The 143,731-nt window shown below is 45.3% G+C and overlaps 7 protein-coding genes, 5 long non-coding RNA genes and 4 pseudogenes across 13 annotated transcripts; 8 read left to right on the top strand and 8 right to left on the bottom strand.

The window, feature by feature from the left end:
- The first annotated feature begins 14,617 nt into the window (after positions 1 to 14,617).
- LOC117192001 lies at positions 14,618 to 15,136 on the top strand. Its single transcript, XR_004474141.1, has 2 exons — positions 14,618 to 14,937; positions 15,016 to 15,136. It is a non-coding gene; the product is annotated as an uncharacterized LOC117192001 (long non-coding RNA).
- A 9,381-nt stretch (positions 15,137 to 24,517) lies between these two features.
- LOC117190170 (THO complex subunit 5-like) lies at positions 24,518 to 25,599 on the bottom strand. Of its 2 annotated transcripts, none has more exons than XM_033395232.1 (3): positions 25,512 to 25,599; positions 24,905 to 25,441; positions 24,518 to 24,845 (listed from the first exon to the last, which is right to left on the bottom strand). In XM_033395232.1, exons 2-3 carry the CDS (start codon positions 25,286 to 25,288, stop codon positions 24,603 to 24,605), a joined length of 627 nt encoding a protein of 208 aa, XP_033251123.1. In that variant the 5' UTR covers positions 25,289 to 25,441; positions 25,512 to 25,599; the 3' UTR covers positions 24,518 to 24,602. The 2 variants fall into 2 exon arrangements, with proteins under 2 accessions (XP_033251123.1, XP_033251124.1); XM_033395233.1 differs by having other exon boundaries at positions 24,905 to 25,435.
- Positions 25,600 to 26,739: 1,140 nt separating this feature from the next.
- On the bottom strand, positions 26,740 to 37,898 carry LOC117190168. Its single transcript, XM_033395230.1, has 2 exons — positions 37,621 to 37,898; positions 26,740 to 27,545 (listed from the first exon to the last, which is right to left on the bottom strand). Exons 1-2 carry the CDS (start codon positions 37,681 to 37,683, stop codon positions 26,808 to 26,810), a joined length of 801 nt encoding a protein of 266 aa, XP_033251121.1. The 5' UTR covers positions 37,684 to 37,898; the 3' UTR covers positions 26,740 to 26,807.
- Positions 37,899 to 48,600: 10,702 nt separating this feature from the next.
- LOC117190169 (uncharacterized protein C6orf136 homolog) lies at positions 48,601 to 49,725 on the top strand. The gene has a single exon (XM_033395231.1). The coding sequence runs from the start codon at positions 48,863 to 48,865 to the stop codon at positions 49,559 to 49,561; it is 699 nt and encodes a 232-aa protein (XP_033251122.1). The 5' UTR covers positions 48,601 to 48,862; the 3' UTR covers positions 49,562 to 49,725.
- On the bottom strand, positions 49,648 to 51,971 carry LOC117190167 (annotated as a pseudogene).
- An 8,659-nt stretch (positions 51,972 to 60,630) lies between these two features.
- On the top strand, positions 60,631 to 61,670 carry LOC117191098 (uncharacterized protein C6orf136 homolog). The gene has a single exon (XM_033396061.1). The coding sequence runs from the start codon at positions 60,863 to 60,865 to the stop codon at positions 61,655 to 61,657; it is 795 nt and encodes a 264-aa protein (XP_033251952.1). The 5' UTR covers positions 60,631 to 60,862; the 3' UTR covers positions 61,658 to 61,670.
- LOC117191099 (THO complex subunit 5-like) lies at positions 61,667 to 62,309 on the bottom strand. Its single transcript, XM_033396062.1, has 2 exons — positions 62,085 to 62,309; positions 61,667 to 62,047 (listed from the first exon to the last, which is right to left on the bottom strand). Exons 1-2 carry the CDS (start codon positions 62,193 to 62,195, stop codon positions 61,841 to 61,843), a joined length of 318 nt encoding a protein of 105 aa, XP_033251953.1. The 5' UTR covers positions 62,196 to 62,309; the 3' UTR covers positions 61,667 to 61,840.
- Positions 62,310 to 84,070: 21,761 nt separating this feature from the next.
- On the top strand, positions 84,071 to 85,198 carry LOC117189738 (annotated as a pseudogene).
- Positions 85,199 to 85,710: 512 nt separating this feature from the next.
- LOC117189739 lies at positions 85,711 to 86,677 on the bottom strand. Its single transcript, XR_004473521.1, has 3 exons — positions 86,558 to 86,677; positions 86,143 to 86,498; positions 85,711 to 86,072 (listed from the first exon to the last, which is right to left on the bottom strand). It is a non-coding gene; the product is annotated as an uncharacterized LOC117189739 (long non-coding RNA).
- A 9,214-nt stretch (positions 86,678 to 95,891) lies between these two features.
- On the top strand, positions 95,892 to 97,006 carry LOC117189528 (uncharacterized protein C6orf136 homolog). Its single transcript, XM_033394669.1, has one exon. It carries the CDS (start codon positions 96,142 to 96,144, stop codon positions 96,913 to 96,915), a length of 774 nt encoding a protein of 257 aa, XP_033250560.1. The 5' UTR covers positions 95,892 to 96,141; the 3' UTR covers positions 96,916 to 97,006.
- Positions 96,929 to 99,269, bottom strand: LOC117189527 (annotated as a pseudogene).
- Positions 99,270 to 106,589: 7,320 nt separating this feature from the next.
- On the bottom strand, positions 106,590 to 106,819 carry LOC117189531. Its single transcript, XR_004473431.1, has 2 exons — positions 106,785 to 106,819; positions 106,590 to 106,656 (listed from the first exon to the last, which is right to left on the bottom strand). It is a non-coding gene; the product is annotated as an uncharacterized LOC117189531 (long non-coding RNA).
- Positions 106,820 to 111,331: 4,512 nt separating this feature from the next.
- LOC117189532 lies at positions 111,332 to 111,534 on the top strand. The gene is made up of 2 exons (XR_004473432.1): positions 111,332 to 111,371; positions 111,460 to 111,534. It is a non-coding gene; the product is annotated as an uncharacterized LOC117189532 (long non-coding RNA).
- Positions 111,535 to 111,956: 422 nt separating this feature from the next.
- On the top strand, positions 111,957 to 112,986 carry LOC117189529 (annotated as a pseudogene).
- Positions 112,987 to 113,038: 52 nt separating this feature from the next.
- On the bottom strand, positions 113,039 to 120,895 carry LOC117191634 (THO complex subunit 5-like). The gene is made up of 6 exons (XM_033396446.1): positions 120,777 to 120,895; positions 119,923 to 120,717; positions 119,749 to 119,861; positions 119,597 to 119,684; positions 118,990 to 119,526; positions 113,039 to 113,281 (listed from the first exon to the last, which is right to left on the bottom strand). The coding sequence occupies exons 1-6, from the start codon at positions 120,849 to 120,851 to the stop codon at positions 113,039 to 113,041; spliced, it is 1,851 nt and encodes a 616-aa protein (XP_033252337.1). The 5' UTR covers positions 120,852 to 120,895.
- Positions 120,896 to 129,993: 9,098 nt separating this feature from the next.
- On the top strand, positions 129,994 to 130,220 carry LOC117189530. The gene is made up of 2 exons (XR_004473430.1): positions 129,994 to 130,025; positions 130,154 to 130,220. It is a non-coding gene; the product is annotated as an uncharacterized LOC117189530 (long non-coding RNA).
- Positions 130,221 to 143,731: the final 13,511 nt, after the last annotated feature.

Here is a 143,731-nt window from a genome sequence, read left to right as displayed (position 1 = left end):
GTGGTGAATTGGCTCCCAAAACCGATACCTTGGCAGAGTGGCTATGTAATCCTGCGGCTGATCTGCCTGCTGGTAAAGTGGCGGGTGATGAGTCACCATCTACTAGTGTCCAAGCCAAATCTTTTACATATGCCGATAGAAGGAGTGCTGGCAATATACTCCGTCGGCAGAACGCAAGCCAGATGTCCAGCCCGACGGACAAATGGATAAAGAAAGTTGAGTGGGCCTCGAAGGTTCTGCCGAACTTTGGCAAGGAAGCACCGAAGAAGGAAGCCCCTCAGCCAAAAAGGCAGCGCTCGCAAGAGACTCCGGGGCCGACACCGAAGCGCTCCAGAGTGCTGCCTAACACATCATTCGCGCAGATTGCCAGAGAAAGGACGCTGATTGGCGTCCTGGACAAAGGCAGCGCGGACTCCCGGATACCTAGAAACCAGTGGAAGTGGGTGGAAGCGGCACTGGCCGACCGCTGCTTCGAGCTGCTGGAAAAGCAGCCTTTCTGCTCCATAATTATAGCGATAGCGACAACACGGCGGCAAGCCTAGAGCTGAAAGGGACACATCTAAGGCTGATGTCGTCCTACATGGCCCATGAGGGAACGATCCTCCCAACGACCTTGTTCGCAAACTAGCCAGCGACAGCGAGAGGTCGGACATAGACCTATTAATAGGATGCGATGCCAACGCTCACCACACTCAATGGGGGAGCTCGAACACAAATGTAAGGGGTGAGTCACTTTTCAGCTTCATCCTTAACTCAAATCTATTTATTTTTAATCGGGGCAACGACCCCACTTTTATAATTAAAAATCGACAGGAGGTTATTGACATCACCCTAGTGTCTTACAACCTGTTAGACATAGTCAAGAGTTGGCAAGTCCTTGATGACCACTCTTTCTCTGACCACAGATACATCGAGACCACACTATCCCTCGAGTGTCCGAAACATAAGGACTACATTAATCCCAGGAAAGCCAACTGGGAAAAATATAGCTCAGCCCTGGAGGACTTACTCCCCTCCAAAGCACCATCATGCCCTGACACAAAAGACGACCTAGATCGCCTAGTGAACAGGTTCACAGAGGCATGCAACAAAGCCTTCGCGGCAGCATGCCCCTCTAGCAAACCTAGGGGGAAAAAGAAACCCCCCTGGTGGTCAAATCAAATAGACATCCTACGTAAAAGCTGCAGGACCCTCTTCAATAGGGCCAAAAGCGCGAACGAGGAGAGCCACTGGGCAGACTACAAAATCAATCTGTCACTATATAAAAAGGATACAAGGAAAGCAAAAAGGGCCTCTTGGCAAAAATTTTGCTCGGAAATTGAGGAAACGTCAGAGGCCGCAAGGCTTCGCAAGATTCTCTCAAAAACTAACCCCTCGGTAGGGTATCTTAAAAGGAATGACGGCACGTGGACTAACTCCAGTGAGGAGTCCCTGCACATTCTACTAGACACACATTTTCCAGGGTGCACAACCATCGACACGGCACATCTTCCAGGAGAGGGACCGGTAACCTCGATGGATCACATCCTCACAAAACGTAACATAAGCTGGGCAAGGGCAAGGTATCTTCAGGAAGATACTGGCTGTGGGTACAATCCCGCGAACATGGCTTAAGGCAAAGATAGTCTTCATTCCCAAAGCTGGGAAAGCCTCGCACTCAGCTGCAAAAGACTTTAGACCAATCAGCCTATCGTCCTTCCTCCTCAAAACCTTTGAGAGACTCGTCGGGCTGCAACTGAGGACAACTAAACACCCTCAGTTGCTGTCAGGCGCACAGCATGCCTACCGGAAAGGAAAATCCACGGAAACGGCTCTTCATGAAGTGATCTCAGCGGTAGAGAAATCTCTGCATCACAAAGAGTACTCACTCATAGCCTTTCTCGATATTGAGGGAGCTTTCAACAACGTTGTACCGGGCGCCATTACAGAAGCCCTGACTGACCTGGGGGTGGACCGTCACTTGGTGATGCTCATTGATCAATTGCTCACATGCAGGACGGTGACATCATCGATGGGATCGTCCGCCCAGTCAAGGTATGTCAACAGAGGCACCCCGCAAGGTGGTGTCCTGTCTCCTCTTCTGTGGAACATAGCAGTCAACAAGATTCTATGTGACCTAGAAGGGGGGGGCTGCAAAGTCGTGGCCTATGCGGACGACGTTGCGATTATCTTCTCGGGGAAATACCCCCAAACACTGTGCGACTTAATGTCCACAAAGCTAGCGCAACTGTCGGATTGGACAGAATCGCGCGGTCTGGGAGTAAATCCCTCAAAAACGGAACTCGTACTATTCACAAATAAATACAAGGTCCCGCCCCTCAACCCTCCAATACTACAAGGATGCAGGCTCTCCTTTAGCGACAGTGCCAGTTACTGCACTCTACACATGCAAAAAAGCTATTGGGCTAAGATGGGGTATGATCCCAAGCATAGTCCAATGGATATATCAAGCTATAGTTAGACCAATACTACTCTACGGAGCTACGGTGGGCGATCACCAAGCAACTGGGCAAAGTCCAGCGGACTGCCGCCCTATGCATCAGCGGAGCTCTTCGCACCACCCCAAATGATGCGCTAAATGCCATCCTATGCCTACAGAGCCTTGACCTCGCAGGAAAGGAACGGGCAGAAGCAGCAGCAATACGTCTAAGAGACTCAGATCAATGGGTGACACAGTGCATAGGTCACTCAGCCATATTAAATAATAGCAGTACCGTCCCCTCAAAAACAGACTACCAAGTTCCAAGAGAGTACACAGACACTCCCTTCGACACAATCATCCCTCACAGAGACGAATGGCTCGAGGGACTCCCAGGCCCAGATGGGGCCACAAACATCTTCACAGATGAATCAAAGCTGGATGACAGAGTCGGAGGGGGAATCTACTCTGAACAGCTTAACATAAGGCATTCCTTCAGACTCCCAGATCATTGCAGTGTCTTTCAAGCGGAAGTCATAGCAATCAGGGAGGCTCTAGACTGCCTACAAGCGGCTGCCGTCACGGCAACCAAGCTTAACATTTATAGCGACAGCCAGGCTGCGATCAAATCGCTAAGCGCGATTTCCTCGAACTCGGCCACCGTGGCAGACTGCCGCAAATCTCTGCACGAGATGGCTCAGCAATTTGCTATTAGCCTGATTTGGGTCCCGGGCCACCGGGACATCGAGGGCAACTGTATAGCGGACGAGCTGGCCAGATCTGGCACTACAATCCCTCTTCTCCAAGACAAGGAGGATATCTGTATGCCAATGGCCACCTGTAAGCTCATTATAAGGGAGCAATACAAGCGACTAAAAAACGATATGTGGCAAACAGTGCCACGATGTCGCACAACTCGGCAAACATGGCCGACCATGGACATGAAGCGCACCTCCGAGCTCCTCAAGTTAAGCAGGAAAAGGTGCAGCGTAGTCACACGTTCCCTCACGGGACACTGGCTAATAGGCACCCACGCTAACAGGCTGGGGGCCCCACATAACGATTTTCGTCGCAGCTGTAGAGACGAGGAAAAGGAGGAGACAGTGGAACATCTGTTCTGCTCCTGCCCAGCTCTCAGCAGAAGAAGGCTACAGCACCTGGGCTCAGCCTTTCTACACGACATCTCAGAGATGTCCAAACTATGTCCCAGGAGGATAGCGAACTTTGTGAGAGCATCTGGATGGGATAATTGCTGACAGGAAGTCTCACAACGCGGGAAGGAAATGATGCTATGCGGTATCACAACGGGCCGAAACCGGCCTAAGTGTGACGGGTTCCGAGCGAGACCGGCAGCCGCCTCAACCTAACCTAAGATACCTTGGCCATGTCATTGGGGATGGAACTATTAAAACCGATCCAGAAAAAGTTTCAGCCATTCGGGAATTCCCAACACCTAGTTCAGTCAAACAGGTACGAAGGTTTTTAGGAGTAACTGGCTGGTATCATAAATTCATTCGAAATTATGCCGGTCTGGCCGCTCCATTGTCGGACACGTTGAAACAGAAACGTAAGTTTGAATGGACGAATGAGGCCCAACTTGCATTTGAAGACCTGAAAAGTAAACTTTGCAGTGCTCCCGTTTTGCATAGTCCATTTTTTCGGATTCCATTCGCTATTCACTGCGATGCGAGTCATACTGGCGTGGGCGGAGTACTTATGCAAAAAGATGTAGAAGGTAACGAGGTTCCGATCGCATATATGTCTAGAAAGCTAAATCAATGCCAACGAAATTACTCGGTTACAGAAAAAGAGTGTTTAGCAGCTGTACTGTGTGTTAAAAAGTTTCGCACCAACATCGAAGGGCATGAATTTGCCATTATTACCGATCATGCTTCGTTAAAATGGCTTATGAGTCAAGCGGATTTGAGCTCTAGACTCGCCAGATGGTCGTTAAAATTACAAGGTTTTGACTTCAAAATTCATCACCGAAAAGGAGTCAACAACAAAGTGCCAGACGCCCTGTCCCGAGCCTATACTGAAGACCTGTCCGAGCTCCAAATGGACAGTCTGCTAGATCTCAGTTCACCACAGTTTCACTCAGTTGAGTATGAGGATCTAAAAACCAAAATAACCGCCAACCAGACGAAAATGCCTGATGTCAAAGTAATTGATGGTTCATTTATCGCCGTGCTGAACATGCAGTAGGAGAAAAAGTATCCGATGACCTCTGCTGGAAGTTATGGGTACCATCCGCCCTAACGTCCGTTGTGCTGAGGCAAGCACACGAACATCATCTCTCCTCACACGGTGGTATCCACAAAACGCTGGAGCGAATACGGCGATACTAATATTGGCCGAATTTGGTCACCGATGTGAAGGCATATGTTAATCAGTTAATCAGATTCTTTCAGAAACTGTATGTAGATTTCTTGGGATCGTAACCGCGTAGTAAGTCAGGGAACATAGGAATCTTTATAGTCCTGGATCATTTCGCCAAATTCCCATTTTTCAAACCCGTAAAGAAGTTTACAGCGGATTCGATCATCCGATTTATCGAGGAAGAGTTGTTTCACTGCTTCGGCGTACCCGAGACGGTAGTATCGGATAATGGAGTTCAGTTTAAATCACAGGTATTCCAGAGCTTGCTGCAAAACTACGGTGTCAAACATATGTTTACAGCCGTGCAAGTTAACGTACCCAATTCTATTGAGCTCTTATACGAGTTGTAAACAATCTTTGGCTTTCCAAAACGAAAACAATTTCAATCTTGGGCCTCCGCCTAATTGATTTCTAAGATGTACAATCTCAAGGGCTCCCGCCGCAATCCCAATCTTTGACACTCGCCTAAATGGAAAACCAATGATTGCCCACACCCGGCTTCTCATAAACAATCTCACTCCCGGCTTTCTGCAGATCCTGCACTTTAGGCATTTTACAGTTCTCTCTTTGGATGACGAAATCCAATACTCGGGATGGCGAAATCAATTGAAATGTTTATAGAAAAACTATTCCCGAAAGGGACCCCTTTGTCCGGAATCCTTTGTGACCCTCTACTTAAATCTATATCAGTGAAGTTAGAAGTAAAATAAAAACTTTTTAAAAACGCAATCCGCTACCGCAGTTATTTAATTGGCGCCCAACGTGGGGCGACGTTGTATAAAAAGCACCGAATAATAAAAGTGTTGCGTCGTGCCGAAACCCGAAGGACAATTAATTAATGGAATAAATCCTTCAGATAAAAAAACGCGGAGTGACTGTGAGATATAAGATAAGAACGAGGGGGAACGTTGTGAGTTGCTGCGGAGAGCGCAACTCTACAGTTATACCCGATACTAAGTCAGTATGGCTTTCCTCCGGCAGACGCCGCTAATATTAAACGACACGACAAGGAGTGAGTGCGAGAGAGACAGAAAATCAGTCTGAGCGTGACGTCGGGGGCTGCGTAGCCAGTGCAAATTGATTTGTTCCTTTTGGCTATAAAAATGATCTGATCTGATCCAGATTCAGCAATCTGATAGATATGGTCATTATCTATGATTCTGCGTTTTTAGTTTTCTCGAATGTGCAATATTGTGGATGCAACAGATTTTCGTCCTTTGTGGGGGCGGAAAAGGGTGGGGCGAAATTCTGAGATATACGTTTTATAGTGAGATCTAACAGAAGTGCGGATACCAAATTTGGTTACTCTAGCCTTAATAGTCTCTGAGATTTGTGGATGCCCCAGATTTTCGTCCTTTGCGGGGGCGGAAGGGGGTGTGGCGAAATTTGGACACGAAACGGTCAAGGTCCGATATCATAGGAGTGTGGATACCAAATTTGGTTGCTCTGGCTCTTATAGGTTCTGAGATCCTTGAACTCATATTTTGCAATTGGCAAAACAGACCATGAAACCTGTGTGTTAGAGAGAGACAGAGCGAGAAAGAATGAAATTGTTTTCTTGATTCTGGCTATAATAATTATACGATCTGGTTGAGATCTTACACTCTAGAACATATAGTCATCCTCTACGATTCTGCGTTTTTGGTTTTATCGTATCTTTAAAAATGTGGATGCCACAGATTTTCGTCCTTTGTGGGGGCGGAAGTGGGCGGGGCGAAGTTTTGAAATATTTTTGTAGCAGTGACATATCACAGAAGTCTGGTTCCAAAACATCGTTGCTCTAGATCTTATAGTCTTTGAGCACTAGGCGCTGAAGGGGACGGACGGACGGACAAACGGACAGACAGACAGGGCTCAATCGACTCGGCTATTGATGCTGATCAAGAATATATATACTTTATGGGGTCGGAAACGATTCCTTGTGGACGTTACACACATCCACTTTTACCACAAATCTAATATACCCCAATACTCATTTTGAGTATCGGGTATAAAAAGTGAGATAAAAAGGAAACAAACCGGAGCTTAGGGTGTGCAAAAATAAATACAATATACAATACAAATACAAATACAAATACAAATACAATACAAAATACAAATAAATACAAAAGCTAATCAAGACAATTCAAAAATACAAAAAAACCAAAAAAACCAATGTTTTTAAACAAAACCAACCAAACCAAAACACAAAGAAAGTGAAACTATCAGCTAAACCAAAGAAGGAAGACCCCCAGAAGACCCAGTTAAACAAAGAAATTTAAGAAGGAAGACCCGTTCGAAGACCTGTCAGCCAAATCAAGAAGGAAGACCCGTTCGAAGATCTGTCAGCCAAACTAAGAAGGACGACCCCTACCGGATAGTTCGTGAGCAAAAGTTGTATTAATAAATATATAAGTTCAATTAGGTTATATTAGATTATAAAAACAAACATATAAGAAAAATTTAAGGTGGATCAACTAACTTTAGATTTTGAAAAACTAAAAATGATTAACTCACAAACAAGGACCGATCTCACTGCAGATCTGGTCAAACAATTGATAGCACTTCAAATTTCACAAGTTCAGGAGCAAATTGTAAATTTAAAACAACAAATAGAAACTAAATCCGATCAGGTATCAGATTATCTGGCAGAAACAATAGACGAGACAATAAAAGATGACACCACATTAAAGGTAATAGAATCCCTACCAATTTTCAATGGTGTATTAAACCAATACGTAGGATGGAGGGAAGCTGCAGAAACTGCAGTGAAGTTATATAAGAAAGGAAGTAAGCAATATTATATTGCCTTAACAATTTTGAGAAACAAAATAACAGGACCAGCACATGACGCACTGACCAACCACGGGACAGTTTTAAATTTTGATGCCATACTTTCACGACTTGACTTTGTTTACAGTGACAAGAGACCAATTTACATAATAGAACAGCGTTCTCCGACAAGGAGAGGTTAATAAATAAGACAATAATGACTCACGGAAAGGACAGTGAAATCACGAAAGAATCAAATAAGAAAAATAGAGACAATGCCTTACGCATTTTTGTCACTGGCCTAAACGGCGGCATTGCAGAAATCCTATTTTCATTGAATCCCCCAGATTTACCGAATGCCTTGGCAAAGGTACAGGAATTGCAATCAAATAACATTCGGGCCCAATTTGCCTACCAATTCAGTGGCCCCAGAAATTCAGGGAATAATAACTACAATACATTAAGATTCAACCAACGACAACCAAGGACTAATAGTTCACCATTCGACCAAAAAAGGGATCTTCAGAGGAATAACATGTCATGGGGACAACCCTATTTCTTGGGTAATAGACAACAAAATTAGGCCCCAGAACCAATGGATGTAGACGAATCGATACAAATCAAGAACCGACAGAACAGCAATCAATTCAGGGGAAATAATAATAATAGAAATTATCGGGAGAATACTAACGGTTATTATAGGAGAAATAATAACAATTATAACCAAGCTCAGCATTTTAGGGCAAACGTAGTACCGAATAATCAGTCTAACGAAAATCAGGCGCAGAAACGAAAGCCAAACGAAATGTCGGAACAACCGGCTAATAAAGCAATGCGGATAAATAACATTGCGGAGGACCATTTTTTAGATCAGCCCCCGAAGTAGGTCTGCCCTACTTAAAAAGATTAGATAAAAAAATAAACAGAGAATTAAAAGTTTTGATAGATACGGGAGCAACTTCCTGTTATATAAAAAAGGGAATTTACGAAAATAAAAAAGAATTATCAATTTATAAGAAAGTTGCTACAGTGAATGGGTTTTCAATAATTAAATATTTCCATAATATAACTATTTTCAACACAAAACAAGTGTTTTATGAAATAGATGGAATGGAGGCAGATTTACTAATAGGATTTAACCTATTAAAGAAAATCGGAGCTGTTATTGATACAGGAAAGGGGACTTTAAGTTATAAAGACAATGAGGAGAAACTAATATATGACGAGGTCCTTTCTTTAAACAAATTAACCTTTATGGAAGGAAAAACCATCCTTCCGTTGAAGGAATATATAATAAAAAAATATTTTGAAGAAGAAAAAGAAATGAAAAGTGATTCAGTAAAGGTAGAAGGAAGTTTATATAGCTTGGGATCAAAAAATCCTGAGCACGCCGACGAAGAATTATCCGTCAATAGTTTGGGATTCAAATATCCTGAACCCGCCGTCGTTGAATTATCCGACATCCAAAGTTTTAATAGTTTGGGATTAAAATATCCTGAGCACGCCGTCGTTGAATTATCCGACACTAAAAGTTCGAATAGTTTGGGATTAAAGAATCCTGAACACGCCGTCGTTGAATTATCCGACAATGAACAATTTAAAAGTTTGGGATGCAAAAATCCTGAACGCGCCGTCGTAGAAATATCCAACATTCAAAATTATGCAAATTCTGAATTGATAAAAATGAAATTGTATAACACAATAACCTACAAAGAGACCAATTTAGAAAATCTCAGAGAGAAAATGGTATCTATCATCGAAGAAGCCCATGCCAATATAAATTTACAGTTACCGTTCAGAACGGATATAAAAGGAGAGATTAACACTGAACATGATAGACCGGTATATGGCAAGCAGTATCCATACGCTTATTCGGTTAACGATTTCGTTAATTACGAAATAAGTAAAATGTTAGATGAAGGTATAATCAGACCTAGTAAAAGCCCATATAATTCACCGGTAATAGTAGTACCAAAGAAGGGAGTAAATGAGGACAGAACTCCTAAACATAGATTAGTAATAGACTTTAAGAAACTTAATGAAAACACCATACCGGATAAATACCCTATGCAAGATCCTTCAGTAATCCTTGCCTTTAGGTAGGGCAAAGTATTTCTCGGCCATTGATTTAGAGTCAGGTTTCTATCAGATTTTAATGAGGGAATCAGATATTGAAAAAACATCTTTTTCCCTAAATAACGGCAAATATGAATTTCTAAGAATGCCTATGGGATTGACGAACGCTCCCAGAATTTTCCAAAGGGCAATGGTTGATATACTTAGAGAACAAGTTGGGAAAACTTGTCACGTCTATATGGACGATATAATAATATTTTCAAAAACTATAGAACAACATTATAAAGATCTAATTCATATAATACAGATATTGCAAAACGCTAACATGAAAATTTCCCTAGAAAAGTCTAAATTCTTTCAATTGGAAACCAAGTTTCTGGGATACGTTGTTTCCCAAAATATCATTAAAACAGATCCAGACAAAATCTCCAAAATACAAAACTATCCAATTCCTAAAAATATCAGAGAGCTACGTAGCTTCTTAGGACTAACAGGGTATTACAGAAAATTTGTCCGAAATTATGCTACAATTGCCAAACCATAAACAAAATATCTGAGTGGAGTAAATGGGAAAGTTTCACGAAGGGCATCCAAGAAAACATTAATACAGCTGGATGAACCAGCAATGGGAGCATTTAATAATTTAAAGGACAGTTTAATAGCACATATTGAATTAGTACAACCAGATTACAATAAAAAATTCACATTAACCACAGATGCATCGGACATAGCAATAGGTGCAGTTTTGTCGCAAGATGGGAATCCCATAACATTTATTTCTAAAACTTTAAGTAAAACCGAGCAATTATATGCTACTAATAAAAAGGAATTATTAGCTATTGTATGGGCATTAAAAAATTTGCGAAATTATTTATACGGAGTGAGTGGAATTGAAATACATACAGATCACCAACCTTTGTCCTTTGCAATGTCGCAAAAAAATCCAAATGTTGAAATGAAACGTTGGTATTACTTCATAGAAAGTTTCACACCAAAAATCATTTATAAGCCAGGCTCAACTAACGTAGTAGCGGACGCTTTATCTCGGATTAAAATAAATCATATGACAGATAGTGATGTCGACCAGACAGAATCAGAATCAGACATAAATACTCAGCATTCAGCAGAGAGTAGTTTTGAAAACGTCATTCAAGAGACTAGCAAGCCTCTAAACCAATTTAAACAGCAGCTACTATTAGCGCAAGGGAGATTCACAGTTCATGAGTTAGTAAGAGTTTATGAAAATACCCGACATATTATTAAATTTGATACGGTAGACAATCTGCTAATCATTTTACAAGAATTTATTCAGCCTCACTTAACCACAGGAATACACTGCACTTTAGAAGATTTATACCTTATCCAAAATAAGCTAAAGGAAAACTTCCTAAATAAATTTATCTTTACGAGAAAGTTCCTCCAAGATGTAGTAAATTCAGAAGATAAAGCTATAATTATTGAAGAAACACATTGCAGAGCCCATAGAGGACTAGACGAAAATTACAAACAAATAACTAAGCTGTATTATTGGCCAAACCTGCACAAAAAATTAAAAGAATATATAAAAAATTGTGAGATCTGTAACAAAAACAAATATCACAGACACCCTGTAAAAATTCCAATTGGGGAAGCTCCCATTCCAGCAAAAGAAGGAGATCAATTACACTTAGACATATACTATGCCCAAAACCTAACATTCATAACTTGTATAGATTCTTATTCCAAATACTTGGTGGTCAAGGAAATTCAAAGTAAATTAAACATTGAAAATAAGGTAATGGAAATTTTGCAACACTTTCCGTTAGCAACATCTTTAATGACTGACAACGAACCAAGCTTTACTTCAGCACAATTTAGATCATTCATACAAAGAAGTAACTTAACTATTTATTATGCTGATCCCAGACACAGCACCTCAAATGGTCAGGTAGAAAGGGTACATTCCACACTAACAGAAATAGCGCGGTGCATCAAGGATGGACTAAATCTAACAGATTATTCAGAAATAATAATAAGGGCGGCACTGAAATATAACCTGACGACACATTCAACGACCAATCAAATGCCATATGACATATTGTATAACAAAATAGAACACAAGCATAATCCAATATTACTTAAGGAAGCTCAGACCAAAATGCTTAAGCTACATAACAAAGATAGAAGAGAAAAAGATTATAAAATAGGAGAAGTAGCTTATGAAAAGAAATTCGGGGAAAGAAATAAACTTCAATCCCGATACAAAAAGCAGGTAGTTAAGGAAAATCGACCGAATAAAATTATAATCAACAATAGAAACAGAATTATACATAAAGATAACATCAAATATTAAATATTTTTTTCCAGAAAATGTATGCGAATATACTAATACTGACTTTTGTTATATTGACGACTTCGGAAGTAATTGACTATACGCATAGTGACTATCTATTGCTCAAAGACGACAGAGACGTTTACACTTATACGCTGAACTTTTCCATATTACTAATTTGAGTTTTTATAGAGAGATAATTGATAAAGAATCCAAATATGTCAACAAATCAATTAATTCAGACGATGAGTGGGAAATATCAATGGACTTAAGTCTATTAAAATTAATGATTTCAGAATTAGTTCCAAAACGGAATGAAAGGGGAATAAATGAATTAGGTACCATTTGGAAATGGATAGCAGGCAGCCCTGATCATGACGACTTTTTGAAAATACAAAATAAAGTAAATGAATTAACTGAAAATAATAATAAACAATTTGTAATAAATTCCAAATTTTTCAAAGAAAATGAATTGCTATCAAATTCATTAAAAAATGTCATCTTCAATGAAGAAACGATACTGAGAAAGCATCGTTTAAAATTAATAACTTTTGACCTACTAAATTTAGTTGACACCATAACCCTCTTAAAACTAAACATTTTCAATACAAAAATTTTAAATAAAAACGAAATAGAGGACATTTATAAGCATGAAAAACATCCTGTTGAACTGTCTGATCTGCTGGACATTGCAACGGTTAAAATAATTCGAAATGCTGATTTAATAATCATTTACATAAAATATCCTCAAATTAAAGATATTTGCAAGTTTTACCATGCAAGAGCCATCTCACAAAATGATGGAATGTTAGTTATAAGTGAAAAAGTTTGTGAATGTAAGGAGAAATACTATTTAATGAATAATTTTAAAAGTGAAACTTTTAACAATTACGCACAAATAAATTTAAAGAAGACCTGTTTCACCAATTTACTTAATGGCTTTAAAGCCAACTGCACTAAAAAAAGAGAAAAAAACAAAGAAATAGACATCATTCAGGATGGTGCCATATTAGTTTCAGGCAAAAATATCGTATACAATACTACTTTGTTAGGATCGTATCTCCTTATATTCAACAACACAATTGTAATAAATAATATAACCCACATAAATGATAAGGGTAAAATTCTAAGATATATATCGCATCATAGATATAGCGATTTTGAATTAGTTGATTATATACAATCGAATGATAAGCAATTTTCTTTTGATAATGTTAATATTTTATATCCCCTTATAACATTAGGTAATACGGCCTTACCATTAACAACATTATTCTTAATCATTTTGATATTGATAATGTTATTTTACTTCGGCTATAAATTAACCAAATTTGTACTTATTAAATCAATAAGAATACCGTCAGAAGAAATAGTGGAAAGCAACATTCAAATACTGTCAGAAGAAATTAGAGCTCTATCAGAACTTCAAAATGTATCGGGACGAAACATTTAAGAATGGGGGGGAGTTAACGTACCCAATTCTATTGAGCTCTTATAGGAGATGGAAACAATCTTTGGCTTTCCAAAACGAAAACAATTTCAATCTTGGGCCTCCGCCTAATTGATTTCTAAGATGTACAATCTCAAGGGCTCCCGCCGCAATCCCAATCTTTGACACTCGCCTAAATGGAAAACCAATGTTTGCCCACACCCGGCTTCTCATAAACAATCTCACTCCCGGCTTTCTGCAGATCCTGCACTTTAGGCATTTTACAGTTCTCTCTTTGGATGATGAAATCCAATACTCGGGATGGCGAAATCAATTGAAATGTTTATAGAAAAACTATTCCCGAAAGGGATCAACGATGCAAAGATCAGAAAGTTCAAGTCAGTCTTGATCCAGAAGCGACACCGCAAAGTCGAGCTAAAAATTAAGATCGCGCAAACCCTTTGTCCGGAATCCTTTGTGACCCTCTACTTAAATCTATATCAGTGAAGTTAGAAGTAAAATAAAAACTTTTTAAAAACACAATCCGCTACCGCAGTTATTTAATTTGCATGCACCCCAAGCAAATGCGTCAGAACGTGTGAATCGTTCGGTCATTGCCGCGATAAAGGCCTATATAAAACCAGACCAATCCAATTGGGATGAAAAGTTGAGCCATATTGCCTGTGCACTACGTTCGAGCACACATACCTCCATTAATTCGACCCCATACAGAATAGCGTTTGGTCAACATATGGTTACCAATGGCTCTAGCTATCAGCTATTAAGACAGTTAGAAATGCTGGAGGATCGAACAGTAAAGTTTTCGCGAGACGATTCGTTCAATATCATTCGGCAAAAAGCTATGCATTCAGCTCAACAGCAGCATAGTCGCAACGAAAAAGTATATATGTAATTTGCGTAGTCGAGACGTGTTGTTTGTCGTTGGTCAGGAAGTGTATAAAAGAAACTTCCAGCAAAGTAACTTTAGCAGAGGCTTTAATGCCAAGCTGGCACCTACTTTCGTGAAAGCCCGGGTGAGAAAAAGACTTAGTAATAGTTACTACGAACTCGAGGACCTACAAGGACGAATCCAAGGGAAATTCCATGCTAAAGATATAAAACAATGAGGTTTCAGGCGTGGATCACTCTTTTCATTGTATCACTGCCAAGTGTGATCTTGGTAGGGGGGTGTTGTAGTGGCGCCTGTCCAACCAAAAATATCGGATAACCGTCTCACGGTTTCCCCTTCCCTTAGACATGCACCTTGCACCTTTTGGGCAGTTACGCGCAAGAAAAAAATGACATAAGTTAACAGCGGCTACTGTCAAGGTGTGGTGAGAAAAGGGGAATGAGAGAACCAAGGGCTCAAGCGGAAGGAGAGTGGCTTGGGCATGTTCTTTCCAATTTTACTCGCGATCCCAGACGGACGTCTGAGGAAAATACTCAAGTAGTGCAGTGAAAGGAAAAATTCTAACCTCGACCGTAAATACCGCGTGTCCATCGTGGCTAAGATCTAGTCAAAAGATCAGCCGACCATTCCTACGTTTATTAAGCGAAGGCCGAACCCATCGGGTGAGTGAAAATTGTACCCCAACTGCCGGACAACAGAAAATTAAAGTTCGTTTTTTTTTCTTAAAAACCTAACCATAGGTTTGGCCGTACGTAATACCGTACGAAACGCCGGTCGTAGTGCCGTAAGCCGTACCCACTACAGTCTCGTCACCTTACCACACATATAAATACCCAGCGTCCCGATCGACTACAGTATGTGTTAGCCGTCTTCGCCCCAAATCTTCTTTCGGCGTGGCGTCTGCATACATGTGAGCATCACTGTATTTACCGCAGCGTGTACCGGCGTGGGTCCACACACATACAAGCCTTGCTCGGCCTACACCAGTGAAAAACGGTCGATGGGCTTTTATCTACGCGTGCAGTGACATACATATGTACATATGTGTGAAATTGACTATTCCCTCTTCAGTGACTTTCGTCATTGCTACGTCGCTTACGCCACCCGCATACGAACAGTAACGCTAAAGGAGAAGGCATTTACCGGTGCCGAAATACTGTTTGCGTTGCTGATGAAGTCATTCGGTGTCTCGATCATGATGGCTATGCCCATGCATTTCTTCATATTAGAATAATACTTTGGAACCCCACTATTGTACTGACCCTAGGATTAACATTAAAAGTTAAATTCGTGTGATTCGGTTTGTTTGGCTTATCATAAAGAAATGTGCAGCTAGAAGGAAACGAACTAAGACTAATACTCGCGCGTATCGCCTATCTACTCTGACACACTGATATTTACAAGTTTTCAGCCACCCTCATCGACCACATGGAAGCGCTTTCATCGTTGGATTTGATCGTAATGTGAGTGATAACCTGTGAACGTCTGCTATATGTGAATTCAAAATTGTACGCAAGTCGAAGCAACATTAAAGATTCCATGCCTCGACCGTAAACTTCCCAGCCGTACTGTAACGCTGACCAATCCAATTGTTCACGTGTTTGTTTTGTTCTGCTCTTTCGCAAGCAATGTAACTTTCTGCAATTCCGAATCTATCGACAACCGAACTTATGATTGGGATTACCCCACAAGCAATTGCTGTGCACTTTAAAGATGCATCCATCCGTCCCTTGTTTTTGCATTTAAACTGAAAACCATTCGAATATATTTCTATTTGTGTAACGTAATTACCATTATTCCTGAATATACTCTTTATAATTAGTTGACCCTAGTCTAATAAGATCTTTCATCATGATATTTTTATATATATACATATAATTAATATTAATTGCAGCTTCTTTGAACATATTATCCTTATTACATTAGTAGCCTTTATACATACATATATATCTACCCTCTTAGCGGCCATGAGAGCTTGTAGGAAAGTTTAATGAATAAACTGTTTGTAATGAACTTCCGTTAATTGTTGCCGTTATTAAGGATCATGTGGCGCCGAGATGACGTTACCTAGCAGAAGTAGAGCGTTTATTTTAGGGATCGTTACCCATTACTCAGCCTATTTGGACCGGTGCGATCAAGGAAGGGTGAGCATACCGAGTTGCAATGACACCGCAAGCAACTCCCGCTCGAATTAGTTCCGCTGACTCATCTCCCTACACTGTCATTTCTCTGTAAATTTCTTCCGTTTGAACCTTGAACCGCACGCGAAACTTATTTTTATTGTCTTTGCTCCTAATGCTCGTGACGCGATCTCTCCCTACCCCACCCCCACTCTACCCGACTAACCATGAGACCGGCAGCAACGCGTGCATGGATCTCGATCATACCCTCCATCTGCTCGTCTACCGTTTCAGATCCTAGCCTCCTGCTTCGTTATCTGTTACAGTATTAGCAATATATATTTATATATATAATAAATTTAAAAGAAATAAAAAACGAGGGGGAACGTTGTGAGTTGCTGCGGACACCGCAACTCTACGGTTATACCCGATACTAAGTCAGTATAACTCTCCTCCGGCAGACGCTAATATTAAACGACACGACAAAGAGTGCGTGCGAGAGAGACAGAAAATCAGTCTGAGCGTGACGTCGGGCGCTGCGTAGCCACTGAAAATTGATTTCTTGCTTTTGGCTACAAAAATGATCCGATCTGATCCAGATTCAGCAATCTGATAGATATGGTCATTATCTATGATTCTGCGTTTTTAGTTTTCTCGAATGTGCAATATTGTGGATGCAACAGATTTTCGTTTTTGTGGGGGCGGAAGGGGTGGGGCGAAATTCTGAGATATACGTTTTATAGTGAGATCTAACAGAAGTGCGGATACCAAATTTGGTTACTCTAGCCTTAATAGTCTCTGAGATTTGTGGATGCCCCAGATTTTCGTCCTTTGCGGGGGCGGAAGGGGGTGTGGCGAAATTTGGACACGAAACGGTCAAGGTCCGATATCACAGGAGTGTGGATACCAAATTTGGTTGCTCTGGCTCTTATAGGTTCTGAGATCCTTGAACTCATATTTTGCAATTGACAAAACCGACCATGAAACCTGTGTGTTAGAGAGAGACAGAGCGAGAAAGAATGAAATTGTTTTCTTGATTCTGGCTATAATCATTATTCGATCTGGTTCAGATTTCGCACTGTAAAAGATATGGTCATCCTCACCGATTCTGCGTTTTTGGTTTTATCGTATCTTTAAAAATGTGGATGCCACAGATTTTCGTCCTTTGTGGGGGCGGAAGTGGGCGGGGCGAAGTTTTGAAATGTTTTTGTAGCAGTGACATATCACAGAAGTCTGGATCCAAAACATCGTTGCTCTAGCTCTTATAGTCTTTGAGCACTAGGTGCTGAAGGGGACGGACGGACGGACGGACGGACGGACGGACGGACGGACAGACGGACAGACAGACAGGGCTCAATCGACTCGGCTATTGATGCTGATCAAGAATATATATACTTTATGGGGTCGGAAACGATTCCTTCTGGACGTTACACACATCCACTTTTACCACAAATCCAATATACCCCAATACTCATTTTGAGTATCGGAAGGGGGTGGGGCGAAATTCTGAGATATACGTTTTATAGTGAGATCCAACAGAAGTGCGGATACCAAAATTGGTTACTCTAGCCTTAATAGTCTCTGAGATTTGGGGATGCCCCAGATTTTCGTCCTTTGCGGGGGCGGAAGGGGGTGTGGCGAAATTTGGACACGAAACGGTCAAGGTCCGATATCACAGGAGTGTGGATACCAAATTTGGTTGCTCTGGCTCTTATAGGTTCTGAGATCCTTGAACTCATATTTTGCAATTGGCAAAGCCGACCATGAAACCTGTGTGTTAGAGAGAGACAGAGCGAGAAAGAATGAAATTGTTTTCTTGATTCTGGCTATAATAATTATACGATCTGGTTGAGATTTTACACTCTAGAACATATAGTCATTCTCTGAGATTCTGCGTTTTTGGTTTTATCGTATCTTTAAAAATGTGGATGCCACAGATTTTCGTCCTTTGTGGGGGCGGAAGTGGGCGGGGCGAAGTTTTGAAATATTTTTGTAGCAGTGACATATCACAGAAGTCTGGATCCAAAACATCGTTGCTCTAGCTCTTATAGTCTTTGAGCACTAGGCGCTGAAGGGGACGGACAGACGGACGGACGGACAGATGGATAGACGGACAGACGGACAGACGGACGGACGGACAGACGGACAGACAGACATGGCTCAATCGACTCGGCTATTGATGCTGATCAAGAATATATATACTTTATGGGGTCGGAAACGATTCCTTCTGGACGTTACACACATCCACTTTTACCACAAATCTAATATACCCCAATACTCATTTTGAGTATCGGGTATAACAATACTCATTTTGAGTATCGGGTATAAAAAACGAGGGGGAACGTTGTGAGTTGCTGCGGAGACCGCAACTCTACAGTTATACCCGATACTAAGTCAGTATGGCTCTCCTCCGGCAGAAGCCGCTAATATTAAACGACACGACAAGGAGTGCGTGCGAGAGAGACAGAAAATCAGTCTGAGCGTGACGTCGGGGGCTGCGTAGCCAGTGCAAATTGATTTGTTCCTTTTGGCTATAAAAATGATCTGATCTGAACCTTCGCGGCAGTGTTTAGTGGGTTTTGAAGTCCTCGAGGATCGAGGTATTTTTCGCATAGGCCAGTAGTTGCTGTGGCGTCCTCTTGGAGGCATCTTCCAGTGATGCCAGCACTGGGGCGCCCAGGTATCTCCTCCTTGCCCTTAAGAGAGCAGGACAGTTGCAGATGAGATGTTCTAGGGTTTCGGTTGCCCCAGGTTCGTCACATTTCCTACAACTATCTCTGTTTGTGATTCCTAGCTTTGTCGCATGCGCCGCAGCCAGGCAGTGTCCCGTTAATATTCCCACTAATAATCTGCAGTCCTTCCGTGGTAGGTGCAGCAGGTAGTGGCTGAGTTTGTCATTGCGTTCCTTGCACATGATTTTCGAGGTTCTGCAGGCGGTGGTACTCCTCCACCTACATTCGGTTTGTGATCCGGCCTGCTTTTCTAGATCGCTTTGCAGCGTTCTGAGGGAGACAGGCACGTTCTCGGTTCTCGTATTCGCCAGCCCGACGCCTTCTTTAGCTAGTACGTCCGCCGTCTCGTTCCCTTCGATGCCCTGGTGGCTGGGAATCCAGTAGATCCGCACTGACTTTGTCGTGCTTAGGGTATCTATTGCCTCCCTGCTCGCCAAGACATTTCTGGAACTGACTGCGGACGACTGCATGGATCTTATCGCCGCTTGGCTGTCGACGAATAGGTTGACCGCATCGTGTGCTCTTTCAGTGAGAAGAGCGACCTCTGCTGCTTTCCTGATGGCAAAAACCTCTGCCTGGAATATGCTACAATGGTCCGGTAGCTTATATGACAGCCTTATCTCAGGGTCTGTACAGTATAGGCCCGCTCCTACTCCTCCGTCCATCTTGGAGCCGTCCGTATATATATTGAGGTGCTCCGTTTGGTCTCTTCCGATTTTCCAGTCTTCAGGTCCCGAGGATGCAGTTGTTTTTACATCGAGGCATATTTGGGGGGGTCATGTAATCAGTTGATCTGTTCATTTCCCTTCCAATTGAACTATGCCCGTATTCTTGTGGCGACATACTTCCTGAAGCGATGAGGCGCTGTGCTGCCTTTCCTGCAGTCAGACGGGCGTGGATGTCTAGGGGTTCGATTCCAAGTAGGGTTTCGAGTGCTTTTGTTGGGGTTGACCTCAGCGCCCCTGTGATACAAAGCAAAGCCTGTCGCTGAGTCCTTTCCATAAGCTTATGATACGTTTTCTTTCCAGTAGCTTGCCACCACACTAAGACTCCATACAGCAGAGTTGGTCGCACCACCGAGATGTAAATCCAATGCATCAGAGCCGGAGATAGGCCCCATGTGCTGCTGAGCATCTTCTTGGATGCATAAAGCGCAATGGTGGCCTTCTTCACCCTTTCCAATACATTGGGTTTCCATGCCAGTTTACTATCCAGTACCGGGCCCAGGTATTTGACTTGTGTTTTTGGGGTTAGCCTAGTTTGATTGATCTTCGGGGGGTCCATATCGGTACCTTGTACCTCTTGGTAAAGAGGATGAGGTCCGTCTTGTCCGCGTTGATACTGAGTCCTACTTCTTCCGCCCACTCGCGTATCTCCCTGAGTGTTCGTTGCATTAGTGAGCTGAGGGTCGATGGGCAAACACCCGTAATAAGTATGCTTATGTCGTCCGCATAAGCTGTTATTATTGGGGCCTTCCTTTCGTATCTCTTGATGAGGTCGTCGACCACCAGATTCCACAGGAGGGGCGACAGGACTCCACCCTGGGGTGTGCCTCTGTGTGCCTCTTTCACCATAGAAGCGGTGCCCCACTCTGATTGCACCCGTCTGCAACCTAGGAGGTTCCTTATCCACAGGTTGATTGCTGGGTGTGTATTAGTTGCTACCAGGCAATTTGTTATTGCTTCCGTAGCCACGTTGTTGAATGCTCCGGAGATGTCCACGAATACTCCCAGTGCATACTTTTTATTGTGAAGGGCTTTCTCAATGGTAGCTACTACCGAATGTAGTGCGGTCTCCACCGATTTCCCTTTAGTATAGGCATGCTTGTTGGTTGACATCAGTCCCCCTACCTCATTCCTGATGTGTAAGTCCAGCAGCTTTTCTAGCGTTTTTAATATAAAGGAGGCAAGGCTTATCGGTCTATAGTCCTTGGGACTCGCATGGCTGCACTTTCCTGCCTTTGGGAGGAAGACAACTCTCGAGGTTCTCCATTGGATAGGGATATAGCCAGTACTTATACAAGCTGTGAATATTGCATCATGGCTGGGAATATCCCGTCAAGTCCTGGTGCTTTTGTCCCCGCAAAGGAGTCTATTGCCCAGTGGATTCGCTTGGTGGTTAACAGATCTGTTGGGGGGTGTTGTTCCTCGGTTGCTAGGTCCTGGTGCTCTTTGGCATCAGCGACCTCGGTGCAACCAGGGAAATGTTCCTCCATTAGTGCTGTTAGGGCTTCGTCACTGCCCTCTGTCCACTGTCCGTCATCTAGCTTTAATTGGCTTTGTATGGTAGGCTGCTTAGAGAGCAGCTTCCGTAGCCGTGCGGTTTCTGGTACTTTCTCGATGTTGGAGCAGAAGGTCCTCCACGAGTTCCGCTGTGCTTTGCGTATTTCCTTCTTGTAGCTCCTGAGTAGGAGTCTGTATTCCTCATAGACGATCCCTTCGTTCGCTTGTTTGGCGATCTTAAAGAATTCCTTGAGGTTGTCCCTTTGAAGAGGGAGATCCCGGCTCCACCAGAGTGGCTTGGACCTCTTCTTCGTCCTCGAGGGTTTGCACGATGTGTGGTAGGCGTCCAGCAACGCGTTGGATAGGGTCTCTAGAAACTTCTCTATGTCCTCCGCGGATTTCACTGTGCCCGGACTCGCGAGCTTCGAAGTAACTGTCTTTTTAAACTTTTCCCAGTTTGTATTCCGGGGGTTTCTATAGACTATTACCTTCGAAGAATGTTTGAAGTCGCACTTAAACTGAATGTACTTGTGATCTGAGAATACTGAGATCTGAGATACCGTAGTACTGTTTCCCGTTGCTAGTGTTAGGTCTAGCTCGTTGTATTTACTCGGACCTACGAAGGTGTGCTCCTCCCCGACGTTTGCTATATATAGATTAGTTGCTAGTATAATGTCTAAGAGTGACTCACCTCTATCATTGATGTCGGTGCTTCCCCACACATTGTGGTGGGCATTGGCATCCGTCCCGATGACGAGTTGATAGTTTTTGGTGCCGGCTTCTGTCACCAGGCTCCTGAGTTCGTCGGGTGGTGCGGGTATGTCGTGAGCCATGTAGCAGGAAGCCACCAGAAGGCGCTTTTCCTCGCTTTCCAGCATCACAACCGTCAGGTCATCCGTGCTGTAATGAGACATAAGGTAAGCATGGATTCCCTTTCGTACGAGTACGACGGTTCTGTTCCTGCTTACCGTTGTTGCGTAGAACAGGCTGTGATTTGAGGACTTTAGTCCGGCCACTGAATTGCCTGTCGCAATCCAGGGCTCCTGGACTAGAGCTATGTCGGCGAGCCCTTGCTCCATGGCGATGAGGAGCTCCGCCGACGCTACCTTGCTTTTATGCAAGTTTAGCTGCAGCACACTCAGCATGGGTGGCTGGCTCACTTGCATCCGACGGGTTGACTACTAACGTCAGGTCACCGTCTTCCTCGTCTTCGTCCTCAAGCGCAAGACCCTGGGCGGTCTCCACGATGGACTCGAGCCCTAAGTCCTTTTCCACCTCGCCTACCTGCAGGGTATGCGCGTCCTTGTCCTCAGGGTGGCGCTTTTTGAGGCGCAGGTAGACGCTACCCATGCCCCACGCCATCTTCCCGAACTTGGGATACAGCAGGTCCTCTGCCTCCTTGTTTATTTGGAGGATCACACATTGGCCCCCCTCGTTGGGTAGTGGGCTACCAATGTGTAGGATCCTCCAGTCGGTCGTTGGCACGTCCGCGTTTTGGCGCTGAAGGAGCTTCAGCGCTCGGTCTCCCTGGATTGTGATGGGGAAGAGTACCTTCGCCTTAGGCTTGGACGGGATAAGCTCTCGGTCCACAACCTCCAGCTTGGCCCCCTCCCACATCGCCTCCAGTTGGCAGACCGTACGCGTCAGCCACCTTAGGGTTGGATCGTCGTTGCACTTTAGGATCTTAACCCCATTTAGCCACCCAGCACCATCGAACGTGGGCATAGGGGCCGCGGGGTCTTCTTCCATGTGTGCAAACAGTGCGTCGACGAGACGCGCGTGCACAAGCTTCCACTGTGCCGCTGACATCTTGCCGTTTTCCTCGCTCCGGTCGATGAGTGCCACGATCAAATGTCGTTTGGTCACATAAGCCATATGCATATAAGCCTAACGGATTCGCAACAGGCCATGTTGTCAGAGGCTATCCAAATGTTCCCGTCATTCGCCAAAGAAGGTCTAGGTCGAACCAGCTGGATAAGTCACGATATCGATATAGGGGATGCAAAGCCAATTAAACAGCGGCACTATTCGGTATCTCCTGACGTCGAAAAGGTCATGTTTGAGGAAGTAGATAGAATTATAGCGCTTGGCGTTATTGAGGAGTCCGATAGTCCATGGTCGTCACCAGTCGTTCTCGTTAGGAAACCTGGAAAGGTGAGAATATGTCTCGATAGCCGTAAGGTCAACGAAGTCACAGTAAAGAGCGCATATCCCATGCCTTTGATCGATGGAATATTAAGCCGACTACCAAAAGCTGAATATATTTCCAGCATCGACCTGAAGGATGCCTATTGGCAGATCCCATTGACTTCAGACGCTCGCGAAAAGACCGCGTTCACCGTCCCGGGGAGACCCCTGTATCAATACACAGTGATGCCATTTGGACTAACCAACGCTCCACAAACCATGTGTAAATTAATGGATAAAGTTATACCCTCTCAGTTACGACATGAAGTGTTCGTCTATCTAGATGATTTGCTCGTTGTATCTTCTTTTTTCGAAATCCATGTGCGTGTGTTATCCGAGTTAGCATCTCGGTTAAAACAAGCTGGGTTAACAATTAATGTCGAAAAAAGTAAATTTTGTTTGAAGGAAGTAAGATACCTTGGCCATGTCATTGGGGATGGAACTATTAAAACCGATCCAGAAAAAGTTTCAGCCATTCGGGAATTCCCAACACTTCGTTCAGTCAAACAGGTACGAAGGTTTTTAGGAGTAACTGGCTGGTATCATAAATTCATTCGAAATTATGCCGGTCTGGCCGCTCCATTGTCGGACACGTTGAAACAGAAACGTAAGTTTGAATGGACGAATGAGGCCCAACTTGCATTTGAAGACCTGAAAAGTAAACTTTGCAGTGCTCCCGTTTTGCATAGTCCATTTTTTCGGATTCCATTCGCTATTCACTGCGATGCGAGTCATACTGGCGTGGGCGGAGTACTTATGCAAAAAGATGTAGAAGGTAACGAGGTTCCGATCGCATATATGTCTAGAAAGCTAAATCAATGCCAACGAAATTACTCGGTTACAGAAAAAGAGTGTTTAGCAGCTGTACTGTGTGTTAAAAAGTTTCGCACCTACATCGAAGGGCATGAATTTGTCATTATTACCGATCATGCTTCGTTAAAATGGCTTATGAGTCAAGCGGTAATGGGTAACAATCCCTAAAATAAACGCTCTACTTCTGCTAGGTTACGTCATCTCGGCGCCACATGATCCTTAATAACGGCAACAATTAACGGTTTTTAGGTCCTTATTGTTTGAATGCGTGTACGGAACCCTTTTTTATGTATTTATATAAACGCAATCGGCATCGTTTTGCAAATGAACTTATATAAGGCTTTTCCTTGGTGTATTCTATAGTCGTCTGCATTGAGCCTTCTGTCTCCAGAAAGATGTCAAAACGATAAATAGTTCGGAAAAGCTGAACGTACAGAATACGATAATTTGCTTCCAGCTGTTGGGGTTGCAATGAGTTGGTCCAGTACTCCATCATCTACAAAATGGTATCAAAATAAGCTTATATATAACGCATGGAAGTCTGAACAAACTAACCTTGATAGCTGCATTATTCTGCGACGTACGGCGACCGTTCCAATGCACACTCAATATCCTGAGTGGCATTTCCAATGGATAATTACTCGGTATTCGAATGAAAAACTCCATTTTGGCAGAGCCACGAACAATCACAGCACGATAGGAATTGTATGTTATGCCCTTTTCATCCGGAGAAATGTTTAGTACGCCTGAATTTTGGGCTAGGAATTCCTCGAGAGTGATCGCCGTCCACTGCACTAGGCTGCAAGACAAGGCCGCAGGATAGACATTTTCTTTTAGTGCATACAAATCGATGTCCTTGTTAGTCAGACCACGTATTTGCTGACTTAGATTTAACCAAGAGTTCCAGCGCCGTGTAATGCGAGCTATGGTCTCCCGCATGATTTTATTCAAGTTCAGCTCATGCTTATACAAAATCGAGCTGTTGACTGTTGGTATAGAGCATATACTTTGTAACAAACAGTATGCTTTTCCAAAGTCCTTAGACTCCAGATATTGTATACATTCCTCTGGTGTCAGATCCTTATTCTGTAACTAACGCAAATATATAATTTTATGATTCATACATATATATAGGAAAATTATAGCTTGTTGCTTGTCTTACATCGTATTGAATACCGGGTATAGGTATTTCATTACCCAAATCGTTTGCAAACAAATGCCGAAGGGGATGCTGAACGAAATTAGTATCCCTAAAAACATGAAAATGTTTTAAAATATAGTTGCTGCTTAAGCAATTCACTCGCTAAAACTTACCCCTGATGGTTTGTATTATTGGAAATGCTCAATTCTATAGTCGTATGTTTTGGTTTAATCTTACCGTGATGCGAATGTGCAGAGGATGAGGACTTAATTCTTTGTTCAAAGGATTTTCCTCAGGCTTTCCCGACAATTCAATGTCCCTTTCAGAGTAGTCGCGCCTTGCTTTTGGGTTTTGCTTTAGGTTTGTCAACTCCTGCATCTGAGCTTCACTTTTATATCCTACCACTTCAACATTGAATGATGGCTCATCGCTCGCACGTTGAAAGCATTGCAGTTTGATGAATAATATATAAAGAGGCTTGGGCAGATATTTGACCACAGCACTAAGCTTCCATTCAACATCAAGAGAAAGCTGCAGTGCATCATGCAGCGGTTTCGTAGCACTCTTTAGGGTGCGTAGAGCTGGCGCGAATGAAACGTACCTATTATGTTGTTTAAGATTCTCTTGTTGCAGCTCCTTTTTGGAGTTCTTCAATGAGCTTTTCTGTTCATCCAGGTCTTTCCTTAAACGCAGTTCACACTCTAAGCGCTGCAAATGCTTGTAGTGCTCCGATTCTGGTTTCACTTTACTATCTTCAATTCCCGGCAATTTGGTAAAATACTCAGTGTCTGAGAGCAGGACCAACTTGGAGTCACGACTCTGGAATTTCTCGCAACGCACGATGTCCTTTTTCAAGTGGCTCACTTCGTACAGAAGATTTTGCAATTGCAACCGACTTATGTCCACTTTACATTTTTCCAAGTGTAAGTTATCCCGTCCAGACTTTATTTTCTGTTTAACTTCTCGATTTGCATGCTGAAAAATTAGAAGAGTTTTTCTAATCAATTACCGAAAACTTTGGGTGGCTGTAATTTAAATTATTTATTTGGCGGGGCGAAAAACTTGATACGCTCGATCTAATTCAAGGTTGGCGAACAACTATATTTTCTTCACAATTCAAATCTCTTACTCCAGCTAACCTAACTCCTGGCAAAGCGGGGCGAATTCGCCAAGAGCGAGAGAGCGAGCTTTTATTGCTCTCCCGCTTTGCCCTAGCCTAACTTACACTAGACTTCATACCTCAGATCAATAACTAATAATTGTGGCCATGGATGGAAGGTCACGCAACACCGGCCCCGTTGAACGCCTGCATCGGCTTCAACACATTAGGAGCGGCGCTAATTTGTGTATGGGCCGCCGAAAAACCGCTCCAGTGCTAGTCCTTATTTCGACGACCCTGACCATGCCGTCCTCTCCTGCGTGCGTGGCGATGACCCCCCCCACGAGCCACTCCTGAGGCGGCAGATTGTCCTCGGCCACGATGACGAGGTCTCCTTCCTCGAGGTTCAGATGCTGCTGGTGCCATTTGCCCCGAATTTGCAGCCCCAGGACATATTCGCGGGACCATCGCTGCCAAAACGCTTGCCTGACTGACGAGACAAGTCGCCATCGCCGCAAGCAACTGAGACTCTCCTGGTCCGGAGTCCGCAGTGCTGGGGGGGCGATGAGCGACCTGCCTGTCAGCAGGTGCCCGGGTGTTAGGGCCTCGCCGTCGCTTGGATCTTGGCTGATGGCTCCCAGCGGCCTCGAGTTCATTATGGCCTCGATGCCGACGAGGACTGTGGCGAGCTCTTCGGCGGTTAGGAGCGCGCTGCCTACCGCCCGTAGGAGTAGGCTCTGGCAGTTTTTACACCTGCCTCCCATAGCCCTCCCATGTGAGGAGCTCGCGGCGGTATGAACGTAAATTCGCATCCGTTCTTTGACGCGAAGTCGTGAATTGCATCTCCTTGCTCCTTGAGCCTGATCCGCAGAGCGCTGAGATGGCGGCTCGCTCCGACGAAGTTCGTCCCGTTGTCGCAATGAACGACTTGGGGATATCCTCGGCGCCCGACGAACCTTTGAAAAGCCAACAAAAAACAATCAGTGGTTAGATCGGAAACTATTTCTAGGTGAACCGCCTTGGACGCAAAACAAACAAAAAGCGCAATGTATGACTTGTATGGGGGCCTTCCGCGAATTTTCAATGTCGTGTGCACTGGTCCACAAAAATCAACGCCGCAAATTGAAAATGGGCGGAGAGCACGGAGTCGATCTGCGGGTAAATTCCTCATGAGTTGCGTCAGCAATCGAGGCTTGCATTTAAAACAGCGCATACACGATCGAACTGTCTGACGGCAGACCTCCTGAGCGTTCACTATCCACACGCTCTGTCGAAGGATGCTCACAAGTGCTCGTGGGCCGACATGAAAATTCGAATGGTGCAGATGACGAATATAGCTTCGCACGAATTGCGAGCGCTTAGTCAAAAGCAGAGGAAACTTGGCATCGTATGATATAGGAGCACCAAAGTTGCACCAAGTCCCTGTGTCTTCATGGATGAATGGGTTCAACCCCTGAGGACTAGGACCAATTGTAGATCCTTTCCTAACCTTTTCAATTTCTCCTTGATACTCGTGATGCTGGATGATTTCGACAATTTTATAAAAAGCTTCATTGTATTCGGCCGGTGAGATAGTTTTTTCGAAATTTAGGCTTGGGTCTTTACATTTTCTTATAAAGCGGAACACATACACGAACACTCTAAGCAGTTTGAGGTGTGACGATAATCCCTCGATGACATCTAACAGCTCCGAACTTCGCACAGCCGCGGTCAACCCGACCGCAGTCTTCCTCTTTTCCAGCTGAAGATCATCGGAGTGTTCGAAATGAGCGTTCTTGGGCCAGTTTTCTTCTTCCTCTTTCAGAAATGATGGTCCTTCGAACCAAATTGACTGAACGATTTCGTCGACGTCACAACCTCTTGAGACAATATCTGCTGGGTTCTGTTTCGTGGGTACATGCCGCCACGTAGCATCATCTGACCACTCTTGAATCTCAGCCACTCTATTTGAAACGAAAGTCGACAACGACGATGGATGAGACCGGATCCAATGGAGAGTTACCGCTGAATCCGACCAATAAACGACTCGTTCAATGGGCACGTTTAATAGGGGCTTGATTCTGTGACAGAGATCTGCGAGAAGGTGAGCGGCACATAACTCAAGCCTTGGGAGCGTTTTGGTCTTGAGCGGCGCTACTTTGGATTTCGAAGTCAACAATGATATTTTTAAACCTTCTGCAGTTCTGCTACGTATATAGACGCACGCTCCATACGCTCTCATGGAGGCGTCAGCAAAGGCATGTATTTGAACCGGTGACATCGGATCGGAATACACAAACCGAGATATGGATATGTCTTCCAATTGAGATAGTGTATTTTTCAACTTATTCCACGCTGTTTCCAAATGCAGCGGGATCGACTCATCCCAATCTAGTTTGTTAAGCCAAAGCTCCTGCAATAGGATCTTGCCTTTTATAACGATAGGACTTAATAAACCAAGGGGGTCAAACAACTTTGATGTCACCGATAGTATGTTCCGTTTTGTCGCTCGGAGACCCATAACTGAATTGTCAATTTTGAACTTAAAGGCATCGTCAGTAGGTAACCATGAGATTCCTAACGCCTTTGTCGACTCTGAATCCGAGATTGTTATGGGTTTGGCTGTGCTCTCAGATGCGGTGATCTCGGGTGAGTTTGAAAACCACTTAGTCAACTCAAACCCTGCGGTCTGAAGAACCTGAGACACTTCGGACTTAATTGCCCTTAGCTCCTCTACGCATGCAGCACCAGTCAACAAGTCATCGACGTAAAAGTCGGACCCAATAACGTTAGCAGCTATAGGGAATGAGAGCTTCGCAGACTCACTCAACCTTTTCAAACACCGGATAGCTAAGAATGGGGCTGGTCCAGTCCCATAGGTTACAGTGTTGAGCTTGTATAATCTCAAGGATTCAGAAGGGTCTCTTCTCCACACTATGAGCTGAAACTGCCGATCCGCTTCGTTCACCATCACTTGGCGATACATCTTTTTAACATCAGCAGTCCGGGAAAACCTGTGCAGACGGAAACGGAGCAGTGTCGAGTATAATTCCTCTTGAATGGTAGGTCCCACCATCAGAATGTCATTTAAGGCCACCTGTGAGGACGTCTTGGAAGAAGCATCGAACACGACTCGGAGCTTGGTAGACGTACTTTGGGGCCTCAGAACACACTGATGAGGGATTACGTAGTGTGGAGTAGAAGGAATCGTATTGTCAGTAGGAGAAATATGACCTAAGGAGAGGTACTCTTCCATGAATTCCAAGTACATTTTCTTCAACTCAGGGTCACGATGCAATCGTCTTTCAAGCGACAAAAACCGCCGTTTCGCAACCTCAAAGGAGTTGCCTAAGCAATTTGGATCTGATTTAAACGGGAGCCTTACTTCGAACCGACCTGATGATAGTACCTGAGTCGTCTTACGATAGTGTTCTTCACATAGCTTGTGCTCAGGTGTGGCAATTTTCTTGGTAGATGGCATTTCTTCCAGTGACCAAAACTTTTTCAAGGTCCTATCGATGGATACTAGCAACTCTTCACTGCAACTCAAACTGTTTGTAATTTGAGGAGCAGAACTCCTGGAAACATATTTTCCCGACACAACCCAACCAAGAAGGGTCCAAAAATCAAAGGAGAACTCACTACCATTTATTCGCGACTTCACCACTGTGTGTATTTTATCCTTTACTTGAGAATTAGATTCACCAATTCCAAGCAAGTTAATACAGGACTCCTCTCTACGGATCTGTAAGCGATTAGCGAGGTCCTCGGTAATAAAATTTGTTTGTGATCCAGAGTCGAGCAGAGCTCTGGCCAGAATGTGTTCACCGCTCTTAGTTCGGACGCTTACGATCGACGTAGCCAGAATTACCCTGTCCAACGCTGTCGCATGCAAAACATGTGACGGGGAAGATTGATTCTGATTTGATGGAGGAGAAGGACTCTCTTGGGGTGGTGGCAACGCGAGACTATTAGCCGACACTGTGTATCGATGCAATAATGTATGATAAGAGCGGCTGCACACTCGACATTTATTGGCTTTGCATTTTACAACAGCGTGGCCTTTTCGCAGACAATTAATGCATAGGGATGCCGACTTAGCAAACTCAAACCTTTGCATCACCGAGAGACGCGAAAATGAAGGGCAATTTGACACTACATGGTCTCCTGAATTGCAGTAGCTACAAGTTTGCTGAGTTCTACTGTTGGTGGAACAAGCAAATGAACTGCGATTATGTTGCTTGCTTGGCATGACTTTGTCTTGCCTTGGCTTGGTCGATTCTTCAGCAGACAGATGCTGGTATCGACGATTCAAGACTTTCTCAAAGTCGGACCAAAGCGGCAACTTCTCATAAGTAAGCTGTTCATCCCACTTTTGTTTCGTCACTGGGTCGACTCTGTTTAAAACGAGATGAATGAGCATTGCATTCGAAATTTTTGTGTCATCTCCGATCGACAGTAACGATCCGTAAATCGACGAAACAGTATCGATTAGAGTTCTGAGAGATGATGCAGATTGATGCGTCATTCTCGGCAGATTAACCAATGTGGAAATATTATTCGTGAAAATCAAATAATCGTTGTCATATACTCGTTTTAGGCCAGCCATGGCCTTTTCATAATTTGCCTCGGTGACTTGGAACGCCTTTATTGTTCCTAATGCTTCATCAGAGAGGCACGAAATCAAATGATTAAATTTTTCGATCACCGGTATGCTGTTGTCGCTATGGACTAGTCTCTCAAAAAGGCTAATGAAATTTTTGAATTCCGAGTGTTTACCACTAAATTTGGGTAATGCCAATTTCGGAAGTCTAGCATGAGTTGGGGCTGAAGAAGACACTGGCTTCGTCTCGCTTGCTGCATCAAAGGCGGCGATAAGCGACATTATCTTTCCTTTGGTGACAATTATCAGCTCTTCCAACTCGGCTGCATATGCATCATCACCTGTTATGTCCTCGATTTGCTCCTGTAAATGGTTAGCCTTTTCAATTGAAGCATTCAAACAATCTAATCTACATTGTAATTCCGGTAATTGCAAAGGAATCGATCCTTGATCTAATCGATCCTCTAAGCGGCGAATGCTTTTTACTCGACTTTTGAGCTTAATCTTTAAGTCTTTGTTCGGAGCAGAACCCAGCCGATTAGCTGCTTGCCAAATAGCACCTATTTTGTTTGTTACTTATGTCTATGTCACTCATTTGTTTGTTAAAGCTTTGCGCTTGCTTGCCCTGCTAAACGCTCTCTGCCAGCTCGCTCTTCGCTATCTCCGCTTTGCGTCTGCCTACCGACGTCGGCCGAGCGAAGCTGCGCTTAGCGATCGGAGCGGCAATGTAAAGGGCAGGCAAGCCACACTTGCAATTTGGATGTCACGCATTAAAGAACATATCGTTATTTTATTTCTGCGCCGAGTTTTATTTTATTCGAAATAATTAGTCGGCCGATTGGGGATAAAAAACATTATCTCCACATAAAATTTGGTGACCCCGACGTGATCTCTGAGTTGCAGTGTCAATTAATAATCATTCGCGATCGACATTCGTTAGCCCTAGCAAATTTTCGGCGGTTAAGCACAATTCGGTGCTAAAACACACTTACATACACCTACATACACGCATTGCTGGCTATTAATTTCTCTGTCGCGACAATTCGGTCAGTGCAGTGCGGTAGGCAGTGCAGCGAACTCACTAATACACACAAGCGGAGTACAAAGCGGAATCGGACAGCTCGCACAGCCGCACAGCTAAAGGCATTAGCTGTAATCCCTTTGCTTTCGGCTCCCACGCTTATACGTATACAGGGTGTCTTTTTCGGTCGTGCTGAGTGACTCTTTTAAAACCTCAACATGGCAGCACCTGAGCCTACCAATGTCGCGAACGCAGCAATGCCGAGTGATGTAGATTTCTACAAGCACAAGGCGGAGTCCATCGCGCGCCAACTAAAGGCCATGGATCGCTTTCTCACCAAGGAAGAGCTTGCCGAGTTAGATGAGGCAGAACTTCAAGCTCGCTTAGAGCAAATCGAGCGAATGAATGCGGATTTCGATGCCGCTCAAACGAGCCTTGAAAGGCTGGATTTCCTGCAGTTAGCCCATGATGCCCGACTGGACTTTTCGAATGTTTATGTGAAGGTTAGGTCCAGGCTGTCGCGGGAGTTGATGGCTGCTCGCACGGTAAATGTTGCCAATTCAACGGCTCGGCATACTCTCGAGGGGAATTCGTCGTTGTTCGCCTATAATAGTATAGGCCGTTCTCGAATGCCCGAGTTGCAGCTTCCGCGATTCGGGGGGAACTACATGGATTGGCCAGAATTCCACTCGATGTTCGCGACAATGGTGCACAAAGACCATCGTATACCAATCATCGAAAAATTCCAATATCTTCGTGGATGTCTAGATGGTGCTGCGCTGGATACGATTCGTTCCTTGGAACTTTCTGAGGAGAATTACGACAAGGCGTTGAATTTGCTAATGTTGCGATTCGATAATAAACTGTTACATTTTCAGGCACACGTCAAGGCTATTTTCGGGCTGCAAGGGGTGGAAAAGGGCTCAGCTATCGGCTTGCGCGCGCTCAGCGACAAAATCAATTCGCACTTGCGTGCACTGGATGGGTTGCTGATCTTCATCATAGGCACGAAACTGGACCACAAAACAAAGGAGAAATGGGAAGAGAACTTGCCGACGTCAGGATTGCCTCGGTGGTCAAGCATGGCCTCATTTTTGGAAGCGAGATGTCGGATGCTGGAGAATTTGGGATCAGCCATGGCAACAAGTCCTAGTCAACAGGTGGGAGAAGACAAACCTGTCACCCTTATCACCTCCAGTAACGACCATCCTAACCCCATATGTAACCATTGCAATTCCTCCAAGCATTACATATCTAGATGTCAGGCATTCCTGAATCTCTCTGCGTTTGAACGATACAAAGAAGCAAAGAAGAGCTGCTTGTGTTTGAACTGCCTCAACAAAGGCCATGAATTGCAGAGGTGCAGGTCAGGACTTTGCAGGCATTGCCAGGCCAAACATCACACGCTACTCCACATTCCATCGGGAACTGGTGCTTCATCTTCCTCTTCACCGGCCGAGGAATCTATCCAGCAAGAGGCCGCGACTGTGCTTCTAGCAAGCGGGTGTTCTAGCCCTCCCCCCTCGATCCAACAATCTCAGCCTAGCCAGAACGTGTTGCTACCTACTGCCCTCGTCCATGTAACAGATCGTTATGGAGCACTTATCCCATGTCGTGCCATTTTGGATTCTGCATCACAGGCAAACTTTGTAACATCTAGACTTGCTGATCAGTTGCAGTTGGATCATCGCTCGTCTTATGTTCACATCTCTGGAATCGGAGATTCCATTCTACCTTCGAGCAAGTCTGTACATATAGTTGTACAATCCCAGGACGCAAGCTATCGAGCTTCCTTCGCTGCAATTGTCACCAACTCAATTACGGAAATGCAGCCTAACTTCGGCGTAGTCGCAAAGGATTGGCCAATGCCGAATAATCTAAAACTAGCTGATCCTAATTTCTCCAAGCCCCAACGTATCGATCTGTTGATAGGTTCTGGTTTGTTCTTCGATTTAATGTGCGTCGGACAGATTCGACTATCAGCCCAATTGCCAACATTGCAGGAGACTAAACTTGGTTGGATAGTATCAGGAAGCATTGATAGCTCGGAGAATAAGCGTGCAGCTTTAGCCGCTTTTGAAAATTCCTCGTGCATCTCTATTGACGATTTTCGACCCACAACGCTGGAGTACCAAAACTTAGAGCAGCAATGCAGGAAGCAGCTGCTCGAGTGCCAGGTGCAAGTGGAAAAACTGCGATCGGAGAATCAGGAACTGCAGCGCGAACTTTTCCATATATTAAAAACCTACATATCCACGCTAAATGAAATTCAACTTTCAACAATTTCTACATTGCCAAATTTCCTGCCATTCTATGCAATTACAGAGGTTCCCGATGATCAAGACGTAATCACGACAAGCCGCCTTCGTAACGAAGCGCCGATTGCTGCGTTCGACGATCATCCCAGCGTAGCCGCCAGCTGCGCCCAAGCAAGCATCTTCAAGAGGGCCGTTGGAAAAATAGCGGTTCTGCCCCTTCAGGATGGATCTGTTGAAAGCCTTTGCCTTCCAACGGGGGGTGAATGTTCGGAGCAGAACCCAGCCGATTAGCTGCTTGCCAAATAGCACCAATTTTGTTTTTTACTTATGTCTATGTCACTCATTTGTTTGTTAAAGCTTTACGCTTGCTTGCCCTGCTAAACGCTCTCTGCCAGCTCGCTCTTCGCTATCTCCGCTTTGCGTCTGCCTACCGACGTCGGCCGAGCGAAGCTGCGCTTAGCGATCGGAGCGGCAATGTAAAGGGCAGGCAAGCCACACTTGCAATTTGGATGTCACGCATTAAAGAACATATCGTTATTTTATTTCTGCGCCGAGTTTTATTTAATTCGAAATAATTAGTCGGCCGATTGGGGATAAAAAACATTATCTCCACAGTCTTCAAGAGTGGATTTACTTTTTTCTGCCATAATGTTTGTGTCTGAAAATTTTACGCAACAAAGCAGTATTATTTCTATTTACTTATTTATTATTATTTTTTTTTTTTATATGTTTGAACGAGAACGATAATCGAAAACGAATTTGAATTGAATGTCGAGGCACGAGGTATCAAGGGAAAGAGTCGTTGCAAGTGACGGCCGAAAACAATATACCCGTTAGATACAGGGTAGCGCGTCACTTGGCAAGTAACAGCCGAAAACAATATACCCGTTAGATACAGGGTAGCGCGTCATGGAGCACCGTTAAGCTCAAGAGCGGCAACGAAAATTCTCCCAACAAATACAACGCAAGCAGCAGTGGAGAAGCGAAAGCGAAAACGAAATAATGCACCGCTGCTGCTGCTTGTATGTATGTGTGGGTATCTTCTATACGCCGTGGCTTAGGTGAACGAACGAACAAACTTTGTGAGGTTCTAACGACAAGAAAGGTAGAACAAAATAAAGGGGGGCGGGGGGGGGGGGGGGTGGGGGTCGGAGCGACAGTGATTGCAGTAAACGAAAGATGTATGTATGTACATACAGTATGTCAAGAAACTCTTTACACACTGAAAATAAATTAAATTTTTTGACTTTGGATAAGAAAATAATGGCCTTTGGTTCAAATTTATCAAATTTTTTTAATTCATAACCATTCAGGGATTAATTATAAAGTAGTTAGTGAAAAAAAAATAACAAAACTATAAATAGGTAACTTAAAAAATAACAAAAACAATGATTACTCAGTTTTGACACTGTCAAGAAAGTCTTTACACAAAATATTTTCATTTTTTAAATTCAAAATTCTTCGTAATTATTTAATATATTTAACTTATTTTAATATTTGGTATGTCCACCCTTAGCATTGACTACATGCTGGAGCCGTTTTTTCATCGAATTTATCAATTTTTGTAGGTCATACTCAAAGGGAATCTTTTGCCACTCTTCCAATATGAATTCTTTGAGCTGATTGCGGTTTTTGGGCTGTCTTTTTCCCACTTTCTTCTTCAAATAGGCCCACAAATTTTCAATGGGGTTAAGATCGGGACTCTGGGGTGGTGTATCAATAACTTTTCCACAGTTGTAAAGCAGCCAAGCTCTCACATTGGACTCTTTATGTTTGGGATCATTGTCTTGATAAAACTTAAATTTGGCCCTATTGTCCGTAATGAGACCAAATTTCTCCGCACTGCTTTTTAAATTTGTTTTTAAAATTTTGAGGTACTGTTTGGCATCCATTGTGTTCTCAATAAATTCAATATTTCCCACTCCTCGGCTAGAGATGCACCCCCAAATCATAACCGAAAGTTTTCCAAACTTTACAGTCGGAATGATGTTTCGGTTATCTAAAGCTGTTAACGGCTTGCGCCATACTCTGGGTGGACCATCATTGTAATATAGCATCATTTTTGTTTCGTCGCAAAATATGACGTCATCCCAATACTCTGCCGGCTTACTGATCATGTTAACAGCGAAAGTGAAGCGCTTTTCCACATTGACCGACGAAAGCAGCGGTTTTTTTCGTGCCACTCTGGAAGAGTATTTATGGCGTAGAATAACCTGGCGTACTGTTTCGTGTGAAACAACCAAGTCAAGTTCTTCGTCAAGTTCCTTGGCCAGAGTCCTGACCGATATTTGCGGATTCTGATTAATTTTCCTCATGATTATGCGGTCTGCCCGTTTGTCTATCTTCCTTTTACGGCCACCTCCAGATTTGGTTTCCAGTCTCCCTTCGTTCTTCGCGCGACTTAGGACATTGTAAATTGTTTTCCTTGATACTGAAAACATGTCTACCATGTCTGCAACAGATTTGCCCAACTGGTGATTATAGTAAATCAACTGGACAACGTCAAAGCTTAGTCTTTTGCCAGGCATTTTAAAAATTTCAGAAAGTTAGTCTGTAGATGTGCACCGGTCAAATTTCGCAACCAAATCAAAGTCAATGCTAAAATAGAACATCACTGAGCAACGCCAAAAGCATAGATTACGGTAAAGTCCCGTTTTTTCTAAGAACGAGATCAAAACAGAGCTCGAAAACGAAATGTGTAAAGAGTTTCTTGACAGTGTCAAAAATGAGTAATCATTGTTTTTGTTGTTTTGTAAGTTACCTATTTATAGTTTTGTTATTTTTTTTTCACTAACTACTTTATAATTAATCCCTGAATGGTTATGAATTAAAAAAATTTGATAAATTTGAACCAAAGGCCATTATTTTCTTATCCAAAGTCAAAAAATTTAATTTATTTTCAGTGTGTAAAGAGTTTCTTGACATACTGTATAACTGTTGCGTCCAAATAGCGGTTCACATATGTATGTCTGTATGTGTCGATATGTATGTATGTGTTTTTAGTTATATTTATGCAATTACTAATAAAATGCATGCAATCAAGCTCTACTATATGTATATCATACGTCTGTGCCTAGAATTGAAGGCGATGTGCAATGTTTTCAGCACAAGACACCTCAAAGAGAGATCTGAATGTCTTTTGCTCAGACTTCAATTTTCTGCACAAATACCTCTGATTCCTCTTTTGGATCTTTGAATCCAACTGCTACTTTCCTGTCTTTATCGCAGGGCATCCCTCGGCGGTAGCAGAATTTGCACAAAAATTATTGTTGGCGCGACCGACGCGATGATATTTTACAAATTGATTGCCGATTGCACACACACACGACGCGGGCAACGAATATGTTTGCATATGTATACTGCAATTTCTTGTGTCACTGTCACTTATTGTTGTTGCCTATAATTCACTTTACAGTCCACCCGGGGGCGCCATGAAAAATTAGAAGAGTTTTTCTAATCAATTACCGAAAACTTTGGGTGGCTGTAATTTAAATTATTTATTTGGCGGGGCGAAAAACTTGATACGCTCGATCTAATTCAAGGTTGGCGAACAACTATATTTTCTTCACAATTCAAATCTCTTACTCTAGCTAACCTACGGTGGCAAAGCGGGGCGAATTCGCCAAGAGCGAGAGAGCGAGCTTTTATTGCGCTCCCGCTTTGCCCTAGCCTAACTTACACTAGACTTCATAATTCAGATCAATAACTAATAATTGTGGCCATGGATGGAAGGTCACGCAACACATGCTTTAATGCAACAAATTTCAATGCCGCCGCAGTTCGCAATGTGTCTGAGTTCTGCCCCTGCATACAAAAATAATGAAAATAAGGAACCAACGACTTTGCAGCTTGTTAACACTTACGCTCTTTTTATACCCGATACTCAAAATGAGTATTGGGGTATATTAGATTTGTGGTAAAAGTGGATGTGTGTAACGTCCAGAAGGAATCGTTTCCGACCCCATAAAGTATATATATTCTTGATCAGCATCAATAGCCGAGTCGATTGAGCCCTGTCTGTCTGTCCGTCTGTCCGTCCGTCCCTCCGTCCGTCCGTCCGTCCCCTTCAGCGCCTAGTGCTCAAAGACTATAAGGGCTAGAGCAACGATGTTTTGGATCCAGACGTCTGTGATATGTCACTGCTACAAAAATATTTCAAAACTTCGCCCCGCCCACTTCCGCCCCCGCAAAGGACGAAAATCTGTGGCATCCACATTTTTAAAGATACGATAAAACCAAAAACGCAGAATCGGTGAGGATGGCCATATCTTCTACAGTGCAAAATCTGAACCAGATCGTATAGTGATTATAGCCAGAATCAAGAAAACAATTTCATTCTTTCTCGCTCTGTCTCTCTCTAACACACAGGTTTCATGGTCGGTTTTGTCAATTGCAAAATATGAGTTCAAGGATCTCAGAACCTATAAGAGCCAGAGCAATCAAATTTGGTATCCACACTCCTGTGATATCGGACCTTGACCGTTTCGTGTCCAAATTTCGCCGCACCCCCTTCCGCCCCCGTAAAGGACGAAAATCTGGGGCATCCACAAATCTCAGAGACTATTAAGGCTAGAGTAACCAAATTTGGTATCCGCACTTCTGTTAGATCTCACTATAAAACGTATATCTCAGAATTTCGCCCCCACAAAAGACGAAAATCTGTTGCATCCACAATATTGCACATTCGAGAAAACTAAAAACGCAGAATCATAGATAATGACCATATCTATCAGATTGCTGAATCTGGATCAGATCGGATCATTTTTGTAGCCAAAAGCAAGAAATCAATTTTCAGTGGCTACGCAGCGCCCGACGTCACGCTCAGACTGATTTTCTGTCTCTCTCGCACGCACTCTTTGTCGTGTGGTTCAATATTAGCGGCGTCTGCCGCAGGAGAGCCATACTGACTTAGTATCGGGTATAGCTGTAGAGTTGCGGTGTCCGCAGCAACTCACAACGTTCCACCTCGTTTACTTTTAATATTTCCCCGACGATATCTTCCAGCTGCTGAAACTGCGTATTTAAAAAAGCCTCCATTTCACTTAATAATATATTTATTCGGAAGCTAAACAAAAGTGTGCCGCGGATTTATTGTTAAAATATAATGTCCGACCATCAGAAATATACCCAAATATACCATAGATATACCGACGAATTCATGTTCTATTGTACTATTCACCGTTTTTGATATTCCGTCGAATATTACTAGCTAGGTAGATCTCTCAGTCCTGCCCACATAATTTTATCCAATAAATTAATCAATTTTCTACTTGACTGGTTTGTTTTAAATACTTGACTTATTTTCTTGCTACGGCGATTGCTGTTTTTTTTTCCAACAACAATATAGCGTCTCGTTATGATGAAAAAAACGAATTTAGCCCACTTTTTATTTATTTATTTGTGTGGACGTTGACATGCAATGACTGCATCTTTCAAGAGGCGATGCAGTTACTGCACCGTCAAGTGGCCCGTGTGACACCAGCAGAAGGCTGTTACGCGCGGATCCCAGGCAAAACGCAGCCCTCCTCCCGCCCAACCGACCGAGGGGCGCTGCCGCATGACGCGCGGTGCGTAGCCGAACCAAACGCGAACATGCAAGAAAGATAGCTATTAGATTAACATTCGAGGAAAATTAGTACTAAACTTACTAAGAAACTAAGCATGCAATCAAAGTACAAATACCACTACAGTTACTAATTTATAGAAAGGTGTGTAAGGATTAATAATTTAATAAGAGGAAGAGAATTAGTGGTGGATATAATATGGTAGAGGGAATTATAATCCGAGCATAAGACCCTAAACGGTTCATGCAAGGAATAATTCGATCTACAAAGTGGAAGGAACAACGGTATAAAATTTCTAGTCAGTCTAATAGGAATCGTGAAGTTTATGCGGCTCAACAGATCAGGGCTGTCTATGTCACCCCTGATCAAGTTGTGCATAAATATCACACCAAGCATTTTTCTACGGTTAACTAAGGATGGGAGGTTTACTAATAGTAGTCTACTAGAGTAAGATGGGAGTCTTACACCCGCATCCCAGTTAAGGCCCCGCAGAGCAAAGAGTAAATAGTTTTTCTGTACTGATTCTATACGGTCCTGGTGAACTTTGTACTGAGGGCACCATACACAGGAGCCGTATTCTAAGATCGGACGAACAAGCGAGGTATAGAGAGTCTTTGTTATATAGGGGTCGTCAAATTCCTTTGACCACCTCTTTATAAACCCAAGCACGCTCATGGCCTTATTTACCATGGTAGAAATGTGTTCGGAAAACTTTAACTTGGGGTCTAACATAACACCCAGATCATCCACCAGGGTAATTCTCTCAAGAGAACCACCAAATAGGGTGTAAGGAGCCAACAAAGGGATAGAACGATGAAATGTCATAACTTTGCATTTCGAGGCATTAAGGTGTAACAAGTTTGCACAACACCATGACTGAAAGTTATTGAGATCGGATTGCAAGCGAGAATGAAATGAAATGTCCTTGTACTGGACACAGAGTTTAACATCATCCGCATACATAAGTACTCGAGAGTATGTTAATACTGAAGGTAAGTCATTAATAAAGAGTGTGAAGAGTAAGGGGCCTAGATGGCTGCCTTGTGGTACTCCCGAAGAAACCTTTACTGGGAAAGAGAGGGAGTTTTTGAAGAGGACTCTTTGAGACCTAGAACAAAGATAGCTAGAAATCCATCTCAGGAGGTTGGGCGGAAACCCTAAAAGGTCAAGTTTATGCGCTAAAAGGGAATGGTTTACAGAGTCGAATGCTTTACTAAAGTCGGTGTAAATAACATCCGTCTGTAAGTTACCTTGAAAGCCTTTAATAATGAAAGAGGTAAACTCTAACAAGTTCGTGGTGGTTGATCGCCGCCTTATAAATCCATGCTGAGTTGGAGATATAAGTGACTTGCAGAGATGTTGCAAGTGCGGAGTTAAAACCCTCTCAAACATTTTAGGAATAGCGGATAACTTTGCTATACCTCTATAATTTTTTGCATCAGACTTGCTACCTTTTTTATGGAGAGGAATTATAAACGATTCCTTCCAGATCGGGGGGAAGCAAGAAGAATCAATGGATAGGGTGAATAGTTTAAGCAAAGGTCCACACAGAGCCTCGGCGCAGTACCTGAGTACACAACCTGGAACCCCGTCTGGACCCGGTGAAAACACCGGCTTAACTAGTCGAAGATCATGAAGTAGGGAACATTCATTTAACAAGGGACTGAAAATGCCGTTCGACCTCGGTAAACCGTATGGGTACGGATGACCAGAGTAGCTTTCCTCAGAATAGGTGGTTTGGAAGAATTGGGCAAAAAGATCGGCAATTGCCTGATCATTATTTGCCGACGTATTACAAAATGATAGCGAGGATGGGTGTGCGGACGTTCTACGCTTACTGTTTACGAAGCTGTAAAACTGTTTAGGGTCCTGAGAAAAACGTATCCTGCATCGAGATAGGTAGTTCTTATAGCATTGAGCATTAAGAACTGAAAAGTTTGACCGAGCTAATACATAGCGAGAGTGAGAAGTAGGAGAACCCACTTCTTGAAATTTTTTATAAAGTCTTGATTTTAAGTTTTTTAGACTGGATAACTCTTTGGTAAACCAAGGGGGTTTTCCAGATCTAGTCGGACAAGAAAGCGGGACACAAGAATCGAAAAATGTGCCAAGAGCATTGTAAAAAATGTTTGTGCCTTTTATGATATCAGTGCACAAGTACAAAGCGGACCAATCAAAATCCCTAATGAGGTTATTAAGCTTCGCAAACTCGGCTTTACGAAAGCAGCGGACACGTTCGGGCAGCCTACTCGACCGATCCAATACAGTTGGTCCTATATCTAGCGACACCTCGAAAGTAGGGTGGTAGGCGTCTTCAGGTATAGTGAGCGGAAGGGCTCGGGTTAACAACACTATGGTCGGATCCGATACAAAGCACAGATCAAGCAATCGACCCAAGGAATTATTCACATGGTTGACTTGAGACAGGGATAGGTCAAGCAAGCCGTCAACAAAGTCATGTCGTGACATGGGCACTAGGATACTAGACTCGTTTACCGAAGACCAAACAGTTCCTGGCAAGTTGAAGTCACCAAGAACTATCATACGATCTTTATCAGATAGCGAGGAAGAAACAGCGGTTAAAGCGGACAAGTGCTGCTCATAAATTGAAATATCCGAAGAAGGTGGGATATACGAGCAAGTAATGAATATAGCGAAAGCGGGAAGAATCAGTCTTACACACAGGAATTCCAGTTCCTGTTGAACTTGGACTGTGAAGTGTTCCGACGTGAAGTAAGAGTCCACTGCAATTAGAACCCCCCCTGCCCGTCGAGACGAACGGTCCTTTCTAAAAGTTGTGTACCGACCTGCCAAAACCTCGGAACTAAGAATGTCCGGCTTTAACCAGGTTTCAGTAAACACAATAACGTGGGAAGCAAATGCAACACTATCCCGGAAAAGAATGCTGAGCTTACTACGCAAGCCTCTTACATTCTGATAGGTTACTAAAAGAGAAGTTAGTTTTTTGGAAAGGTGGAAGCAAGACGGGAAGTTGAGGAAGAGGAAGTTGAGGTTGAGGTTGAGGGTGGCACACTGGAAAGGTTTGGAAGGGATATGGGGGGCCTATTCTTCTTCTTAGCCTTAAACTCCTTCACCACCAAATGCTCCGGCCAAAATTTGGCGGAGCAAATGGTGTCAAATTGAGTTGGGGAGATGCTTATCTTAAACGAGGCTATCTCCCTGGCATAAGAGAAGTTAAATTTCTCCACCTTTAAACCCACGGCTTTTATTTTGCTTTGAATAAAAGCAATTACATCATTAGATGTGAGGTCAGGGGCCAGCCGTGAAACAAAAACTTGTCGTTTTGGTGGGACTCCCACCAGTGGTTTAGTCACCACAGGCCTAGTACCTGTGGTGGCAATATCCGGAGGTCCGGAACGTCTATTTACTGGTGGGATCGGTATAGTCGGGACAACTAGCGAACTTGCGGACACCACGGACACGGACGCTGCAGACGTACTTGGCTGCACATTCTCCGAGGCGATGAATTCGGCTACCGAATCCGCGTCGCCAGCAGCTGTCGTTGCCCTTGGAGTGGCAAACGAGATCAACCGCTGCACACTTGGAGTGGTCGGAGTCAGTTTTTCGGCGGCGCACGGCTGAGTGACGGTTGGCAATTGCAGATCCCGCGGAGTGACCTTTTTGCGCCTCGGAGACTCATTCAGCAGTTTTAAACCGCTAAACTGAGCCTCCATGGCTAGGAGCCGATCGTATTGGTTTTTAAAACCAACGGTCAGCTCCTTAAAGCCACTCCGCGTCTGCCTCATGAAAGCCACCATGTCTTTCTCCACCGCACGGCATGCCTCGCAACTGTAATGCAAGCCATTACGTTTGGCTATAGCATCACTCACGAGGCCAGAAAATCCAGCGCATTTTGCGTGCACTACGCTGTCGCAGAGCCAGCAGGGGACATTCGGCTGATCGTGGGTGATCTGCTTCTTACAGCTTTTTTTGGCACAGACCACAGCGTATTCCATTTTATTTTATTATTTATTTATATATATACTATTGTTTGCAAAACAAATTGGTATCAGACCAATGTGCCAGACAACGCTCAAAGCGGAATTGGTAAAAAAAAGAGAGCAGAGTGGAGAGCGGTTATAGCGAGAGCTACTAAGCAGAGAGCGCTATTGCTCAGAAAGTTTAAAGAGCGAGAGAGAAAGAACAGTTATTGAAGTTGAGGTGATAGCGAGAGAGTGATAAAACAACAAAAGCTACCAGACGAGAGCGGACTGCAATGCAATGTAATGCGTACTCACTCACTGCAACAACACAAACACAAGCACAAGCCGACGCCGAAAAATAAAAAGTTAAATAATGTTTTAACACAAATCAAAAGGCATGCACTCGCGTAATAGAATAGATTTCCAGATTGTCGTCTGGTTAGGAAGTAAATTTAGAATTTAGTTAGGAAAACACCGGCTGTTTATTCAAAACAAAAGGAAAAAATGCGGAGCGCAAAACAAAAACACGTCTGATCACTACGAAAGACACGAATATTTATTTATTTATTAAATTAACAAATTATCTGTTAATAATGGTACTTAGATTAAAGTTTGCTAAATTTAAATGATTATAAATATTGCATGCAATTAGTTTAATAGACAGTTCAGGGGATAGGGTTTGACAGAGGGAGTTATAATTATGGCATAAAAGGTTCATGATCAGCATAATTAGACCTACATATGGACGGATAGGCCTAAAAGTACGGGTAGGTCTGGATGGAACGGACAAGTCAATCTGACCCAAGAGAGTTTGGGAGTCAACAGTCCCAAGAAGGAGCTTGTGCACGAACATTACGCCATTGCATATTCTGCGATGGTGCAACGACGGCAGGTCGATAAGATTTAGCCTAGACCGGTAGGGTGGCAAGATTCTACCCGAGTCCCAGTTAAAGTTCCGAAGGGCAAAAATTAAAAATTGATTTTGCACGGATTCAATAACAGCCTGCTGCTCTTTATTCTGCGGGCTCCACACACAAGAACAATACTCCAATATAGGGCGTACTAACGAGATGTACAGTTTTTTCGTAACGTACGGGTCGTCAAACTCCTTGGACCAACGCTTGATGAACGCTAAAACACCCTTAGCTTTATTTACAGTTGCAGCTATATGGGTGTTGAAACACATCTTATGATCAAAAAGGACTCCGAGGTCATTTGAACTCGAAATTCGCTCAAGGACATGATTCCCTAGAACATATGAGACAAAATGAGGAGCGCGGCGGTAAAATGTCATAAGTTTGCATTTGGAAAGGTTCAGAAAAAGAAGATTAGTTGAACACCACAATAGTAGTTCACTTAGATCAAGTTGAAGGCGTGTGTGCAAATACCAATCAGAGTAAGAAAGACAGATTTTGACATCATCAGCATACATTAGTGTAGTAGAGTATGTTATAACTTGAGGAAGGTCGTTCACAAATAAAACGAGGGGGAACGTTGTGAGTTGCTGCGGACACCGCAACTCTACAGTTATACCCGATACTACGTCAGTATGGCTCTCCTGCGGCAGACGCCGCTAATATTGAACCACACGACAAAGAGTGCGTGCGAGAGAGACAGAAAATCAGTCTGAGCGTGACGTCGGGCGCTGCGTAGCCAGTGCAAATTTATTTGTTCCTTTTGGCTATAAAAATTATCTGATCTGGTCCAGATTCAGCAATCTGATAGATATGGTCGTTATCTATGATTCTGCGTTTTTAGTTTTCTCAAATGTGCAATATTGTGGATGCAACAGATTTTCGTCCTTTGTGGGGGCGAAGGGGGTGGGGCGAAATTCTGAGATATACGTTTTATAGTGAGATCTAACAGAAGTGCGGATACCAAATTTGGTTACTCTAGCCTTAATAGTCTCTGAGATTTGTGGATGCCCCAGATTTTCGTCCTTTGTGGGGCGGAAGTGGGCGGGGCGAAGTTTCGAAATATTTTTGTAGCAGTGACATATCACAAAAGTCTGGATCCAAAACATCGTTGCTCTAGCTCTTATAGTCTTTGAGCACTAGGCGCTGAAGGGGACGGACAGACGGACGGACGGACAGACGGACAGACAGACATGGCTCAATCGACTCGGCTATTGATGCTGATCAAGAATATATATACTTTATGGGGTCGGAAACGATTCCTTCTGGACGTTACACACTTCCACTTTTACCACAAATCTAATATACCCCAATACTCATTTTGAGTATCGGGTATAATAAACAGAAGCGGGCCCAGATGACTTCCCTGTAGCACACCTGAAGTAACATTAACAGTATTTGACAACACGTTAGAAAACAAAACACGTTGAGTACGGTTAGAGAGATAGGACAAAATCCAATCTAGAAGATTCGTTGGGAACCCTAATAAAGAGAGCTTTTGAATAAGCAGAGCATGGTTTACAGAATCGAATGCCTTGCTGAAGTCCGTAAAAACTACATCCGTCTGCAAACCAATTTGAAAACCCCGGTGGATTAGGTTAGAAAACTCAAGAAGGTTAGTCGATGTTGAACGATGTCTGAAAAAACCGTGTTGCGACGGAGATATCAAGCTGCAACAAAGATGTTGCAGTTGCCGGGTGACCAGGAACTCAAGAAGCCTCGGGATGGCGGAAAGCTTTGCGATACCACGATAGTTTTCAATGTTTGATCTTGAACCTTTTTTGTGAAGCGGAATGATGTAGGACTCATTCCAAATTACTGGGAGACAAGACTGTTCCAAGGAGAGGTTGAAGAGAAAGGTCAAGGGCTTGCAAAGGGACTGGGCACAGTGTTTTAAGATGCAACTTGGTACCTTATCTGGACCCGCAGAAAACGATATGTCCATAGATGACAAACCTTCCAGAACAACGCTTTCCTCGAAAAAGGGCAGAAAAATGCTGTTAGCTTGAGGTAGCTGGTACGGATACGGAGTGAATGCGTTGTAAATATGAGACGAGTACGTTGTTTGGAAAAAGTTAGCGAATAAATTTGCAATACCAACAGCAGAAGCTTCTGGTTTGTTCTGGTAATGAAGGGACGGGGGGAAAACGTTTGACTTGCGCTTAGAATTAACGAACGAATAGAATTTTGTAGGATCACTACGAAAGTTACTACTACATTGTGAAAGGTAATGATTATAACACTGACTATTGACGGCAAGGAACAGAGAGCGAGCGGAGGAGTATAGAGCTAAGGCCAACGTGGAGCCCGACTTCTGGTACTTTTTATAGCCCCCTCTATTTAAATAGTTCACCTTCTTCAGGTAAATGGCAGAAAATATTAACGATTGTAAATTCTTCTTGTAGATTCAGTCCCTCTTTCATCTGAAATTAAAAATAACAACGCTAACTTTCACCTGAACTGCGCTAAAATGATTAAAATTTCATTATTTTCGGCCCCTTGGCTTATAATAGGTTAATTGTTCTCCGTCAAGGATTCGAAACAATATTTTCGATTTTGATATTCCGTCGAATATTACTAGCTATTAATTTAATTAAAAATAAGAATACAGACTCGTACCTAGTGAATGATATTCACAACATAATTAACCAATCAGACATTCAGAAACTTGACATTCTATGGGTCCCTGGTCACAAGGGTGTGGCCATCAACGAAAAGACTGACATAGCAGCAAAGGCTGCTACAAGTGAGGGGTTTACAATAAATATAAAATACAGCTACAAGGAGGCTCAAAGAGAAATTAGGAACTTTTTAGTATACAAATGGAATGAGGACTACAGGACGAAGTGTAGGACGAAGGGATCCAGCCTCATAGACATATTTCCAGACATACCCAGTAAACCCTGGCATTTTTCTCTTAAATGGAATGCTAAAAGCATCAAGACCATTAACAGACTTATGACGGGACACACATACGACAAAGTCTTCCTACACAGAATCAAAGCAATTGACTCAAATATCTGCGAAACGTGCAATGTAACTGAATATGCCGAACACCTGATCTTCGATTGCCAAAGATTTGCCGGGCTCAGAAGGAAATTCAAAATCTTTAAATATTATAACAATTTACATTAATTATTAATCAAAAAAGAGCCGCTACATCTCAGAGAGCTGGCAATCTTCATCAAAACTGCTGACTTAAACTTTTGACCCCTTTTTTCTTCATCATGTTATAAAGTAATTTCAGTTTATTTTCTAAAACAGTTTAGTAATTTTCCTCTTTTTTTTATATACCGACCTGTCAAACTCGCCAAACTACATCACCAGTATCTGATCAATGTGGCTACAGTGCTACGATCAAAATTCCGATCATCCTTGAGATGATTTAAAACCAAAAAAAAAACGAGGGGGAACGTTGTGATTTGAAAAATCTAGGTATTTCTGGTCGACATGAATTTTATTTAGATCTATTTTTGTTAGGTATTACTCTACCACAACTGAGTGGCACGTTTTGGCAGAAATAGTTCAACAGCTTTTCGACTGGTGCGACAATAATTTAGACTAGAGTGGTCTTGAAGTATAGTCGCATACGGGAAATATCACATAAAAATATGGATACTTATTTCCATTATCCAACTATGATTCTAACGACGTTGGATCACTGAAACTACAAAAAAATAGTGTACACTGTCTCCGAGTTCAGAAAGTTCCGTTGAGATATCCCAAAAAAACTATCACATCACCTCACACTTTTATTGTACAAAATATTTATATCGATATACATATGACCATATGATTTTTCGATTCCAAATAAACTTGGTTACAACACGAGCACGTCTAAAAAAGATTAAAAACCCCACAATTTAAACGCTGAGTAAAACCAGATGAAGAATTTGAACGTGATATTTGAACGGCAGAGTGACGCTTAATAGGAAGAAACATTTAACATATTACGGGAAATACAGTTACCAGAGTCCGGTAAATTTGTCAATGGTCCTTGTCAAAATGATGCGAAATTTTGGAATTTTATCAATGAGAAAGAGCAATTTGATAAGCTTGTGGGGCTCCAAAGAACAGGCGTGGGCTTCCACAATGCGATTATACTCTCCTTGCACAGGATCATATAACTACAATTGGCTAAAATGTGAAGGTAGTAGCGTAATGCAACCGAAACGAAGTTTTCACGAAAACAGTAATGTACAAACATCCGCCAAAGAGAAGGAAAATGTTCGAAAGCCTGAAGATCTGGAGCGAGCCTACGAAGTTCTGCGAACCACGCTTCCCAAACTCTTTGTTGAACCGCTGAACTATTCCATATACAGCCCAAACCTTATATTTCAGAACAATATTACCGACAAGCACACAGTCGGTCTATACCACTTTGTTAAGCAAATTGCCGTTCTTCGAACTGTGGGTCACCTAAAGTACGCCTACGTTAAGTTTGAGGTTCTTAAAATTACAAAGCATCCCGACGATTACACCGTGCGCATAAGGTGGCGCGTGAGGGGCATATCCGGCCTGAAGGTGATGTTCCAGTTCTGGAAATACAAGGTGTGGCAATTGAAGGAAGTACTGAAGGATCAGGAGGCATGGTACGATGGATTTTCCATATGCTACTTGGGAGAAAGCGGTCTAATAGAAAAACACGTTGTTGATAAAGTTATGCCGGATGAGTCGAGAGTCTGTTGAAAATGCCTCTGCAATCACCCTGCCAACCGAGTCCCTGGCAGCGACAGCATCTCAGAAACTAAGCTGTCAATAAAACTGTAGCTAGATTTAAATGTTACTTATTTATTGCATTATTGCAATTATGCATTACATAATAAACAGCAACTGTGAAGATGTTTAGTAACTGCTTTTGATTTTTTTTTACAAAACCATATTCCTATATTTGTTTTTAGGTCCTTATTGTTTGAATGCGTGTACGGAACCCTTTTTTATGTATTTATATGGACGCAATCGGCATCGTTTTGCAAATGCACTTATATAAGGCTTTTCCTTGGTGTATTCTATAGTCGTCTGCATTGAGCCTTCCTTCTGTCTCCAGAAAGATGTCAAAACTATAAATAGTTCGGAAAAGCTGAGCGTACAGAATACGATAATTTGCTTCCAGCTGTTGGGGTTGCAATGAGTTGGTCCAGTACTCCATCATCTACAAAATGGTATCAAAATAAGCTTATATATAACGCATGGAAGTCTGAACAAACTAACCTTGATAGCTGCATTATTCTGCGATGTACGGCGACCGTTCCAATGCACACTCAATATCCAGAGTGGCATTTCCAATGGATAATTACTCGGTATTCGAATGAAACACTCCATTTTGGCAGAGCCACGAACAATCACAGCACGATAGGAATTGTATGTTATGCCCTTATCATCCGGAGAAATGTTTAGTACGTCTGAATTTTGGGCTAGGAATTCCTCGAGAGTGATCGCCGTCCACTGCACTAGGCTGCAAGACAAGGCCGCAGGATAGACATTTTCTTTTAGTGCATACAAATCGATGTCCTTGTTAGTCAGACCACGTATTTGCTGACTTAGATTTAACCAAGAGTTCCAGCGCCGTGTAATGCGAGCTATGGTCTCCCGCATGATTTTATTCAAGTTCAGCTCATGCTTATACAAAATCGAGCTGTTGACTGTTGGTATAGAGCATATACTTTGTAACAAACAGTATGCTTTTCCAAAGTCCTTAGACTCCAGATATTGTATACATTCCTCTGGTGTCAGATCCTTATTCTGTAACTAACGCAAATATATAATTTTATGATTCATACATATAAATAGGAAAATTATAGCTTGTTGCTTGTCTTACATCGTATTGAATACCGGGTATAGGTATTTCATCACCCAAATCGTTTGCAAACAAATGCCGAAGGAGATGCTGAACGAAATTAGTATCCCTAAAAACATGAAAATGTTTTAAAGTATAGTTGCTGCTAAAGCAATTCACTCGCTAAAACTTACCCTTGATGGTTTGTATTATTGGAAATGCTCAATTGGGGCCATGCTGTCGCACATTTAATTTGTTCGAAATAGCGAATAATCAACACCAGTTGAATCGAGCCAGCAGAGCCAAGCTAGAGACCGTTCAAACGTTAAGGTATTTTTCTATAGTCGTATGTTTTGGTTTAATCTTACCGTGATGCGAATGTGCAGAGGATGAGGACTTAATTCTTTGTTAAAAGGATTTTCCTCAGGCTTTCCCGACAATTCAATGTCCCTTTCAGAGTAGTCGCGCCTTGCTTTTGGGTTTTGCTTTAGGTTTGTCAACTCCTGCATCTGAGCTTCACTTTCATATCCTACCACTTCAACATTGAATGATGGCTCATCGCTCGCACGTTGAGGGCATTGCAGGTTGATGAATAATATATAAAGAGGCTTGGGCAGATATTTGACCACAGCACTAAGCTTCCATTCAACATCAAGAGAAAGCTGCAGTGCATCATGCAGCGGTTTCGTAGCACTCTTTAGGGTGCGTAGAGCTGGCGCGAATGAAACGTACCTATTATGTTGTTTAAGATTCTCTTGTTGCAGCACCTTTTTGGAGTTCTTCAATGAGCTTTTCTGTTCATCCAGGTCTTTCCTTAAACGCAGTTCACACTCTAAGCGCTGCAAATGCTTGTAGTGCTCCGATTCTGGTTTCACTTTACTATCTTCAATTCCCGGCAATTTGGTAAAATACTCAGTGTCTGAGAGCAGGACCAACTTGGACTCACGACTCTGGAATTTCTCGCAACGCACGATGTCCTTTTTCAAGTGGCTCACTCACATAAGTCCATAAGTGGACTTATGTCCACTTTACATTTTTCCAAGTGTAAGTTATCCCGTCCAGACTTTATTTTCTGTTTAACTTCTCGATTTGCATGCTTTAATGCAACAAATTTCAATGCCGCCGCAGTTCGCAATGTGTCTGAGTTCTGCCCCTGCATACAAAAATAATGAAAATAAGGAACCAACGACTTTGCAGCTTGTTAACACTTACGCTCTTTTTTACTTTTAATATTTCCCCGATGATATCTTCCAGATGCTGAAACTGCGTATTTAAAATAGCCTCCATTTCACTTAATAATATATTTATTCGGAAGCTAAACAACAGTGTGCCGCGGATTTATTGTTAAAATATAATGTCCGACCATCAGAAATATACCCAAATATACCATAGATATACCGACGAATTCAAGTTCTATTGTACTATTCCCCGTTTTTGATATTCCGTCGAATATTACTAGCTAGGTAGATCTCTCAGTCCTGCCCACATAATTTTATCCAATAAATTAATCAATTTTCTACTTGACTGGTTTGTTTTAAATACTTGACTTATTTTCTTGCTACGGCGATTGCTGTTTTTTTTTCCAACAACAATATAGCGTCTCCGTTATGATGAAAAAACGAATTTAGCCCACTTAGGCCCCCTCTATTTAAATAGTTCACCTTCTTCAGGTAAATGGCAGAAAATATTAACGATTGTAAATTCTTCTTGTAGATTTAGGCTAGTGTTGTGTTGCTCATGAGTGAGTGAACAAAAAAGAGTTGTTCACTTAAGTGAGCAACTGAACATGTTCCTTCCAAGCTGTTCTTTTTTGTTCACTTGTTCTTTGTTGTTCACTTGTTCTTTGTTGTTCACTTGTTCTTTTTTGCTCACTTGTTCTTTGTTGTTCACTTGTTCATTTTTGTTCACTTGTTCTTTACTCACTTTTTGCGCAATTTTGCTCCTCAAAGGGCATTTTGCGATTTGTCAGCTGTTGCTCATATTTGCGTTTACTTCACACTTTTTGTATTACCGGCAAAGCTGTTTACTCTTTCAAATATTCTGTATGTCGCTAATTCGAAAGTATAGTGAAATTTGGAACCATCTGTGCATGAATAGTGAACAACTGAGCAAGTAAGCAACTGAGCAAGTGAGTAACTGAGCAATCTAAGAGAGCAAGTGAGCAATATGAGTGAGTACTAAAAAAGAACAAGTGAACATGTTCACCAAAATGAGCAATGTTTACCCAACACTAATTCAGGCCATCTTTCATCTGAAATTAAAAATAACAACGCTAACTTTCACCTGAACTGCGCTAAAATGATTAAAATTTCATTATTTTCGGCCCCTTGGCTTATAATAGGTTAATTGTTCTCCGTCAAGGATTCGAAACAATATTTTCGATTTTGATATTCCGTCGAATATTACTAGCTATTAATTTAATTAAAAATAAGAATACAGACTCGTACCTAGTGAATGATATTCACAACATAATTAACCAATCAGACATTCAGAAACTTGACATTCTATGGGTCCCTGGTCACAAGGGTGTGGCCATCAACGAAAAGACTGACATAGCAGCAAAGGCTGCTACAAGTGAGGGGTTTACAATAAATATAAAATACAGCTACAAGGAGGCTCAAAGAGAAATTAGGAACTTTTTAGTATACAAATGGAATGAGGACTACAGGACGAAGTGTAGGACGAAGGGATCCAGCCTCATAGACATATTTCCAGACATACCCAGTAAACCCTGGCATTTTTCTCTTAAATGGAATGCTAAAAGCATCAAGACCATTAACAGACTTATGACGGGACACACATACGACAAAGTCTTCCTACACAGAATCAAAGCAATTGACTCAAATATCTGCGAAACGTGCAATGTAACTGAATATGCCGAGCACCTGATCTTCGATTGCCAAAGATTTGCCGGGCTCAGAAGGAAATTCAAAATCTTTAAATATTATAACAATTTACATCAATTATTAATCAAACGAGGTGGAACGTTGTGAGTTGCTGCGGACACCGCAACTCTACAGTTATACCCGATACTAAGTCAGTATGGCTTTTAGTTTTCTCGAATGTGCAATATTGTGAATGCAACAGATTTTCGTCTTTTGTGGGTCGGAAGGGGGTGGGGCGAAATTCTGAGATATACGTTTTATAGTGAGATCTAAGAGAAGTGCGGATACCAAATTTGGTTACTCTAGCCCTAATAGTCTCTGAGATTTGTGGATGCCCCAGATTTTCGTCCTTTGCGGGGCGGAAGGGGGTGTGGCGAAATTTGGACACGAAACGGTCAAGGTCCGATATCACAGGAGTGTGGATACCAAATTTGGTTGCTCTGGCTCTTATAGGTTCTGAGATCCTTGAACTCATATTTTGCAATTGACAAAACCGACCATGAAGCCTTTGTGTTAGAGAGAGACAGAGCGAGAAAGAATGAAATTGTTTTCTTGATTCTGGCTATAATCATTATACGATCTGGTTCAGATTTTGCACTGTAGAAGATATGGTCATCCTCACCGATTCTGCGTTTTTGGTTTTATCGTATCTTGAAAAATGTGGATGCCACAGATTTTCGTCCTTTGTGGGGGCGGAAGTGGGCGGGGCGAAGTTTTGAAATATTTTTGTAGCAGTGACATATCACAGAAGTCTGGATACAAAACATCGTTGCTCTAGCTCTTATAGTCTTTGAGCACTAGGCGCTGAAGGGGACGGACGGACGGACGGACGGACGGACAGACGGACAGACAGACAGGGCTCAATCGACTCGGCTATTGATGCTGATCAAGAATATATATACTTTATGGGGTCGGAAACGATTCCTTCTGGACGTTACACACATCCACTTTTACCACAAATCTAATATACCCCAATATTCATTTTGAGTATCGGGTATAAAAAGAGCCGCTACATTGTTATGATCTGCCTCTTTGCCACCCTGGCCAATCGTTCCCAGCTAGCTCACGGGGAAGTCAGGGGTGTTTCCGACCCGATAAGCCAGGGGACGGATTGAACAAAACAAAAAAACAAAAAAAAACATACAAAAAAAACAAATCTTATTTATAGGACAGACTTGTCCTCGTTGGCACTTTCGTCAGCGGGGATAGTTATTTTCGTTATCCCTAGCAGGGTCCCACCCTTCCATGAGCGCCACCTTTTGAATTCGCTCCCTTTTCATATTCAGGGTCCCGCTCTTCTTCTCGCTCTCGTCCCACCCAACTACCGTTTTCTATTCACTCATGACTCTTTTCAAATTTTCATTTTATATCCATTATATTTTCTTATTTATCTTCTTGAACATTATTTATTAATAATCTAGGTTTATATAAAGGAAACAAATACTAACACAAAAATACTAACAAAAAAAATAAACCCTATTTCGGCCGAGTTGGCAGCCCCCTTTGATAGAGGTTGTTGCTTCCTGATGCTTGCTGATGTTTACGTTTAATCGTGGTGTTTTTTATATGATCGTGATATATTGTTTAATTGTGGGTCGGACGGGTGTAGATGTGTGAAATGTGGTGATGTTATGTGATGTGTTATGAATGAGGGTATACATGCGTGGGTTGTGTGTGATGTGGGTGGATGATGGTGTGTGATATTGATTCGTGTGGGTTTATTTCTGCTTTGAAGTCCGGATTCTTTCCCCGGGGGGGCTGGTGTGTGGGGACAGAAACGTGTCTCCAGTCGGTGCTCCGCTGACGGTTCCTTGGTGCCGGTGCTCCGCTGACGGTTCTCGCACCAGTTTTCCGGCCTGGCCAGTACCGGGCTGCTGCTGCCGATGTCCGCCGCTTCCGCTGATGTTGATGCCTGCCGCTGATGTCTTGGTGGGATCGTCGTCTCCACGATCAACAATTTTGTTTCCTTTTTTCTTTCAGGGCACGTGCGGCCTCCACTATTCTCCACCGGAAACTCTCGTTTTTTTTTCTTCCTCGCCCCGTTTCCTTTTCTCCCACGCAACTCTGCCACTGCTTCCCAGGATCCACTATAGATGCCGCTGTCTCTTTCTTCTCCAGCCCTGATACCTATCGGCTCTCTACAAAACCGCCCATAACACCACACTACCGTTTCCAGGATTACTCCGCCGAAACGGGAGTGCCAAGCAGGCGGGCTTTTTCAATTAAGGGGCCCCAAACGTAGGCCATCGCCCACACCCTGAGATTGAGAGTCTCTGGCTCCATCGACTGAGATGCCTGGGCTACTGCTTCAGATCCTTTGCGTGAAACACCCCAATACGTGAGCCTTGCAACGTCTCCAGCTCGTACAGACTGTTGCCCATACTCCGGATCACTCGGCACTTGACGTATTTTGGGCTGAACTTCGCGTTGATGTTATTTTTAAATTTGCTCAACACGAAATTCCGCTTATATATCTCCTGACCCGGTGAGTACCTAATTTCTCGAGCTTTTCGATTATACCTGTTCTTCGCTCTGTTGTAGGCTTCATGAGAGTTTCCTCGGACCTCATCTCGGACTATCTCCATCTTGTCACTCCTCGCCAAGGGTGACATTTGTGCATCATTTAGGGCGCCCAGTCTGCGTGCCAATTTATAATCTCGGCCGCTAGTAAACATGTGCTGCCCAAACAACACAAAGTATGGCGACGTCCCGATACCCGTGTGTATAGCGCTCCTAGCCACACACTGGATCTCCGTCAGCTTCTCGTCCCAGCGCGTGTGATCCTCACTAGTCTATGTCCTTATTGCTGTCAGTACAGTCTAGTTCACTCGTTCGGCCGCGTTCGCCTGCGGTGCATAGTTCCCCGACTTCAGATGCCTTATGCTTCTCCTATCCAGGAATTGAGAGAATTCAGCTGACACAAATTGCTTTCCATTATCGGTATGCACTATTTCAGGCACGCCAAACTGCGCGAAGACCTCGGCGTGCAAGAATCGGATCACGGCCGAAGACGTCGCCTTAGGCAAAGCCTTCAGCCAGACATATCTGGACCATGTGATCGAGGACTATTAGTATGACCACATTGCCACTTCGAGTCCTCGGATATGGACCCAGGAAATCCAGGTACAGTTTTTGAATCGGCCTCTCGGTTCTGGTTTCGGCCCCCATGAGTGGACGGTGAACCTGTGTTGAATGCTTTGTTTCTTTGCAGGTGTTACAATCAGCCACATATGCCTTCACCTGCACGGTCATCCGGGGCCAATAATAGAACTGTCGCAGCCGTCCCAGTGTCCTCGCGATTCCTCCATGCATTGCCACATCGCTGTCGTGAGCCTGTTGGATCAGTGTGCTCGTCAGGGCATCCGGGATCCATAGCTTCCACGAAAACTCCTCTAATTCCGGCCGGCCAAATTGTGTGCGCTTAAACAGCAGTCCTTCCTCCACCTTCAGGTCTGGGAACTCATCCTCATCGCTCTGGACCGACTCAATTTTTCTTCGGTATTCTTCATCCTCGAAGGCGGTGTTGTCGAACTCCATGAAGTCGATAGCGTCAACGTCAAAGGGACGTGACAGCATATCGGCGACGATATTTTCCTTTCCTTTGCGGTGCTCGATTTCGAAGTCATAAGCCTGGAGAGCCAACGACCACCTGGCTAGCCTCCCATCCAGTGCTTTGAATCGCATGAGCCACTGCAAACTCGCGTGATCTGTTATCACCGTGAATGGCATCAGTTCTACGTATGCACGGAACTTCTCTATGGCTCTTACCGCCGCCAGACACTCCTTCTCTGGCACGCTATAGTTGAGCTGTGCCCCTCTTAGCTTCGCCGAAAAGAATGCGATCGGGTGCTCTGCTCCTTCATCATCCCTCTGGAAGAGAACTGCTCCAATCCCCACGTGGCTCGCATCACACTGGATGAAGAAGTGCTTCTTAAAGTCTGGGTGATGTAGCACGGGGGCACTGGTAAGTGCTTTTTTGAGCTCCTCGAACGATTTTCCTGCCTCCTCCGTCAGCTTAAATTGCCCTTTTCCTTTCAGACAGTCTGTCAGAGGAGCCGAGAGTGCCGAGAAATTTCGGATAAACCGCCGATACCAGCCAGCTGTCCCCAAAAATCTCCGGATTTGTCTCACGATCCTTGGCATTGATATTTGGGTGATCGCCTGTACTTTCTCCGGATCTGTCCTAAGTGCGCCGTCGCCTACGATGTACCCTAAATACTTTAAATATTTATAGCCGAATTTCGATTTTTTTCTTCCAATTGTCAGGTTTGCCTCCTTGAGACACTTGGCCACTTCCTCTAACAGGTGTATATGCTCCTCAAACGTCCGGGAAATAACTAGTAGATCGTCTAAGTATACAAAGACATGGCTTCGGAGTCGTTGTGGAATTACTCGATCCATCAACCGACACAGCCGTTGGGCTGCATTGCACAACCCGAAGGGCATCGATTTAAATTGATAGAGTGGTCTGCCCGGCACCGTGAATGCTGTGTACGTCCGACTTTCAGGCTCCAGCTCTATCTGCCAAAATGCGTGCTTTAAATCGATGCTGCTGATGTACACCGTATCCTCTACGCGGCTCAGAATTGACTCGATGCTCTGCAGCGGGTAAGCATCCTTCACGGTTAATTTGTTTAGTTTCCGCGCATCCAGACACAATCGGTTTTTTTCCGGCTTACGTACCAGCGTCACGCGGTTGCTCCACGGGCTCTCTCTGGTTTCGATGACTCCGAGGCGGAACATTTCGTCCACCTCGGCAAACAACAGCTCTTGCCCCGCGGGAGACACCGGGTAGAATCGCTCCTTTACGGGTACGGCTCCCTCGATTAATTGAATTTCGTGCCTTTCGAGCGTCGTTCTTCCCAAACCATGGGTGTCGAATGCCCTGAAGTTGTTCTTCACCTGGTCCAGACGTGTCTGCTGCGTGTGCGTCAACTCGTGCGGTTCCGTTGGTCTACTCCTAGTCAGCACCTCAGCATCAATTTCGGCTAATTCCTTGTGTCGTTCTATGTCTACTATATGCGGAGCCAGACCAAACTTCCTCCAGAAATCGACCCCTAGGTACAGCGGTTGTTTCAGCGAGGGACACAGGAACAACTCCATAGTCTGCTTCTGGCCTCCATACGTCATTACTGTCGACACATGTCCCAGTATTTTATGAGGAGTGCCGCCGCTGTTTGTACTGAGAATTTCTTTATGTCTTGAAGTTTCAGCTCCAATTCTCCTATCAGTTCCAGGCCACCTTTCCCCAGAAGGCTCACCGATGCCCCTGTATCCATTAGTCCCATCAGCGTCCTCGGGCCCAACTTCACTCGTGCGAATGGCCTGTCATCCTGACGAATTGCCGAGTGGACTGCAGCACACACCTGGAGCCGCCTTCTCTTGCGCCCCTGAAACCTGTCCCGAGCCCGCTGTGCTCTGACTGCTCCCGTTCGGATACTCTCATCGAGTTCGTCCCCCATTATTCAATCTGGACGGATTGAACAAAACAAAAAAAAACATACAAAAAAAAACAAATCTAATTTATAGGACAGACTTGTCCTCGTTGGCACTTTCGTCAGCGGGGATAGCTGGTTTCGTTATCCCTAGCAGGGTCCCACCCTTCCATGAGCGCCACCTTTTGAATTCGCTCCCTTTTCATATTCAGGGTCCCGCTCTTCGTCTCGCTCTCGTCCCACCCAACTACCGTTTTCTATTCACTCATGACTCTTTTCAAATTTTCATTTTATATCCATTATATTTTCTTATTTATCTTCTTGAACATTATTAATTAATAATCTAGGTTTATATAAAGGAAACAAATACTAACACAAAAATACTAACAAAAAAAATAAACCCTATTTCGGCCGAGTTGGCAGCCCCCTTTGATAGAGGTTGTTGCTTCCTGATGCTTGCTGATGTTTACGTTTAATCGTGGTGTTTTTTATATGATCGTGATATATTGTTTAATTGTGGGTCGGACGGGTGTAGATGTGTGAAATGTGGTGATGTTATGTGATGTGTTATGAATGAGGGTATACATGCGTGGGTTGTGTGTGATGTGGGTGGATGAAGGTGTGTGATATTGATTCGTGTGGGTGTATTTCTGCTTTGAAGTCCGGATTCTTTCCCCGGGGGGGCTGGTGTGTGGGGACAGACACCTCTCTCCAGTCGGTGCTCCGCTGACGGTTCCTTGGTGCCGGTGCTCCGCTGACGGTTCTCGCACCAGTTTTCCGGCCTGGCCAGTACCGGGCTGCTGCTGCCAATGTCCGCCGCTTACGCTGATGTTGATGCCTGCCGCTGGTGTCTTGGTAGGATCGTCGTCTCCACGATCACCAATTTTGTTTCCTTTTTTCTTTCAGGGCACGTGCGGCCTCCACTATTCTCCACCGGAAACTCTCTTTTTTTTTTTCTTCCTCGCCCCGTTTCCTTTTCTCCCACGCAACTCTGCCACTGCTTCCCAGGATCCACTATAGATGCCGCTGTCTCTTTCTTCTCCAGCCCTGATACCTATCGGCTCTCTCCAAAACCGCCCATAACAACATCTCAGAGAGCTGGCAATCTTCATCAAAACTGCTGACTTAAACTTTTGACCCATTTTTTCTTCATCATGTTATAAAGTAATTTCAGTTTATTTTCTAAAACAGTTAAGTAATTTTCCTCTTTTTTTTATATACCGACCTGTCAAACTCGCCAAACTACATCACCAGTATCTGATCAATGTGGCTACAGTGCTACGATCAAAATTCCGATCATACTTGAGATGCTTTAAAACCAAAAAAAACGAGGGGGAACGTTGTGATTTGAAAAATCTAGGTATTTCTGGTCGACATGAATTTTCTTTGGATCTATTTTTGTTAGGTATTACTCTACCACACCTGTGTCGAACGTTTTGGCACAAATAGTTCAACAGCTTTTCGTCTGGTGCGACAATAATTTAGACTAGAGTGGTCTTGAAGTATAGTCGCATACGGGAAATATCACATAAAAATATGGATACTTATTTCCATTATCCAACTATGATTCTAACGACGTTGGATCACTGAAACTACAAAAAAATAGTATACACTGTCTCCGAGTTCAGAAAGTTCCGTTGAGATATCCCAAAAAAACTATCACATCACCTCACACTTTTATTGTACAAAATATTTATATCGATATACATATGACCATATGATTTTTCGATTCCAAATAAACTTGGTTACAACACGAGCACGTCTAAAAAAGATTAAAAACCCCACAATTTAAACGCTGAGTAAAACCAGATGAAGAATTTGAACGTGATATTTGAACGGCAGAGTGACGCTTAAAAGGAAGAAATATTTAACATATTACGGGAAATACAGTTACATGAGTCCGGTAAATTCGTCAATGGTCCTAGTCAAAATGATGCGAAATTTTGGAATTTTATCAATGAGAAAGAGCAATTTGATAAGCTTGTGGGGCTCCAAAGAACAGGCGTGGGCTTCCACAATGCGATTATACTCTCCTTGCACAGGATCATATAACTACAATTGGCTAAAATGTGAAGGTAGTAGCGTAATGCAACCGAAACGAAGTTTTCACGAAAACAGTAATGTACAAACATCCGCCAAAGAGAAGGAAAATGTTCGAAAGCCTGAAGATCTGGAGCGAGCCTACGAAGTTCTGCGAACCACGCTTCCCAAACTCTTTGTTGAACCGCTGAACTATTCCATATACAGCCCAAACCTTATATTTCAGAACAATATTACCGACAAGCACACAGTCGGTCTATACCACTTTGTTAAGCAAATTGCCATTCTTCGAACTGTGGGTCACCTAAAGTACGCCTACGTTAAGTTTGAGGTTCTTAAAATTACAAAGCATCCCGACGATTACACCGTGCGCATAAGGTGGCGCGTGAGGGGCATATCCGGCCTGAAGGTGATGTTCCAGTTCTGGAAATACAAGGTGTGGCAATTGAAGGAAGTACTGAAGGATCAGGAGGCATGGTACGATGGATTTTCCATATGCTACTTGGGAGAAAGCGGTCTAATAGAAAAACACGTTGTTGATAAAGTTATGCCGGATGAGAGTCGAGAGTCTGTTGAAAATGCCTCTGCAATCACCCTGCCAACCGAGTCCCTGGCAGCGACAGCATCTCAGAAACTAAGCTGTCAATAAAACTGTAGCTAGATTTAAATGTTACTTATTTATTGCATTATTGCAATTATGCATTGCATAATAAACAGGAACTGTGAAGATGTTTAGTAACTGCTTTTGATTTTTTTTTACAAAACCATATTCCTATATTTGTTTTTAGGTCCTTATTGTTTGAATGCGTGTACGGAACCCTTTTTTATGTATTTATATGGACGCAATCGGCATCGTTTTGCAAATGCACTTATATAAGGCTTTTCCTTGGTGTATTCTATAGTCGTCTGCATTGAGCCTTCCTTCTGTCTCCAGAAAGATGTCAAAACTATAAATAGTTCGGAAAAGCTGAGCGTACAGAATACGATAATTTGCTTCCAGCTGTTGGGGTTGCAATGAGTTGGTCCAGTACTCCATCATCTACAAAATGGTATCAAAATAAGCTGAACAAACTAACCTTGATAGCTGCATTATTCTGCGATGTACGGCGACCGTTCCAATGCACACTCAATATCCAGAGTGGCATTTCCAATGGATAATTACTCGGTATTCGAATGAAACACTCCATTTTGGCAGAGCCACGAACAATCACAGCACGATAGGAATTGTATGTTATGCCCTTATCATCCGGAGAAATGTTTAGTACGTCTGAATTTTGCGCTAGGAATTCCTCGGCAGTGATCGCCGTCCACTGCACTAGGCTGCAAGACAAGGCCGCAAGATAGACATTTTCTTTTAGTGCATACAAATCGATGTCCTTGTTAGTCAGACCACGTATTTGCTGACTTAGATTTAACCAAGAGTTCCAGCGCCGTGTAATGCAAGCTATGGTCTCCCGCATTCTTTTATTGAAGTTCAGCTCATGCTTATACAACAGCGAGCTGTTGACTATTGGTATAGAGCATATACTTTGTAACCAACAGTATGCTTTTCCAAAGTCCTTAGACTCCAGATATTGTATACATTCCTCTGGTGTCAGATCCTTATTCTGTAACTAACGCAAATATATAATTTTATGATTCATACATACATATATATAGGAAAATTATAGCTTGTTGCTTGTCTTACATCGTATTGAATACCGGGTATAGGTATATCATTACCCAAATCGTTTGCAAACAAATGCCGAAGGAGATGCTGAACGAAATTAGTATCCCTAAAAACATGAAAATGTTTTAAAATATAGTTGCTGCTAAAGCAATTCACTCGCTAAAACATTTCTCGCAACGCACGATGTCCTTTTTCAAGTGGCTCACTTCGTACAGAAGATTTTGCAATTGCAACCGACTTATGTCCACTTTACATTTTTCCAAGTGTAAGTTATCCCGTCCAGACTTTATTTTCTGTTTAACTTCTCGATTTGCATGCTTTAATGCAACAAATTTCAATGCCGCCGCAGTTCGCAATGTGTCTGAGTTCTGCCCCTGCATACAAAAATAATGAAAATAAGGAACCAACGACTTTGCAGCTTGTTAACACTTACGCTCTTGTTTACTTTTAATATTTCCCCGATGATATCTTCCAGCTGCTGAAACTGCGTATTTAAAATAGCCTCCATTTCACTTAATAATATATTTATTCGGAAGCTAAACAACAGTGTGCCGCGGATTTATTGTTAAAATATAATGTCCGACCATCAGAAATATGCCCAAATATACCATAGATATACCAACGAATTCAAGTTCTATTGTACTATTCCCCGTTTTTGATATTCCGTCGAATATTACTAGCTAGGTAGATCTCTCAGTCCTGCCCACATAATTTTATCCAATAAATTAATCAATTTTCTACTTGACTGGTTTGTTTTAAATACTTGACTTATTTTCTTGCTACGGCGATTGCTGTTTTTTTTTCCAACAACAATATAGCGTCTCGTTATGATGAAAAAACGAATTTAGCCCACTTAAGTTAAATAGTTCACCTTCTTCAGGTAAATGGCAGAAAATATTAACGATTGTAAATTCTTCTTGTAGATTCAGGCTAGTGTTGTGTTGCTCATGAGTGAGTGAACAAAAAAGAGTTGTTCACTTAAGTGAGCAACTGAACATGTTCCTTCCAAGCTGTTCTTTTTTGTTCACTTGTTCTTTGTTGTTCACTTGTTCTTTGTTGTTCACTTGTTCTTTTTTGCTCACTTGTTCTTTGTTGTTCACTTGTTCATTTTTGTTCACTTGTTCTTTACTCACTTTTTGCGCAATTTTGCCCCTCAAAGGGCATTTTGCGATCTGTCAGCAGCAAAGTACCGGCAAAGCTGTTTACTCTTTCAAATATTCTGTATGTCGCTAATTCGAAAGTATAGTGAAATTTGGAACTATCTGTGCATGAATAGTGAACAACTGAGTGAGCAAGTCAGCAACTGAGCAAGTGAGCAACTGAGCAAGTGAGTAACTGAGCAATCTAAGAGAGAAAGTGAGCAATATGAGTGAGTTGACTCACTTACTAAAAAAGAACAAGTGAACATGTTCACCAAAATGAGCAATGTTTACCCAACATTAATTCAGGCCATCTTTCATCTGAAATTAAAAATAACAACGCTAACTTTCACCTGAACTGCGCTAAAATGATTAAAATTTCATTATTTTCGGCCCCTTGGCTTATAATAGGTTAATTGTTCTCCGTCAAGGATTCGAAACAATATTTTCGATTTTGATATTCCGTCGAATATTACTAGCTATTAATTTAATTAAAAATAAGAATACAGACTCGTACCTAGTGAATGATATTCACAACATAATTAACCAATCAGACATTCAGAAACTTGACATTCTATGGGTCCCTGGTCACAAGGGTGTGGCCATCAACGAAAAGACTGACATAGCAGCAAAGGCTGCTACAAGTGAGGGGTTTACAATAAATATAAAATACAGCCCAAAATACGTCAAGTGCCGAGTGATCCGGAGTATGGGCAACAGTCTGTACGAGCTGGAGACGTTGCAAGGCTCACGTATTGGGGTGTTTCACGCAAAGGATCTGAAGCAGTAGCCCAGGCATCTCAGTCGATGGAGCCAGAGACTCTCAATCTCAGGGTGTGGGCGATGGCCTACGTTTGGGGCCCCTTAATTGAAAAAGCCCGCCTGCTTGGCACTCCCGTTTCGGCGGAGTAATCCTGGAAACGGTAGTGTTGTGAAATCCTCGATACGAGATTTCAATGTTGAGCAGAAATGCTCTGGGGAATCTTTGCGTTTAATAATGTACTACACGATATAGACAATTCGAGATTTATTCATTTGGACTTCAATCAACTTAAACTTTAATCTTAATCGCGTATAGAGTACAATGTAATGGGTAATACGGGTTTAAGCGCGGCCGGCTGCAACTGCTAATTGTCGTTGTGATTTCGTCGAAACGCAAACGAAGACTCTTCATGGTGATCGGAAACGAGGTTACGCCGCCCTAGCATGAAACGACGCAGTTCTCCGAGTGGGCAATCGCAGTTAGAGCGCTCTCACTCTCTTTGTAGTTTAACCCTTAGAAAACCGTCCATGCCGCCCCCAATACTGGGACCAGTATTAGAAACCAAAGGATGTCACATGTGAATGCTCTGTGAATAAATAAAGTGTTCGTTATGGTACTTGTATGGTCGAATAGAGCTAGCAACGGTGGTAGGATTATTCTGAGGTCTGTGGCAACGGTAGCCGACATAGTTTAGAGACCGATCGTTTGTATACGCCTGATGCTGTTTTAACAGTTGCGACTCTGACTAAACTGTCAGCTCCAGGGTGAACTTCTATTATCCTTCCCAGTTTCCACTCGTTGGGTGGCAGTCGGTCATCCTTGACAATTACTAGATCGCTGACTTGTAGAGTGTCTGTTTCATGTCGCCACTTTGTACGGGCTTGAAGATGTGATAGCCAATCCGAACTCCAACGTTTCCAAAATTGCCGGATCATTTTCTGTCCTTCCAGAAATTGGACTGTGAGTGGAACATCCCTTGTCGTTACATCCGGCGGTGCTAATAATGAATCTCCAATAAGAAAATGTGCCGGGGTGAGGACAGCTAGGTCCTCCGGCTCCGCGCTTAGTGGACATAATGGCCTGGAATTTAAACAGGCTTCAATTTGTGTTAGCACGGTAGCAAGTTGTTCGTAGGTCATTTTATATCCTGAAAAGGCTCGATAGAGATGTGTTTTGACAGACTTTACATTTGCCTCCCAAAGGCCTCCGAAATTAGGACTATGCGGGGGGTTAAAATGCCATTGGACGTTTCGGGCCGCTAAAGCAGGTATTACAGTTGTGGGTAGCTCTCGTTTCAAATGTATTTGCCAGGTTTGAAGAGCCCGGTTGGCACCAATGAAGTTCGTGCCGCAGTCGCTATACATGTGTTGACAGTAGCCCCGACGCGCGATGAAACGTTGTAGGGCCATGAGAAAGTGTTCGGTGGTTAAGCCCGTGACCGCTTCAAGATGAATTGCCTTTGTAGCCAAACAGATGAAAACTGCGATATACGCCTTGTAGTTTGTGTGTCCACGGAATCTGGATGCTTGAATTTCGAACGCGCCTGTATAGTCCACTCCGGTGGCGATGAATGCACGAGTTGGCGGATTGACTCTATGTAGGGGAAGATTGGCCATCAATTGTGCTGCTGGTTTCGGTCGGTGACGAAAACATCGGACGCATTGTCGAAGAATGCGTTTGACAGTTTGTTTTCCGTTGACTATCCAGAATTTGTGTCGAATAGTGGCCAGCGTTAATTCGGTGCCGCCGTGGAGTGCGAGACGGTGGGCATTACGCACGACGAGATCGGTAAAATGATGATGATTGGGAATGATCATTGGTTGTCGCTGGCTTATCGGAAGGTGCATTGCATTTCGCAGTCGACCTCTGACTCGTAGAATTTGTTGATCATCTAGAAATGGGGATAATTGACACAGCTTGTGTGTGCCCGATAGTGCCTTGTTTCCCTTCAACCTCAATATCTCTGTCGCGTAGACCTCCTGTTGAATGCTGCGAACGAGATGAATTAAAGTGTTGTCGAGCTCCTGCACACTCAGTGGTCCAGACAGTTTGTCCCCTTTGGCTTGAATGTTATGTATAAACCGTAGAACATATGCCATGACTGATATTAACCTGTCGTATGAGGACGAGTTTTGGATGAAGGCTTCTGGAGCCTCCGAGACTTGCACAGCATTTTGGAACAAAACTGACGGTTTCTCCTCGATTATAGTCCTGTCGATGTCCTGACTGGGAACTCCGTTTGCCGGCCATTGGCTTTCCGGCTGCTGTAGCCATGATGGTCCAGACCACCATAATGGATGTACTGCTAACTCTTGTGGTGTTAAGCCACGAGTTGCGCAGTCCGCTGGGTTTACCGCAGTAGGTACATGTCTCCACTGAGTTGATGTGCTATGCTCCAAAATCTGTCCAACGCGATTTGACACAAAGGTTTGCCATCGGTGGGGATCTCCATTTATCCAAAACAAAACGATAGTAGCATCTGACCAATAGAAGGTTGCCATAGGTGGTCCTGCAGTGCGAAGTTGGTCCCGGATCCATTTTGCCAGTTTAACTGCCAGCAGCGCACCCGAAAGTTCGACTCGTGGAATTGTGATCGGTTTCGTGGGTGTGACTCGACTGCGTGCAGCTAGCAAATGAGTTTGAATCATTCCGTTTGGTAGCTCTGCACGAATATATGCACATGCTGCATACGCCAGTGATGATCCATCGCAGAAAACATGTAGCTGTAATGACGCAAGCTCGTGGATGTTGAAGCGCAGCGATCGTGGTACTTGAATTTGCTCGACATATGGCAAGTTCTGTATGAATCCCTGCCATCTATCAAGCAGTTCGGTTGGCAGCGGTTCATCCCAGTCCAGTTGTGCTAGGCTGCCATCGTTGCGTTTGACGCGGGCCATCCATGAGTCCTTGAGTATCGCCTTCGCGGTCATGACACAGGGCGTGATGAAACCTAATGGGTCGTACAGTCGGGCGACTGTGGAAAGTAAAGAACGTTTAGTATGTGCGTGACTGATTTCAAAATTTATCTTGAACCCAAAATAGTCTTGATGTGGATGCCAATAGACCCCTAAGGTTTTAACGGGATCTTGGTACTCAAACTCTAATAATGTCTTATGAGATAAATGGTCTGGAGGTATTTCTTGTAGCAGAGAAGCGTCATTCGCAGACCACTTTCGAAGCTCCATTCCTGCTGATCGTAAGGCTCCGATCAATTGATTTTGAATTTCTAATGCTCCTTCGCGAGTGGAAGCTCCGCTTTGTACGTCGTCCACGTATATTTCGTGTCGAAGGACCCTTTCCGCGAGTGGGTATCGGTCTCGTTCATCCTGCGCCAGTTGATGTATGACGCGAATGGCTGTGTAAGGAGCTGAAGCGGTTCCAAACGTAACTGTGTTGAGATAATACTCATACGCTACTTGGTTGTGTTCGTCATGCCAAAAGATGCGTTGATATTGCGAATCCTCTGCATTCATGTCAATGCATCTATACATCTTCTGAATGTCGGCAGCAAGAACAAAACGATGGAAACGCCAATTCAGGACCACGCCGGCTAGATCGTTTTGGAGCGCTGGTCCGGTGCATAGGACGTCATTGAGCGATTTTCCGTTTGACGTCTTACAGGAGGCGTCATATACTACTCTAACCTTAGTAGTGACACTTTCCTCTTTAAATACTGCGTGATGAGGCAAGGTGCAACATGTGGACTCGATTCCATTCTCCTTGCTAATGATGCAATGCTGCTGCTCCTTGGTTGTTACTTTGGTCACCTGGCCTAGTTGAAAGTACTCCTTCATGACTTCCGAATATTTGGCTTGCAGCTCCGGCTGCCTTTGGAATCTTCGTTGAAGCATTTGGAATCGATTAATCGCGATTTGACGTGATTTGCCTAGCACCTGCGAAGGGTCAAACAAACGCTTAAGTGGTAACCGTACCAAATACTTGCCGTTTCGTTGACGGATGTGAGTTCGTTTAAAATGCTCCTCGCACCATCGCTCTTCTGGTGTGAGCTGTTTTGCAGAACCGAGATGCTCCATTTCGAAGAATTTCTGGACGAGATTCTCTAGCCTGTTGTGGTGACATCTAATGGTGACAGCGTGTGAGCGTGTGGAAGTGGCTCGACCAAAGACTATCCAGCCCAGCTGGGTGTGCTGTGCAATTGGTTGGTTCTCCTTTCCTCTGCGGATATCTGAAAGCAGGATCTGTGGGATTACGTCCGCTCCCAGCAGAAGATCAATCTGTTGTGATTTGTAGAACCTGGGATCGGCGAGTTCTATTCCGTTCAAATGAGGACATTGCTGCAATTTGATGGATTTTGAAGGTAATTGCGATGTAAGCGTTTTAAGTATAAACGCAGTATCAATGGTAGTACAAAACTGCGAAGTACAAGAACTTAATGCCAATTCTGTAGTGTAGGTACACCTGTTCTTGGAGGTGGTCCCAACTCCAGCTATTTCTGCCGAAATTGGATGCCGCTTGAGGTTGAGAGCCTGCACTGTGTGCTCTGTAATGAGGGTTCCTTCCGAGCCTGAATCCACTAACGCACGTACCACCGCTGATTGACCAGTGTGGGGGTTGTGGATTGTGACCAGGGCAGTGGCCAGAAGGACAGTGCTGGGTCCGTGATGCGTTGCCGTAGCGGAGACTAGTTGCGCAGAGTGTGTTCTCACAGACGAGTCGGTCGCTGCAGACTGTGGATGACCACCGGAACTAGTGTTGGGAACAACTGGGAGAGGCTGTGCAGTGCTCTGAGTAGGAAGTGGGGTCCTAGCGTAGTTGCGTAGGTGTAGCCCTGCCAGATGAGTCGCTCGTTGTATACTGCCAGGAGTTACCGGAACGAGCGCTATGGGAGGCTGCGTGAGGCTGTGTTGCCACCTGAGCAGGAGTTGGGAAGTGCAGCAGTGTATGGTGTCTTTGACCACACTGCGTGCAGTTCCTTTTACTGGTACATTTTGAAAGTGCATGGGAACGGCTCAGACAGTTGAGGCATGCCTTTGCATGATCGACGATGGCTTTCCTTGAAAAGCAGTCTGTTCGGAGCAGAACCCAGCCGATTAGCTGCTTGCCAAATAGCACCTAATTCTTGGCCCTCAGCCGCTTATTTTGTTTGTTACTTATGTCTATGTCACTCATTTGTTTGTTAAAGCTCTGCGCTTGCTTGCCCTGCTAAACGCTCTCTGCCAGCTCGCTCTTCGCTATCTCCGCTTTGCGTCTGCCTACCGACGTCGGCCGAGCGAAGCTGCGCTTGGCGATCGGAGCGGCAATGTAAAGGGCAGGCAAGCCACACTTGCAATTTGGATGTCACGCATTAAAGAACATATCGTAATTTTATTTCTGCGCCGAGTTTTATTTAATTCGAAATAATTAGTCGGCCGATTGGGGATAAAAAACATTATCTCCACATAAAATTTTGGTGACCCCGACGTGATCGAAGAGTTGCAGTGTCAATTAATAATCATTCGCGATCGACATTCGTTAGCCCTAGCAAATTTTCGGCGGTTAAGCACAATTCGGTGCTAAAACACACTTACATACACCTACATACACGCATTGCTGGCTATTAATTTCTCTGTCGCGACAATTCGGTCAGTGCAGTGCGGTAGGCAGTGCAGCGAACTCACTAATACACACAAGCGGAGTACAAAGCGGAATCGGACAGCTCGCACAGCCGCACAGCTAAAGGCATTAGCTGTAATCCCTTTGCTTTCGGTTCCCACGTTTATACGTATACAGGGTGTCTTTTTCGGTCGTGCTGAGTGACTCTTTTAAAACCTCAACATGGCAGCACCTGAGCCTACCAATGTCGCGAACGCAGCAATGCCGAGTGATGTAGATTTCTACAAGCACAAGGCCGAGTCCATCGCGCGCCAACTAAAGGCCATGGATCGCTTTCTTACCAAGGAAGAGCTTGCCGAGTTAGATGAGGTAGAACTTCAAGCTCGCTTAGAGCAAATCGAGCGAATGAATGCGGATTTCGATGCCGCTCAAACGAGCCTTGAAAGGCTGGATTTCCTGCAGTTAGCCCATGATGCCCGGCTGGACTTTTCGAATGTTTATGTCAAGGTTAGGTCCAGGCTGTCGCGGGAGTTGATGGCTGCTCGCACGGTAAATGTTGCCAATTCAACGGCTCGGCATACTCTCGAGGGGAATTCGTCGTTGTTCGCCTATAATAGTACAGGCCGTTCTCGAATGCCCGAGTTGCAGCTTCCGCGATTCAGTGGGAGCTACATGGATTGGCCAGAATTCCACGCGATGTTTTCGACAATGGTGCACAAAGACCATCGTATACCAATCATCGAAAAATTCCAATATCTTCGTGGATGTCTAGATGGTGCTGCGCTGGATACGATTCGTTCCTTGGAACTTTCTGAGGAGAATTACGACAAGGCGTTGAATTTACTAATGTTGCGATTCGATAATAAACTGTTACATTTTCAGGCACACGTCAAGGCTATTTTCGGGCTGCAAGGGGTGGAGAAGGGCTCGGCTATCGGCTTGCGCGCGCTCAGCGATAAAATCAATTCGCACTTGCGTGCACTTCAGACCTTGGCGACCCCGCAGGAGATTTCCGATGGGTTGCTGATCTTCATCATAGGCACGAAATTGGACCACAAGACCAAGGAGAAATGGGAAGAGAACTTGCCGACGTCAGGATTGCCTCGGTGGTCAAGCATGGCCTCATTCTTGGAAGCAAGATGTCGGATGCTGGAAAATTTGGGATCGGCTATGGTAACAATTCCTAGCCAGCAGGTGGGAGAAAGTAAACCTAGCACCCTAATCACCTCCATTAACGATCATAATAGCTCAACATGCAAGTATTGCAAATCCTCCGAGCACTACATATCCCGATGCCAGGCATTTATAGATCTCCCTGTTTTTTCTCGATACAAGGAGGTGAAGAAGCGCCATTTATGTCTAAACTGCCTCAACAAAGGCCATTCATTGCAACGCTGCAAGTCAGGGGCATGTAGAAATTGCCAAGCCAAGCATCACACACTGCTCCACATGCAGTCGGGCGCTGACGCTGAGTTGCCGTCGCCGAGCACGGAATCGACCCAGCATGATCCTGCAAGTGCCCTAGTAGCAAGCAAATATATTAGCCCTCCCCCCTCGAGTCAAAAATCTCTGCCTAGCCAAAACGTGCTGCTAGCTACTGCAATCGTATATGTCAGGGGCCGTTTTGGATCGCTTATTCCATGTCGTGCCATTTTAGATTCCGCTTCTCAGGTTAACTTTATAACATCGAGACTCGCCAATCAGCTGCAGTTAGATCCTCACCCGTCTCACGTTAAAATCGCCGGTATTGGAGAGTCAATTCTACCATCCAGCAAGGCTGTGGACATCGTCCTGCAATCTCAAGACGAAAGCTATCGCGGTTTCCTCTCTGCAATTATCACTGCCTCAATCACAGGAATGCAGCCTAACTTCGGCCTAGACGCAAAGGATTGGCCAATGCCAAATAACCTAAAACTAGCTGATCCTAATTTCGCCAAGCCCCAGCGTGTCGATCTGTTGATAGGTGCTGGTTTGTTTTTCGAATTAATGTGCGTTGGACAGATTCGACTGTCAGACCAATTGCCAACATTGCAGAAGACGAAACTTGGCTGGATAGTGTCAGGAAGTATTAAAAACTCTGAGAAAGCCCGTGCGGCGCTAGCAGCCGTTGAAGATCCCCCTGTCATCTCCGCTTGCGAGACTAATTTGTGCGATATTGTAAGGCGGTTTTGGGAAGTCGATGGAGATTATTCGCCCTCATCAATTTCGGAGGAAGATGTTCATTGCGAACAGCATTTCGTCACAAACTGCATTCGCCTAGAGTCCGGAGCTTACTCCGTGCGTTTGCCAACCAAATTCAGTCTAGAGGAATTAGGAGAATCGTATCAGCAGGCGCTACGTAGATTTCTCAATTTGGAGAGGAAGCTAGCAAAAAGTGCACAGCTTAAGGCAAAATATATGGAGTTTCTTCAGGAGTATCGTGATTTAGGACACATGTCGCCAGCTTCGCGGCAGTCAGACCTCCCGCAGTACTTCTTGCCTCACCATTGCGTCCACAAGCAGGATAGTACAACCACCAAATTACGCGTAGTGTTCGATGGATCTGCCAAAACAGCGTCTGGAGTATCACTGAATGATGCGCTTATGGCTGGACCCACCATCCAACCTAAAATTCTGATAACTCTGCTTCGTTTCCGCTTTTTTAAAGTCGCCTTGTGTGGCGATATCTGCAAAATGTACCGCTGTGTACGCGTTTCCCATCCCGATACGCACGTGCAGTGCATCCTATGGCGCAATGACCCGAAGGAGGAGATTCAGGTGTTCAAGTTGGAGACTGTTACTTACGGAACCAAACCTGCCGCTTTCTTAGCAATTCGTGCTATGCATCAATTGGCAAATGATGAAGAGTTGCGTTTTCCGCTTGGCGCTGATGTTGTTCGAAGAGATTTCTATGTCGATGATCTCATATCTGGAGGGGACAGCATTGATTCTGTCATCAAAATTCGTCAGCAGGTAAAGGAGCTACTTTCGAAAGGATGTTTTCCCATACGTAAATGGTGTTCCAATGAACCCGCTGCTTTGGAAGGCGTATCGGAGGCGGATCGCGAAAAGTTCCTTACCTTTCATGACGGGACTGAAGTAACCAAGGCGCTTGGTCTAGTTTGGGATCCCACCACGGACAATCTTCTGTTTAGCTTCGCTCACGTCGGAACCGCTGCAGGCCCAATATCGAAGCGTTCGGTCCTGTCTACACTAGCTAGGTTCTACGATCCTCTAGGGCTCATCTCTCCCATCATCACAAAAGCTAAAATATTTATGCAGTCGCTATGGAACGAAAGCCTAAAATTGAATTGGGACGAAAGCCTGCCCCAGGATCTACATACGACTTGGATTGAGCTGACTTCGCAGTTGTCGATGGTTAAAAACTTTAAGTTTCCACGTTACGTGCTTCGGCAGCAAGCCAGATTAGAAATGCACGCGTTTTGTGATGCGAGCCAAGCAGCATATGGCGCCTGTGTATACATGCGTTCGGAAGCTCTTGGCATTGTGCAAAGTCATCTCTTATGCTCTAAATCCAGAGTCGCGCCCTTGAAAAGTATGACTATCCCCAAGCTTGAGCTGTCCGCTGCCCTCGTATTAGCCGAACTAGTGTCCACCATAGTTAAGGGATTATCAGCTCCATGCCAAATACATTGCTGGTCGGATTCGTCCATAGCCCTTGCCTGGATTCGAGAATCACCATTGAATTTTAATATATTTGTTTCTAATCGAGTTCAGCGGATTCAGGAGCTCACCGCTGGAATGACTTGGCATCACGTGCCCACAAAGTTGAATCCTGCCGACATCATATCACGTGGAGCCACGCCCGCTGAACTAATGGATAGCAGCCTTTGGATCTCTGGACCACCATTCTTGCGTCTTGAGAGCTCAGAGTGGCCTGCAGGCTTGCAATTGCCGACCGATGTACCAGAACGTCGTCATGCAGCATTGGTTGTTTCAAACGAAAGGGATGTATCGTACGATTGCAAATTTCAAAACTCATTCGGATCCATGCAGCGCGTCTTTGCTTACATATATCGATTCTACATTCTCAAGGACAAAGGCATAGCGCGGTCGAAGGGTCAACTTACCGTAATCGACATCAAAAATGGTACGCATTTGCTCATAAGGGCAATACAGCAGCAACAATTTTCGGAAGAGATAAGGGCCCTCGCCAGCAAACAGGCCCTACCCCCAAAAAGCACGATGGCCTCACTGAATCCATTTCTGGATAGCTTTGGATTGCTGCGTGTTGGAGGCCGCCTCCAAAATGCCGAATTGGACTACGACGCGAAGCACCCGATCCTGCTTCCTAAGGGACATCCTGTCACTGTCTCTATTATTATCTTCTTTCACGAAAGGTTTCTCCACGCAGGAGCTCAAGGATTGCTCGGACTGCTTCGGCAAAAATTCTGGCCTATTGGCGGACGCAAATATGTTGCGGGAATCATTCGCAAATGTGTTAGATGCTTTCGTTTGAAGCCAGTGCTGAGGGAACATATCATGGGAAACTTGCCTGCGGATCGCGTAAGGACTAATCCAGCATTCCACACAACGGGCGTTGATTTTTGCGGACCCTTTTATCACAAGTCGGAAGTCAGAAGCAGGCCTCCTATCAAATGTTACATCGCTGTCTTCGTATGCTTTAGCACCAAAGCAACTCATTTGGAAGTCGTTCGGGATCTATCTACAGAATCCTTTCTGGCAGCATTAAGGCGTTTTATAAGTCTACGTCCCAAACCTCGAATCATCTGGTCAGACAACGCTACAAATTTTGTAGGAGCAAAAAATGAGCTTTTGGAGCTTCGGCAAATGTTCCTCAGCGATCCTCATACGTCGGCTGTGTCACATCTCTGCGTTTCTAGTGGAATCGACTGGAAATTCATCCCCCCTCGCTCACCTCATTTTGGGGGTTTGTGGGAGGCGGCTGTTAAAGCAGCTAAATATCATTTTCATCGCATCGTCGGGACCTACATTTTTACTCTTGATGAAATTCAGACCTTGGCTTGTGAAATCTCTGCTTTGTTAAATTCCCGTCCGCTTTATGCAATTACAGAAAGTCCCGATGATCTAGATGTGCTCACGCCAAACCACTTTCTCAATGGAGCACCGAAAGCTGCATTCGACGAGCCAGATGTGGCGCATCTCCGGGTCAACCTACTTAGTCGATGGCAGCGGCTGTGTCAAATGAAGCAGGCGTTTTGGAGAAAATGGAGCACGGCGTATCTTTCGATTCTTCAGGAGCGGAGCAAGTGGCGGTCATCGTCTCCAAACATCAAGCTAGGAGCGCTCGTCATGATCAAGGAGGAAACGCTGCCACCATTAAGGTGGCCGCTTGGCCGCATTGAGAGCGTCATCCCAGGAAAAGATGGAACCATCAGAGTAGCCGTCATCCGCACTCAAAAAGGCCTTTTCAAGAGGGCCGTTGGAAAAATAGCGGTTCTGCCCCTTCAGGATGGATCTGTTGAAAGCCTTTGCCTTCCAACGGGGGGGGAATGTTCGGAGCAGAACCCAGCCGATTAGCTGCTTGCCAAATAGCACCTAATTCTTGGCCCTCAGCCGCTTATTTTGTTTGTTACTTATGTCTATGTCACTCATTTGTTTGTTAAAGCTCTGCGCTTGCTTGCCCTGCTAAACGCTCTCTGCCAGCTCGCTCTTCGCTATCTCCGCTTTGCGTCTGCCTACCGACGTCGGCCGAGCGAAGCTGCGCTTAGCGATCGGAGCGGCAATGTAAAGGGCAGGCAAGCCACACTTGCAATTTGGATGTCACGCATTAAAGAACATATCGTAATTTTATTTCTGCGCCGAGTTTTATTTAATTCGAAATAATTAGTCGGCCGATTGGGGATAAAAAACATTATCTCCACACAGTCCTTGGACAAAAGGTCCGGGCAATGCCGAAGATTGTGACTGTCGCTACAGTGAGGGCAGCGAGTGTGTTCGGCAACCGCAGTCTTGGCGTGGAAACTGTTGCCCTTGTATGTTACGTTGCCAACTGACTTCTTCGGGTGCCTTTGATTGACAGGCTGCGGCACAGGTGTCCGCGTCGTGGAGTGGCCTCGGTTTTCGAACACATCGATGCTGACGAGACGGTCGTTGAGAAATGATTGTAGCTGAGAAAAGGTGGCAAGTTCGGCAGAGCTACCGAGATGGAGCTCCCAAGCTTGCAGTGTCGTGCTTGGCAGTCTGGAAGTGAGATGATGAGCCATCCAATGCTGAACATCTAGATTCTTGAAAGCATTGAGACAAACCGTCGCAACATTAAGCATATGTTTTATATCAGCAGACTGCTCCTTTGTCAACTGTGGCAAGTCATACAAACCGTTCATATGGTACATAAACTGCAGCCGTTTGTTGTCGTATCGCTTGAGGCCGAGACTCCAAGCTGTTGCATAGTTATTTCCCGCAAGCGCCATCTGCTGAATATCCTCGTCGCGATCCGAGGGAAGAGCTTGCTTCAGGAAATGAAACCTTTGGACGTCGGACAGTTTCTGGTTGTTATGGATGAGTTGAACAAATGCATCGTGAAATGCCGGCCAATCCACAAACTTGCCTGTAAATGTCGGTACAGGTAGCTTGGGCAATTGCACTGATGATACGGATGGATTTGCTGGCTCCGGATTCTGCTGTACCGGTGGTGCTCTTGGACATACATTTTCGTAGGCCTCTGATATGATGCTGAATGCCGTTGTATAGTCTTCATCAAAGCGAAAGGCCACTTCGCTGGACACATAACTATGCGTACTTGGACATCGAAGTATTAGCAAACGTTGATGATTTTGCTCAAATTCACCTAAGAACCGTTGCAAAGTTTGTAAGCGCGTTTGAAAATAAGCTTTTGTTTTCCGATCTGCGCCATCCTTTCTGAAATTACGCACCGTTTGATTAACCCTCGCAATGAGATTTGTCTGAATAACACTGAGATTGTCGATCTCCACCTGAGGATCGGCTTCGAGGTCGTGGGACTCGGCTGTTGACATGTTGCTGTTATATGTGTATGTACCTTTCTCACCCTTAGTTGCACTCTCTTTGACCTTGTACAAAATACCCACAACGAAACACTTACTCTGGTACTCGGGAGTGCTTCTCTTTGCTTAAAGCGTAGCTTAAGAGAACTTGCGAGTCGTTGTTGTTGGGGTTGTCCGAGCGGAGAGCAGAAACTGTGCTACTGTGAGCGTTGAGTTGAGGCCTTGTGTCTAGAGATGATGTGCAGCAACAGAACGCTCGTTGGTCTCTTGGTCTCTGCTTTGCACGAGAGAGAGGCTGCTGTCTAACCGTCGGCTTGTGTTGTTGTTGTGTGCTACTGTCCAGGCGCAGAGCTATCGTCTGGTCTTCTTTGTCCCTGCTTCGTGCGAGAGATAGCGGCTGTTGGATAAACCGTTGGTTTGCGTTGTGTTTGCCGTTTACAGTTGCAGCCGGTAAAATATGATTTTATTTGTACATTTAACTGAACGCGGAACGAGGTAGAATCATATGCGTATAGTACGAATTAAACGCGGTTCCCCTCATGGGCCACCAAAAATGTTGTGAAATCCTCGATACGAGATTTCAATGTTGAGCAGAAATGCTCTGGGGAATCTTTGCGTTTAATAATGTACTACACGATATAGACAATTCGAGATTTATTCATTTGGACTTCAATCAACTTAAACTTTAATCTTAATCGCGTATAGAGTACAATGTAATGGGTAATACGGGTTTAAGCGCGGCCGGCTGCAACTGCTAATTGTCGTTGTGATTTCGTCGAAACGCAAACGAAGACTCTTCATGGTAATCGGAAACGAGGTTACGCCGCCCTAGCATGAAACGACGCAGTTCTCCGAGTGGGCAATCGCAGTTAGAGCGCTCTCACTCTCTTTGTAGTTTAACCCTTAGAAAACCGTCCAGGTAGTGTGGTGTTATGGGCGGTTTTGGAGAGAGCCGATAGGTATCAGGGCTGGAGAAGAAAGAGACAGCGGCATCTATAGTGGATCCTGGGAAGCAGTGGCAGAGTTGCGTGGGAGAAAAGGAAACGGGGCGAGGAAGAAAAAAAAAAAGAGAGTTTCCGGTGGAGAATAGTGGAGGCCGCACGTGCCCTGAAAGAAAAAAGGAAACAAAATTGGTGATCGTGGAGACGACGATCCCACCAAGACATCAGCGGCAGGCATCAACATCAGCGTAAGCGGCGGACATCGGCAGCAGCAGCCCGGTACTGGCCAGGCCGGAAAACTGGTGCGAGAACCGTCAGCGGAGCACCGGCACCGCTGACGGTGCACCGACTGGAGACACGTTTCTGTCCCCACACACCAGCCCCCCCCCCCCCCCGGGGAAAGAATCCGGACTTCAAAGCAGAAATACACCCACACGAATCAATATCACACACCTTCATCCACCCACATCACACACAACCCACGCATGTATACCCTCATTCATAACACATCACATAACATCACCACATTTCACACATCTACACCCGTCCGACCCACAATTAAACAATATATCACGATCATATAAAAAACACCACGATTAAACGTAAACATCAGCAAGCATCAGGAAGCAACAACCTCTATCAAAGGGGGCTGCCAACTCGGCCGAAATAGGGTTTATTTTTTTTGTTAGTATTTTTGTGTTAGTATTTGTTTCCTTTATATAAACCTAGATTATTAATTAATAATGTTCAAGAAGATAAATAAGAAAATATAATGGATATAAAATGAAAATTTGAATAGAGTCATGAGTGAATAGAAAACGGTAGTTGGGTGGGACGAGAGCGAGAAGAAGAGCGGGACCCTGAATATGAAAAGGGAGCGAATTCAAAAGGTGGCGCTCATGGAAGGGTGGGACCCTGCTAGGGATAACGAAACCAACTATCCCCGCTGACGAAAGTGCCAACGAGGACAAGTCTGTCCTATAAATAAGATTTGTTTTTTTTGTATGTTTTTTTTTTGTTTTTTTGTTTTGTTCAATCCGTCCCCTGGCTTATCGGGTCGGAAACACCCCTGACTTCCCCGTGAGCTAGCTGGGAACGATAGGCCAGGGTGGCAAAGAGGCGGATCATAACAATGTAGCGGCTCTTTTTTGATTAATAATTGATGTAAATTGTTATAATATTTAAAGGTTTTGAATTTCCTTCTGAGCCCGGCAAGTCTTTGGCAATCGAAGATCAGGTGTTCGGCATATTCAGTTACATTGCACGTTTCGCAGATATTTGAGTCAATTGCTTTGATTCTGTGTAGGAAGACTTTGTCGTATGTGTGTCCCGTCATAAGTCTGTTAATGGTCTTGTTGCTTTTAGCATTCCATTTAAGAGAAAAATGCTAGGGTTTACTGGGTATGTCTGGAAATATGTCTATGAGGCTGGATCCCTTCGTCCTACACTTCGTCCTGTAGTCCTCATTTCATTTGTATACTAAAAAGTTCCTAATTTCTCTTTGAGCCTGAACTTCGCGTTGATGTTATTTTTAAATTTGCTCAACACGAAATTCCGCTTATATATCTCCTGACCCGGTGAGTACCTAATTTCTCGAGCTTTTCGATTATACCTGTTCTTCGCTCTGTTGTAGGCTTCATGAGAGTTTCCTCGGACCTCATCTCGGACTATCTCCATCTTGTCACTCCTCGCCAAGGGTGACATTTGTGCATCATTTAGGGCGCCCAGTCTGCGTGCCGATTTATAATCTCGGCCGCTAGTAAACATGTGCTGCCCAAACAACACAAAGTATGGCGACGTCCCGATACCCGTGTGTATAGCGCTCATAGCCACACACTGGATCTCCGTCAGCTTCTCGTCCCAGCGCGTGTGATCCTCACTAGCGTATGTCCATATTGCTGCCAGTACAGTCTGGTTCACTCGTTCGGCCGCGATCGCCTGCGGTGCATAGTTCCCCGACTTCAGGTGCCTTATGCTTCTCCTATCCAGGAATTGAGAGAATCCAGCTGACACAAATTGCTTTCCATTATCGGTATGCACTATTTCAGTAGTATGACCACATTGCCACTTAGTGTCCTCGAATATGTTCCCAGCAAATCCAGGTACAGCTTTTGAATCGGCCTCTCGGTTCTGGTTTCGGCCCCCATGAGTGGACGGTGAACCTGTGTTGAATGCTTTGTTTCTTTGCAGGTGTTACAATCAGCCACATATGCCTTCACCTGCACGGTCATCCGGGTCCAATAATAGAACTGTCGCAGCCGTCCCAGTGTCCTCGCGATTCCTCCATGCATTGCCACATCGCTGTCGTGAGCCTGTTGGATTAGTGTGCTCGTCAGGGCATCCGGGATCCATAGCTTCCACGAAAACTCCTCTAATTCCGGCCGGCCAAATTGTGTGCGCTTAAACAGCAGTCCTTCCTCCACCTTCAGGTCTGGGAACTCATCCTCATCGCTCTGGACCGACTCAATTTTTCTTCGGTATTCTTCATCCTCGAAGGCTGTGGTGTCGAACTCCATGAAGTCGATAGGACGAACTCCAACGTCAAAGGGACGTGACAGCATATCGGCGACGATATTTTCCTTTCCTTTGCGGTGCTCGATTTCGAAGTCATAAGCCTGGAGAGCCAACGCCCACCTGGCTAGCCTCCCATCCAGTGCTTTGAATCGCATGAGCCACTGCAAACTCGCGTGATCTGTTATCACCGTGAATGGCATCAGTTCTACGTATGCACGGAACTTCTCTATGGCTCTTACCGCCGCCAGACACTCCTTCTCTGGCACGCTATAGTTGAGCTGTGCCCCTCTTAGCATCGCCGAAAAGAATGCGATCGGGTGCTCTGCTCCTTCATCATCCCTCTGGAAGAGAACTGCTCCAATCCCCACGTGGCTCGCATCACACTGGATGAAGAAGTGCTTCTTAAAGTCTGGGTGATGTAGCACGGGGGCACTAGTAAGTGCTTTTTTGAGCTCCTCGAACGATTTTTCTGCCTCCTTTCCTTTCAGACAGTCTGTCAGAGGAGCTGAGAGTGCCGAGAAATTTCGGATAAACCGCCGATACCAGCCAGCTGTCCCCAAAAATCTCCGGATTTGTCTCCCGATCCTTGGCATTGGTATTTGGGTGATCGCCTGTACTTTCTCCGGATCTGTCCTAAGTGCGCCGTCGCCTACGATGTACCCTAAATACTTTAAATATTTATAGCCGAATTTCGATTTTTTTCTTCCAATTGTCAGGTTTGCCTCCTGAGACATTTGGCCACTTCCTCTAACAGGTGTATATGCTCCTCAAACGTCCGGGAAATAACTAGTAGATCGTCTAAGTATACAAAGACATGGCTTCGGAGTCGTTGTGGAATTACTCGATCCATCAACCGACACAGCCGTTGGGCTGCATTGCACAACCCGAAGGGCATCGATTTAAATTGATAGAGTGGTCTGCCCGGCACCGTGAATGCTGTGTACGTCCGACTTTCAGGCTCCAGCTCTATCTGCCAAAATGCGTGCTTTAAATCGATGCTGCTGATGTACACCGTATCCTCTACGCGGCTCAGAATTGACTCGATGCTCTGCAGCGGGTAAGCATCCTTCACGGTTAATTTCTTTAGTTTCCGCGCATCCAGACACAATCGGTTTTTTTCCGGTTTACGTACCAGCGTCACGCGGTTGCTCCCCGGGCTCTCGCTGGTTTCGATGACACCGAGGCGCAACATTTCGTCCACCTCGGCAAACAACAGCTCTTGCCCCGCGGGAGACACCGGGTAGAATCGCTCCTTTACGGGTACGGCTCCCTCGATTAATTGAATTTCGTGCCTTTCGAGCGTCGTTCTTCCCAAACCATGTGTGTCGAATGCCCTGAAGTTGTTCTTCACCTGGTCCAGACGTGTCTGCTGCGTGTGCGTCAACTCGTGCGGTTCCGTTGGTCTACTCCTAGTCAGCACCTCAGCATCAATTTCGGCTAATTCCTTGTGTCGTTCTAGGCCTACTATATGCGGAGCCAGACCAAACTTCCGCCAGAAATCGACCCCTAGGTACAGCGGTTGTTTCAGCGAGGGACACAGGAACAACTCCATAGTCTGCTTCTGGCCTCCATACGTCATTACTGTCGACACATGTCCCAGTATTTTATGAGGAGTGCCGCCCGCTGTTTGTACTGAGAATTTCTTTATGTCTTGAAGTTTCAGCTCCAATTCTCCTATCAGTTCCAGGCCACCTTTCCCCAGAAGGCTCACCGATGCCCCTGTATCCATTAGTCCCATCAGCGTCCTCGGGCCCAACTTCACTCGTGCGAATGGCCTGTCATCCTGACGAATTGCCGAGTGGACTGCAGCACACACCTGGAGCCGCCTTCTCTTGCGCCCCTGAAACCTGTCCCGAGCCCGCTGTGCTCTGACTGCTCCCGTTCGGATACTCTCATCGAGTTCGTCCCCCATTATTCAATCTGGACGGATTGAACAAAACAAAAAAAAAACATACAAAAAAAAAACAAATCTAATTTATAGGACAGACTTGTCCTCGTTGGCACTTTCGTCAGCGGGGATAGATGGTTTCGTTATCCCTAGCAGGGTCCCACCCTTCCATGAGCGCCACCTTTTGAATTCGCTCCCTTTTCATATTCAGGGTCCCGGTCTTCGTCTCGCTCTCGTCCCACCCAACTACCGTTTTCTATTCACTCATGACTCTTTTCAAATTTTCATTTTATATCCATTATATTTTCTTATTTATCTTCTTGAACATTATTAATTAATAATCTAGGTTTATATAAAGGAAACAAATACTAACACAAAAATACTAACAAAAAAAATAAACCCTATTTCGGCCGAGTTGGCAGCCCCCTTTGATAGAGGTTGTTGCTTCCTGATGCTTGCTGATGTTTACGTTTAATCGTGGTGTTTTTTATATGATCGTGATATATTGTTTAATTGTGGGTCGGACGGGTGTAGATGTGTGAAATGTGGTGATGTTATGTGATGTGTTATGAATGAGGGTATACATGCGTGGGTTGTGTGTGATGTGGGTGGATGAAGGTGTGTGATATTGATTCGTGTGGGTGTATTTCTGCTTTGAAGTCCGGATTCTTTCCCCGGGGGGCTGGTGTGTGGGGACAGAAACGTGTCTCCAGTCGGTGCTCCGCTGACGGTTCCTTGGTGCCGGTGCTCCGCTGACGGTTCTCGCACCAGTTTTCCGGCCTGGCCAGTACCGGGCTGCTGCTGCCGATGTCCGCCGCTTACGCTGATGTTGATGCCTGCCGCTGATGTCTTGGTAGGATCGTCGTCTCCACGATCACCAATTTTGTTTCCTTTTTTCTTTCAGGGCACGTGCGGCCTCCACTATTCTCCACCGGAAACTCTCTTTTTTTTTTCTTCCTCGCCCCGTTTCCTTTTCTCCCACGCAACTCTGCCACTGCTTCCCAGGATCCACTATAGATGCCGCTGTCTCTTTCTTCTCCAGCCCTGATACCTATCGGCTCTCTCCAAAACCGCCCATAACAACATCTCAGAGAGCTGGCAATCTTCATCAAAACTGCTGACTTAAACTTTTGACCCATTTTTTCTTCATCATGTTATAAAGTAATTTCAGTTTATTTTCTAAAACAGTTAAGTAATTTTCCTCTTTTTTTTATATACCGACCTGTCAAACTCGCCAAACTACATCACCAGTATCTGATCAATGTGGCTACAGTGCTACGATCAAAATTCCGATCATACTTGAGATGCTTTAAAACCAAAAAAAAACGAGGGGGAACGTTGTGATTTGAAAAATCTAGGTATTTCTGGTCGACATGAATTTTCTTTGGATCTATTTTTGTTAGGTATTACTCTACCACAACTGGGTGGAACGTTTTGGCACAAATAGTTCAACAGCTTTTCGACTGGTGCGACAATAATTTAGACTAGAGTGGTCTTGAAGTATAGTCGCATACGGGAAATATCACATAAAAATATGGATACTTATTTCCATTATCCAACTATGTTTCTAACGACGTTGGATCACTGAAACTACAAAAAAATAGTGTACACTGTCTCCGAGTTCAGAAAGTTCCGTTGAGATATCCCAAAAAAACTATCACATCACCTCACACTTTTATTGTACAAAATATTTATATCGATATACATATGACCATATGATTTTTCGATTCCAAATAAACTTGGTTACAACACGAGCACGTCTAAAAAAGATTAAAAACCCCACAATTTAAACGCTGAGTAAAACCAGATGAAGAATTTGAACGTGATATTTGAACGGCAGAGTGACGCTTAAAAGGAAGAAATATTTAACATATTACGGGAAATACAGTTACCAGAGTCCGGTAAATTCGTCAATGGTCCTTGTCAAAATGATGCGAAATTTTGGAATTTTATCAATGAGAAAGAGCAATTTGATAAGCTTGTGGGGCTCCAAAGAACAGGCGTGGGCTTCCACAATGCGATTATACTCTCCTTGCACAGGATCATATAACTACAATTGGCTAAAATGTGAAGGTAGTAGCGTAATGCAACCGAAACGAAGTTTTCACGAAAACAGTAATGTACAAACATCCGCCAAAGAGAAGGAAAATGTTCGAAAGCCTGAAGATCTGGAGCGAGCCTACGAAGTTCTGCGAACCACGCTTCCCAAACTCTTTGTTGAACCGCTGAACTATTCCATATACAGCCCAAACCTTATATTTCAGAACAATATTACCGGCAAGCACACAGTCGGTCTATACCACTTTGTTAAGCAAATTGCCATTCTTCGAACTGAGGGTCACCTAAAGTACGCCTACGTTAAGTTTGAGGTTCTTAAAATTACAAAGCATCCCGACGATTACACCGTGCGCATAAGGTGGCGCGGGGAGGGGCATATCGGGCCTGAAGGTGATGTTCCAGTTCTGGAAATACAAGGTGTGGCAATTGAAGGAAGTACTGAAGGATCAGGAGGCATGGTACGATGGATTTTCCATATGCTACTTGGGAGAAAGCGGTCTAATAGAAAAACACGTTGTTGATAAAGTTATGCCGGATGAGAGTCGAGAGTCTGTTGAAAATGCCTCTGCAATCACCCTGCCAACCGAGTCCCTGGCAGCGACAGCATCTCAGAAACTAAGCTGTCAATAAAACTAGCTAGATTTAAATGTTACTTATTTATTGCATTATTGCAATTATGCATTACATAATAAACAGCAACTGTGAAGATGTTTAGTAACTGCTTTTGATTTTTTTTTACAAAACCATATTCCTATATTTGTTTTTAGGTCCTTATTGTTTGAATGCGTGTACGGAACCCTTTTTTATGTATTTATATGGACGCAATCGGCATCGTTTTGCAAATGCACTTATATAAGGCTTTTCCTTGGTGTAATCTATAGTTGTCTGCATTGATCCTTCCTTCTGACTCCAGAAAGATGTCAAAACTATAAATAGTTCGGAAAAGCTGAGCGTACAGAATACGATAATTTGCTTCCAGCTGTTGGGGTTGCAATGAGTTGGTCCAGTACTCCATCATCTACAAAATGGTATCAAAATAAGCTGAACAAACTAACCTTCATAGCTGCATTATTCTGCGATGTACGGCGACCGTTCCAATGCACACTCAATATCCAGAGTGGCATTTCCAATGGATAATTACTCGGTATTCGAATGAAACACTCCATTTTGGCAGAGCCACGAACAATCACAGCACGATAGGAATTGTATGTTATGCCCTTATCATCCGGAGAAATGTTTAGTACGTCTGAATTTTGGGCTAGGAATTCCTCGAGAGTGATCGCCGTCCACTGCACTAGGCTGCAAGACAAGGCCGCAGGATAGACATTTTCTTTTAGTGCATACAAATCGATGTCCTTGTTAGTCAGACCACGTATTTGCTGACTTAGATTTAACCAAGAGTTCCAGCGCCGTGTAATGCGAGCTATGGTCTCCCTCATGCTTTTATTCAAGTTCAGCTCATGCTTATACAACAGCGAGCTGTTGACTATTGGTATAGAGCATATACTTTGTAACCAACAGTATGCTTTTCCAAAGTCCTTAGACTCCAGATATTGTATACATTCCTCTGGTGTCAGATCCTTATTCTGTAACTAACGCAAATATATAATTTTATGATTCATACATATATATAGGAAAATTATAGCTTGTTGCTTGTCTTACATCGTATTGAATACCGGGTATAGGTATATCATTACCCAAATCGTTTGCAAACAAATGCCGAAGGAGATGCTGAACGAAATTAGTATCCCTAAAAACATGAAAATGTTTTAAAATATAGTTGCTGCTAAAGCAATTCACTCGCTAAAACATTTCTCGCAACGCACGATGTCCTTTTTCAAGTGGCTCACTTCGTACAGAAGATTTTGCAATTGCAACCGACTTATGTCCACTTTACATTTTTCCAAGTGTAAGTTATCCCGTCCAGACTTTATTTTCTGTTTAACTTCTCGATTTGCATGCTTTAATGCAACAAATTTCAATGCCGCCGCAGTTCGCAATGTGTCTGAGTTCTGCCCCTGCATACAAAAATAATGAAAATAAGGAACCAACGACTTTGCAGCTTGTTAACACTTACGCTCTTGTTTACTTTTAATATTTCCCCGATGATATCTTCCAGCTGCTGAAACTGCGTATTTAAAATAGCCTCCATTTCACTTAATAATATATTTATTCGGAAGCTAAACAACAGTGTGCCGCGGATTTATTGTTAAAATATAATGTCCGACCATCAGAAATATCCCCAAATATACCATAGATATACCAACGAATTCAAGTTCTATTGTACTATTCCCCGTTTTTGATATTCCGTCGAATATTACTAGCTAGGTAGATCTCTCAGTCCTGCCCACATAATTTTATCCAATAAATTAATCAATTTTCTACTTGACTGGTTTGTTTTAAATACTTGACTTATTTTCTTGCTACGGCGATTGCTGTTTTTTTTTCCAACAACAATATAGCGTCTCGTTATGATGAAAAAACGAATTTAGCCCACTTAAGCCCCCTCTATTTAAATAGTTCACCTTCTTCAGGTAAATGGCAGAAAATATTAACGATTGTAAATTCTTCTTGTAGATTCAGGCTAGTGTTGTGTTGCTTATGAGTGAGTGAACAAAAAAGAGTTGTTCACTTAAGTGAGCAACTGAACATGTTCCTTCCAAGCTGTTCTTTTTTGTTCACTTGTTCTATGTTGTTCACTTGTTCTTTTTTGCTCACTTGTTCTTTGTTGTTCACTTGTTCATTTTTGTTCACTTGTTCTTTACTCACTTTTTGCGCAATTTTGCTCCTCAAAGGGCATTTTGCGATCTGTCAGCTGTTGCTCATATTTGCGTTTACTTCACACTTTTTGTATTACCGGCAAAGCTGTTTACTCTTTCAAATATTCTGTATGTCGCTAATTCGAAAGTATAGTGAAATTTGGAACCATCTGTGCATGAATAGTGAACAACTGAGTGAGCAAGTCAGCAACTGAGCAAGTGAGCAACTGAGCAAGTGAGTAACTGAGCAATCTAAGAGAGAAAGTGAGCAATATGAGTGAGGTGACTCACTTACTAAAAAAGAACAAGTGAACATGTTCACCAAAATGAGCAATGTTTACCCAACATTAATTCAGGCCATCTTTCATCTGAAATTAAAAATAACAACGCTAACTTTCACCTGAACTGCGCTAAAATGATTAAAATTTCATTATTTTCGGCCCCTTGGCTTATAATAGGTTAATTGTTCTCCGTCAAGGATAAGAAACAATATTTTCGATTTTGATATTCCGTCGAATATTACTAGCTATTAATTTAATTAAAAATAAGAATACAGACTCGTACCTAGTGAATGATATTCACAACATAATTAACCAATCAGACATTCAGAAACTTGACATTCTATGGGTCCCTGGTCACAAGGGTGTGGCCATCAACGAAAAGACTGACATAGCAGCAAAGGCTGCTACAAGTGAGGGGTTTACAATAAATATAAAATACAGCCCAAAATACGTCAAGTGCCGAGTGATCCGGAGTATGGGCAACAGTCTGTACGAGCTGGAGACGTTGCAAGGCTCACGTATTGGGGTGTTTCACGCAAAGGATCTGAAGCAGTAGCCCAGGCATCTCAGTCGATGGAGCCAGAGACTCTCAATCTCAGGGTGTGGGCGATGGCCTACGTTTGGGGCCCCTTAATTGAAAAAGCCCGCCTGCTTGGCACTCCCGTTTCGGCGGAGTTGCGTGGGAGAAAAGGAAACGGGGCGAGGAAGAAAAAAAAAAAGAGAGTTTCCGGTGGAGAATAGTGGAGGCCGCACGTGCCCTGAAAGAAAAAAGGAAACAAAATTGGTGATCGTGGAGACGACGATCCCACCAAGACATCAGCGGCAGGCATCAACATCAGCGTAAGCGGCGGACATCGGCAGCAGCAGCCCGGTACTGGCCAGGCCGGAAAACTGGTGCGAGAACCGTCAGCGGAGCACCGGCACCGCTGACGGTGCACCGACTGGAGACACGTTTCTGTCCCCACACACCAGCCCCCCCCCCGGGGAAAGAATCCGGACTTTAAAGCAGAAATACACCCACACGAATCAATATCACACAGCTTCATCCACCCACATCACACACAACCCACGCATGTATACCCTCATTCATAACACATCACATAACATCACCACATTTCACACATCTACACCCGTCCGACCCACAATTAAACAATATATCACGATCATATAAAAAACACCACGATTAAACGTAAACATCAGCAAGCATCAGGAAGCAACAACCTCTATCAAAGGGGGCTGCCAACTCGGCCGAAATAGGGTTTATTTTTTTTGTTAGTATTTTTGTGTTAGTATTTGTTTCCTTTATATAAACCTAGATTATTAATTAATAATGTTCAAGAAGATAAATAAGAAAATATAATGGATATAAAATGAAAATTTGAATAGAGTCATGAGTGAATAGAAAACGGTAGTTGGGTGGGACGAGAGCGAGAAGAAGAGCGGGACCCTGAATATGAAAAGGGAGCGAATTCAAAAGGTGGCGCTCATGGAAGGGTGGGACCCTGCTAGGGATAACGAAACCAACTATCCCCGCTGACGAAAGTGCCAACGAGGACAAGTCTGTCCTATAAATAAGATTTGTTTTTTTTGTATGTTTTTTTTTTGTTTTTTTGTTTTGTTCTATCCGTCCCCTGGCTTATCGGGTCGGAAACACCCTGACTTCCCCGTGAGCTAGCTGGGAACGATAGGCCAAGGTGGCAAAGAGGCGGATCATAACAATGTAGCGGCTCTTTTTTGATTAATAATTTATGTAAATTGTTATAATATTTAAAGATTTTGAATTTCCTTCTGAGCCCGGCAAATCTTTGGCAATCGAAGATCAGGTGTTCGGCATATTCAGTTACATTGCACGTTTCGCAGATATTTGAGTCAATTGCTTTGATTCTGTGTAGGAAGACTTTGTCGTATGTGTGTCCCGTCATAAGTCTGTTAATGGTCTTGATGCTTTTAGCATTCCATTTAAGAGAAAAATGCCAGGGTTTACTGGGTATGTCTGGAAATATGTCTATGAGGCTGGATCCCTTCGTCCTACACTTCGTCCTGTAGTCCTCATTTCATTTGTATACTAAAAAGTTCCTAATTTCTCTTTGAGCCTGAACTTCGCGTTGATGTTATTTTTAAATTTGCTCAACACGAAATTCCGCTTATATATCTCCTGACCCGGTGAGTACCTAATTTCTCGAGCTTTTCGATTATACCTGTTCTTCGCTCTGTTGTAGGCTTCATGAGAGTTTCCTCGGACCTCATCTCGGACTATCTCCATCTTGTCACTCCTCGCCAAGGGTGACATTTGTGCATCATTTAGGGCGCCCAGTCTGCGTGCCAATTTATAATCTCGGCCGCTAGTAAACATGTGCTGCCCAAACAACACAAAGTATGGCGACGTCCCGATACCCGTGTGTATAGCGCTCCTTGCCACACACTGGATCTCCGTCAGCTTCTCGTCCCAGCGCGTGTGATCCTCACTAGCGTATGTCCATATTGCTGCCAGTACAGTCTGGTTCACTCGTTCGGCCGCGATCGCCTCCGGTGCATAGTTCCCCGACTTCAGGTGCCTTATGCTTCTCCTATCCAGGAATTGAGAGAATTCAGCTGACACAAATTGCTTTCCATTATCGGTATGCACTATTTCAGTAGTATGACCACATTGCCACTTCGAGTCCTCGGATATGGACCCAGGAAATCCAGGTACAGTTTTTGAATCGGCCTCTCGGTTCTGGTTTCGGCCCCCATGAGTGGACGGTGAACCTGTGTTGAATGCTTTGTTTCTTTGCAGGTGTTACAATCAGCCACATATGCCTTCACCTGCACGGTCATCCGGGGCCAATAATAGAACTGTCGCAGCCGTCCCAGTGTCCTCGCGATTCCTCCATGCATTGCCACATCGCTGTCGTGAGCCTGTTGGATCAGTGTGCTCGTCAGGGCATCCGGGATCCATAGCTTCCACGAAAACTCCTCTAATTCCGGCCGGCCAAATTGTGTGCGCTTAAACAGCAGTCCTTCCTCCACCTTCAGGTCTGGGAACTCATCCTCATCGCTCTGGACCGACTCAATTTTTCTTCGGTATTCTTCATCCTCGAAGGCGGTGTTGTCGAACTCCATGAAGTCGATAGCGTCAACGTCAAAGGGACGTGACAGCATATCGGCGACGATATTTTCCTTTCCTTTGCGGTGCTCGATTTCGAAGTCATAAGCCTGGAGAGCCAACGACCACCTGGCTAGCCTCCCATCCAGTGCTTTGAATCGCATGAGCCACTGCAAACTCGCGTGATCTGTTATCACCGTGAATGGCATCAGTTCTACGTATGCACGGAACTTCTCTATGGCTCTTACCGCCGCCAGACACTCCTTCTCTGGCACGCTATAGTTGAGCTGTGCCCCTCTTAGCTTCGCCGAAAAGAATGCGATCGGGTGCTCTGCTCCTTCATCATCCCTCTGGAAGAGAACTGCTCCAATCCCCACGTGGCTCGCATCACACTGGATGAAGAAGTGCTTCTTAAAGTCTGGGTGATGTAGCACGGGGGCACTGGTAAGTGCTTTTTTGAGCTCCTCGAACGATTTTCCTGCCTCCTCCGTCAGCTTAAATTGCCCTTTTCCTTTCAGACAGTCTGTCAGAGGAGCCGAGAGTGCCGAGAAATTTCGGATAAACCGCCGATACCAGCCAGCTGTCCCCAAAAATCTCCGGATTTGTCTCACGATCCTTGGCATTGGTATTTGGGTGATCGCCTGTACTTTCTCCGGATCTGTCCTAAGTGCGCCGTCGCCTACGATGTACCCTAAATACTTTAAATATTTATAGCCGAATTTCGATTTTTTTCTTCCAATTGTCAGGTTTGCCTCCTTGAGACACTTGGCCACTTCCTCTAACAGGTGTATATGCTCCTCAAACGTCCGGGAAATAACTAGTAGATCGTCTAAGAATACAAAGACATGGCTTCGGAGTCGTTGTGGAATTACTCGATCCATCAACCGACACAGCCGTTGGGCTGCATTGCACAACCCGAAGGGCATCGATTTAAATTGATAGAGTGGTCTGCCCGGCACCGTGAATGCTGTGTACGTCCGACTTTCAGGCTCCAGCTCTATCTGCCAAAATGCGTGCTTTAAATCGATGCTGCTGATGTACACCGTATCCTCTACGCGGCTCAGAATTGACTCGATGCTCTGCAGCGGGTAAGCATCCTTCACGGTTAATTTGTTTAGTTTCCGCGCATCCAGACACAATCGGTTTTTTTCCGGCTTACGTACCAGCGTCACGCGGTTGCTCCACGGGCTCTCGCTGGTTTCGATGACTCCGAGGCGCAACATTTCGTCCACCTCGGCAAACAACAGCTCTTGCCCCGCGGGAGACACCGGGTAGAATCGCTCCTTTACGGGTACGGCTCCCTCGATTAATTGAATTTCGTGCCTTTCGAGCGTCGTTCTTCCCAAACCATGTGTGTCGAATGCCCTGAAGTTGTTCTTCACCTGGTCCAGACGTGTCTGCTGCGTGTGCGTCAACTCGTGCGGTTCCGTTGGTCTACTCCTAGTCAGCACCTCAGCATCAATTTCGGCTAATTCCTTGTGTCGTTCTAGGCCTACTATATGCGGAGCCAGACCAAACTTCCGCCAGAAATCGACCCCTAGGTACAGCGGTTGTTTCAGCGAGGGACACAGGAACAACTCCATAGTCTGCTTCTGGCCTCCATACGTCATTACTGTCGACACATGTCCCAGTATTTTATGAGGAGTGCCGCCCGCTGTTTGTACTGAGAATTTCTTTATGTCTTGAAGTTTCAGCTCCAATTCTCCTATCAGTTCCAGGCCACCTTTCCCCAGAAGGCTCACCGATGCCCCTGTATCCAGTAGTCCCATCAGCGTCCTCGGGCCCAACTTCACTCGTGCGAATGTCCTGTCATCCTGACGAATTGCCGAGTGGACTGCAGCACACACCTGGAGCCGCCTTCTCTTGCGCCCCTGAAACCTGTCCCGAGCCCGCTGTGCTCTGACTGCTCCCGTTCGGATACTCTCATCGAGTTCGTCCCCCATTATCCGATTCCTGGCCTGTTCGTACTGCCGCTGTCTTTCCTTTATCGGCTTGCGCTCGGACCATTTAGCTTCGGGTAATACCGCTTGGTTAACTTTATATATAGTAGTGTAAACATCCTTATTGCTACTTCTTTCCTCAGGGGTATCTAATTTCACGTTGGAGGACCTATCTATTGGCTGCTTCGCGGCGACGTGGAACTCGACTCCTCCAATTGCGTCGTGCTCCTTTTCGCGTTTTCCGGCCGACATTTAGGGCATTTAGGGAGAATGACCCCGGCCAGCCCGCACTTGTAGCAGAACAGGTTACGCACGGCCGACTCACACTCAAAATAGGTGTGACCCGGCTGAGGGCAATTCCAGCACTTCAGCTGGGTGCGGTCGCCTCCGGATTCCCTCGTCCTATGGACAGCATCCAATGCCTCGGTCTGTTCCTCCGGGTCGTGAGTGTTCGCATCCAATTCATGTGCTTTGTGATCTTCCCTGCGCCTACTACCCCCATAGTCTGGACCGCTCCTTGTCCATCGCGTCGCCAGCAGTTTCTCGGCGTCCGCACACTCTTCTCGCAGCTCCTGGAGATTTGGTATCTGCATTGGATAAATCACCCTCGAAATTGCATCCCTAATATTGATCTTTATGATCTTTATTAGATCATAATCCGAGAATGGATTCAGCAATCTCGACCTCAACACCAACATCTCCTGGATGTACTGGTCCGCCGACTCCCCGTGGCGTTGTCGGCGTTCCCTGAGCTCTTGCTCTCGCTCGAACTCTGTCCGACGAACTTGAAACTGCTGCTGGAGACCATATCTCAGATTCGGCCAGTCCGGCATTCCTACCGTCCGAACATGCATCCAGTGCCAATCCCTTGCGTGGCCACTGACCAATGTGTGAAAGGCTTTCAACACCTCCGCCCACGGTACCTAATACGACGTCGGTAGATGCTCCACCCGGAATATGAATTCCGCCACGGGCATCCCCTTTGGATCGCAGTCGAAGGTAAGTCCCCATCTTCGTATCTGCACTTGCTCCTGCCTAGCCTCTCCGAAACTCGGTCGATTCCTGTTAGGGTTTGCTCCTGCGCCCATCCCGTTGAACAGCCACTCCTCCACGGGTCTCTGATCGGCTTGGGTCCTCTGATCGGCCTCCAATGTTCGGTTGTCCACGAACAAGTGCGTTGGATGTGCTTGCTGGTTCGCTGGTGCTTCCTGTTGACCTCCTCCCAGACTGGTTGCATTTGATCCCCGTTTCCTTCCATTCGCATCACTCGCCGTTCGCTCCGCTTTTAACGAACCCACCACAGCGTTGATCTCTCGCATGAACTCTAGCATGTCTGCTTGCATTGACGATCTCAGCGCTTCCATTTGCTGCCCGAGCGACGCTCGGTAGGTCTCCTGTGCTTGGGCTAAGGCTGCGTTCACGGCTGAGCTTAACTCGGACGGTAACACCAGGTCCTTACGGGTTCGCTGTTGACCTCCTACCGCTCCGGCCTCTGGTTCCCCCTGGTACAACCCCGCATGTACGTTTTCCGCCACTTGCGACGGCCCTTCCGGCCTACTGCCGGCTTTACCGTCCTGGGACCGAGTCGTCGGCATGTTGTACGGCTGGTACCTGCGCTGTGCCTCTGGGCTACGCCTTGTCTTCCCCGACCCCTTTAAAAATCTCCGGGTCACTCATCAACCAATTTTCCTAACGTACTCCTTTCCTTCGTCTATTCCCTATTTACTTAACTATCTTGGTGATAAATAAATTGGATTGTTTATTATCTGACTACCCTACTCCACTAAACACCTAGTTCCAGGCTAATTAATCCTCAATACCTTCAATAGTAACGAGAAAACAAATAAATAAATAGTGCAATAAATAAATAAGCGAACAATTAATTCCATGTTTAGATAACCAAATAAAAAAATTTAAATACATAAATCGGTTAATTTAAATCAATAAATTGATAAATCTAAATATCCAAACTGATTCAATCAAATAAATAAACACCTACATCTACAATTAATCGCCTAATTAAATGCAATACTAAATAACTAAATACTTCCTCTCCCAAACAAAAACTCTTTTTCCGATGACTTGCCTAATGCCTACTTCTAAAATTGATTTCAAACAATTCTAGCGAGAATCGTCAGTCCTCAAAAAAAAATGATTTCCCTTTGGGTTTTCTTGCTTCGGCTTTCCAATAGTCTGCTAAGTCACTAACAAAAAAAAACATATAATTCCCAAACTGCTTCAGACAAAAATTCACCTTTAATTTGTTTGGTGGGACGAGAGACAACTGCATTAATTGTTTTGCAGGTGAGCGGACTCCCTTCTTTTCCCCTTGCTATTTACCTTCGCTTACTTTTTCTAAGTGCCAACTCCCTTTGCTGTTTCCTCCCTCAGATCACCGTGGATCCCCCAGAATCGGACAACGACGTTAATGCCTCTGGACATAACCCGGACCACGACTCGACAGATCCTCCGGCACCTCTTCCTCTTTTCAGATCCAGACAGCGAGCTCCACGAGTCGGACAACGAGGCTACTACCACCTGGTAATACCTGGACCACAACTCGGGACACACACTTCCTTCCCTTCTACCTCCGATACATAACTACCATGTCCATTTTCCTCTCTTCTACTCATCTCAGCGGCTACGACGGCTAGGATTTATTCCCGGCTCGCGGACCGGCTGAGTTTCGTTCTACCAGGGTTCCATTTTACACCGGGTCTTTAAGACTCGCGTTTAAAATCGATCCCTTCTATTACCATTGGGCGCCAGTTGTTATGATCCGCCTCTTTGCCACCCTGGCCTATCGTTCCCGTGTGATGTGGGTGGATGAAGGTGTGTGATATTGATTCGTGTGGGTGTATTTCTGCTTTGAAGTCCGGATGCTTTCCCCGGGGGGGCTGGTGTGTGGGGACAGAAACGTGTCTCCAGTCGGTGCTCCGCTGACGGTTCCTTGGTGCCGGTGCTCCGCGGACGGTTCTCGCACCAGTTTTCCGGCCTGGCCAGTACCGGGCTGCTGCTGCCGATGTCCGCCGCTTACGCTGATGTTGATGCCTGCCGCTGATGTCTTGGTGGGATCGTCGTCTCCACGATCACCAATTTTGTTTCCTTTTTTCTTTCAGGGCACGTGCGGCCTCCACTATTCTCCACCGGAAACTCTCTTTTTTTTTTCTTCCTCGCCCCGAAGTATAGTCGCATACGGGAAATATCACATAAAAATATGGATACTTATTTCCATTATCCAACTATGATTCTAACGACGTTGGATCACTGAAACTACAAAAAAATAGTGTACACTTTCTCCGAGTTCAGAAAGTTCCGTTGAGATATCCCAAAAAAACTATCACATCACCTCACACTTTTATTGTACAAAATATTTATATCGATATACATATGACCATATGATTTTTCGATTCCAAATAAACTTGGTTACAACACGAGCACGTCTAAAAAAGATTAAAAACCCCACAATTTAAACGCTGAGTAAAACCAGATGAAGAATTTGAACGTGATATTTGAACGGCAGAGTGACGCTTAAAAGGAAGAAATATTTAACATATTACGGGAAATACAGTTACCAGAGTCCGGTAAATTCGTCAATGGTCCTTGTCAAAATGATGCGAAATTTTGGAATTTTATCAATGAGAAAGAGCAATTTGATAAGCTTGTGGGGCTCCAAAGAACAGGCGTGGGCTTCCACAATGCGATTATACTCTCCTTGCACAGGATCATATAACTACAATTGGCTAAAATGTGAAGGTAGTAGCGTAATGCAACCGAAACGAAGTTTTCACGAAAACAGTAATGTACAAACATCCGCCAAAGAGAAGGAAAATGTTCGAAAGCCTGAAGATCTGGAGCGAGCCTACGAAGTTCTGCGAACCACGCTTCCCAAACTCTTTGTTGAACCGCTGAACTATTCCATATACAGCCCAAACCTTATATTTCAGAACAATATTACCGGCAAGCACACAGTCGGTCTATACCACTTTGTTAAGCAAATTGCCATTCTTCGAACTGTGGGTCACCTAAAGTACGCCTACGTTAAGTTTGAGGTTCTTAAAATTACAAAGCATCCCGACGATTACACCGTGCGCATAAGGTGGCGCGTGTGGGGCATATCCGGCCTGAAGGTGATGTTCCAGTTCTGGAAATACAAGGTGTGGCAATTGAAGGAAGTACTGAAGGATCAGGAGGCATGGTACGATGGATTTTCCATATGCTACTTGGGAGAAAGCGGTCTAATAGAAAAACACGTTGTTGATAAAGATATGCCGGATGAGAGTCGAGAGTCTGTTGAAAATGCCTCTGCAATCACCCTGCCAACCGAGTCCCTGGCAGCGACAGCATCTCAGAAACTAAGCTGTCAATAAAACTGTAGCTAGATTTAAATGTTACTTATTTATTGCATTATTGCAATTATGCATTACATAATAAACAGCAACTGTGAAGATGTTTAGTAACTGCTTTTGATTTTTTTTTACAAAACCATATTCTTATATTTGTTTTTAGGTCCTTATTGTTTGAATGCGTGTACGGAACCCTTTTTTATGTATTTATATGGACGCAATCGGCATCGTTTTGCAAATGCACTTATATAAGGCTTTTCCTTGGTGTATTCTATAGTCGTCTGCATTGAGCCTTCTGTCTCCAGAAAGATGTCAAAACTATAAATAGTTCGGAAAAGCTGTCCGTACAGAATACGATAATTTGCTTCCAGCTGTTGGGGTTGCAATGAGTTGGTCCAGTACTCCATCATCTACAAAATGGTATCAAAATAAGCTTATATATAACGCATGGAAGTCTGAACAAACTAACCTTGATAGCTGCATTATTCTGCGATGTACGGCGACCGTTCCAATGCCCACTCAATATCCAGAGTGGCATTTCCAATGGATAATTACTCGGTATTCGAATGAAACACTCCATTTTGGCAGAGCCACGAACAATCACAGCACGATAGGAATTGTATGTTATGCCCTTATCATCCGGAGAAATGTTTAGTACGTCTGAATTTTGGGCTAGGAATTCCTCGAGAGTGATCGCCGTCCACTGCACTAGGCTGCAAGACAAGGCCGCAGGATAGACATTTTCTTTTAGTGCATACAAATCGATGTCCTTGTTAGTCAGACCACGTATTTGCTGACTTAGATTTAACCAAGAGTTCCAGCGCCGTGTAATGCGAGCTATGGTCTCCCGCATGCTTTTATTCAAGTTCAGCTCATGCTTATACAACATCGAGCTATTGACTGTTGGTATAGAGCATATACTTTGTAACCAACAGTATGCTTTTCCAAAGTCCTTAGACTCCAGATATTGTATACATTCCTCTGGTGTCAGATCCTTATTCTGTAACTAACGCAAATATATAATTTTATGATTCATACATATATATAGGAAAATTATAGCTTGTTGCTTGTCTTACATCGTATTGAATACCGGGGATAGGTATTTCATTACCCAAATCGTTTGCAAACAAATGCCGAAGGAGATGCTGAACGAAATTAGTATCCCTAAAAACATGCAAATGTTTTAAAATATAGTTGCTGCTAAAGCAATTCACTCGCTAAAACTTACCCTTGATGGTTTGTATTATTGGAAATGCTCAATTGGGGCCATGCTGTCGCACATTTAATTTGTTCGAAATAGCGAATAATCAACACCAGTTGAATCGAGCCAGCAGAGCCAAGCTAGAGACCGTTCAAACGTTAAGGTATTTTTCTCTAGTCGTATGTTTTGGTTTAATCTTACCGTGATGCGAATGTGCAGAGGATGAGGACTTAATTCTTTGTTCAAAGGATTTTCCTCAGGCTTTCCCGACAATTCAATGTCCCTTTCAGAGTAGTCGCGCCTTGCTTTTGGGTTTAGCTTTAGGTTTGTCAACTCCTGCATCTGAGCTTCACTTTTATATCCTACCACTTCAACAGTGAATGATGGCTCATCGCTCGCACGTTGAAGGCATTGCAGTTTGATGAATAATATATAAAGAGGATTGGGTAGATATTTGACCACAGCACTAAGCTTCCATTCGACATCAAGAGAAAGCTGCAGTGCATCATGCAGCGGTTTCGTAGCACTCTTTAGGGTGCGTAGAGCTGGCGCGAATGAAACGTACCTATTATGTTGTTTAAGATTCTCTTGTTGCAGCACCTGTTTGGAGTTCTTCAATGAGCTTTTCTGTTCATCCAGGTCTTTCCTTAAACGCAGTTCACACTCTAAGCGCTGCAAATGCTTGTAGTGCTCCGATTCTGGTTTCACTTTACTATCTTCAATTACCGGCAATTTGGTAAAATACTCAGTGTCTGAGAGCAGGACCAACTTGGCGTCACGACTCTGGAATTTCTCGCAACGCACGATGTCCTTTTTCAAGTGGCTCACTTCGTACAGAAGATTTTGCAATTGCAACCGACTTATGTCCACTTTACATTTTTCCAAGTGTAAGTTATCCCGTCCAGACTTTATTTTCTGTTTAAATTCTCGATTTGCATGCTTTAATGCAACAAATTCAATGCCGCCGCAGTTCGCAATGTGTCTGAGTTCTGCCCCTGCATACAAAAATAATGAAAATAAGGAACCAACGACTTTGCAGCTTGTTAACACTTACGCTCTTTTTTACTTTTAATATTTCCCCGATGATATCTTCCAGCTGCTGAAACTGCGTATTTAAAATAGCCTCCATTTCACATAATAATATATTTATTCGGAAGCTAAACAAAAGTGTGCAGCGGATTTATTGTTAAAATATAATGTCCGACCATAAGAAATATACCCAAATATACCATAGATATACCGACGAATTCAAGTTCTATTGTACTATTCCCCGTTTTTGATATTCCGTCGAATATTACTAGCTAGGTAGATCTCTCAGTCCTGCCCACATAATTTTATTCAATAAATTAATCAATTTTCTACTTGACTGGTTTGTTTTAAATACTTGACTTATTTTCTTGCTACGGCGATTGCTGTTTTTTTTTTCCAACAACTATATAGCGTCTCCGTTATGATGAAAAAACGAATTTAGCCCACTTAGGCCCCCTCTATTTAAATAGTTCACCTTCACCAGGTAAATGGCAGAAAATATTAACGATTGTAAATTCTTCTTGTAGATTCAGGCTAGTGTTGTGTTGCTCATGAGTGAGTGAACAAAAAAGAGTTGTTCACTTAAGTGAGCAAATGAACATGTTCCTTCCAAGCTGTTCTTTTTTGTTCACTTGTTCTTTGTTGTTCACTTGTTCTTTGTTGTTCACTTGTTCTTTTTTGCTCACTTGTTCTTTGTTGTTCACTTGTTCATTTTTGTTCACTTGTTCTTTACTCACTTTTTGCGCAATTTTGCTCCTCAAAGGGCATTTTGCGATTTGTCAGCTGTTGCTCATATTTGCGTTTACTTCACACTTTTTGTATTACCGGCAAAGCTGTTTACTCTTTCAAATATTCTGTATGTCGCTAATTCGAAAGTATAGTGAAATTTGGAACTATCTGTGCATGAATAGTGAACAACTGAGTGAGCAAGTCAGCAACTGAGCAAGTAAGCAACTGAGCAAGTGAGTAACTGAGCAATCTAAGAGAGCAAGTGAGCAATATGAGTGAGTTGACTCACTTACTAAAAAAGAACAAGTGAACATGTTCACCAAAATGAGCAATGTTTACCCAACACTAATTCAGGCTATCTTTCATCTGAAATTAAAAATAACAACGCTAACTTTCACCTGAACTGCGCTAAAATGATTAAAATTTCATTATTTTCGGCCCCTTGGCTTATAATAGGTTAATTGTTCTCCGTCAAGGATTCGAAACAATATTTTCGATTTTGATATTCCGTCGAATATTACTAGCTATTAATTTAATTAAAAATAAGAATACAGACTCGTACCTAGTGAATGATATTCACAACATAATTAACCAATCAGACATTCAGAAACTTGACATTCTATGGGTCCCTGGTCACAAGGGTGTGGCCATCAACGAAAAGACTGACATAGCAGCAAAGGCTGCTACAAGTGAGGGGTTTACAATAAATATAAAATACAGCTACAAGGAGGCTCAAAGAGAAATTAGGAACTTTTTAGTATACAAATGGAATGAGGACTACAGGACGAAGTGTAGGACGAAGGGATCCAGCCTCATAGACATATTTCCAGACATACCCAGTAAACCCTGGCATTTTTCTCTTAAATGGAATGCTAAAAGCATCAAGACCATTAACAGACTTATGACGGGACACACATACGACAAAGTCTTCCTACACAGAATCAAAGCAATTGACTGTTCCAGTCCCACCTGAACGATAGGTGGCCAGGGCTGAGGGCGACGCGTCATCTAGCGGAAGTCCAGGGAGGCTCGATGGTGAATTGGGACATCGGTGGGAGCTGGAGCCGTTACTGGGGATATAAGGAAGAGAATAGGATTAGTTATATGTATTAGTAAGGGAAAAAGGGATAAATAGGAGTGAAAATATTAGAAAACGTGGATTGGATTATGGAAATCGTGGAGCGTGGACGGAGTAACGTCGAAATTTGAAATTTTGTGCTTAAAACAGAAAGTTTGAAGTGAGTACAGAAAAGGCGGGCGATAAAATAGGTTGTAATGCAGAAAATTTTACTAACAGCCAGCAAGGAATATAGCCACCAGAACCGGGCCAGAAGGTTTCCTGGAGAGGGACACTGGAGTTCGAGAAAGTCGACTGCAGAGAAGAAGACTGCCCAACGGAACCTGAGTGAGTTCGTTCCAGTTGCGCGTGTGTGAGCCAAGTAGCGCGGGACGTGTGAAGGGGGAGGGTGAAAGAGGACGATTTAGCTGCCAGGGCGATTCTAGCCACACCGCACGATCGTTGCATCGCCTTCCAGTGCGTGCCACACGTTTGGTCTCATTCACCAAGTAAAAACCCCGAAACCCTATTCTCACACACACACACGCGCGCACGTATACACGGACCTATATAAATTTAGGGCTGACCGGCCACGGCCAGCGATCGCCCACGTCGTTTGAACTTAAAGAAAAAAAACATAATCCGCACTCCAAACACCGTTCCACATTAAATGTTATTTTGTTCCGTGTGTTGTCCTTTATTTAGTAATTAGTATTAGCTTAAACCGTTTAACGTAAAATCTTGGCCATTGAAAAAAAATATGTAAAAACACCAACACATTTCACGAACCTAAATCTACGATCAGCTGTTCAGTGCCAGAAGATTAACCCTTAGTGGGTGACGCGGGGGTCCCATCAGTCCACCGTATTTGGTCGAGCGATTTGTGGAAAAATATTGTTTATTGTTTATGTCCCGGGGACCCTTAACAAGAGCTCTTGGTAGGTTAAGTCTCCGTAGGGGCCCGAGTTAAATTAACTCCCGTAAAACTGGATCCACTCATCTACACATATTCCATTACGTATGGGTGAGGGTATCCCTGTTGGTTGAACGAAATTTCAGCAGTTATTTCCTTGTTTGCCTTTGTGTCGAACGTTTTGGTGTTTCTTAGTGGTTAGTGATAATTTTGAGTATAGCTATTTATTAATGAGAAAGATGAAATTGTCAATTTACGATTATTAAAGCTTGGATATATATTGAAGCATGATGCATTAAATTTAAAATAGAGGGAGGACGCGTGGCGTAAGCCATGGATTAGGCCAGCCGTTACCGTTCCAGCAGAGGGTGGCCAAAATGAACGTTGTGTTTGGTCACAGGTAGGGCGGGCGCGCGAAGTGATAACACCCAAGCTTCACCCACTTGATAGCCGTCTGTTTATGAGTTTCTTTGTCTTTAGGTTGTTGGTAGTTTTGATGTCCCGAGAAGTAGTATGTCTCCTTTTTTGTCTACATTTGGCGGGAAAGGGGAACTACCCAGCCCTGGGGTCGACAGCTAGCCGGCATTGCCCTCTGGGAAACAAGCCAAGTGTAACAAATGGCGCCCAAATTATTTTCGAATTCGCATGCATCTGGACTGACGCAGGTTCGGGTGGTATTACAAGAAATGTCACTCGGGCTGGTAAAGGCAGATGAGGGGAATGAAAAAAAATAATAAATTTAGTGGAGAAGACGACAGCTCGCGAAGTGCAGTTTAGCTGTCCCGGCAGAAGTCGCTGCTGCAGGCTTAAGGTGAGCGTAAAGCTGGTCCTTAATGGCGCGGGGTGATTGATGCTAGGGATGGATAGACGGAGGCAGTTAACGGATATATAAAATATGTGATAGGGACTTACGAATTACAGTTGAACATTTTGTCGCTATTCGATGTCGCAAGTGAACGTAAGTCACTGCCGTTCAACAAAAAAATGGACAGGGAGTTTGCGACGGACACATTGCCTGGTGGACTGTGATATCGAATAAATCTGTGATGGAATGTGATATTGGAATAAGTTAGAGTAAGTCATGTAGGTAAATGTTCATTGTAGTTTCGCACCTGTTTGTTTAAAACAAAGCCGCTTTCGTGTTTTTGAACCTGTTGTCTGACTGCCGAGAGGTGGTGAGGAGTAGGTGGCCCGGGAGTCGTAAAGACAACCCGCGATGCATCTGTTGTCATGGCAGATCGGTATGATGGATGACAGGAACAAATCACAAGCAAAGTGAGCTCATGCACCGTGAGGCTTCTCGTTTATCGGCCATCGCTTAGAGCGATGACTAGAGTAGATGACAGGCCACACAAAGGTGGTGTTCGTAATTGTAGGATATCCGTAGGGCGACTGTCAAGTGGAGCGCAGAAACTGGAGCGGTTGCTGGTCCCGGCTAGTCACGTGTCCCCCTCTTAATGAATCTTGTAAGAAAAAGAAGAACTGATAGGAATTTTTGTTGTTAGGTTTTGTGTTGTGTTGAATGTGTTTGAAGTTTGAGTGTCTTAGGTGTCGATCGAATATACATGTATGTTATTATTTATTTATTCAAATATTTAATTGCATATATCTCGTTAACGGCGCGGGTTGGCGCAATATTTATATCGGTATTTATTTATTTATTTATCGGAGTATTTATTGGTCCGAAGCGTGGTGTTATTTATTCTTACTAGTTATTTCTTTGGGTATTTATTTCTTTATTTATATATATTATCTTAGTTTAGGAGTTTCCCTTTTTTATACCCGATACTCAAAATGAGTATTGGGGTATATTAGATTTGTGGTAAAAGTGGATGTGTGTAACGTCCAGAAGGAATCGTTTCCGACCCCATAAAGTATATATATTCTTGATCAGCATCAATAGCCGAGTCGATTGAGCCCTGTCTGTCTGTCCGTCTGTCCGTCCGTCCGTCCGTCCGTCCGTCCGTCCGTCCCCTTCCCCTTCAGCGCCTAGTGCTCAAAGACTAGAGCTAGAGCAACAATGTTTTGGATCCAGACATCTGTGATATGTCACTGCTACAAAAATATTTCAAAACTTTGCCCCGCCCACTTCCGCCCCCACAAAGGACGAAAATCTGTGGCATCCACATTTTTAAAGATACGATAAAACCAAAAATGCAGAATCGTAGAGGATGACTATATGTTCTAGAGTGTAAAATCTCAACCAGATCGTATAATTATTATAGCCAGAATCAAGAAAACAATTTCATTCTTTCTCGCTCTGTCTCTCTCTAACACACAGGTTTCATGGTCGGTTTTGCCAATTGCAAAATATGAGTTCAAGGATCTCAGAACCTATAAGAGCCAGAGCAACAAAATTTGGTATCCACACTCCTGTGATATCGGACATTGACCGTTTCGTGTCCAAATTTCGCCACACCCCCTTCCGCCCCCACAAAGGACGAAAATCTGGGGCATCCACAAATCTCAGAGACTATTAAGGCTAGAGTAACCAAATTTGGTATCCGCACTTCTGTTAGATCTCACTATAAAACGTATATCTCAGAATTTCGCCCCACCCCCTTCCGCCCCCACAAAGAACGAAAATCTGTTGCATCCACAATATTGCACATTCGAGAAAACTAAAAATGCAGAATCATAGATAATGACTATATCTATCAGATTACTGAATCTGGATCATATCGGATCATTTTTGTAGCCAAAAGCAAGAAATCAATTTGCAGTGGCCACGCAGCGCCCGACGTCACGCTCAGACTGATTTTCTGTCTCTCTCGCACGCACTCTTTGTCGTGTGGTTCAATATTAGCGGCGTCTGCCGCAGGAGAGCCATACTGACTTAGTATCGGGTATAACTGTAGAGTTGCGGGGTACGCAGCAACTCACAACGTTCCCCCTCGTTTTTTTTTGTAATATTGGTGTTGCTCGGTGCAGATGCCACAAGAAGGGGGTAGTCGACAGTATCATACGCGATCACGCGTAAACAAAACGGTGGACCAGATAGGAGAAGTGTCAGGGTCGATGTTTGATCAAGATCGGGAGGAACTTGGAGCTGTGGGTGGGTTGCCAAGAACACCGGTCCAGGCCAGGTCAGAAGAATGGCCAATGTCCGGTCCTACACCCACGCTTGCTTCCGAACTGGCATCAGCAGTCAACGTATCGTTGGCTCAGGCTCATGCGACACACAGGGCAGCGAACACTGACTCGATTAGTCGGGTGTTGCAGGAGGAGTTGCGTAAGGGGTTTATCGAGATGATGCACCAACTCAACTAGGTACTGCAGCCGGTTAGACAGCTGCAGCAGCAGAAGGAACCGCAGCGGGAGGAGGTTCACCACGAGCAGGAGTATCGAGGAGCAATCCCGAAAAGGAAGCCGTCTAGCACGACTGATGCGCCGAGGCGAGGTGGTATTGGTCCGGAACCGTCTTCAGGAGTAGGACCGACCGCATCCAGTGAGCAGCATCAACGGGGTGGGCATCAAGCGCGAAATTGGCGAAACCCGATAGCACTCAGACACTCGGGTCAGGGTCGTGGCGAAGGTAGGAGAGCTGGTGGGATTCCTCGAGAAGATCCGCATCCAAATCCCCCGGGTTATAGACCTTGGCCACGGTGGGGCCGAGTCGAAAAATGGGACGTGACGTTCGACGGAGACAGCAACAAAATGACAGTCGAGGATTTTGTGTTCCGAATTGAATTCCTACAAGCCCAATGCCGCTGTCCGTGGGATGAAGTTCTAAAGGGATTTCATCACCTGGTTACAGGAAACGCGCGGGAATGGTACTGGCAGTACATCCGTGATCATGGCGGTGGTGTTTGGCAGGAACTAAGGGGCGACTTAATTGCTCGTTTCCGAGGCACGGCGTCCGAGTTCGACCGCATGAGAGAACTGCGAGAAAGAATGCAGCGGTCAAACGAGAGTGTGGAAGACTTTTTCCATGTCATGAGAAAGCTCGCGTCGAGGTTGGAGATGCCACCACCTGAAAAGGAGATGGGAAAAATCGTCAAAAAGGCACTCACAGATGAGATAGCGAGTTTCGTCTACGGCTTACGGGTTTATTCCTTAGACCAACTGCGGGATGAGTGCGTGGAAATAGAGGCACATCTGAAGAGGAAGGCTCGATCTTCGTGGCGAGGAGCACCCAAAGCCACAAACTATGGTCGCGGGCCGAATGCGAACGTCAGCGAGGTCGCGCAGGATCGGTCGATTGGCGATGAAGAGGCAGAGGTCATTGAGGAAGCGCAAGTGACACAGCGTGTTCCACAGAAGTTGATTTGCTGGAACTGCGGGCAGACTGATCATGGCTTTAGGGACTGTATGGCATCGGAGAGTCGAATTTTCTGCTACCGGTGTGGAAAGCCCGATGCATATTGTCCAACCTGTCCGAATTGCGCGGGAAACGTGAAGAGGGGTGCGATCCAAGCAGGAGAATCACGCTCACAGAAGGGGCCTGCGCAGAGAAAGTAGAAGAAAATAAAAATGAATTAGATAGACGTAAATTGCATGCTAGGTTAAGGAACTTATCATATGAAGAGCGCTTAAGAAATTATTTAGAAACCAGAAATAGAATATTTTCTGAACTACGAGTGGATGGTATGCGAGCACTGTCGGTGCGGGTGAGAAAGGCGAGATCCCGTTTTAAGCAAAGGCGAGCTATGAGGAGGCAGGTGATTGCTTCAGTAAAGCTTTGGTGCAAGAAAGACCCGAGAGTTTTCGCAGAAATCTCTATAATGGGCGAGTCCGTGCGAGGCCTGTTGGATTCAGGCGCTACACACAGCATGCTAGGGTGTAATGGTCAGGAATTCCTGGAGAAGCTGGGCGTGGAGGCTCGTCGATATTCTTCTATAGTGAAGGTAGCGAATGGGGAAGATCGCGCAATCGTTGGCCGAGTGGAATTACCGGTGAAATACAAGGGAGAGGTAAAAAGATTAACGTTTTTCGTATGCCCGTTCTTGGAACAGGAAATTTACTTGGGGGTAGACTTTTGGCGGGTATTCTCATTGGCTCCTGAGGTGATGGGAGAAGGTCCAGTAGGGGCATCTCACAGATTAGTGGAAGAAGTGCTGGCTGATCAAGTCGCTCACTATGTGGAGGGCCCGGAGAAGGAGATAGTGCAGGAAGAATGGGAGTTGTCAGAAGAGCAAAGGGCAGCCTTGGATCAGGCGAAGGCAGAGTTTCTGACTTTCGAAGCCGTAGGCCTGGGGAGGACGTCGAGAGAGACTCACAAAATTCAGTTGGTGGAGAAGGCCGAGCCTGTGAAGGATCGACATTACTCGCTGTCGCCAGCGATGCAGGAAGTGGTGTGTGGTGAGGTGGACAAAATGTTGGCTTTGGGAGTCATCGAGTACAGTGATAGTCCGTGGAGCAACCGTACCACCGTTGTTTGAAGGCCGGGCAAAAATCGTTTCTGCCTCGATGCCCGAAAGCTCAACAAAGTAACCATCAAGGACGCTTACCCACTTCCTAGCATCGAGGGGATTTTGTCGCGTCTCGATCGGACGATATATATCTCCAGCGTCGACTTAAAATTCGCTTTTTGTCAAATCGAAGATTCTGCGACAGGTTGCCGAGCGTCTACGAGAAGCAAATTTAACGATAGGGCTGAGCAAATCTCATTTTTGCTATAAAAACATTAAATACCTGGGATTTATAGTGGGAGGAGGAGCGCTGAAGATGGATCCGGATCGTGTGTCGGCCATTTTGCGCATTCCCGAGCCGCGATCTGTTCGAGAATTGCGTAGTTTCCTGGGAACTGCGGGCTGGTACCGGCGCTTTATGAAAAACTATGCTGAGATGGCCGGTCCGCTCACAGACGCCCTGAAAAAGTCGGGAAATGGAAAGTTTAAATTGACGGAGGAGGCAAAACGAGCCATGGGGGAGCTAAAAGCCGCACTCACCTCGGCACCAGTCCTGGTACACGCGGATTTCAAGCGGCACTTCTACATACAGTGCGACGCCTCACATTATGGAGTAGGAGCCGTACTCTTCCAAAGGGATGACGAGCAGAACGAGAGGCCCATAGCGTTTTTCTCTGCCAAACTGAATTGCCACCAAAAAAACTACTCGGTGACAGAGAAAGAGTGTCTGGCAGCCCTCATGGCGATCCTTAAGTTCCGTCCGTACGTAGAGCTTATGCCGTTTACAGTCATAACTGACCACGCCAGTCTCAAATGGCTCATGACCATGAAGAACCTGGATGGTCGCTTAGCTCGTTGGTCCCTTCAACTGCAGGCCTTCGATTTCGGCATAGAACACCGGAAAGGAGCGGACAATGTAGTGGCAGATACATTGTCACGCAGTATTGAAGAGCTGGAAGTGGATCCGAGTAGTATCCTGGGTTTTGAAACGGTGGAGTTTGAATCTGGAGAATATCAGGAGTTAAGGAAGGAAATAACAGAGAACCAAGACCGCTTACCTGATCTCCAGATTGTTGACGGCATGATATTCAAGCGCATGCGCTTTGAACGATTGGATGATCAACTGGAGGGCGCCGTCTGGAAATTGTGGGTTCCGAGTTCGCTGACGGCCGCGTTGATAGACAAAGCACATTCGGAAGAGAAGACAGCGCACGGAGGAATCGCGAAAATCTTACACTTATTGCGTAGGCAGTTTTACTGGCCGAACTTGGCGATAGAGGTGCGGGATTATATCCGACGGTGCACCGTGTGCAAGGAGTCGAAAGCGCCGAATTATCGGATGCAGGTCGGGATGGGGCAAGAAGTGGTCACTGAGCGCCCGTTCCAAAAACTTTATATTGATTTTTTGGGCAAATATCCGCGGTCAAAGAACGGTCAGGCGTGGATATTTATTGTAGTTGACCAGTTCTCTAAGTTCACATTCCTAAAGACCATGACCAAGGCCACAGCAAAGGAAGTTGTAAGATTCCTCGTTCACGAGGTGTTTTACAAGTTTGGAGTGCCGGAGATGATTCACTCGGACAATGGGGCTCAGTTCGTCTCGAAAACTTTTAAGGAGATGACCGATGCATTCGGAGTCACTCATAAGAGGACGCCAGTGTATTCTCCGCAGAGTAACGCAGCCGAGCGCGTGAATCGCACAGTACTCAGCGCGATTCGGGCGTATCTGGAAGACGATCACCGGGACTGGGATGTGCATCTGCCGGAGATAGAACTGGCTATTAGGAACTCGGTTCACGAGGCAACAGGCGTAACACCATTCTTTGCAGTCTTCGGGCAGCAAATGTATTTGCATGGGTCATGCTACAAGCTGGCAAAGCGACTGCGGTCAATCGGCGAGCATGACATATCGCTGCTGGAGGGTCAGGACAAGCGACAACTCATCCAAGAGAGGATTCGCGCTAGTTTACATCAGGCATACGAGCGTAGTAGGGTAAGATACAACCAGCGAGCTCGGGTGTTTTACGCGAGGCCGGGACAAGAGGTATTCCGCCGAAATTTTGTCCTTAGTGACTTTGGAAAAGGCTTTAATGCCAAGTTCGCGCGCAAATTCATCCGATCCCGGGTAGTGAAGCCAGTAGGAGAGAACGCGTACGCTCTGGAGAACCTTAACGGCCGTCCCATAGGAGGGTACCACGCCAAAGACCTGAGAATGTAGTGAGGTGTGGGTGTGGCCTACGTTGGGCGCGGCAGAAGAGTGGAGGGCACGCCGGCGTGTGCTCAATAGTGTTCCGGAATCCGGTGGGCATGCCCACGCGTATGTTGTCCCTCCTGGGACTGACGACATACTCGTGGTGGTGTTCCAGTCCCACCTGAACGATAGGTGGCCAGGGCTGAGCGACGCGCCATCTAGCGGAAGTCCAGGGAGGCTCGGGGGGAGCTGGAGCCGTTACTGGGGATATAAGGAAGAGAATAGGATTAGATATATGTATTAGTAAGGGAAAAAGGGATAAATAGGAGTGAAAATATTAGAAAACGTGGATTGGATTATAGAAATCGTGGAGCGTGGACGGAGTAACGTCGAAATTGGAAATTTTGTGCTTAAAACAGAAAGTTTGAAGTGAGTACAGAAAAGGCGGGCGATAAAATAGGTTGTAATGCAGAAAATTTTACAAACAGCCGGCAAGGAATATAGCCACCAGAACCGGGCCAGAAGGGTTCCTGGAGAGGGACACTGGAGTTCGAGAAAGTCGACTGCAGAGAAGAAGACTGCCCAACGGAACCTTAGTGAGTTCGTTCCAGTTGCGCGTGTGTGAGCCAAGTAGCGCGGGACGTGTGAAGGGGGAGGGTGAAAGAGGACGATTTAGCTGCCAGGGCGATTCTAGCCACACCGCACGATCGTTGCATCGCCTTCCAGTGCGTGCCACACGTTTGGTCTCATTCACCAAGTAAAAACCCCGAAACCCTATTCACACACACACACGCGCGCACACGTATACACGGACCTATATAAATTTAGGGCTGACCGGCCACGTCCAGCGATCGCCCACGTCGTTTGAACTTAAAGAAAAAAAACATAATCCGCACTCCAAACACCGTCCCACATTAAATGTTATTTTGTTCCGTGTGTTGTCCTTTATTTAGTAATTAGTATTAGCTTAAACCGTTTAACGTAAAATCTTGGCCATTGAAAAAAAATATGTAAAAACACCAACACCTTTCACGAACCTAAATCTGCGATCAGCTGTTCAGTGCCAGAAGATTAACCCTTAGTGGGTGACGCGGGGGTCCCATCAGTCCACCGTATTTGGTCGAGCGATTTGTGGAAAAATATTGTTTATTGTTTATGTCCCGGGGACCCTTAACAAGAGCTCTTGGTAGGTTAAGTCTCCGTAGGGGCCCGAGTTAAATTAACTCCCGTAAAACTGGATCCACTCATCTACACATATTCCATTACGTATGGGTGAGGGTATCCCTGTCGGTTGAACGAAATTTCAGCAGTTATTTCCTTGTTTGCCTTTGTGTCGAACGTTTTGGTGTTTCTTAGTGGTTAGTGATAATTTTGAGTATAGCTATTTATTAATGAGAAAGATGAAATTGTCAATTTACGATTATTAAAGCTTGGATATATATTGAAGCATGATGCATTAAATTTAAAATAGAGGGAGGACGCGTGGCGTAAGCCATGGATTAGGCCAGCCGTTACCGTTCCAGCAGAGGGTGGCCAAAATGAACGTTGTGTTTGGACACAGGTAGGGCGGGCGCGCGAAGTGATAACACCCAAGCTTCACCCACTTGATAGCCGTCTGTTTATGATTTTCTTTGTTGTTATTAGGTTGTTGTTAGTTTTGATGTCCCGAGAAGTAGTATGTCTCCTTTTTTGTCTACATTTGGCGGGAAAGGGGAACTACCCAGCCCTGGGGTCGACAGCTAGCCGGCATTGCCCTCTGGGAAACAAGCCAAGTGTAACATGACTCAAATATCTGCGAAACGTGCAATGTAACTGAATATGCCGAACACCTGATCTTCGATTGCCAAAGATTTTCCGGGCTCAAAAGGAAATTCAAAATCTTTAAATATTATAACAATTTACATCAATTATTAATAAAAAAAGAGCCGCTACATCTCAGAGAGCTGGCAATCTTCATCAAAACTGCTGACTTAAACTTTTGACCCCTTTTTTCTTCATCATGTTATAAAGTAATTTCAGCTTATTTTCTAAAACAGTTAAGTAATTTTCCTCTTTTTTATATTCCGACCTGTCAAACTCGCCAAACTACATCACCAGTATCTGATCAATGTGGCTACAGTGCTACGATCAAAATTCCGATCATCCTTGAGATGATTTAAAACCAAAAAAAAACGAGGGGGAACGTTGTGATTTAAAAAATCTAGGTATTTCTGGTCGACATGAATTTTCTTTGGATCTATTTTTGTTAGGTATTACTCTACCACAACTGGGTGGAACGTTTTGGCACAAATAGTTCAACAGCTTTTCGACTGGTGCGACAATAATTTAGACTAGAGTTGTCTTGAAGTATAGTCGCATACGGGAAATATCACATAAAAATATGGATACTTATTTCCATTATCCAACTATGATTCTAACGACGTTGGATCACTGAAACTACAAAAAAATAGTGTAAACTGTCTCCGAGTTCAGAAAGTTCCGTTGAGATATCCCAAAAAAACTATCACATCACCTCACACTTTTATTGTACAAAATATTTATATCGATATACATATGACCATATGATTTTTCGATTCCAAATAAACTTGGTACCACACGAGCACGTCTAAAAAAGATTAAAAACCCCACAATTTAAACGCTGAGTAAAACCAGATGAAGAATTTGAACGTGATATTTGAACGGCAGAGTGACGCTTAAAAGGAAGAAAGATTTAACATATTACGGGAAATACAGTTACCCAGAGTCCGGTAAATTCGTCAATGGTCCTTGTCAAAATGATGCGAAATTTTGGAATTTTATCAATGAGAAAGAGCAATTTGATAAGCTTGTGGGGCTCCAAAGAACAGGCGTGGACTTCCACAATGCGATTATACTCTCCTTGCACAGGATCATATAACTACAATTAGCTAAAATGTGAAGGTAGTAGCGTAATGCAACCGAAACGAAGTTTTCACGAAAACAGTAATGTACAAACATCCGCCAAAGAGAAGGAAAATGTTCGAAAGCCTGAAGATCTGGAGCGAGCCTACGAAGTTCTGCGAACCACGCTTCCCAAACTCTTTGTTGAACCGCTGAACTATTCCATATACAGCCCAAACCCTTTATTTCAGAACAATATTACCGGCAAGCACACAGTCGGTCTATACCACTTTGTTAAGCAAATTGCCATTCTTCGAACTGTGGGTCACCTAAAGTACGCCTACGTTAAGTTTGAGGTTCTTAAAATTACAAAGCATCCCGACGATTACACCGTGCGCATAAGGTGGCGCGTGAGGGGCATATCCGGCCTGAAGGTGATGTTCCAGTTCTGGAAATACAAGGTGTGGCAATTGAAGGAAGTACTGAAGGATCAGGAGGCATGGTACGATGGATTTTCCATATGCTACTTGGGAGAAAGCGGTCTAATAGAAAAACACGTTGTTGATAAAGTTATGCCGGATGAGAGTCGAGAGTCTGTTGAAAATGCCTCTGCAATCACCCTGCCAACCGAGTCCCTGGCAGCGACAGCATCTCAGAAACTAAGCTGTCAATAAAACTGTAGCTAGATTTAAATGTTACTTATTTATTGCATTATTGCAATTATGCATTACATAATAAACAGCAACTGTGAAGATGTTTAGTAACTGCTTTTGATTTTTTTTTACAAAACCATATTCCTATATTTGTTTTTAGGTCCTTATGGTTTGATTGCGTGTACGGAACCCTTTTTTATGTATTTATATGGACGCAATCGGCATCGTTTTGCAAATGCACTTATATAAGGCTTTTCCTTGGTGTATTCTATAGTCGTCTGCATTGAGCCTTCTGTCTCCAGAAAGATGTCAAAACTATAAATAGTTCGGAAAAGCTGTCCGTACAGAATACGATAATTTGCTTCCAGCTGTTGGGGTTGCAATGAGTTGGTCCAGTACTCCATCATCTACAAAATGGTATCAAAATAAGCTTATATATATTGGCCGTCAGCCATCGGGTGCTACAGGGGGACAAACGGATGACGGGTCGGCTCGCACAACTGTGAACTCGGAACTGAGGCGCAGCCGCTCCGGTTAGTAATACCCGGTGCGGTCTGCGTCTCACACCCCCCCCCTAGGACACAGAGGGTTGCGAGCGAACCGTCACCCGCCGTAACTGTGCACACCGGTGGAAGTGCGACTATACTCTCCCCGTGAGGGCGGCTGGAAACAGGTCCTAGCACGGTCATGTCTCTGCTATGATGCTGGCGAATGGTAGTCGGGCGGAGAGAAGAAAACTCTCAGTGAAATTACCCCAATCCAAGGTGACACTGTTATATGCCGAGGGATGCATGGCCGGGGGGGTGCCCGGTCGCTAATATGCGGCCTCTGGATACCTGCCGACCTCCAGTTTAAATCAGGCTTCCCGGGGCAAGCGGGCTATGCCTCGGGTGACCATCCCCTCCCCGCCTACTCGTGGGAACTACTATGCCAAATAAAAAACAAATAAAAACCAACAAAGCCGCAAAGGAGCTCGGTACTCCTCTTAAAGTACCGGAGGGACAAGCCAATCCCTCTGCACCAGCGCCTGGGAAACCGGGTCCAAAGAAGACGGGGAAGGAGACTGAGTCGGTCCACCGTCTTCAGGCAGCAGCCGCAGTGAGGGGGGCCCGAAAAGCCAATCGGGTCCTTCCAAGTCGGGTGGCTCCAAGGGCGAAGCGGATACCGGGGTGGCTGCCAAGCAGAGCGTAATCGCGGCTGGTGAGCGCACCGGGACCGAAGAACCCATGGGAGCCCCGGCGGGCAGCGTCTCTGCACCACGGGGTGGAAAGCCGTCGTACCAGGACAGGAGACGAGCGGCTTTCATCCTGTCCAACGAAGACCCGAACTTCAAGGCGTCAGCCGAAGGAAAGGAGCAGAGGCTGTGGGCCTGCTCAATCCTTCCACTGTTCCAGCCAGCCAAAGCCGGAAAGGGCGCAGCCAAGGCCGCCAACAAGCGGCAACGCTCAGCGGAGGACCCCGCAAATCAGCCAGGCCAAGCCCAGCAAGCCAAGCGGGTGAAGACCCACCTCACGAACCGGTCGTTCGCTGAGGTGGCGAGGGGCAGGACCCTGATCGGTGTCCTGGACAGGGGCGCCGAGGACGGCCATGTCCCTCGCGATAAGTGGCACCTGGTGGAGAACGAGCTCCAGGACCGGTTCCTACTGGAACTGGAGGAGAACGGCGGACCACCGCCAAAGTGTGAGGACGCAGGGTGGCATCAAGGCAAGGTGAAAGCCATCGCCTGCCAAGACGCTCGCTCTGCGGCCCTCTACATGAAGGCGGTGGCGGCCCTAAAAGAGGTCTATCCAGGGGCGAAACTGGAGGCCGTGAAGTGGGAAGATGTCCCTAGTCGCCCGAGAGCCAGAGCGTGGGTCTCGGCTAAGCCTGCAGAGCCTGAGAAGATCCTCAGGTTACTGCAGGTCTGCAACCCCCACCTTCCTACAGCCGATTGGAAGGTGGCAAAGGTGGAGGATATCCAAGGGCAGAGGCGCCAGGTTATCCTCGTCCTAAATGAGGAATCCATTGATCTCCTCGCAAAGTCGGACGGTGTAGTGGATTATGGCTACAAGAAGGTCACCATATCCACTTACAAGTCCGATCGCAAGGGCAGGCAAGTGGAGGTCGAGCCAGACCCGGAGCTGCCGGAGATCCCGAAAGAGGGGGCCTCGTGCGAGGAAGACAACCCGGCGTCGGATGCGGCGTCCATGATGTCGGACGATATCTTGGACGACTACGCGTTCGACGAGAGCGACCTAGCCAGAGGTCTCAGCCACATCGTTGTCGGGGAGGAGCCGGAGTCCCCTGACAGCGATCTAGAAGTAACAATGGTGGAGGCGAGCCTCAGGAATGTCGTTGACGCTCCTGCAGATAAACCTCCACCATTGTAAGGCAGCATGCGCTGCTCTACTGCTCCACCTGGCCAAGGATGGAGCCGACATAGTCCTCATTCAGGAGCCCTGGATCCTCGGAAACAGGGTCTCCGGTCTGAGGACTTCTGACTACAAGCTATATGTAGCTGAAACCGCAGGTAAAATTCGTACCTGCATTCTTGCAAAAAGAGAGTTGCACCTATTTTTGCTCCCAAATTTCAGCAATGAAGACCACACCGCAGTGAGCCTCGAAGGCCAGGAGCGCTCACTGAGGATCTGCTCCGCATACATGGGGCATGAACAAACAGACCCCCCTCCACACGCGCCTCTCCGGGCTCTAATCGCAGACTGCTCGGCCAAGGACATCGGCCTAATTGTGGGGTGCGATGCCAATGCACATCACTGTCAGTGGGGAAGCACTGACACAAACGAAAGGGGTGAGTACCTTTTCAGTTACTTACTGACCACTCAGATGGTCTTACTAAACCGGGGTAGTGATCCCACCTTTATCATTAAAAACCGCAAGGAGGTCCTGGACCTCACGCTTGCCTCTCATGAGATACAGCGTAACATTGTATCCTGGAGGGTCCTGGAAGAGCACTCCTTCTCGGACCACAGGTACGTGGAAACTGTCTTCTCCTTCTCAGTACCGAAGCCAGTCCGATTCCGAAACATCAGGCGGACAAACTGGACTCGGTACTCTGATTACCTCTGTCGTGTTCTCCCTGAGCCCCCATCTGAGGAGGAGTTCTCCACGGAGGCCACGACTCGTCTTCTTAAGATCTTTACCGACGCCTGCAATAAGGCGCTCGACAAAGCATGCCCCTCTGGCAAGAACAGAGGCCGGAAGAAACCTGAATGGTGGAATCCGAAACTGGGTGAACTCCGGAAAGCCTCCCGGAGACTCTTCAATAAAGCTAAGGCTGAAAACGTTGAGCAAAACTGGGCCGAATACAAGGCCAGTCTGTCAACCTACAACAAAGAACTTAGAAAAGCCAAACGCGCCTCCTGGCGTAAGTTCTGCAGCGAAATCGAGAGTAACTCAGAAGCCTCACGCTTGCGCAGAGTTCTCTCGAAGACAACACCCACCCTGGGCTACTTGAAGAACACCGACCAGTCGTGGACTACGTCCAGCGAGGAGTCGCTAAATCTTCTCCTAAATACCCACTTCCCTGGCTGCGATGAAAACAGACCCAACTACCTCGCGCCTCCTTCTGTCGCCTCAAATGCCATCTTGGGACTGCTAAGCCAGGAAAACATTTCCTGGGCGATCAGAAGCTTTAAACCCTACAAGTCCGCGGGGCCAGACGGCATTTTCCCTGCCCAACTGATTCACGCGGGACATAAAGCCATTAACTGGCTCAAAATAATTTACGAGGGAATCTTCTCCCACGGGTGCATTCCTGACACCTGGCTTCAGACCAAAGTCGTATTCATACCCAAGGCAGGCAAGCCCTCGCACACTGCCCCAAAAGATTTCAGACCCATAAGTCTATCGTCTTTTCTTCTAAAGGCGATGGAGCGGCTCCTGGGGCTGCATCTTACGGCGTGCATTCCGTCCAGTCTGATCTCAGACTCCCAGCATGCCTATCGGAAGGGAAGATCCACCGAAACGGCCCTACACTCGATCACATCGATCATCGAAGCGTCCCTTAACTTTAAGGAGTACACCCTAGTAGCCTTCCTCGACATAGAAGGCGCCTTTAACAACATCCTTCCGACCGCCATCACGGGCGCACTGACGGATCTGGGCGTTGACTCCAGGACGGTGAGCCTGATCGATCAGATGCTACAATGCAGGACGGTTGAGGCATCACTGGGGACGTCAACGTGTACCAGATTTGTCAGCAGAGGCACACCGCAGGGCGGAGTCCTCTCGCCCCTCCTATGGAACGTGGCAGTGAACACACTGCTGCGGGAGATAGAGGGGGGTGGCTGCCGTGTGGTGGCGTACGCGGACGATGTTGCCATAGCATTCTCCGGAAAATTTCCGCAGACATTGTGTGAGTGCATGACAAGTACTCTCACGAAAATGTCGAAATGGGCAGACAAATGCGGGTTAGGCGTCAACCCGTCTAAAACGGAACTGGTGCTTTTCACTAGGAAGTACAAAGTTCCGGTACTGATTCCCCCAAGACTATGTGGGGAAACGCTAGTCTTCAGCAACAACGCCAAGTATCTTGGCCTAATCCTCGATAGAAAGCTCGATTGGAAATTGAGCATAGAGGATAGAGTAAAGAAGGCCACAGTGGCCCTCTATACCTGCAGGAAAGCCATCGGACTAAAATGGGGAATGACCCCCTATATAGTTCGGTGGCTCTACACCGCCATCATACGACCAATCATGCTCTATGGAGTGGTGGTATGGTGGCCAGCCTTGGACAGAAGGACATGCCTCAATAAACTCAGCAGAGTTCAACGCATGGCAGAGCTATGCATAACTGGCGGGCTACGCACTACTCCAGGGGAAGCCCTGGATACTGTGCTGGACCTCCTCCCTGTGGATCTCATGGGAAAGAAGGTGGCAACACTTTCCGCCCTCAGAATGAGAGAAGCCAGACTGTGGAAAGCATCCGCGGTTGGGCACTCGGGAATCCTGATGAGACTCCCGCAATTACCAGAGAGGACAGATTACTGTATCCCCAGTGATCACCTCTCGACGCCCTTCCAGGTATCAATCCCATCTAGGGAGGACTGGGAGATGGGCGAACCAGGACCTGCAAATGCGGTCCACTTCTACACTGATGGCTCAAAGCTAGACGGCCGCGTGGGAGGCGGAGTCTACTGCAGCGAGCTGAACATCAGTCATTGCTTCAGGCTCCCGGATCACTGTAGTGTGTTCCAAGCGGAGGTTGAAGCCATCAAGGAGGCCATTTCGATTGTCTCCAAATTACTTCTAGATACGCACTTAGTGTGCGTCTTCTCGGACAGCCAAGCAGCTATCAAAGCTCTAGGCTCAATATCGTCGAACTCAGCGACTGTAAATGACTGCCGCAGGTCTCTGCACGAGATCGCAGAGCAGTTAGATCTCTTCCTTATATGGGTCCCCGGCCACAGGGACATCGAGGGGAATGACGCCGCCGACGAGCTAACCAGGCAGGGTACTACGATTCCTCTCCTACCGGAGAGGGAGCAAGTAGCGATGCCCTTGGCTACCTGCAGGCTCCTAACGCACGAATTGTTCGAGCAAAATGCCAATAGGAGATGGCAGCAAACCGTTTCCTGTAAAGTCTCAAGATTGATATGGCCATATCGATCGAAGAAGCGCTCAGCAGAGCTGTATAAACTCAGCAGAGCACAGTGCTCTGCAGTTACTAGAGCCATTACGGGACACTGGCAGATCGGCACTCACGCCTCTAGACTGTCAATCCCTCATAACGACTTCTGCAGGAGTTGTCGCGACGAGGAGGAGGAGGAATCGGTCCCCCACTTCTTCTGCCACTGCCCAGCCCTTGGAAATCGTCGTCTTCGTATTCTCGGGGCCGCTTTCCTCACGGAAATTTCGGACCTGTCCGTAATCAAACCAGGGACCTTGTCCAAATACATCCAAGCCACCGGATGGGATTGCCCTTAACCTGCAGAAGTATGCTCTCACGGTTCGGGCAACGCGAAGGGGCACATGCCCATGCGGCAACACAACGGACCTTTTTTAGGTCCAAGTGAGCTTGGGGGCGGGAGGCTCTTATCCCCCCCCTCCCGGCTACCGCCTTAACCTAACCTAACCTAAGCTTATATATAACGCATGGAAGTCTGAACAAACTAACCTTGATAGCTGCATTATTCTGCGATGTACGGCGACCGTTCCAATGCACACTCAATATCCAGAGTGGCATTTCCAATGGATAATTACTCGGTATTCGAATGAAACACTCCATTTTGGCAGAGCCACGAACAATCACAGCACGATAGGAATTGTATGTTATGCCCTTACCATCCGGAGAAATGTTTAGTACGTCTGAATTTTGGGCTAGGAATTCCTCGAGAGTGATCGCCGTCCACTGCACTAGGCTGCAAGACAAGGCCGCAGGATAGACATTTTCTTTTAGTGCATACAAATCGATGTCCTTGTTAGTCAGACCACGTATTTGCTGACTTAGATTTAACCAAGAGTTCCAGCGCCGTGTAATGCGAGCTATGGTCTCCCGCATGCTTTTATTCAAGTTCAGCTCATGCTTATACAACATCGAGCTATTGACTGTTGGTATAGAGCATATACTTTGTAACCAACAGTATGCTTTTCCAAAGTCCTCAGCCTCCAGATATTGTATACATTCCTCTGGTGTCAGATCCTTATTCTGTAACTAACGCAAATATATAATTTTATGATTCATACATATATATAGGAAAATTATAGCTTGTTGCTTGTCTTACATCGTATTGAATACCGGGTATAGGTATTTCATTACCCAAATCGTTTGCAAACAAATGCCGAAGGAGATGCTGAACGAAATTAGTATCCCTAAAAACATGCAAATGTTTTAAAATATAGTTGCTGCTAAAGCAATTCACTCGCTAAAACTTACCCTTGATGGTTTGTATTATTGGAAATGCTCAATTGGGGCCATGCTGTCGCACATTTAATTTGTTCGAAATAGCGAATAATCAACCCCAGTTGAATCGAGCCAGCAGAGCCAAGCTAGAGACCGTTCAAACGTTAAGGTATTTTTCTATAGTCGTATGTTTTGGTTTAATCTTACCGTGATGCGAATGTGCAGAGGATGAGGACTTAATTCTTTGTTCAAAGGATTTTCCTCAGGCTTTCCCGACAATTCAATGTCCCTTTCAGAGTAGTCGCGCCTTGCTTTTGGGTTTTGCTTTAGGTTTGTCAACTCCTGCATCTGAGCTTCACTTTCATATCCTAACACTTCAACATTGAATGATGGCTCATCGCTCGCACGTTGAAGGCATTGCAGGTTGATGAATAATATATAAAGAGGCTTGGGCAGATATTTGACCACAGCACTAAGCTTCCATTCAACATCAAGAGAAAGCTGCAGTGCATCATGCAGCGGTTTCGTAGAACTCTTTAGGGTGCGTAGAGCTGGCGCGAATGAAACGTACCTATTATGTTGTTTAAGATTCTCTTGTTGCAGCTCCTTTTTGGAGTTCTTCAATGAGCTTTTCTGTTCATCCAGGTCTTTCCTTAAACGCAGTTCACACTCTAAGCGCTGCAAATGCTTGTAGTGCTCCGATTCTGGTTTCACTTTACTATCTTCAATTCCCGGCAATTTGGTAAAATACTCAGTGTCTGAGAGCAGGACCAACTTGGAGTCACGACTCTGGAATTTCTCGCAACGCACGATGTCCTTTTTCAAGTGGCTCACTTCGTACAGAAGATTTTGCAATTGCAACCGACTTATGTCCACTTTACATTTTTCCAAGTGTAAGTTATCCCGTCCAGACTTTATTTTCTGTTTAACTTCTCGATTTGCATGCTTTAATGCAACAAATTTCAATGCCGCCGCAGTTCGCAATGTGTCTGAGTTCTGCCCCTGCATACAAAAATAATGAAAATAAGGAACCAACGACTTTGCAGCTTGTTAACACTTACGCTCTTTTTTACTTTTAATATTTCCCCGATGATATCTTCCAGCTGCTGAAACTGCGTATTTAAAATAGCCTCCATTTCACTTAATAATATATTTATTCGGAAGCTAAACAAAAGTGTGCCGCGGATTTATTGTTCAAATATAATGTCCGACCATAAGAAATATACCCAAATATACCATAGATATACCGACGAATTCAAGATCTATCGTACTATTCCCCGTTTTTGATATTCCGTCGAATATTACTAGCTAGGTAGATCTCTCAGTCCTGCCCACATAATTTTATCCAATAAATTAATCAATTTTCTACTTGACTGGTTTGTTTTAAATACTTGACTTATTTTCTTGCTACGGCGATTGCTGTTTTTTTTTTCCAACAACAATATAGCGTCTCGTTATGATGAAAAAACGAATTTAGCCCACTTAAGCCCCCTCTATTTAAATAGTTCACCTTCTTCAGGTAAATGGCAGAAAATATTAACGATGTTACACTTGGCTTGTTTCCCAGAGGGCAATGCCGGCTAGCTGTCGACCCCAGGGCTGGGTAGTTCCCCTTGCCCGCCAAATGTAGACAAAAAAGGAGACATACTACTTCTCGGGACATCAAAACTAACAACAACCTAACAACAACAAAGAAAATCATAAACAGACGACTATCAAGTGGGTGAAGCTTGGGTGTTATCACTTCGCGCGCCCGCCCTACCTGTGACCAAACACAACGTTCATTTTGGCCACCCTCTGCTGGAACGGTAACGGCTGGCCTAATCCATGGCTTACGCCACGCGTCCTCCCTCTATTTTAAATTTAATGCATCATGCTTCAATATATATCCAAGCTTTAATAATCGTAAATTGACAATTTCATCTTTCTCATTAATAAATAGCTATACTCAAAATTATCACTAACCACTAAGAAACACCAAAACGTTCGACACAAAGGCAAACAAGGAAATAACTGCTGAAATTTCGTTCAACCAACAGGGATACCCTCACCCATACGTAATGGAATATGTGTAGATGAGTGGATCCAGTTTTACGGGAGTTAATTTAACTCGGGCCCCTACGGAGACTTAACCTACCAAGAGCTCTTGTTAAGGGTCCCCGGGACATAAACAATAAACAATATTTTTCCACAAATCGCTCGACCAAATACGGTGGACTGATGGGACCCCCGCGTCACCCACTAAGGGTTAATCTTCTGGCACTGAACAGCTGATCGCAGATTTAGGTTCGTGAAAGGTGTTGGTGTTTTTACATATTTTTTTTCAATGGCCAAGATTTTACGTTAAACGGTTTAAGCTAATACTAATTACTAAATAAAGGACAACACACGGAACAAAATAACATTTAATGTGGAACGGTGTTTGGAGTGCGGATTATGTTTTTTTTCTTTAAGTTCAAACGACGTGGGCGATCGCTGGCCGTGGCCGGTCAGCCCTAAATTTATATAGGTCCGTGTATACGTGCGCGCGAGTGTGTGTGTGTGAATAGGGTTTCGGGGTTGTTACCTGGTGAATGACACCAAACGTGTGGCACGCACTGGAAGGCGATGCAACGAACGTGCGGTGTGGCTAGAATCGCCCTGGCAGCTAAATCGTCCTCTTTCACCCTCCCCCTTCACACGTCCCGCGCTACTTGGCTCACACACGCGCAACTGGAACGAACTCACTCAGGTTCCGTTGGGCAGTCTTCTTCTCTGCAGTCGACTTTCTCGAACTCCAGTGTCCCTCTCCAGGAAACCTTCTGGGCCGGTTCTGGTGGCTATATTCCTTGCCGGCTGTTAGTAAAATTTTCTGCATTACAACCTATTTTATCGCCCGCCTTTTCTGTACTCACTTCAAACTTTCTGTTTTAAGCACAAAATTTCAAATTTCGACGTTACTCCGTCCACGCTCCACGATTTCCATAATCCAATCCACGTTTTCTAATATTTTCACTCCCATTTATCCCTTTTTCCCTTACTAATACATATAACTAATCCTCCCTTCTGTGAGCGTGATTCGCCTGCTTGGATCGCACCCCTCTTCACGTTTCCCGCGCAATTCGGACAGGTTGGACAATATGCATCGGGCTTTCCACACCGGTAGCAGAAAATTCGACTCTCCGATGCCATACAGTCCCTAAAGCCATGATCAGTCTGCCCGCAGTTCCAGCAAATCAACTTCTGTGGATCACGCTGTGTCACTTGCGCTTCCTCAATGACCTCTGCCTCTTCATCGCCAATCGACCGATCCTGCGCGACCTCGCTGACGTTCGCATTCGGCCCGCGACCATAGTTTGTGGCTTTGGGTGCTCCTCGCCACGAAGATCGAGCCTTCCTCTTCAGATGTGCCTCTATTTCCACGCACTCATCCCGCAGTTGGTCTAAGGAATAAACCCGTAAGCCGTAGACGAAACTCGCTATCTCATCTGTGAGTGCCTTTTTGACGATTTTTCCCATCTCCTTTTCAGGTGGTGGCATCTCCAACCTCGACGCGAGCTTTCTCATGACATGGAAAAAGTCTTTCACACTCTCGTTTGACCGCTGCATTCTTTCTCGCAGTTCTCTCATGCGGTCGAACTCGGACGCCGTGCCTCGGAAACGAGCAATTAAGTCGCCCCTTAGTTCCTGCCAAACACCACCGCCATGATCACGGATGTACTGCCAGTACCATTCCCGCGCGTTTCCTGTAACCAGGTGATGAAATCCCTTTAGAACTTCATCCCACGGACAGCGGCATTGGGCTTGTAGGAATTCAATTCGGAACACAAAATCCTCGACTGTCATTTTGTTGCTGTCTCCGTCGAACGTCACGTCCCATTTTTCGACTCGGCCCCACCGTGGCCAAGGTCTATAACCCGGGGGATTTGGATGCGGATCTTCTCGAGGAATCCCACCAGCTCTCCTACCCTCGCCACGACCCTGACCCGAGTGTCTGAGTGCTATCGGGTTTCGCCAATTTCGCGCTTGATGCCCACCCCGTTGGTGCTGCTCACTGGATGCGGTCGGTCCTACTCCTGAAGACGGTTCCGGACCAATACCACCTCGCCCCGAGCGAGCCAAAAATGGTTTTGGTGGCGGAATCGGCGCATCAGTCGTGCTAGACGGCTTCCTTTTCGGGATTGCTCCTCGATACTCCTGCTCGTGGTGAACCTCCTCCCGCTGCGGTTCCTTCTGCTGCTGCAGCTGTCTAACCGGCTGGAGTACCTCGTTGAGTTGGTGCATCTTCTCGATAAACCCCTTACGCAACTCCTCCTGCAACACCCGACTAATCGAGTCAGTGTTCGCTGCCCTGTGTGTCGCATGAGCCTGAGCCAACGATACGTTGACTGCTGATGCCAGTTCGAAAGCAAGCGTGGGTGTAGGACCGGACATTGGCCATTCTTCTGACCTGGCCTGGACCGGTGTTCTTGGCAACCCACCCACAGCTCCAAGTTCCTCCCGATCTTGATCAAACATCGACCCTGACACTTCTCCTATCTGGTCCACCGTTTTGTTTACGCGTGATCGCGTATGATACTGTCGACTACCCCCTTCTTGTGGCATCTGCACCGAGCAACACCAATATTACAAAAAAAAAAAGGGAAACTCCTAAACTAAGATAATATATATAAATAAAGAAATAAATACCCAAAGAAATAACTAGTAAGAATAAATAACACCACGCTTCGGACCAATAAATACTCCGATAAATAAATAAACAAATACCGATATAAATATTGCGCCAACCAGCGCCGTTAACGAGATATATGCAATTAAATATTTGAATAAATAAATAATAACATACATGTATATTCGATCGACACCTAAGACACTCAAACTTCAAACACATTCAACACAACACAAAACCTAACAACACAAATTCCTAACAGTTCTTCTTCTTCTTACAAGATTCATTAAGAGGGGGACACGTGACTAGCCGGGACCAGTAACCGCTCCAGTTTCTGCGCTCCACTTGACAGTCGCCCTACGGATATCCTACAATTACGAACACCACCTTTGTGTGGCCTGTCATCTACTCTAGTCATCGCTCTAAGCGATGGCCGATAAACGAGAAGCCTCACGGTGCATGAGCTCACTTTGCTTGTGATTTGTTCCTGTCATCCATCATACCGATCTGCCATGACAACAGATGCATCGCGGGTTGTCTTTACGACTCCCGGGCCACCTACTCCTCACCACCTCTCGGCAGACAGACAACAGGTTCAAAAACACGAAAGCGGCTTTGTTTTAAACAAACAGGTGCGAAACTACAATGAACATTTACCTACATGACTTACTCTAACTTATTCCAATATCACATTCCATCACAGATTTATTCGATATCACAGTCCACCAGGCAATGTGTCCGTCGCAAACTCCCTGTCCATTTTTTTGTTGAACGGCAGTGACTTACGTTCACTTGCGACATCGAATAGCGACAAAATGTTCAACTGTAATTCGTAAGTCCCTATCACATATTTTATATATCCGTTAACTGCCTCCGTCTATCCATCCCTAGCATCAATCACCCCGCGCCATTAAGGACCAGCTTTACGCTCACCTTAAGCCTGCAGCAGCGACTTCTGCCGGGACAGCTAAACTGCACTTCGCGAGCTGTCGTCTTCTCCACTAAATTTATTATTTTTTTTCATTCCCCTCATCTGCCTTTACCAGCCCGAGTGACATTTCTTGTAATACCACCCGAACCTGCGTCAGTCCAGATGCATGCGAATTCGAAAATAATTTGGGCGCCATTTGTTACACTTGGCTTGTTTCCCAGAGGGCAATGCCGGCTAGCTGTCGACCCCAGGGCTGGGTAGTTCCCCTTTCCCGCCAAATGTAGACAAAAAAGGAGACATACTACTTCTCGGGACATCAAAACTACCAACAACCTAAAGACAAAGAAACTCATAAACAGACGGCTATCAAGTGGGTGAAGCTTGGGTGTTATCACTTCGCGCGCCCGCCCTACCTGTGACCAAACACAACGTTCATTTTGGCCACCCTCTGCTGGAACGGTAACGGCTGGCCTAATCCATGGCTTACGCCACGCGTCCTCCCTCTATTTTAAATTTAATGCATCATGCTTCAATATATATCCAAGCTTTAATAATCGTAAATTGACAATTTCATCTTTCTCATTAATAAATAGCTATACTCAAAATTATCACTAACCACTAAGAAACACCAAAACGTTCGACACAAAGGCAAACAAGGAAATAACTGCTGAAATTTCGTTCAACCAACAGGGATACCCTCACCCATACGTAATGGAATATGTGTAGATGAGTGGATCCAGTTTTACGGGAGTTAATTTAACTCGGGCCCCTACGGAGACTTAACCTACCAAGAGCTCTTGTTAAGGGTCCCCGGGACATAAACAATAAACAATATTTTTCCACAAATCGCTCGACCAAATACGGTGGACTGATGGGACCCCCGCGTCACCCACTAAGGGTTAATCTTCTGGCACTGAACAGCTGATCGCAGATTTAGGTTCGTGAAAGGTGTTGGTGTTTTTACATATTTTTTTTCAATGGCCAAGATTTTACGTTAAACGGTTTAAGCTAATACTAATTACTAAATAAAGGACAACACACGGAACAAAATAACATTTAATGTGGGACGGTGTTTGGAGTGCGGATTATGTTTTTTTTCTTTAAGTTCAAACGACGTGGGCGATCGCTGGACGTGGCCGGTCAGCCCTAAATTTATATAGGTCCGTGTATACGTGTGCGCGCGTGTGTGTGTGTGAATAGGGTTTCGGGGTTTTTACTTGGTGAATGAGACCAAACGTGTGGCACGCACTGGAAGGCGATGCAACGATCGTGCGGTGTGGCTAGAATCGCCCTGGCAGCTAAATCGTCCTCTTTCACCCTCCCCCTTCACACGTCCCGCGCTACTTGGCTCACACACGCGCAACTGGAACGAACTCACTCAGGTTCCGTTGGGCAGTCTTCTTCTCTGCAGTCGACTTTCTCGAACTCCAGTGTCCCTCTCCAGGAAACCTTCTGGCCCGGTTCTGGTGGCTATATTCCTTGCCGGCTGTTTGTAAAATTTTCTGCATTACAACCTATTTTATCGCCCGCCTTTTCTGTACTCACTTCAAACTTTCTGTTTTAAGCACAAAATTTCCAATTTCGACGTTACTCCGTCCACGCTCCACGATTTCTATAATCCAATCCACGTTTTCTAATATTTTCACTCCTATTTATCCCTTTTTCCCTTACTAATACATATATCTAATCCTATTCTCTTCCTTATATCCCCAGTAACGGCTCCAGCTCCCCCCGAGCCTCCCTGGACTTCCGCTAGATGGCGCGTCGCTCAGCCCTGGCCACCTATCGTTCAGGTGGGACTGGAACACCACCACGAGTATGTCGTCAGTCCCAGGAGGGACAACATACGCGTGGGCATGCCCACCGGATTCCGGAACACTATTGAGCACACGCCGGCGTGCCCTCCACTCTTCTGCCGCGCCCAACGTAGGCCACACCCACACCTCACTACATTCTCAGGTCTTTGGCGTGGTACACTCCTATGGGATGGCCGTTAAGGTTCTCCAGAGCGTACGCGTTCTCTCCTACTGGCTTCACTACCCGGCATCGGATGAATTTGCGCGCGAACTTGGCATTAAAGCCTTTTCCAAAGTCACTAAGGACAAAATTTCGGCGGAATACCTCTTGTCCCGGCCTCGCGTAAAACACCCGAGCTCGCTGGTTGTATCTTACCCTACTACGCTCGTATGCCTGATGTAAACTAGCGCGAATCCTCTCTTGGATGAGTTGTCGCTTGTCCTGACCCTCCAGCAGCGATATGTCATGCTCGCCGATTGACCGCAGTCGCTTTGCCAGCTTGTAGCATGACCCATGCAAATACATTTGCTGCCCGAAGACTGCAAAGAATGGTGTTACGCCTGTTGCCTCGTGAACCGAGTTCCTAATAGCCAGTTCTATCTCCGGCAGATGCACATCCCAGTCCCGGTGATCGTCTTCCAGATACGCCCGAATCGCGCTGAGTACTGTGCGATTCACGCGCTCGGCTGCGTTACTCTGCGGAGAATACACTGGCGTCCTCTTATGAGTGACTCCGAATGCATCGGTCATCTCCTTAAAAGTTTTCGAGACGAACTGAGCCCCATTGTCCGAGTGAATCATCTCCGGCACTCCAAACTTGTAAAACACCTCGTGAACGAGGAATCTTACAACTTCCTTTGCTGTGGCCTTGGTCATGGTCTTTAGGAATGTGAACTTAGAGAACTGGTCAACTACAATAAATATCCACGCCTGACCGTTCTTTGACCGCGGATATTTGCCCAAAAAATCAATATAAAGTTTTTGGAACGGGCGCTCAGTGACCACTTCTTGCCCCATCCCGACCTGCATCCGATAATTCGGCGCTTTCGACTCCTTGCACACGGTGCACCGTCGGATATAATCCCGCACCTCTATCGCCATGTTCGGCCAGTAAAACTGCCTACGCAATAAGTGTAAGGTTTTCGCGATTCCTCCGTGCGCTGTCTTCTCGTCCGAATGTGCGTTGTCTATCAACGCGGCCGTCAGCGAACTCGGAACCCACAATTTCCAGACGGCGCCCTCCAGTTGATCATCCAATCGTTCAAAGCGCATGCGCTTGAATATCATGCCGTCAACAATCTGGAGATCAGGTAAGCGGTCTTGGTTCTCTGTTATTTCCTTCCTTAACTCCTGATATTCTCCAGATTCAAACTCCACCGTTTCAAAACCCAGGATACTACTCGGATCCACTTCCAGCTCTTCAATACTGCGTGACAATGTATCTGCCACTACATTGTCCGCTCCTTTCCGGTGTTCTATGCCGAAATCGAAGGCCTGCAGTTGAAGGGACCAACGAGCTAAGCGACCATCCAGGTTCTTCATGGTCATGAGCCATTTGAGACTGACGTGGTCAGTTATGACTGTAAACGGCATAAGCTCTACGTACGGACGGAACTTAAGGATCGCCATGAGGGCTGCCAGACACTCTTTCTCTGTCACCGAGTAGTTTTTTTGGTGGCAATTCAGTTTGGCAGAGAAAAACGCTATGGGCCTCTCGTTCTGCTCGTCATCCCTTTGGAAGAGTACGGCTCCTACTCCATAATGTGAGGCGTCGCACTGTATGTAGAAGTGCTGATTGAAATCCGCGTGTACCAGGACTGGTGCCGAGGTGAGTGCAGCTTTTAGCTCCCCCATGGCTCGTTTTGCCTCCTCCGTCAATTTAAACTTTCCATTTCCCGACTTTTTCAGGGCGTCTGTGAGCGGACCGGCCATCTCAGCATATTTTTTCATAAAGCGCCGGTACCAGCCCGCAGTTCCCAGGAAACTACGCAATTCTCGAACAGATCGCGGCTCGGGAATGCGCAAAATGGCCGACACACGATCCGGATCCATCTTCAGCGCTCCTCCTCCCACTCTAAATCCCAGGTATTTAATGTTTTTATAGCAAAAATGAGATTTGCTCAGCCCTATCGTTAAATTTGCTTCTCGTAGACGCTCGGCAACCTGTCGCAGAATCTTCACGTGCGTTTGGAAGTCCTCAGCTATAATCAGCAAGTCGTCGAGATACGCATAGACGTTTGAACGCATCTCAACCGGAATCACCTTATCGACCAGTCTACATAGGCGTTGTGCGGCGTTGCAGAGGCCAAAGGGCATCATACGGAACTGGTACAGAGGCCGTCCCGGCACCGTGAACGCCGTATATGGTCGACTCTGCTCGTCCAGCTCGATTTGCCAAAAAGCGAATTTTAAGTCGACGCTGGAGATATATATCGTCCGATCGAGACGCGACAAAATCCCCTCGATGCTAGGAAGTGGGTAAGCGTCCTTGATGGTTACTTTGTTGAGCTTTCGGGCATCGAGGCAGAAACGATTTTTGCCCGGCCTTCGCACCACGGTGGTACGGTTGCTCCACGGACTATCACTGTACTCGATGACTCCCAAAGCCAACATTTTGTCCACCTCACCACACACCACTTCCTGCATCGCTGGCTCGGCCTTCTCCACCAACTGAATTTTGTGAGTCTCTCTCGACGTCCTCCCCAGGCCTACGGCTTCGAGAGTCAGAAACTCTGCCTTCACCTGATCCAAGGCTGCCCCTTGCTCTTCTGACAACTCCCATTCTTCCTGCACTATCTCCTTCTCCGGGCCTTCCACATAGTGAGCGACTTGATCAGCCAGCACTTCTTCCACTAATCTGTGAGATGCCCCTACTGGACCTTCTCCCATCACCTCAGGAGCCAATGAGAATACCCGCCAAAAGTCTACCCCCAAGTAAATTTCCTGTTCCAAGAAAGGGCATACGAAAAACGTTAATCTTTTTACCTCTCCCTTGTATTTCACCGGTAATTCTACTCGGCCAACGATTGCGCGATCTTCCCCATTCGCTACCTTCACTATAGAAGAATATCGACGAGCCTCCACGCCCAGCTTCTCCAGGAATTCCTGACCATTACACCCTAGCATGCTGTGTGTAGCGCCTGAATCCAACAGGCCTCGCACGGACTCGCCCATTATAGAGATTTCTGCGAAAACTCTCGGGTCTTTCTTGCACCAACGCTTTACTGAAGAAATCACCTGCCTCCTCATAGCTCGCCTTTGCTTAAAACGGGATCTCGCCTTTCTCACCCGCACCGACAGTGCTCGCATACCATCCACTTGTAGCTCAGAAAATATTCTATTTCTGGTTTCTAAATAATTTCATAAGCGCTCTTCATATGATAAGTTCCTTAACCTAGCATGCAATTTACGTCTATCTAATTCATTTTTATTTTCTTCTACTTTCTCTGCGCAGGCCCCTTCTGTGAGCGTGATTCGCCTGCTTTGATCGCACCCCTCTTCACGTTTCCCGCGCAATTCGGACAGGCTGGACAATATGCATCGGGCTTTCCACACCGGTAGCAGAAAATTCGCCTCTCCGATGCCATACAGTCCCTAAAGCCATGATCGGTCTGCCCGCAGTTCCAGCAAATCAAATTCTGTGGAACACGCTGTGTCACTTGCGCTTCCTCAATGACCTCTGCCTCTTCATCGCCAATCGACCGATCCTGCGCGACCTCGCTGACGTTCGCATTCGGCCCGCGACCATAGTTTATGGCTTTGGGTGCTCCTCGCCACGAAGATCGAGCCTTCCTCTTCAGATGTGCCTCTATTTCCACGCACTCATCCCGCAGTTGGTCTAAGGAATAAACCCGTAAGCCGTAGACGAAACTCGCTATCTCATCTGTGAGTGCCTTTTTGACGATTTTTACCATCTCCTTTTCAGGTGGTGGCATCTCCAACCTCGACGCGAGCTTTCTCATGACATGGAAAAAGTCTTCCACACTCTCGTTTGACCGCTGCATTCTTTCTCGCAGTTCTCTCATGCGGCCTCGGAAACGAGCAATTAAGTCGCCCCTTAGTTCCTGCCAAACACCACCGCCATGATCACGGATGTACTGCCAGTACCATTCCCGCGCGTTTCCTGTAACCAGGTGATGAAATCCGTTTAGAACTTCATCCCACGGACAGCGGCATTGGGCTTGTAGGAATTCAATTCGGAACACAAAATCCTCGACTGTCATTTTGTTGCTGTCTCCGTCGAACGTCACGTCCCATTTTTCGACTCGGCCCCACCGTGGCCAAGGTCTATAACCCGGGGGATTTGGATGCGGATCTTCTCGAGGAATCCCACCAGCTCTCCTACCCTCGCCACGACCCTGACCCGAGTGTCTGAGTGCTATCGGGTTTCGCCAATTTCGCGCTTGATGCCCACCCCGTTGATGCTGCTCACTGGATGCGGTCGGTCCTACTCCTGAAGACGGTTCCGGACCAATACCACCTCGTCCCGAGCGAGCCAAAAATGGTTTTGGTGGCGGAATCGGCGCATCAGTCGTGCTAGACGGCTTCCTTTTCGGGATTGCTCCTCGATACTCCTGCTCGTGGTGAACCTCCTCCCGCTGCGGTTCCTTCTGCTGCTGCAGCTGTCTAACCGGCTGGAGTACCTCGTTGAGTTGGTGCATCTTCTCGATAAACCCCTTACGCAACTCCTCCTGCAACACCCGACTAATCGAGTCAGTGTTCGCTGCCCTGTGTGTCGCATGAGCCTGAGCCAACGATACGTTGACTGCTGATGCCAGTTCGAAAGCAAGCGTGGGTGTAGGACCGGACATTGGCCATTCTTCTGACCTGGCCTGGACCGGTGTTCTTGGCAACCCACCCACAGCTCCAAGTTCCTCCCGATCTTGATCAAACATCGCCCCTGACACTTCTCCTATCTGGTCCACTGTTTTGTTTACGCGTGATCGCGTATGATACTGTCGACTACCCCCTTCTTGTGGCATCTGCACCGAGCAACACCAATATTACAAAAAAAAAAAGGGAAACTCCTAAACTAAGATAATATATATAAATAAAGAAATAAATACCCAAAGAAATAACTAGTAAGAATAAATAACACCACGCTTCGGACCAATAAATACTCCGATAAATAAATAAATAAATACCGATATAAATATTGCGCCAACCCGCGCCGTTAACGAGATATATGCAATTAAATATTTGAATAAATAAATAATAACATACATGTATATTCGATCGACACCTAAGACACTCAAACTTCAAACACATTCAACACAACACAAAACCTAACAACAAAAATTCCTATCAGTTCTTCTTTTTCTTACAAGATTCATTAAGAGGGGGACACGTGACTAGCCGGGACCAGCAACCGCTCCAGTTTCTGCGCTCCACTTGACAGTCGCCCTACGGATATCCTACAATTACGAACACCACCTTTGTGTGGCCTGTCATCTACTCTAGTCATCGCTCTAAGCGATGGCCGATAAACGAGAAGCCTCACGGTGCATGAGCTCACTTTGCTTGTGATTTGTTCCTGTCATCCATCATACCGATCTGCCATGACAACAGATGCATCGCGGGTTGTCTTTACGACTCCCGGGCCACCTACTCCTCACCACCTCTCGGCAGTCAGACAACAGGTTCAAAAACACGAAAGCGGCTTTGTTTTAAACAAACAGGTGCGAAACTACAATGAACATTTACCTACATGACTTACTCTAACTTATTCCAATATCACATTCCATCACAGATTTATTCGATATCACAGTCCACCAGGCAATGTGTCCGTCGCAAACTCCCTGTCCATTTTTTTGTTGAACGGCAGTGACTTACGTTCACTTGCGACATCGAATAGCGACAAAATGTTCAACTGTAATTCGTAAGTCCCTATCACATATTTTATATATCCGTTAACTGCCTCCGTCTATCCATCCCTAGCATCAATCACCCCGCGCCATTAAGGACCAGCTTTACGCTCACCTTAAGCCTGCAGCAGCGACTTCTGCCGGGACAGCTAAACTGCACTTCGCGAGCTGTCGTCTTCTCCACTAAATTTATTATTTTTTTTCATTCCCCTCATCTGCCTTTACCAGCCCGAGTGACATTTCTTGTAATACCACCCGAACCTGCGTCAGTCCAGATGCATGCGAATTCGAAAATAATTTGGGCGCCATTTGTTACACTTGGCTTGTTTCCCAGAGGGCAATGCCGGCTAGCTGTCGACCCCAGGGCTGGGTAGTTCCCCTTTCCCGCCAAATGTAGACAAAAAAGGAGACATACTACTTCTCGGGACATCAAAACTACCAACAACCTAAAGACAAAGAAACTCATAAACAGACGGCTATCAAGTGGGTGAAGCTTGGGTGTTATCACTTCGCGCGCCCGCCCTACCTGTGACCAAACACAACGTTCATTTTGGCCACCCTCTGCTGGAACGGTAACGGCTGGCCTAATCCATGGCTTACGCCACGCGTCCTCCCTCTATTTTAAATTTACTGCATCATGCTTCAGTATATATCCAAGCTTTAATAATTATAAATTGACAATTTCATCTTTCTCATTAATAAATAGCTATACTCAAAATTATCACTAACCACAAAGAAACACCAAAACGTTCGACACAAAGGCAAACAAGGAAATAACTGCTGAAATTTCGTTCAATCAACAGGGATACCCTCACCCATACGTAATGGAATATGTGTAGATGAGTGGATCCAGTTTTACGGGAGTTAATTTAACTCGGGCCCCTACGGAGACTTAACCTACCAAGAGCTCTTGTTAAGGGTCCCCGGGACATAAACAATAAACAATATTTTTCCACAAATCGCTCGACCAAATACGGTGGACTGATGGGACCCCCGCGTCACCCACTAAGGGTTAATCTTCTGGAACTGAACAGCTGATCGCAGATTTAGGTTCGTGAAAGGTGTTGGTGTTTTTACATATTTTTTTCAATGGCCAAGATTTTACGTTAAACTGTTTAAGCTAATACCAATTACTAAATAAAGGACAACACACGGAACAAAATAACATTTAATGTGGAACGGTGTTTGGAGTGCCGATTATGTTTTTTTCCTTAAGTTCATACGACGCGGGCGATCGCTGGCCGTGGCCGGTCAGCCCTAAATTTATATAGGTCCGTGTATACGTGCGCGCGTGTGTGTGTGTGTGAATAGGGTTTCGGGGTTGTTACCTGGTGAATGAGACCAAACGTGTGGCACGCACTGGAAGGCGATGCAACGATCGTGCGGTGTGGCTAGAATCGCCCTGGCAGCTAAATCGTTCTCTTTCACCCTCCCCCTTCACACGTCCAGCGCTACTTGGCTCACACACGCGCAACTGGAACGAACTCACTCAGGTTCCGTTGGGCAGTCTTCTTCTCTGCAGTCGACTTTCTCGAACTCCAGTGTCCCTCTCCAGGAAACCTTCTGGCCCGGTTCTGGTGGCTATATTCCTTGCCGGCTGTTTGTAAAATTTTCTGCATTACAACCTATTTTATCGCCCGCCTTTTCTGTACTCACTTCAAACTTTCTGTTTTAAGCACAAAATTTCCAATTTCGACGTTACTCCGTCCACGCTCCACGATTTCTATAATCCAATCCACGTTTTCTAATATTTTCACTCCTATTTATCCCTTTTTCCCTTACTAATACATATATCTAATCCTATTCTCTTCCTTATATCCCCAGTAACGGCTCCAGCTCCCCCCGATGTCCCAAATACACCATCGAGCCTCCCTGGACTTCCGCTAGATGGCGCGTCGCCCTCAGCCCTGGCCACCTATCGTTCAGGTGGGACTGGAACACCACCACGAGTATGTCGTCAGTCCCAGGAGGGACAACATACGCGTGGGCATGCCCACCGGATTCCGGAATTCTGCATTCTTCTGCCGCGCCCAACGTAGGCCACACCCACACCTCACTACATTCTCAGGTCTTTGGCGTGGTACACTCCTATGGGACGGCCGTTAAGGTCCTCCAGAGCATACGCGTTCTCTCCTACTGGCTTCACTACCCGGCATCGGATGAATTTACGCACGAACTTGGCATTAAAGCCTTTTCCGAAGTCACTAACGACAAAATTTCGGCGGAATACTTCTTGTCCCGGCCTCGCGTAAAACACCCGAGCTCGCTGGTTGTATCTTACCCTAGCGCGAATCCTCTCTGGGATGAGTTGTCGCTTTTCCTGACCCCCCAGCAGCGATATGTCATGCTCGCCGATTGACCGCAGTCGCTTTGCCAGCTTGTAGCATGACCCATGCAAATACATTTGCTGCCCAAAGACTGCAAAGAATGGTGTTACGCCTGTCGCCTCGTGAACCGAGTTCCTAATAGCCAGTTCTATCTCTGGCAGATGCACATCCCAGTCCCGGTGATCGTCTTCCAGATACGCCCGAATCGCGCTGAGTACTGTGCGATTCACGCGTTCGGCTGCGTTACTCTGCGAAGAATACACTGGCGTCCTCATATGAGTGACTCCGAATGCGTCGGTCATCTCCTTAAAAGTTTTCAAGACGAACTGAGCCCCATTGTCCGAGTGAATCATCTCCGGCACTCCAAACTTGTAAAACACCTCGTGAACGAGGAATCTTACAACTTCCTTTGCTGTGGCCTTGGTCATGGTCTTTAGGAATGTGAACTTAGAGAACTGGTCAACTACAATAAATATCCACGCCTGACCGTTCTTTGACCGCGGATATTTGCCCAAAAAATCAATATAAAGTTTTTGGAACGGGCGCTCAGTGACCACTTCTTGCCCCATCCCGACCTGCATCCGATAATTCTGCGCTTTCGACTCCTTGCACACGGTGCACCGTCGGATATAATCCCGCACCCCTATCGCCATGTTCGGCCAGTAAAACTGCCTACGCAATAAGTGCAAGGTTTTCGCGCTTCCTCCGTGCGCTGTCTTCTCTTCCGAATGTGCTTTGTCTATCAACGCGGCCGTCAGCGAACTCGGAACCCATAATTTCCAGACGGCGCCCTCCAGTTGATCATCCAATCGTTCAAAGCGCATGCGCTTGAATATCATGCCGTCAACAATCTGGAGATCAGGTAAGCGGTCTTGGTTCTCTGTTATTTCCTTCCTTAACTCCTGATATTCTCCAGATTCAAACTCCACCGTTTCAAAACCCAGGATACTACTCGGATCCACTTCCAGCTCTTCAATACTGCGTGACAATGTATCTGCCACTACATTGTCCGCTCCTTTCCGGGGTTCTATGCCGAAATCGAAGGCCTGCAGTTGAAGGGACCAACGAGCTAAGCGACCATCCAGGTTCTTCATGGTCATGAGCCATTTGAGACTGGCGTGGTCAGTTATGACTGTAAACGGCATAAGCTCTACGTACGGACGGAACTTAAGGATCGCCATGAGGGCTGCCAGACACTCTTTCTCTGTCACCGAGTAGTTTTTTTGGTGGCAATTCAGTTTGGCAGAGAAAAACGCTAAGGGCCTCTCGTTCTGCTCGTCATCCCTTTGGAAGAGTACGGCTCCTACTCCATAATGTGAGGCGTCGCACTGTATGTAGAAGTGCCGCTTGAAATCCGCGTGTACCAGGACTGGAGCCGAGGTGAGTGCAGCTTTTAGCTCCCCCATGGCTCGTTTTGCCTCCTCCGTCAATTTAAACTTTCCATTTCCCGACTTTTTCAGGGCGTCTGTGAGCGGACCGGCCATCTCAGCATAGTTTTTCATAAAGCGCCGGTACCAGCCCGCAGTTCCCAGGAAACTACGCAATTCTCGAACAGATCGCGGCTCGGGAATGCGCAAAATGGCCGACACACGATCCGGATCCATCTTCAGCGCTCCTCCTCCCACTATAAATCCCAGGTATTTAATGTTTTTATAGCAAAAATGAGATTTGCTCAGCCCTATCGTTAAATTTGCTTCTCGTAGACGCTCGGCAACCTGTCGCAGAATCTTCACGTGGGTTTGGAAGTCCTCAGCTATAATCAGCAAGTCGTCGAGATACGCATAGACGTTTGAACGCATCTCAACCGGAATCACCTTATCGACCAGTCTACATAGGCGTTGTGCGGCGTTGCAGAGGCCAAAGGGCATCCTACGGAACTGGTACAGAGGCCGTCCCGGCACCGTGAACGCCGTATATGGTCGACTCTGCTCGTCCAGCTCGATTTGCCAAAAAGCGAATTTTAAGTCGACGCTGGAGATATATATCGTCTGATCGAGACGCGACAAAATCCCCTCGATGCTAGGAAGTGGGTAAGCGTCCTTGATGGTTACTTTGTTGAGCTTTCGGGCATCGAGGCAGAAACGATTTTTGCCCGGCCTTCGCACCACGGTGGTACGGTTGCTCCACGGACTATCACTGTACTCGATGACTCCCAAAGCCAACATTTTGTCCACCTCACCACACACCACTTCCTGCATCGCTGGCGACAGCGGGTAATGTCGATCCTTCACAGGCTCGGCCCTCTCCACCAACTGAATTTTGTGAGTCTCTCTCGACGTCCTCCCCAGGCCTACGGCTTCGAGGGTCAGAAACTCTGCCTTCACCTGATCCAAGGCTGCCCTTTGCTCTTCTGACAACTCCCATTCTTCCTGCACTATCTCCTTCTCCGGGCCCTCCACATAGTGAGCGACTTGATCAGCCAGCACTTCTTCCACTAATCTGTGAGATGCCCCTACTGGACCTTCTCCCATCACCTCAGGAGCCAATGAGAATACCCGCCAAAAGTCTACCCCCAAGTAAATGTCCTGTTCCAAGAACGGGCATACGAAAAACGTTAATCTTTTTACCTCTCCCTTGTATTTCACCGGTAATTCTACTCGGCCAACGATTGCGCGATCTTCCCCATTCGCTACCTTCACTATAGAAGAATATCGACGAGCCTCCACGCCCAGCTTCTCCAGGAATTCCTGACCATTACACCCTAGCATGCTGTGTGTAGCGCCTGAATCCAACAGGCCTCGCACGGACTCGCCCATTATAGAGATTTCTGCGAAAACTCTCGGGGCTTTCTTGCACCAACGCTTTACTGAAGAAATCACCTGCCTCCTCATAGCTCGCCTTTGCTCTTCGCTCTTCATATGATAAGTTCCTTAACCTAGCATGCAATTTACGTGGAACTAATTCATTTTTATTTTCTTCTACTTTCTCTGCGCAGGCCCCTTCTGTGAGCGTGATTCGCCTGCTTTGATCGCACCCCTCTTCACGTTTCCCGCGCAATTCGGACAGGCTGGACAATATGCATCGGGCTTTCCACACCGGTAGCAGAAAATTCGCCTCTCCGATGCCATACAGTCCCTAAAGCCATGATCGGTCTGCCCGCAGTTCCAGCAAATCAAATTCTGTGGAACACGCTGTGTCACTTGCGCTTCCTCAATGACCTCTGCCTCTTCATCGCCAATCGACCGATCCTGCGCGACCTCGCTGACGTTCGCATTCGGCCCGCGACCATAGTTTGTGGCTTTGGGTTCTCCTCGCCACTAAGATCGAGCCTTCCTCTTCAGATGTGCCTCTATTTCCACGCACTCATCCCGCAGTTGGTCTAAGGAATAAACCCGTAAGCCGTAGACGAAACTCGCTATCTCATCTGTGAGTGCCTTTTTGACGATTTTTCCCATCTCCTTTTCAGGTGGTGGCATCTCCAACCTCGACGCGAGCTTTCTCATGACATGGAAAAAGTCTTTCACACTCTCGTTTGACCGCTGCATTCTTTCTCGCAGTTCTCTCATGCGGTCGAACTCGGACGCCGTGCCTCGGAAACGAGCAATTAAGTCGCCCCTTAGTTCCTGCCAAACACCACCGCCATGATCACGGATGTACTGCCAGTACCATTCCCGCGCGTTTCCTGTAACCAGGTGATGAAATCCCTTTAGAACTTCATCCCACGGACAGCGGCATTGGGCTTGTAGGAATTCAATTCGGAACACAAAATCCTCGACTGTCATTTTGTTGCTGTCTCCGTCGAACGTCACGTCCCATTTTTCGACTCGGCCCCACCGTGGCCAAGGTCTATAACCCGGGGGATTTGGATGCGGATCTTCTCGAGGAATCCCACCAGCTCTCCTACCCTCGCCACGACCCTGACCCGAGTGTCTGAGTGCTATCGGGTTTCGCCAATTTCGCGCTTGATGCCCACCCCGTTGGTGCTGCTCACTGGATGCGGTCGGTCCTACTCCTGAAGACGGTTCCGGACCAATACCACCTCGCCCCGAGCGAGCCAAAAATGGTTTTGGTGGCGGAATCGGCGCATCAGTCGTGCTAGACGGCTTCCTTTTCGGGATTGCTCCTCGATACTCCTGCTCGTGGTGAACCTCCTCCCGCTGCGGTTCCTTCTGCTGCTGCAGCTGTCTAACCGGCTGGAGTACCTCGTTGAGTTGGTGCATCTTCTCGATAAACCCCTTACGCAACTCCTCCTGCAACACCCGACTAATCGAGTCAGTGTTCGCTGCCCTGTGTGTCGCATGAGCCTGAGCCAACGATACGTTGACTGCTGATGCCAGTTCGAAAGCAAGCGTGGGTGTAGGACCGGACATTGGCCATTCTTCTGACCTGGCCTGGACCGGTGTTCTTGGCAACCCACCCACAGCTCCAAGTTCCTCCCGATCTTGATCAAACATCGCCCCTGACACTTCTCCTATCTGGTCCACTGTTTTGTTTACGCGTGATCGCGTATGATACTGTCGACTACCCCCTTCTTGTGGCATCTGCACCGAGCAACACCAATATTACAAAAAAAAAAAGGGAAACTCCTAAACTAAGATAATATATATAAATAAAGAAATAAATACCCAAAGAAATAACTAGTAAGAATAAATAACACCACGCTTCGGACCAATAAATACTCCGATAAATAAATAAACAAATACCGATATAAATATTGCGCCAACCAGCGCCGTTAACGAGATATATGCAATTAAATATTTGAATAAATAAATAATAACATACATGTATATTCGATCGACACCTAAGACACTCAAACTTCAAACACATTCAACACAACACAAAACCTAACAACACAAATTCCTAACAGTTCTTCTTCTTCTTACAAGATTCATTAAGAGGGGGACACGTGACTAGCCGGGACCAGTAACCGCTCCAGTTTCTGCGCTCCACTTGACAGTCGCCCTACGGATATCCTACAATTACGAACACCACCTTTGTGTGGCCTGTCATCTACTCTAGTCATCGCTCTAAGCGATGGCCGATAAACGAGAAGCCTCACGGTGCATGAGCTCACTTTGCTTGTGATTTGTTCCTGTCATCCATCATACCGATCTGCCATGACAACAGATGCATCGCGGGTTGTCTTTACGACTCCCGGGCCACCTACTCCTCACCACCTCTCGGCAGACAGACAACAGGTTCAAAAACACGAAAGCGGCTTTGTTTTAAACAAACAGGTGCGAAACTACAATGAACATTTACCTACATGACTTACTCTAACTTATTCCAATATCACATTCCATCACAGATTTATTCGATATCACAGTCCACCAGGCAATGTGTCCGTCGCAAACTCCCTGTCCATTTTTTTGTTGAACGGCAGTGACTTACGTTCACTTGCGACATCGAATAGCGACAAAATGTTCAACTGTAATTCGTAAGTCCCTATCACATATTTTATATATCCGTTAACTGCCTCCGTCTATCCATCCCTAGCATCAATCACCCCGCGCCATTAAGGACCAGCTTTACGCTCACCTTAAGCCTGCAGCAGCGACTTCTGCCGGGACAGCTAAACTGCACTTCGCGAGCTGTCGTCTTCTCCACTAAATTTATTATTTTTTTTCATTCCCCTCATCTGCCTTTACCAGCCCGAGTGACATTTCTTGTAATACCACCCGAACCTGCGTCAGTCCAGATGCATGCGAATTCGAAAATAATTTGGGCGCCATTTGTTACACTTGGCTTGTTTCCCAGAGGGCAATGCCGGCTAGCTGTCGACCCCAGGGCTGGGTAGTTCCCCTTTCCCGCCAAATGTAGACAAAAAAGGAGACATACTACTTCTCGGGACATCAAAACTACCAACAACCTAAAGACAAAGAAACTCATAAACAGACGGCTATCAAGTGGGTGAAGCTTGGGTGTTATCACTTCGCGCGCCCGCCCTACCTGTGACCAAACACAACGTTCATTTTGGCCACCCTCTGCTGGAACGGTAACGGCTGGCCTAATCCATGGCTTACGCCACGCGTCCTCCCTCTATTTTAAATTTACTGCATCATGCTTCAGTATATATCCAAGCTTTAATAATTATAAATTGACAATTTCATCTTTCTCATTAATAAATAGCTATACTCAAAATTATCACTAACCACTAAGAAACACCAAAACGTTCGACACAAAGGCAAACAAGGAAATAACTGCTGAAATTTCGTTCAACCAACAGGGATACCCTCACCCATACGTAATGGAATATGTGTAGATGAGTGGATCCAGTTTTACGGGAGTTAATTTAACTCGGGCCCCTACGGAGACTTAACCTACCAAGAGCTCTTGTTAAGGGTCCCCGGGACATAAACAATAAACAATATTTTTCCACAAATCGCTCGACCAAATACGGTGGACTGATGGGACCCCCGCGTCACCCACTAAGGGTTAATCATCTGGCACTGAACAGCTGATCGCAGATTTAGGTTCGTGAAAGGTGTTGGTGTTTTTACATATTTTTTTTCAATGGCCAAGATTTTACGTTAAACGGTTTAAGCTAATACTAATTACTAAATAAAGGACAACACACGGAACAAAATAACATTTAATGTGGAACGGTGTTTGGAGTGCGGATTATGTTTTTTTTCTTTAAGTTCAAACGACGTGGGCGATCGCTGGCCGTGGCCGGTCAGCCCTAAATTTATATAGGTCCGTGTATACGTGCGCGCGTGTGTGTGTGTGTGAATAGGGTTTCGGGGTTTTTACTTGGTGAATGAGACCAAACGTGTGGCACGCACTGGAAGGCGATGCAACGATCGTGCGGTGTGGCTAGAATCGCCCTGGCAGTTAAATCGTCCTCTTTCACCCTCCCCCTTCACACGTCCCGCGCTACTTGGCTCACACACGCGCAACTGGAACGAACTCACTCAGGTTCCGTTGGGCAGTCTTCTTCTCTGCAGTCGACTTTCTCGAACTCCAGTTTCCCTCTCCAGGAAACTTTCTGGCCCGGTTCTGGTGGCTATATTCCTTGCCGGCTGTTTGTAAAATTTTCTGCATTACAACCTATTTTATCGCCCGCCTTTTCTGTACTCACTTCAAACTTTCTGTTTTAAGCACAAAATTTCCAATTTCGACGTTACTCCGTCCACGCTCCACGATTTCTATAATCCAATCCACGTTTTCTAATATTTTCACTCCTATTTATCCCTTTTTCCCTTACTAATACATATATCTAATCCTATTCTCTTCCTTATATCCCCAGTAACGGCTCCAGCTCCCCCCGAGCCTCCCTGGACTTCCGCTAGATGGCGCGTCGCTCAGCCCTGGCCACCTATCGTTCAGGTGGGACTGGAACATCACCACGAGTATGTCGTCAGTCCCAGGAGGGACAACATACGCGTGGGCATGCCCACCGGATTCCGGAACACTATTGAGCACACGCCGGCGTGCCCTCCACTCTTCTGCCGCGCCCAACGTAGGCCACACCCACACCTCACTACATTCTCAGGTCTTTGGCGTGGTACACTCCTATGGGACGGCCGTTAAGGTTCTCCAGAGCGTACGCGTTCTCTCCTACTGGCTTCACTACCCGGCATCGGATGAATTTACGCGCGAACTTGGCATTAAAGCCTTTTCCGAAGTCACTAAGGACAAAATTTCGGCGGAATACCTCTTGTCCCGGCCTCGTGTAAAACACCCGAGCTCGCTGGTTGTACCTTACCCTACTACGCTCGTATGCCTGATGTAAGCTAGCGCGAATCCTCTCTTGGATGAGTTGTCGCTTGTCCTGACCCTCCAGCAGCGATATGTCATGCTCGCCGATTGACCGCAGTCGCTTTGCCAGCTTGTAGCATGACCCATGCAAATACATTTGCTGCCCGAAGACTGCAAAGAATGGTGTTACGCCTGTCGCCTCGTGAACCGAGTTCCTAATAGCCAGTTCTATCTCCGGCAGATGCACATCCCAGTCCCGGTGATCGTCTTCCAGATACGCCCGAATCGCGCTGAGTACTGTGCGATTCACGCGTTCGGCTGCGTTACTCTGCGGAGAATACACTGGCGTCCTCTTATGAGTGACTCCGAATGCATCGGTCATCTCCTTAAAAGTTTTCGAGACGAACTGAGCCCCATTGTCCGAGTGAATCATCTCCGGCACTCCAAACTTGTAAAACACCTCGTGAACGAGGAATCTTACAACTTCCTTTGCTGTGGCCTTGGTCATGGTCTTTAGGAATGTGAACTTAGAGAACTGGTCAACTACAATAAATATCCACGCCTGACCGTTCTTTGACCGCGGATATTTGCCCAAAAAATCAATATAAAGTTTTTGGAACGGGCGCTCAGTGACCACTTCTTGCCCCATCCCGACTTGCATCCGATAATTCTGCGCTTTCGACTCCTTGCACACGGTGCACCGTCGGATATAATCCCGCACCTCTATCGCCATGTTCGGCCAGTAAAACTGCCTACGTAATAAGTGCAAGGTTTTCGCGATTCCTCCGTGCGCTGTCTTCTCTTCCGA

Source organism: Drosophila miranda (assembly GCF_003369915.1).
Source record: "Drosophila miranda strain MSH22 chromosome Y unlocalized genomic scaffold, D.miranda_PacBio2.1 Contig_Y1_pilon, whole genome shotgun sequence".
NCBI classification, from domain to species: domain Eukaryota; kingdom Metazoa; phylum Arthropoda; class Insecta; order Diptera; family Drosophilidae; genus Drosophila; species Drosophila miranda.
This window is presented reverse-complemented; position numbering and strand designations above follow the sequence as displayed.

Bases quoted from the DNA above. Each gene is read 5' to 3' on its own strand.
- LOC117190168 (XM_033395230.1), bottom strand. From the start codon at position 37,683: ATGCCCTGCGATAAAGACAGGAAAGTAGCAGTTGGATTCAAAGATCCA. The intron at 27,546-37,620 runs GTATTTGTGCAG...GGCTTTTCAAAG, and splicing joins ATCCAAAAGAGGAATCAGAG to GTTCGTCGGGCGCCGAGGAT.
- LOC117191098 (XM_033396061.1), top strand. From the start codon at position 60,863: ATGAGTCCGGTAAATTCGTCAATGGTCCTAGTCAAAATGATGCGAAAT.
- LOC117190170 (XM_033395232.1), bottom strand. From the start codon at position 25,288: ATGCGGGAGACCATAGCTCGCATTACACGGCGCTGGAACTCTTGGTTA. The intron at 24,846-24,904 runs GTTAGTTTGTTC...ACCATTTTGTAG, and splicing joins AGAATAATGCAGCTATCAAG to ATGATGGAGTACTGGACCAA.
- LOC117191634 (XM_033396446.1), bottom strand. From the start codon at position 120,851: ATGGAGGCTATTTTAAATACGCAGTTTCAGCAGCTGGAAGATATCATC. The intron at 119,862-119,922 runs GTAAGATTAAAC...AACGGTCTCTAG, and splicing joins CTCTGCACATTCGCATCACG to CTTGGCTCTGCTGGCTCGAT. The intron at 119,527-119,596 runs GTAAGACAAGCA...TATTTGCGTTAG, and splicing joins TACCCGGTATTCAATACGAT to TTACAGAATAAGGATCTGAC.
- LOC117190169 (XM_033395231.1), top strand. From the start codon at position 48,863: ATGGTCCTTGTCAAAATGATGCGAAATTTTGGAATTTTATCAATGAGA.
- LOC117191099 (XM_033396062.1), bottom strand. From the start codon at position 62,195: ATGGAGTGTTTCATTCGAATACCGAGTAATTATCCATTGGAAATGCCA. The intron at 62,048-62,084 runs GTTAGTTTGTTC...ACCATTTTGTAG, and splicing joins AGAATAATGCAGCTATCAAG to ATGATGGAGTACTGGACCAA.
- LOC117189528 (XM_033394669.1), top strand. From the start codon at position 96,142: ATGGTCCTTGTCAAAATGATGCGAAATTTTGGAATTTTATCAATGAGA.